The 144179-nt window shown below is 36.3% G+C and overlaps 5 protein-coding genes and 3 long non-coding RNA genes across 19 annotated transcripts; 5 read left to right on the top strand and 3 right to left on the bottom strand.

The window, feature by feature from the left end:
- The first annotated feature begins 18013 nt into the window (after positions 1-18013).
- On the top strand, positions 18014-20972 carry LOC100818005 (uncharacterized). The gene is made up of 2 exons (XR_416398.4): positions 18014-18250; positions 20755-20972. It is a non-coding gene; the product is annotated as an uncharacterized lncRNA (long non-coding RNA).
- A 3091-nt stretch (positions 20973-24063) lies between these two features.
- On the top strand, positions 24064-27271 carry LOC100802716 (glycerol-3-phosphate acyltransferase RAM2). The gene is made up of 3 exons (XM_003535146.5): positions 24064-24377; positions 25052-25432; positions 26170-27271. The coding sequence occupies exons 1-3, from the start codon at positions 24147-24149 to the stop codon at positions 27085-27087; spliced, it is 1530 nt and encodes a 509-aa protein (XP_003535194.1). The 5' UTR covers positions 24064-24146; the 3' UTR covers positions 27088-27271.
- A 22549-nt stretch (positions 27272-49820) lies between these two features.
- Positions 49821-55393, bottom strand: LOC102668326 (uncharacterized). Of its 11 annotated transcripts, XR_005886967.1 has the most exons (7): positions 53881-55393; positions 52784-52867; positions 51907-52444; positions 51572-51774; positions 51309-51468; positions 50516-51038; positions 49821-49972 (listed from the first exon to the last, which is right to left on the bottom strand). It is a non-coding gene; the product is annotated as an uncharacterized lncRNA (long non-coding RNA). The 11 variants fall into 11 exon arrangements; XR_005886965.1 differs by lacking the exons at positions 49821-49972; positions 50516-51038 and having other exon boundaries at positions 51306-51468; positions 51907-52109; positions 52242-52444; XR_005886970.1 differs by lacking the exons at positions 49821-49972; positions 50516-51038 and having other exon boundaries at positions 51306-51468; positions 51907-52004; positions 52242-52444.
- An 86-nt stretch (positions 55394-55479) lies between these two features.
- On the bottom strand, positions 55480-57683 carry LOC106794985 (uncharacterized). Of its 2 annotated transcripts, XR_001383166.2 has the most exons (5): positions 57339-57683; positions 56202-56252; positions 55866-56126; positions 55704-55758; positions 55480-55594 (listed from the first exon to the last, which is right to left on the bottom strand). It is a non-coding gene; the product is annotated as an uncharacterized lncRNA (long non-coding RNA). The 2 variants fall into 2 exon arrangements; XR_001383164.2 differs by having other exon boundaries at positions 56202-57683.
- A 17038-nt stretch (positions 57684-74721) lies between these two features.
- On the bottom strand, positions 74722-75117 carry LOC102663606 (uncharacterized). The gene has a single exon (XM_006590008.1). The coding sequence runs from the start codon at positions 75115-75117 to the stop codon at positions 74722-74724; it is 396 nt and encodes a 131-aa protein (XP_006590071.1).
- A 1302-nt stretch (positions 75118-76419) lies between these two features.
- Positions 76420-89266, top strand: LOC106794830 (protein NDL1). The gene is made up of 12 exons (XM_014762716.1): positions 76420-76572; positions 77962-78107; positions 80314-80400; positions 81319-81395; positions 82786-82914; positions 83089-83186; positions 83290-83378; positions 83560-83620; positions 83824-83901; positions 83994-84050; positions 89051-89106; positions 89218-89266. The coding sequence occupies exons 1-12, from the start codon at positions 76420-76422 to the stop codon at positions 89264-89266; spliced, it is 1080 nt and encodes a 359-aa protein (XP_014618202.1).
- Positions 89267-92801: 3535 nt separating this feature from the next.
- On the top strand, positions 92802-97472 carry LOC100801111 (cucumisin). Its single transcript, XM_006590007.3, has 9 exons — positions 92802-92887; positions 93184-93278; positions 93375-93609; positions 94304-94823; positions 95345-95448; positions 95603-95824; positions 95979-96090; positions 96343-96556; positions 96822-97472. The coding sequence occupies exons 1-9, from the start codon at positions 92811-92813 to the stop codon at positions 97343-97345; spliced, it is 2103 nt and encodes a 700-aa protein (XP_006590070.2). The 5' UTR covers positions 92802-92810; the 3' UTR covers positions 97346-97472.
- A 22122-nt stretch (positions 97473-119594) lies between these two features.
- On the top strand, positions 119595-131563 carry LOC100800042 (cucumisin). Its single transcript, XM_006590006.3, has 10 exons — positions 119595-119712; positions 120471-120562; positions 121262-121356; positions 121456-121690; positions 123202-123724; positions 129400-129503; positions 129600-129821; positions 130029-130140; positions 130236-130449; positions 131033-131563. Exons 1-10 carry the CDS (start codon positions 119626-119628, stop codon positions 131557-131559), a joined length of 2211 nt encoding a protein of 736 aa, XP_006590069.2. The 5' UTR covers positions 119595-119625; the 3' UTR covers positions 131560-131563.
- The last annotated feature ends 12616 nt before the right edge of the window (positions 131564-144179 follow it).

Below are 144179 nucleotides of genomic sequence, written 5' to 3'. Positions count from 1 at the left end.
TCATCCGTACTTCCCAAATCTTTGCCTACCATATTTGAGGTTGGATGATTCATTTGCTTGAGGCCAGATGGGAGCATCGAGTTCACCTTAGCGACAACGCTAGTAGCGGCAACTATAACCGCATTGGCTTCCATTATCTTCTTCATGCTCATCATGGCCTCCATCATTGTGTCCATTTGCTCTTTCATGGCCTCCATCATTGTGGCCATTTGCTCTTTCATGGCCTCCATGTCGGTCTTCATCTTCTCTTGCACCTCCTCTGCTTCACCCATTACTCTAGCTCTAGCACGAGTTCGGTAAGGGCGCCGTAAAGCGTGTCCTTTTCTTTTTGATAACAATGATTAAGTTCATTTTATTTTATTTTTCAAGGAAAGAATGCAATGAGCAATGCAACCAATGAAAAGCATGGATGTATGCGAATGATGTAGAGTTGAAGTATTGCGAATTTTTACGCAGGATATGGGGTTGAATCAATTTAGATTTTCAACATGGTCCATGACATCTTTGTCAAGGTGAAACTGGAAGTAACAAGGACATCAACAATCCTAAATATGTTTGGCAGTAGGCGAAGCAGTGATGTGACTTGATTCATCTTTTGCCCCAATTTTGCAAGACGGTTACTTCCATATTTCAACTTGACTTGATGAACCTTTTTGTAAAAGCATGAGCTTGGTTCAACCCTATCATCCAAGGAATGGCAATTCTGATCGCCAATACTTCAACAACATCTCATAGGGATGAATGACTCGGGCATACTTTAAGCTATGCATGGAAAATGTAATTATGAAATTGAGATGCCCGAAGAAACACCATTTCCTAGTTAACCATGCATTAGGTACCATGTTCAATTATTTTGTTTTGTTGTTGTGTGTTTTTTTTTTTTTAGAAATGGGTTTATGATCCCAACATGGTTGGCTCATGGTGCCTAACACATGCAACTAAGAATGTAGTGTGAAGTTTCATGCTTCCCCTTTTTTGTTTTTGTTTTGTAGAGGAAAACGCAAGGATGAGCAAACATGAAAACAAATGGTATGCAATTTTGCAGATCAAAAAGTTTGTTGAACGCATATGCATGATGATGCCATGACTCATGCAAAATGTGAGGCTGGAATATGATAACGGACAAATGCAGGAACGATATGTTCATTATGATGTTATGAAGAGATGCTTATGCGATGCATGATATGAATGCATTTTACGGACACGAGAGCCCGGAAAATTATCTCTTCTTACTTGCGCATTTGGGGGCGCAGTGCCCCATGTGTACAATTAAGAAGGTGATATGGACCTTCCGGCTTCCCGTGACAAAGGACGAGACCAACATACAATGCATGCTAGAGATAAAATGCGGGAGTGACTTGATTCGCACTGATTTTTGGAGTAAAACGTGGAATAAACTCATTTTATTCAAAAAGTTATAACTAGTCAATATCTGAGCGACAATACAAACTTCCTAGCGGTTTCTAACCATATGGTCCATTAAGTCTATCATATGCTGACAATAGCTGAGAAGTCCGTGGATCTCCTCGGGGGCGGAGTAGGTGTCCGCCACTGCTTTGGCCTTGGCTAGCAATCGGGGAAGTTCTTGACTCCTGTTCAAAGTAAGAGAAAATCGGTCCATCCACATTGTTGCCTCTTGGTGCAATGAATCAATTACCCTTTCCCTTGCTTCCCTTTCTGCTGATATCTTGGCGTACTCATCCTCTAGCCTTTGCTCGTGAGTCGCCGCTAGATTTAGCTTCTCTTTGCACTCATCGATGATGGCCCACATATTCCCTTTAGTCTCGCTTAACTGTTGGGACAAATTTCTTTTCGACTTAAGGCAAGCCTTTAGCTCGTCCTTCAAGATCATGCCTTTGACCCGTGATGATTCCTTTCACCTCTTCGGAGCTTGAGCTCACTATTGCTGCCCTATAAAGCCCCTCAAAACTTTGCTTTGGCCGTGTTCTTCCTTTCGGGCCTTCTTGGTTTCTCATTCCAAGGCTTCAGCTGTGGCCATATTGACGTCCCTTAGTTCATCATACTCTTTTCAGACTTTGATGGCTATGGACTTGAACTTCTCTTCGACTACCCAGGCTCTTTCAAGCTCTGCCTTTAGGGCTTGTACCTCATCACTTTCTTCCAAAGCTTTAACCTCATCGTCTCTCACAGTCTTTAGATTTGGGAGCCAATCCAATCCTTGTGTTCGGACTCTCAGCCACTTATGATAGCCGCCGATGATCCCATTACTGCTTCCCCTAAGCTCTCTGTCCTTTCTTCACGCCGCATCTCATGCCTTGCGAACTCCTTGCAGTACCCTCGCGTTGTGGTCACTGAAACCCCGTGTGATGAAAGGCGTGATGCTTTCGTCTGATGGCACTCCTCTCATAGGGTAGCCAAGCTGTCTTATGGCGAGGACGTGATTATAATTAATACAACCCCTTGTTCCATCAAGGGAACATTTGGACATCCTTCGCATGAAGATAGAATCCTGATTCTTCCTTCTTTCTAGCGAGGGAACAAATTAACAGACGCCCCTCCATGCTAGCCAAGAGTTGGTCCCAATTCGCCTTTCCTTTTTCGGCGCACGAGCGGTGACCTTGTAGCGGATAGACGGGCCTACCTTCTTGGAGAAAAAGGTGTGAAACCAGCCACACATAGAGAGCCAGTGCACAACAAACAATTCTTGCGCCACTCTTTTCACATCCCCGGTCGAACATGTCATACATGGCCAAAATGGCGACGACCGAGCTTTCCTTGCCATGATGAAAGGCGAGGAAAGCGTCAATCACTGCTAGGTCCACTAACCCTTCCATATTCGGAAAGAGGAAAACTCCAAAGATCAAAAGCGCCAAGATGTCAATAAAAGAAAGCCCATTTGCCTTGATTTTCCAAGGCCTTTGCCCTTTCCTCCAAACACTTCCTTGGTACTCTGACTACCCCATTCCTGTTTTGCTTTACCCGGTCCAACTCTTGTGCTGAGATTTTCACTACCTTGGCAACTCTTGTCGTGGAAGGATAGAACCTAGAGAAAAGATATGGCTTCCTTCCTCCCAGTGGGCATCCCAGGATTTCTTCAAACTCTTTCACAGTCGGCACTAGCTGGAAGTCCTCAAATGTGAAGCACCTTAGGGGTTGGTCATAATACTGGGAAAGGGATGCAATCGGTTCCATGGAGACTTCTACCCTAGCTAGGTCCCAAATCTTACCATAGGCTTTGCGGAAGGCTTGCCGTTGAAGTTGACCCATTAATTGCCCCAACTCTCGTAAACTAGTGACCTCTAAGCTCTTGATTTTGACTTGATAGAACCTCTTTTTAAGCGAAGGCTTTTGACTTGATCCCATGTTTTACTAAAGTGAAATAAAATCTAGTGCGAATCAAAACTCCGACATCTATCATGGGTGGAATGGATGAATGCATGAAGAAATGCATATGACACATATGCAATTTACGAATACGGGAGCCCGAGAAATTGTTTCCTTCTTGGATACAACGTTTGGGCAGCATGGCACCCAACGTATGTTTTTAAAAAGGCGACACGGACCCTCCGTCGGTTTGCTAAAGTGAGGGGATCAAAGACGAAACCCACGCATGATGCATATGCGAAAGGCACAACACGGGGATGTACATAGTACGACAATATTCACAAACAAATATAAGCAAAAGGGTATATGATACTTATGCATGGCAGTGTGAAAAATGGCATGCAGCGTGTTTGATCCGTGCCCCTATTTAAGGGACCTATAAGGGAGAGAGCTAACTAGGCTTTTAGTGATAACCCCCAAGGTAGTCATATCTCTCTTGATGGTTTCTAGAGGTATCATCCCCTTCGAAGAACATACTGCAGCAGTAGGGACTACTAGCAACAATATGTTTTCAAAGAGAAAAACTCTAGATGAGGGTTCATTGTAATCAAGCAAGTCGGAGACCTAGCATGATCACGGATTCACCTCCACTCCTTATGTTCCCACAAACCCGGGTATAGGGCCCTTTTTCAACTCACCGTGTGTGCAAATAGTGTTAGTGTTTGTGTGCATCAAATGAATAAATATTTACCTCATGCATACAAAAAATGCACTAAAAGCATCAAAGAGTTATATATACAAGAACATAATAAAGGGAAACCAACAAAGAAGTAAGTCATGGCAAAACTTTGCACAGGATTAAATGGCCTAACTCTCTAAAAACAATCCCCAGTGGAGTCGCCAACTGTCGCAACCAGCCCTTCGGTGGGAGGGCGACGCGTGACTCGCGGGATGCGTGTTCCATGAAAGGAATACGCGCGGAGTCGCCACCAACGTTTATTTGAGGAAAACGTCAGAAAAACCGGAAAAGACGCGATCTACGAACTTTTAAGTGAAAGGCTCGGGAGTTGTATTTACGCACGGGGAAGGTATTAGCACCCTACACGTCCGTCATAAGAGACGGCAGCCTTTAATCAAATGTGCAAACATGACTTAGATTTTTATGTTCCCTTTTACGTTCTTATATCTTTTATACCCTTTTTATATTTTTTCTCTTTTTGTGGTCGACAAGGGTGTTTCCCTTTGCTCCTACGTATTCCTCAATTGGGATGAGGAAATCAGACCTACGTAGTTCTTTCTTATGCGTGAATCAAGCGATTCTTTTTACTTGAGGGGTGATCATTTTAAGGCGTTGGACCTTAAAAATGATCCTTTTTACTTAGTAAGAAAATAAAATCATAAACTTTCAAAAACCTATTTTTGTGGACGAGCTTGACTAGGCGAGTTTGATTTTAGCCTTAGTTTCACTTTAGTTATTAGTCAATTCAATTAAGAATGAGAAATCCCAAAGAGAAAACGTCTGATTGATCTTTCGCTTTTATTTTACTGAAAGGTATTTTTTATTATTATATTATTATTTTACCTCTTTTTTGATTTCCAACGTGGTTACGGCACGACCGAACGGTCGGAATTCATTTTAACCAAAATTAACGGATAATACAATTTAAACGATCGGTGGAAATTTATTTTATTTTTAGATCGAGCAAGAAATGACTTAAAGAAATGGCTTAAGCACGTCAAAAGGGGGTATAAAAAGTAAATGAAAACGAAAACAAAAATACATGAAACAAAAATGTGGACCACCACGGGTACATAGAAAGAATTGAAAAGCTTGGTTTGAGGTACTTACCCGTTGAAGACTGAAGAAAACGAAGAACGAACGATGAATCTTGAAGAACGGTCGAGAATCTTCGCGTAATTATTCACGGAAGCGCCTCGGCTTGGATTTTCTTCATGGAACTAAATTTTCTCAGCTATTTCGAGAGAGAGAGAAGTGCCTAAGGGGCTGAACCCTTTTCTACTCCACTTCTCCCCCTATTTATAGAAAATTGGGGGAGAAGCTTGCCACCCAGCTCGCCCAGGCGAGCAAGGTTACTTCCTCCAGAAGCAACAGCCTTCGGGAGGAATCTTCTGGAGGGCCCAAGTGGGCCTGGTTGCTATTTGCACCCCCATTTTTACTAAATACACCCCCTGCCTTTTTTTGGTGATTCTTTTTTCGTAAAGTTACGGAAACTTACGAATTTCGTAACGATACTTGTTTTCTTTCCGTAATGTTACGGAACCTTACGGATTACATAATCATCCCCTTTTTTGACTGACGGAATGTTACGAAACCTCACTATTTGTGCAACGATGCTTCCTTTTGATTTCCGGTGTGTCACGGAATCTTACGGATTGTGCATCAATATTTTCTTTTGATTTCCGGCACGTCACGAAATTTCACAAATTGCCTAATGATGGGTGCCAAGCACCTCAAAATGACCAAACACAAGTTGCATGCCACCAAGCAAAGGTCCCCGAACGAAATTAGGGTATGACAACAGTGAACCAAATATTCTGAAATAACTCACACTAGGCTTTTTTTCTAACCATGTTTTTTTAGGTGTGTATCCCTGCAATCTCTTAGTGGGACATCTGTTCAGAATATACATAGCAGTAGAAGTTGCCTCTCCCCAGAAGTAATAAGGCATTCTCTTCCCTTTCATCATGCTCCTAGCCATGTTCAGAATGGTTCTGTTTCTTCTCTCAACAACACCATTATGCTGAGGTGTATAGGGAGATGTCACTTCATGAATTATTCTCTCTTCATCACAAAATTCTTGAAATTCATGTGAGTTATACTCGCCACCTCCATTTGTTCTAAGCACTTTGATTACCTTATCACTCTACTTTTCACTCAACAGCTTAAACTTTTTAAAAATGTTAAACACTTCACTTTTCTGCTTAATGAGATAGATCCACATTTTTCTAGTAAATTCATCAATGAATGACACAAAGTAACTGTTACCTCCTAGGGATTTCACTTCAAAAGGACCACACACATCAAAATAGATCACTTCAAGCTTTCTTTTAGATCTGATTGGAATTTCTGACTTGAAAGAATTCCTTGGTTGCTTTGACACACAACACTACACACACAACTGTTTTGGTATCTCAATTTGAGGGAGACCATGAACCATTTTCTTACTTTTCAATTCACTAAAAATCCTGAAATTTAGATGACCAAACCTGTGATGCCACATCCAGCTTTCATAACTTATAGAACCAGCCAAGCATTAAAATTCTGCAATATGAATTCCAATCTTGAATGTTCTATTTCTTGACAAAGGGGCCTTTAGAATCAACCTCATACTGCTATCAAACATCTTCATTTGACTATCCTCCGTCTACATTGAGTAGCCTTTTTCTAGCAACTGTCCCAAACTCAGCAAATTATTCTTCATATTGGGAACACATAGCACATCATTGATAAATGAATGTTGTTCATCCTTCCTCTGAATCATCACCTTTCCAATGCCTTCTGCAGTTAGAAAATTGTTATCTGTAAACTTGATCTTGCTCTTCACCTTATCATCAATGTTTACAAACCACTCTCTATGTCCAATCATGTGATTGGAGTAGCCTGTGTCAAGATACCACATATTAGCATTGTCTTCTTCTGAGTTTGTTTTTGCCATTAGTAACACTTTATTAGAGTCAGAATCCTTATCTTGTGCCAATTGAACATCATCTGCATTTCTTGGAACCATTTTATTTCTGCATTCATCTGCAAAGTGTCCCCATTTGTGACAGTTATAACACTGAATCCCTTTCTTGTTGAATTTCTTCTTGCCCACTTTGTGATTCCCTCCATTTTTCTTGTCAGTTTCTTCATTTTGGTTATGATTTCCAGAACTGTTGGAGCCCTCACTTGACCCCTTCCACTTATTGTTCTTCCACTTTCCCTTTCCCTTCTTATTCTTGCCACCATCATAGTTGTTCCCTTTGGTTGTTTGGCTTGCATAGCTTGCTCAGCTTATCTTTGTTAGTTTCTTTCATTGAGCCTCATCCCTTGAGCTTCAAGTATTCCTTGCAGTTCTTCAATCTTCATTTCTTCAAGATCCTAGCATTGCTCAATTGCCACCACTATATGATCGAATCTTGGTGTCAAGGTTCTTAATACCTTGTCAATGATCCCCAAGTCTAATTGCTTATCACCATAAGCATTCATTTGATGTGTAATTGTCAAACTCACCAATGCTTTCCTGATCTCATTTGTAGAAGTTCATACTACCTTCTCAAGGTCTGCAACTTCACCTTATTGAGTTTGCTATCCCCTGCATAGGATATCTCTAGAGTATCCCATGCCTTCTTTGTAGTATCACCAGATCTAATTTTCTGGAAATTATCTGCATCTACACGTTGATGAATAATGAACAGTGCCTTTGCATCTCTTTTCATCAAATCACGGTGAGCCACCTTTTGTGCATCAGTTGGGTTCTTATCAAGTTCTTGAACCCCTTCTTGCACCACTTCTGTCACATCTTGAAATCGAAAGATTACCTTCATCTGAGCACACCAATCATCATAGTTATTGCCTATGAGAACAGGCATAGATGCTGGAAAATTTCCATTTGAGGAAGCCATCTCAATTTCGGTATCCAGAGATCTTGAACCTCAGCTCTAATACTAGTTGTTGGAGCAATAAAGTTCTCACACTATGCACTCACTCACTCTATAAAATAAATTTAAGGCAATATATTGATAATTCTTTGTGAAAATAAAATTGAAATTTTAATCCAAAACCTCCTATTAATTTATCCACATTGGTGGATTATTTTTTTTTAGCTAAACAAGAAAGAAAAAACCAAAAACTACAACGCATTAAGGCCCCACCACTAGCATTATCCGCAATTGCAATAGCGAGAACATGGGAAGGTTCTTTGAAAACAGATAGGGAATAACTTCCTTGATGACCGAGGTTAGTTGCCCAACCCATCTCCCTCAAGTTCGATTTAATGCTTTGGACTTTTGGAGCAATAAAGTTCTCACACACATTCACACTATGCACTCATTCACTCTATGTTAGAGAATAAGAGAAGATGATGAAGGAATTAATTGAGAGAAAATAGAGGAAACTTAGAATTCTGAATTAAAACTTATGCACTCTCATACTTCTCATTGATGATCACTATTATATTTTTATACACACTGCACATGTAGCTATAACAAACTTCATAGCTGTCAAACTAACTTCTAAATGAATCACTAACTAACTCCTAACTAACTAACTGAATTACAGCATACATCAACATGGACGATACACTTGAGGTAAGGGAATCGGTCTCAAAACAAATAGATTGTAGGTTCATGTCTTTGGCTAATTGGATACCGGATTTAAGGTCCCATAACTTAGCCAATAGGCATTACAAGGGAGAAGTTTCTTATTGAACTAGGTTGAAACCTCTTTGTTTCTATCTCTAATGATGTTGTTGTAGGAGACAGTGCCCAGTTGGATTTATAAGAACCATCAACATTAAATTTGTAGGTCAGAAAGCTAGGGGGTTTCCAGGAAGTAGAATCCTGATGGTTAACCCTTTTTGTGGCTAGAGGAAGCTCTTTTGGAAGACTCCTTATGGATCAACCAAGCTTGAGAAAGGATTTGGTGTAACAATCTAGAATCTAGATCGGAGTATCTTTGGAAGACAATTTGGTTACGCTATTTCCAAAGGTGGTTGACAATGATTTCAAAGAAGGAACTCCAGGTATCCACTGGGGCTTCCATGTTGTTATTCCCCAAGTTAAAATCTAGCCAACCATGAAGACCAAGGCTGAAGAATTTGGCCTAGTGATTTTGATCAATTAATTTGGAGCAAAACTCCCTAACCTCTTTGCAATCTCTGAGGGAATGCATGGTGTCTTCTACGTAGTTTCCATATCTGGGACAGATATCAAAATTTGACATCTTCCTGTGCTTCCTCATGGCATTAGGAAGAAGCCTGTCATGGGTGAGTTTCCAAAGGAAAACTCAGATACTTTGTGGGCCATGCCAGTTCCAAACCATGTCAAATATGTCTTTAGAGTGGGTCTGAGCAGTGTAAACACCCGAGGAAAGGGGGGAGTAGGGGTCCCTAATAGAGAAGCTACCATCCTTTGAGCCTTTCCATAGAGGGCATCCTCCATGTTGGGGGAGGGAATGAGAATAGAAGCAATAAGGGAGCAAATATGGGGAGGGGGAAAGAAAGAGTTAAGGGTATCCCAACACCACCCCATGATCAGAGACGTAAGCTGAGACATGGAAGTTCTTTTCAATGGGGGGATGTCAGTTGAAACTAGATCCTATGGGTGGATTTACAAACTTATGACATGGGCCATAAGAGATAGGATCGGGAGCTGCCATTCCCACCAAATCCTAACTTTAACAAAAATAGGATTTTGTTGCATAAAAATACACAATAAAATTTCATTTTTGATATGTATATGAAATTAGATACATTGCAAAACCAAGATTTTACCATGTATTCCAAATCAAATACATAGTGAAATCTTGTTTTTGCTATGCATCCAAAACTTGAAACATAGTGGAAACATGATAAGTATATTTTTAATTTTGTTTTTTTATTTAAAATTAGATTTGCAACATTTAGTTAATTTAGTTTATTTTAATCTTAATTAATTTGGTTGTTTATTGTTTAAAATTAGATATGTAAGTATTTAAATATTTTAATTATTTGAATGTTAGTATTATATTTTAATAATTAAGTCTTAGAAGTATATATTTGAATTATGTGAATATTTAATTAGTCAGTTAATTATTAAAGTAATTAGTTACTTAATTTATGTTCAAACCTTTTCTAGATTGTAATTAGTTAGTTAATCGTTGGTGCAACTAAATTGATGGTTTAGATTCCACCAATTTAAATGGGGGTATTGTTCACGATACAACATATCATTATAAGCCTTGACACACATGTTAAGGATAGTAGTATTCACAAATAGTCTTTGAAGCTTGTTGAGAGAGAGAGAGAGAGAGAGAGAGACACAGATATAACAAAAAAAAATGTAAGATTTCATTGTGATTTTGAAAAAACACAACAACATCGCATGTATGTTGTTAATTAATAGAAAATACACAATGAAACCATAACTATGTTGCTCGAAATATAAAACATAACCACATTTCATTGTGCACTCCAAATGTATCCCCAAATTTGTATGTGTAACGAAAATGATTTTTTATTTAATATTTTTGGTCACAAAATCATATTTTGTCAAGGCTATTTTTGAGAAATCCAAATATATTTGGTGGGAATAACATCCCCGATGTAGGTTTTTGTTTATGTTCTTGGTTCAATGTTTTCTCTTATCATTAACACTTTTTTCCAATCAATTTTATTTTCTTGTTCTTTCTCTTTTATTTAGGGTCTACCATAGGAGAAATTTGTTAGTTAGATCGAGAATCTAGAGAGGAGGGGTTGAATAGATTTCTCAACTTTTTGAATTTTCTTGATGGAATCAATTCAAATCTAAATACCCTCTTCAATAATCAAGGTTTTTCTCAAAATATTTTATCACAAGGATAATCTTGCTTAAGAAAAACAATCCCTTGTTGTTCAAAAACATAGTTTTAATGACTTATTCAATTACAATTGCAAATACCAAATTAATTCAATATCAAGATAAACTCAATAACAAGATAATGGATAGAGAAAATCAATACAAGGCTTTATATTGGTTGAGTTCTAAAGAGAATCTACATACAATTTGCTCTAAGAACCTTTAGAACAATCCCTATAGAGAAATCACTTTACAAACACTATGCACAAACAAATATCTATCATAACCCTTATTCCCTTGAACCCTAGAAGAGAAAACATTTGAGTTGAACCCTACATCTCAACAACCTTCTTGGTAACCCTTACCAAGACCAAAATCTAAGATGAAAATGTAAGAAATGGAATGAATACACATTATTGTGTAAATGAAAAATCTTCAAGCTCAATCCATGGTGCTCATCTTATGATGTCGACTGCAAGATCTTTGGCAAGATGATCTTCTCTGAAGAAATGCCTTCAAACTCCTCTATGAGGCTCTTTCTAACAAATATGTGAAATATTATCTCGCAAAAGAGTCACAAAGGGAAATAACAAGATGGGTATTTATAATAAAAAAACATTAGTGGAGGTGACATTGGTGGTGGTTGCAATACAAATGATGGTGGCAGTGATGATGTGGTGGTGGCTGCAGCAGCGATGATGGTGGTGGTAGCCAATGGAAATGACATTAGTGGTGGTGGTGGTCTTGATGAAGGTGATATTAGTGGTGGCGAAGATGTTGGTGGTGGCGGCAGTGACGAAGGTATTGTTAGTAATGGAGGTGGTCAAGGTTGTCAGACTCACGATTCTACGTAAACTCATGGAGACTCCATAAACTCAACTCATAGAATCAAATCATAAACTCGTAAGAGTTTACTCAATTTAAAAATATATATTAATATTCTTATATATAAAATCATAAGTAAATATTTCAACCCTAAAATAGCAAAGTGAATGAGTCCAATAAAGAAAAGGGAGATTAAATTCTAATGTATGATCCACCTAAATTAATGATTTCCAATAAATTACAAACATCAATAAAGAGTATTTTAAAGGAGTATTGTAGAGAGTATGTCGGTAGCATATCTGATACAATCCACATGAATGCTTGGTTTGGATCATTCCATAAGCAAATTCAAGAACACCATTGTTGACCTTCAAAGAGCACAAGATAGAAAAATAGAAAAGATGAAGAAGACAAAGACAACGACGTCACGATCCACGATGAATCGATAATCCGAAGGAGGATTCGCCACAAAGAAATAACTTCCTTGATAAGAATCAATTTGGTTTTCAGTTAAAAACCAAAGAAGAGGCTAAGCTCTCTCTAAGCACAAGCTTAATTTCAATTATGCAAAAAGTCTTTACAATTAAGAGTTTCTAAGTATTTATAGATCTAGTCTTAAGAAGGCACTATTTACATCAAACTCAAGCCCATTACACGAGTAAACAAGAATTAAGAATTTTCATAAATTCATGTTGAAGGTTTGCGCTAAGCTAGACACTTTGCGCTAAGCCTATTTCTCCTTGGGTTGGAATTGCGTTAAGTCAGACATCTCGCGCTAAGCCCAATTCCTCCTCTGGTTGGAATTGTGCTAAGCCAGACAGTCGTGCTAAGCCCAATTGTTGGAATTGCACTTAGCGAGCTGGTGCGGCTTAGCAAGTTGTTCAATAATCTTTAACATGCTCCAATTCAGCTCCTTGTGATTTTCTCCTTCCTTGCCTTTGATGAGTAGTCCATCCTTGATCCTTTAGGCCATCTCTTCTTGTAGAAACTTGGCTTTGGACCTTGCTTCTCCACTAATCTAGTGCTTGCAACATTTTTACAACTTCCACTATCAATGATTAGAGAACAAACCTTTCTATTCACCAAGCATCTAGAATGAAAAATGTTTTCTCTTTGTGTATCATCTCGATTTTTGCACAAGCTTTCCATGAGTCTCCTTACCATCAAAAGATCTCCCTCTTCCGATGGAAGAAAACCATCATCCTTTCCTTCACTAGAGGAACTATGAGAACTCTTAGATGACTCACTATCCACTTCTCTATTCTCGAGCACAATCATGGTCCTTTTGTTAGGACATTGGGAAGCAATATGACCATTTCCCAAACACTTAAAGCATTTAATGGAACTAGATTTATTGGGAGGGGGTTGAGTAGGAGAAGTAGGATTACCTCTTGAAGACTTACTTTCAAGATGTTGTCAAGAAGAACCCTTCTTCTTGGAAGTGTCTTTATGCTTCCAAGACGAATAAGTGTATGAAGTCTTCTTGTAGGTTTGTCTCCTCTTCAATTGTTTCTCCACTTTCACAACTCTATATATAAGTTCATCCATGTTATTATAGTTTTGAAGCTCTACAACATCTTGAATGTCCCTATTTAATCCATTCAAAAATCTAGTCATTGTAGCCCCATTAGTCTTTTCAATGTTAGCCCTTATCAAAGAAATCTCCATCTCATTGTAATAATCATCAACACTTTTACTTCCTTGATAGAGCCTTTGTAATTTGTTATGCATTTATCTTACATAGTGAAGTGGGACAAATCTCTTCCTCATGATTCTCTTCATGACCACCCAAGTGTCCACTCTATGTCTTCTCAATCTTTCTCTATCCACTTGGATTTGATTCCACCACACCAATGCATATCCTTCAAATTCTAAGCTAGCCAATTGCATTTTTTTTCTTCACTAAAATTGTTGCAATTGAAAATTTGGTCCACTTTGATCTCCCAATCAAGGTAAGCCTCCGGATCATAAGTACCTAGAAACGTCGGAATTTTGACCTTCACATCATCCATTCCATCCTTATTCCTCCTATGCATATGCCTTTTACCTTCTTCGTAGTCATCATCACTCCCTTGAGAAGAATAGGGTGGTTGATGATGCCTACTCCTCTCTAGGTCTTCCATTCTCCCACTCAACTCTTGAGTGCTTCTTTGTATCTCATTAAATCTCTCCCCATCCTCCACTCAACATTTCTTTGCAACTTATCCATGTGTTTAGCCAATGAAGCCATTAGCTTAGCGGATCTAGGGGAAGGTGGATCACTATCACTTTCGAAAACCATTGCTACAAGAAAAAGGTTAGTAAAAAAAAATATTGGACCTTACCACTCACTAAGTGTTTACAATGTTCAACACTCGTGTTTCACACTTATAAGACTTTTTCTATAATTTTCACTCTTGTCTTTTTCCAATCTAACTCTTCTTCAGCCCTTGAGATCAACCAAAGATTTCAATTCAAGGAGTATCCAAAGTGAAAGATGAAACAAATTCAAACTTGACTTAAGAGGTCAAAGAAGAAAGAAAACTCTAAGACAAAACCTTGGAAGTTTAGAAGGCAAACAGTAAAAGCTCAAAAAGAAAGCACAACTCAACAAGGAATGCCAAAGAAAGACATATTGGAGGATATAAGAATTACAAAATTTTCTTCTCTATTGTTGTTCAAAAAAAAAAAATTGGCTGAGCATAGACCACTGCAATTATGCCAAAAAAAAAATGAAAGTATTAAAAAGAAACAATAAGCACACACACTAGGAGAGAGGGCTATTAAATTTTGATTGCAATTTTTTTAAAACTTTTTTGTACACTTCGGTCCTTAGATTTTTTGAAATTTTCATTTTGACCCCAAAATATTTATGCCTTTTGCACTTTGGCCCTTCATATTTTTCTCTTTTAGGACCAAAAAATTTTTATATTTGTGCAAATGCCCCAACACTCTCCAACAATTTTTTTTGGTTCAAACTCACAATTTTTCCAGTAGTGCTATGAATTTCATGAAGAACAACCTAAACTCATATTATGACCAAATCAACTCCAAATTCAACAAAAAGATAGGAAAATCGAAGGCACATGCAAGATTAATTCAAAAATGCACAAGAAACGCACAATTAAACATAAACAAACAAGAAGCAAATGAAGATCAGTTTCTCATAGAAAAACTGAAAAATGAAAATAATAAAACTGCACCTAATTGATGGATATAATTTCGAATTGCTCTTTGGATTCAAGCTCTGATTACCACACGATGCAATCTAAGCCATGAATACTTGGTTCGGATCATTCCCGAAGCAAATTCAAGAACACCATTGTTGACCTTCAAAGGGCACGAGATAGAAAAACATAAAAGATGGAGAAGATGCATAGAATGATGCCATGATCCGCGATGAATCGATAAGTCAAAAGAGGATTCACCACAAAGGAATAGCTTCCTTGATAAGAATCAATTTTGTTTTAAGTCAAAAACCAAAGAAGAGGCTAAGCTCTCTCTAAGCACAAGCTTAATTTCAATTATGCAAAATGTCCCTACAATTAAGAGTTTCTGAGTATTTATAGATCTAGGCTCATGAAGATAACTAAGCCTCTAATAAAACCTATTTACATGAAGCTCAAGCCCATTACACAAATAAACGAGAATTAAGAATTTTTGTAAATTCACACTGAAGGTTTGCGCTAAGCCCAATGTCTCCTTGAGTTGAAATTGCGCTAAGCCCAACATCTCGCGCTAAGCCCAATTCCTCCTCTGGTTGGAATTGCACTAAGCGAGCTGATGTGGCTTAGTGAGCTATTCAGTAGCCTTCAACGTGCTTCAATTCAACCCCTTGTGATTTTCTCCTTCCTTACCTTTAATGAGTAATCCATCCTTGATCCTCTTGGCTATTTGTTCTTGTAGAAACTTGGCTTTGGACCTTGTCATTGGACCCTTCAACTCATGAAGTGTTTCTAGGTCCTTATGCTTTTTGGATAGCCCTTTATCAATATCACTTATCATCATAAAGAGAAAGCAAACCAAATAATCTCAATTTCTAATGTTACCAATGGAAACCCAAAATTAAACTATAACTAATTGGGATGGAACTCATTTCATCCTAATGCCACTGCAACTATTATTTCAAGAAAAAGAACCATAAAATAAAAGCTGAAAAAAGATATAAAATCACAAAGCAAAAACATATTACCTTCCTCCCCGAATGGCTTCTGTCGGCTTCCTTTTTTACTCTACCAAACAAGAAATACGTCATAAAAGTTCAGTTACCAGATCAACACAAAAATATGGAAGGCCACAAATAATGTTTGAGACACAGAATATCGTGTCATTTTTCATTTTGCATCAAATGAAACTCACTTGTAAGCTGTTACAATATCCTAAAGGCTATGCTAGCAAGCTACAAATCCAACCATGCAAATACGTCACCAAAACTAACCAGTGGCTAACATTAAGAAATCCAAGCAACTCTCATTGTCAAACCATAAATTCTCAGTAAAACTTTCATTCTAAGAAAGTTTAGCCAAACAAGAACAATATCATGCCTACAAACTATAAACTATCATAGTTATCAGACTCACAAAGCAAATTTACATGATTAAACTTTTCACTACTTAGAACAAAACAACTTGGCAAGTGGCAACAATAGATAACAGGTTAATTACTCAAAATAAAATGTGACAATTAACAATTCCAATTAAAATTAACAAATTCTTATAAGAAATTGATACTAAAGACCACTAGCACAATAACATTGATAGATCACGAAACTTATGCTTCCAAAAGCTCCAAATAACAAATGCACCAATCTACAATATAACAACGATTACAAAGACAGAAGACTATCTATATATTCATTTTTACAATTTTGAGGAGAATTAAACCTGTTTCCAAAATACATCACATCACATCAGCAACTCCAACTTATGGTGAGTGAATTAATTCCAAAATCCTTCCTAACAGCTCTTTCAAGGATATCATTAGTAATTAATCTACTTCCAAAAACTAAAAAAGAGAGGCCTCTAAAATTTTCAAGTTTACATTAACATTAACAGAATCAGAATCAAAGAAATAGACAATGGTTAGGTAGTGCTAGATTTCATTCAAGACAAACAAGGAATTGAAAAAAAACCTAGTCTCAGACTTTCAGGCCGTCGCACTTGTACTTCACCATCGCGGTCTTGCGGTGGATCAAGGTTGAAAAGTGAAAACAGAATAGAGAAGTGACTCTAACTCCTTTCATCGTCGCACTCGCATGGTCGTGGAAGAAAAACGCACTCGGTCACTCACACTTCACCCTCGTAGTCTCACAGTCACATCGTCACACAACCGCACCCTCGCACAGTCGCACCGAACGTGAAGCGAGGAGGAATAAACTAGAAAGAAAAACAAAATAAGCAGCACCACGGTGCCGACACAAAGTGATGAGGAAGAAAGAAAAATGAAGCAAACAAAATGACGTTGTCTTGGTTTTTCCTAAACCTGCAAACTCGTGAATCTACGTTAACTCACTCGAGTCTCTGCAAACTCGATTGAGTCCACTCAGATTTTGATTTTGCACACGTTGTAACTCGCAGAGGCTTAGTGGAATCGTATAATCGTACGATTCTATGAGTAAAAATGAGATTTTGATAACTATGGTGGTGGTGGTGACAATGACATTGATAGTGATGGTGGTAGTAATATTGGTGGTGATGATGATGTTGGTGGCGACAAGTGGTGTTGATGGTGGCACCAAGTGGTGGCGGTGTGATGATGGTTATTGTGACGTCATTGATGGTGGTTATGGTGGCGGTGATGGAGGTGGTGGGGGGTGACAAAGGCAGTGATAATGACATTGATAGTGGTGGTGGAAGCAATGTTGGTGGTGATGATAATGTTAGTCACAATAATGGTGGTGGTAGTGGTGCTTGTGGTCATGGTGGTAACAGTCAGTTATGGCAGTGACAACGATAGTGATGTTGGCAGTGGTGTGGTGGTGGCAATGATGAAGGTGGTGGTAGTAGCAGTGACGATGGTGGTAATGGAGGTGATGGTGACAACAAAAAAATATTATCATCAAATGTGAGAAATCTATGTTTTTTTAAACTAAAAATCAAATTCACAAAACATTTTTTCTTGATTTTGAAAAGAAATTTAAAAGTTTCAAAAATGATTTAAAAATCTATTTAGATCCATTTTTGTCAAACATGTTTTGATTTGAAACTCAAAAATAAAAAACCCGCAACCATTTTAAATGATGTCTAAGTCTCCAATCTATAAAATTATTAGGTGATCTACTATTATATTATTTCGACCAATAATTATGTGACACGTGAATAATCAAAGATATATTCACTAAATTAAAGATATAGCCAATAATTGCCTAAGAAGAAATAATTATTATGTTAAAAGGATATGGTAGACCCTAAATAAAAGAGAAAGAACAAGAAAATAAAATTCACTGAGAAAACATTGAACCAAGAACATAAACACAAGCACTGAAGAAACAGAGTGAAGTAGTAAATTGATGGCTTCAGAAGAAGAGAGCGCTGTGAAGGAGCCTTTGAATCTCATATGGCTTAGCCTCGACGAGCGTATCTACGTCAAGCTCCGTTCTGACAGAGAGCTTCGCGGCAAACTTCACGTACTTTTCAATCTTTTTTTCTTCTTTTCATGAATTTCTCTATTGCTTTCAGCTCGTGCACTCTTTTTTTGAATACCCATTTACGCACAGCATGTTTTGGGCGCTCAATGAGGGAAAATTTACAGTTTTTAACTTGATTTCAATGTAATTGAAAGATGGGTTGGTTAGAATTGTTGTAAGTTTGTACCTTTCTGACTGTCTCAATGATGTACAATATGTAAGAATAATGGGTTGTTCCAAATTGTGTAGCTGAATAAAAATTAGTGTTTTGAATTAGAATTAAGATAATCAGGTTTGGGATGAGAAAAGGTTAAGTGTGAGTTGTTTGTTTTTAATATTTGTTTAGTTTCAGTGGACTAAGAACTTTATGCTAAAAGATTGGATAAATGTAAATGAACTATTTGGGGTTTGTCTTATGCTACTTTTAGTTTGCTGTAACATATTGAAATGATTTGGGTTTTTGTAAAGGTCATTTTAGGGCTATAACTAGTGCTTAAACTAGGACATTGATCTGGTTCGTTTTGTGGGGTTGGTGTGGTGTTTTTATGCGAATGTTTATTTACTGTTCTTGCATTTCTATAATATTGTCACGAGTTGTCATTTAATTAACCGAATGGTTCCTATTTGAAAATAACCTGAGTTCACAATGATTTTTACCAGTTAGTCAGTTACATGCCATTGTCATTGATCTTTCTTATTCATTTGATGGAAGTATATCTATAAACTATGAGAAATATCTTAACTGCATAGGTTTAAGATTTCGGTTTGTTATGAAGATGGGTGATGACAGATGAGATAAACTCATAAACCTTCAATGTGAAAACTGAAAATGAAGGTTGTATAAATTTATGATGTGCTTTATTGCTGAACTGGAAGCAACCTCTATATCATCCCGGCCAGAGCAATTCAGTTGTCTGACTTGTAACTCATTGCTAACTACTGTGTCTAATCTACCTAATGGTTTAATTTACTTAATTATTAACATGACTGATGACTACAAACTATTAAACTGAGTTTTTAACTTTTAGATCTAAATTCTATTCTGTTGCTTCTCCCATCTTTTGTGCAAAGCGTAAAGCATTCTTGGATCTTCATTGAGAAGTACTGAGTTACCTGATAGATCAAACTTGTCTAAATTTTTCACTTAAGCTAAAATAAGACATTATCACTTTGGGAGTCTCTAAGTTGTCTTCCTTTGTTTAAAAGAGGAACAGTCCTTAAAGGGATGAAATTTGGATCTGATTAGCACTCTCCCCTAAAATTTTGTTAAATGATTCGTATTTAGTACACATGGGCAAGACTTGTCTTTCTTTCTCCTAAATCATTTATCTGCCACATAGCCAATAATTTGTTGTCGTAACTAGGGATAAATGCTGCCTATTTAATATAAATCTGTTTAAAAATTATGATTCCTCTTGAAAATAAACTTTTATTTCCAAATAAAATGGCAATATATAGAAAATATACATTGCTTTATATTTAGGTTGCCTAAGTAAAATTAAGGGGAGGAGAATTCTTTTAGAATTTTTTTATATGCTTCGTTCCATTTCCTTTCTCTCACGTCTCATCTTTCATAATTTGTAAACAGACCCTGGGTGATTATTTTGATCTTTAAAATTTTGATGACTTGATATGCGTTTCCTCTCTCTTCATTTTGTACTGTGTGAAATTGCAGGCTTATGATCAGCATCTTAATATTGTTCTTGGTGATGTTGAAGAAATTGTTACTACTGTGGAAATCATTGCTGGCAAATTTGAATAATTTTAGATTATTTTTATGTTAATAAGCATTGTAGAATGGTAGCAACCATGATTACCTGCTCCCGTTTATGAAGAGCTGGTTATAGTTTATAAGTTAATTAAAGGTTAAGGAGAAACATTGTTTGAATGAAGTTTGGTTATGTAAACATCATTTGAAAATTCTTAGAATGTTGGTTTGGGGCTTTCGGCCTAATTTATCCCCAAAAGTTAGCTCATAGGGTGAGGGTTGGATTCCACTTATATATTTTATCTTGGCCTTATCTCTAGCGATGTGGGACTTGGATTTTTTCAACGGCCCCCTCCTCACGTCCAACACTTTTGGGTTTGATACGTGGATAGTAAAAATAACTACGGCCAAATAAGGTGCTTATTGGTGAGTAATGTACAATAAAGCTGGACACTTCTTGGGCATTTCTTAAATGAGACTAGGCTTTTTTCTTTTTTTTTGGCCTCTATTGGCCTTATTATTTCAGAACTTGGAAGCTAAGAAATGTGTGCAGAGCTATTTGCTTGACTGACTTTCTGTTGGATAAAGAAAATTTTGGTCTTTTGTAAACAGTTATGCACCACAGACAATCTGTTGGAATTTTGGTCATATCTAGGAAATGCTGAGTGTGTATTTTACAATTTCCAATCTGCATAAACCATTGAATTGCTCTTATCTAACTGAAGGCAAATGCATGCTACATATATTTTGAAGATACTTTTCTTTGGATGATCTTTTGTTTTCCTTCTTATTGCAGACTACAAAGCGTACAGTTCCTTTTCTGTTTGTTAGGGGAGATGGGGTGATATTGGTTTCCCCTCCACTGAGGACTACATGACATGAACCAATGAACTATGTGATCAGTTTAATAACAATTGTCACTGTTTATGAAATTGTATATCTATAACTTAAGTAGTGATCTCATTTGTTATGATTAGAATAGTTACTTAATTGGCTTGTGTGCTAGAGATTTCAGTTAGACAGTCAGCTTTTTATTATCTTTATAGCACGAGAGAATCATGGCATGCTCATAAACAAGGATTTTAACTATCAAGGGAGCTTAATTCATTTGGAACAATGCATGTGAGTTGTTCCCTTGGTACCTGTCATTGACAATGTTATCAATGGCGGATGATGGAACACAGTGGAAGGCCAAAATTCTGCCGTATAAGCATGCCGTTGAGGCCTATGGCACTGCCATGGCAGACCTCCCTTCACAAATTATTTATGGTGGTTGGCAAAAAAACTGTCATGCCATTCTGCCATGGCAGCCATAGCGCTGTCATTAAATAACACTGATCTTAGATTCCTATAAATAAATAAAAAAATTTAGATGCATGGTGGAGTTGTTGGTACATATTAGTAGCTCCATATAAAGTGCAGGCCATGATTCTTGATGTTGTCTCTTCAAGTGTTGTTGCTTTTGGTTACAATAGAAGGTTTGTCTGTGGGGATGATATTTAAGTTCGGCTAAAATATCTTTCTTATCCTCGTGAATATAAAAATGTTTAAAATTTATTTCTGTAAAATTTTTAGTATGTTTTTGATCTAAAGTAAATTTTGTAGGGACAAATTTTAAATATTTTCTTATTTATGAAGATGAAAAATGTATGTTAGCCTTTTAAGTTCCGGGGTGATTGGATAAAGTCTTTTAAAGAGTTTTTATGATATTATTATTATTATTATTTTTGTTTTTTTTGAAGTTTTTCAAAAGACATACACTTTATAGGAAAATTAAGGAGTTATAATCCAGTTGACTGAAAAATCTATAAAAAAAAAGGTTGTTGTGATTAAATATAGGCCAAATGATTTTTTAATATTTTATTTTATTTTTTTATGTTTAGTTTGATTCTTTATTTTTTAAAATTGATGTTTTTAATGAGATAAAAATATTGACAATTAAAAACCACCACAAATTGTAAGTTTCTTTCTCCCTCTTTCATCTCTTCTCTCTTGGCTACCACCTCCTTCCTCTTTCTTTTTAATCTGCCTCTTCTCCTACCATGCTGTAGTTTTGCTTTTCTCCCCTTATCATCATACTTTGTCATCACCATTATCACTCGTCTGACACATATCATCACACACTCTCTCTCAAAATCCTGATTTACAAAACCCTGATCTCATTTTTGAGATAAAATTATAAATATTCATGGGAAAGTTTTTTATTTTTTGAGATGTTTGTCATCTTGTCCATTAACAATGGATAAATATGTCCAATTAAGATCGTTGACAATCTTTTTGGATTATATACTAAAAATAATTTTAAAAATGGTATCCAAGAATAATTCAAAAAATAACATAAATGCTTTAAGAAATTTAATTATATAAATTAAAATGCATTTATAATACACAAATTAGGTTTATGCCATGTTTATTTTTAAATGACCAAATTACTTATTTCTTTTTCTAATTAAAAATATATCTCAGACGAAAAAGGTATAAAACCAATAATTTAGTTAAGGATAATGCTTTTGACAGTTAAGGATAAGTTTATGCGATGATTATTTTTAAATGACCAAATTACTTATATTATATATATTAGAGATGTATTAATATAAAAAAAATAATCAGTGATAAAAATAATTGTATTCCATATCATATTATAATATCAAATTTTTTATGTTTAAATAATGAAAATGTTAAGCTAAAGAACGTCCTCTTCTGAAAGAGATTTTTTTAATAGAATATTCTTTTCTTTTTTTTCAATTGGAGGGACTGAAATGGAACATGAAAAGCCGTCATGTGATTCGAAACGTAATATATATAGTACATTTTTTTTTTCCAATTTACCTAAATCACAGAACTGCAAACACGCGAAAGGAACGTGTGGAGTGAGCCAACACAATTATAATAAATGCAAGAGCTTTCCTTCATAATGAGCACCATGCCCCATGCATGAAAAACGCGTAGAACATTTTTCTGTGTCGCATATTGCATTTTGCATAGCATGAAATGAATTTAGTTTGTGTTATGTATTTTTTTTTTTTTTGTTACACTTGTGTTGTGTATGGCACAAGTAATTGGTAATTTGAACTCTTTTAAGTATATGAAATGAATTCAATTTCTGGGTATGTGAGTAGAGCAATACCTAGCTATAAATAGAAGAGTTATTTATCAGTGAGGATCTAGGATCCTAAGTTAGGAGACAATTTATTTTATAAAATAATTAATAATTATTATCACAAAACGATGAAAAAATTAGAGAGAGAGTTCAAATATACGAAATTCGGGGCAAAGTATATACATTAATTTAATTATGATATTTATATGTAATTTCTTAAAAGTGAGGAGGTGCATAGAGATATTCTTTAGCTTAAGCTAGTCGAGGAAAGTATTTATCTTTAAAAATAACATATAATTATAATCTTGATTAAAAAATAATAATTTTTTAATGTTTTCTTAATTATGATGTATATTTTCCCCCTATAAAATAAAAATTACAATATTAACTTATCTAAATCGGTGATGATAGTTATAGAGGCTTTATGGCACTTCCCAAACATTTAATAACTAAGAATTTTGATATTGCCATTGAGAAGTTTTGTGTTCAAACTCATTCAATTATTTATCCATTAAATAACTATATAAAAAACTTGATTTTTGTGGGTATAATAGCAACTCTCTTATAGTTACATTTTAGTTTTTTTTCACTAAAGTGCACTCCTGGTCTTTGAGTACTCAGATCTCCATTAAGAAACTCGTCAAATCAAAACAAATATTCGAATATAACCTATGGCAATTGCAATGGCAAATTGAACATAGAAGACAAAATTGACGGAGCAAACCATGCCCAAATTTCCCACCTTATATTACCTTTCCAAAAACAAGAATATATAGCTAATTAATAAACCCTCGTTTGTATCGATCGGTATCAATAATGAATCAATCGCTTTTGGAAAAGTCCGAGCCACCATTGTCATCGTTCACATAATCACTCATACCAAACCTAAACTTGTCTCACACCCTCTAACTTTCTCCACGTACGTTTCTATGTGAGCAAGTGTGTACATATATATGTACCCACAAAACACAACCATGCAACCAATCTCATTAGTTAGCTAGTTAAGTTGCTAATTAATTCTTGGTACACATACCAAGATAGAGCATTAACTAATTGATTGCAACATTAATTAGGTGTCGTTCCATAGCATGGCTCTTTCAACCTTTCCAACGGTGAACAAGTGTACCTCTATTGGTAGGGAACAACACACGGTGGTTGCGGACATGGATGGAACTTTACTCATAGGTCGAAGTTCTTTCCCTTATTTTGCTTTGGTGGCCTTTGAGGCTGGTGGGGTTCTTAGGCTTTTGTTCTATGTTTTGGCTTCCCCTATTGCTGCCCTTCTCTATTACTTCATCTCTGAGTCCGCGGGCATTCAGGTTCTTATCTTTTTTTTTTTTTTAACTACATAATTAGAAGATTAGAAGATATAATATATTGAGTTCTCATCTCAAATCAAATTTTGCACTTTCACTTTTGGAAAGTTCTCATCTTTTCTTTTCTTTTGAACTACATAATTACATTATTTTTTCATGAATACTTATTGAAGAAGAAAATTAGAAGATCAAATATATTGAGTTTTTTCAGCTGAAATCAATTCATGCACTTTAAACTTTTGAAAAACTTGATTAAAAATAATTAATATAAAAGTTAGAACAAAGAATTTTGAACACTTCACTTTTCCCGAACATCTTGTGTTAAAACTCATACTTTCTCTCTATTTCTCGTTCTATTAAATAATACTACCTACAATATCTATAATTTTCTTTATTTTATCTGGCTCTCAGTAGGTGTTAAATAGAATTTATGGCGTGTAAAACTCATTTTTGTGAAAATTAATGTATAGTTTAAATCATTTTATCTTTTTATTTTCTTCTTCGATCTATAAGTGTTTGTTAATTTATTCCAACAGGATTTCAGAGTCTTTGGCTTTCCAATTGGACACTAAATTATCTCAACAAACTTTAATGCTTCGGACTGATTATAAGATTAAATTTTTATTCGAGATTTAGTTACGTCCTTCCATCTTGACTAATCTTTTTTGGGCATTCAGGTTCTCATCTTTGCCTCAATGGCTGGCATTAAAGTGTCGAGCATAGAGTCAGTGGCACGCGCTGTTCTTCCAAAGTTCTATGCCGGTGATGTTCACCCCGAGTCATGGCGTGTCTTCTCGTCATGTGGGAAGCGGTGTGTGCTCACGGCCAATCCGAGGGTGATGGTGGAACCTTTCTTGAAGGAGTTTTTGGGAGCTGACATGGTTTTGGGCACTGAGATTGCAAGTTACAAGGGAAGAGCAACTGGGTTGGTTTGCAAGCCAGGGATACTTGTTGGGAAGAAGAAAGCTAATGCCCTAAAGAAGGCTTTTGGAGAGGAGAAACCAGATATTGGGCTTGGAGATAGACAAACTGATGCTCCCTTCATGGCTTTGTGCAAGGTAATTAACACATCTTCACAACTCTAGCTCTTGTTCTTAGTCAACATATATCTTTGATGATTAAATTTTATGGTATTATTGAAAATTTAAGATAATTTGGTGTGATATGTCTAAACTCATTCAATATTATTGATAAATAAATAAGTATACTAAAACCCTTATATTCATTTTTCTAAATATATACCATAATTAACTTCGATAACATCTTTTTTATTTTACGAAATTTAAAGTAAAACTAGATTTTGATTATGGGTCCAACACATGTATTGGTTTGCTAAGATATCAAGAGTTATATCTTATTCTCTTAGAATTGATCACTTCTATCTCCCCCCACCCCATATGCTATTGAATTTTTAAAACTCTCGTATATATGTCCATTTAAAAGAAATTATTTTATGGTGTAATGAGTCTTACACACTTCATTGTTTTTTAAAACATTTCATCAATATTTTTGTTTTTCTTTATTTTCCTCTTTCTATCACATTATTTCATCTATATACTTGTCTTCTTCTTCTTTATTTATTTTTTCTTTCTCTTGTAAGGTGTAGAATAATGTTTATTTGTCCAAAAAATCATTAAGATGTGATATACATATAGTAATTTTTATAACAATTTATACAACATTATGTTTTTGTGTCTATCTGTCTTTATTATATTTAATTGTTTTTTTTGTAAAATTGTTTTTCCAAATTGTTGTATATCATTTCTCAAGTCATTATTGTTTTTTATGCATGCAGGAGGGTTACATAGTCCCACCCAAACTCGAGGTGAAATCCGTGTCAACCGACAAGCTCCCAAAGCCCATAATCTTCCACGATGGAAGGCTAGTACAAAAACCCACACCCCTCATCGCCCTCCTCACCATTCTTTGGATTCCCATAGCCTTCCCCTTAGCATGCCTTCGCATTGCCGCAGGCTCCCTCCTCCCGATGCACATGGTCTACTACGCCTTTTGGGCCCTTGGCGTCCACGTTATAATTAAGGGCACTCCACCCCCAAAAGTCACAAAATCTAACCCTAACCCTAACAACAACAACTCTGGTGTTCTCTTTATCTGCTCCCATCGCACCCTCCTCGACCCCATTTTTCTCTCGGCTGCCCTTGGTCGCCCTATCCCTGCTGTCACCTACTCCGTCTCTCGGCTTTCTGAGATCATCTCCCCCATCAAGACCGTCCGCCTTAGCCGCGATCGTGCCACCGATGCTGCCATGATTAAGAAACTCCTCCAAGAAGGAGACCTAGCAATATGCCCTGAAGGGACAACTTGTAGAGAACCATTTCTCCTTAGATTCTCAGCTTTGTTCGCCGAACTCACTGATGAACTAGTCCCTGTGGCCATGGTGAACCGCATGAGCATGTTCCATGGAACAACCGCACGAGGGTGGAAAGGGATGGATCCATTTTACTTCTTCATGAACCCTAGTCCTACTTATGAGGTCACATTTTTGAACAAGTTGCCCAAAGAGTTGACTTGTGCGATAGGAAAGTCAAGCCATGATGTGGCCAACTATATTCAAAGGGTTATTGCCGCGACTTTATCTTACGAGTGCACTGGGTTTACGAGGAAGGACAAGTATAGGGCACTTGCAGGGAATGATGGGGTTGTGGTTGAGAAGGGTCATGTGTTGAAGGCTAATAAAGTTATGGGTTGCTGAATTTTGTACTTTCTTTTTTTTTACACTCAATTTCGTGGTTTGAAAGGTAAAAGTAGGAGATCGAACAATGATATTCAATAGGGTTTGGTGAAATAAATGAAATAATTGTAGGAATATAAAGTTAATTGTATGCGAAGATGTCAAAAAGAAGTCATTACTAAAAAACGCTTTTAAGGAGGTTTGAAGGGACTTTTAATGATAGTTTCCACAATCATTCTCAACAACTATCTTAAATTGATACAATTTAAAGACGTTTTTATTCTTAAATTGTCTTATAATATTTCTTTTTTTAAAATAAAAAATATTTAAAAAATTAAAAACTCTAATACGATTTTCTTAAAAATCATTTTAGAAACTAAATTTTCTAAGACAGTTTTTGGAAGAATAGTTTTAAAATGTCTTTTTTTAAAAAATATTAAAAAAATTGAGGATTTTATGATTGTTTTCTCAAAAATGGTCTTAAAGAGCAAACTTTCTATCATGATCTTTGGGAGATTCGTCTTAGATTTTCTTTTAAATTTTAAAATATTGAGAATTTTAAGATGATTTTTGCAAAATCGTCTTGAAAAATTTCTAAAATAGTTTTTTTAAGATTTGTCTTAAAATGTCTTTTTTAAAAAAAAATTAAAATGATGAAAATATTATTATTAAAAAAATTATATAGATATTATTAAAAAAATAATTTTTTATATTTTTAAAATAAGTAATAAAATAAAAATAAGATGATATTTGTAATTATAAGATAAAATAAAAAGTACTTCCTTATATTAAACATTTATCTTTAAATTTATGGTTAATAGTGTAAAGCTGAAAAAAAAGGTAAGCAAAAATAACTATGCAATGTTGGAGGGAGAATTCAAATAAGGAGAAATCTAAACAATAAAATGACGTGAACTTAATTCAGTCCCTAGCTCATGATTAAAAAAATTAACAATGTTCAAAAGTGAACATTGTAAAATATGAAAAGGAAAAAAATATCAAAATACACTACAAATATCAATATATCATAGAATAGTGCAAGCTAGTTAAATGGAATCACCACATGCATTTCCCAGGATTTAATACAAAATACCTAAATACAGTGTAGGTGTATGTCCAAAAGATGCCGAATATGTATCCATGCAAATCAAACTGAATTTGTACAACAAAGCATTTCAGGCATAATGGATATATGAAGAAAATATGGATGAAAAGAGGAATCTTATAAAAAAGAAATCATTTAAATTGAAAACCAATAACATGCAGGAGTCCATAAAATTGTTTCAAGTACCTGCAGGAGCATTGATGCCTTGACACACAAGACCCCACCCCCAAATGCTGGAAACATTGATGCATTGTAATTGGATCCCAAAAATTTGTTTGGAGATGAGTTTTTGGCTATAGTTACATCTTCCACCCCATCAGTGACCAGCCATCATCAACAAACCCATTCACAACATCATTAAAGCCCCTAAGGAATGCAATTTCAATAAAACATAGTAATTATGAAGCAATGGTAATGGACAAGCTTGAATTTTAGCAAGAATAAGAATAATTAATGAACAAACTACTACTTAATTACATCAAGTTTAAAATGCCAAGTCAATAACTAAAATGCACAATGCATTGGTTCGAACTACCAAGGACATTAAAGTCTGCCTTAATTACCTGCAAAGTCTGTGGCTAAATGTTCTTAAAACAGCAAGTTGGTGTCCGCCACCATACTGAATTTCTCCACTTGATTCTTGTGCTATCTGTCTTATATGTTGCAAGGTCTGCAGAGTCAATTTTACAATTCTCACTCATTGATTTTTGAAAAATTAAACATATCTAATTCATTTAACAAGCAACCTAATCTTACAGCAATTGCCAATTTCTGAGCCAATATTTTTTATGATTCTAAAAATGACTTGGATATCTATCACTTACATCTAAATCAATATGATCAACAACATGAATAATGGATCCACCACCCTCAACGTGCTGCTAGTTACTAGAATGTTCCAGTGTTCAATGTGCAATACAAAGAGTGTGAAGCCAACCTGATCAATCAAATCCATATTTGTCATTGTCCCTACAAGGATGCCAAAAGCTATATGACCAGCCCATAGCAGCCCAAAACTGCTCCAGCCAACCTAACCTCTATGTAAATAGGCTAGGACAAAAAGATGTGTCAAAATATCGCAAAAATGCAATCCCGTATGTAACTGACAATGATAGCTGCCTCAAACTATCACAATGCTTGGATACTAGTATTCTAAATACGTGTTATTTTAAAAAAAATTCTCCACAATAAATTTCTACCTGTGCTTAGAATCCGATTACATGTTTTCTTTACAAGCTCTAGATTACAAAGTTCATATACAAATTTTTTTAAATGAGAAGAACTTTACCATCTATAACAATCCTACCCAGCTAAAAAAAATAGTTTCATTTCATGCAACTTTAGTCTTTTAAATGTTTTTTTTATGAACTTTTATTCTCGTAATTGAACAGCTGTTCATGCTTCATATACTTCATGGTTTATAATTTTTTACTAAATTATTTGTAAAAAAAGAAAATTAATAATTTAACATTTTGCAAAGAATCACTTTCAAAAACTATCATTAATTTGAAATCCCAAGCTATATTAGGAGAAATATTGTGCAAAAAGGTTAATAAACTCAACAACTCAACGTCAAAAGATTTATTTTATCAAAAGGTAAAGAATTTCTATATGAACTAAAAATACAGCGCATTCTAATAATAATAAACTAATATATAATCATCATAAAATGACAAATGAAAGTTTAATCACTACTACAAAAAGAAGCTTCTACATCGGTTGAAAACAGGTATCTACGACGGGCCCCACACCATCTTTGTTCCAGATGTCGTTGTATGTCGACAACAACGACATCGGTCACCCAAGGACCTGTCTTTGTAATGTCAGAATACAACGTCAGTGCGTATATAACAATAGACGTTATATAAAACGATTCGACGACGCACATATTGAAGAACCCGTCGTTGTTGGGGTCCATTTCAACGTCGGGTACACCTAAGACCCGTCATTGTTGTGGTCCATTTCAACGTCAGGTACGCCTAACACCCGTCTTTGTTGGGTTTCCATTTCAAGATTGGTGGCGGGCTCACCCGTCGTTGTTTGACAGTATGTCAACGTCGGTTGGTGAGTACACCGTCGTTGTTCTTTGAAGTTTCAACGTTGGTGGTCTGCGCACCCATCATTGTTGGCGTATAAACCTATAAAGACAGGTTTTGATAAGGACCATCGTTGAAGTAGTTCCCCTGCTCACAAAATTTGGGTTATATCATTCAAATTTCAAAAACAAAGCTACACTTTGGTTATTAGTTAATGTGACGGAAATCGAAAGGAGGTGTTTTTCGCAATCCATGAGTTTTCGTAACTTCTTCGAAAGCTAAAAAAGAGTAAATACATAATTCCTGAAGATTCGTAACCTTGCAGAAGGAAAATAAGTATCGTTACGAAATTCATAAAGTTTCGTAACGTTACGGAAAAAGAATTACCAAAAAAGGTAAAGGAGGGGTGCATTTAGTAAAAAGGGGGGTACAAATAGCAATCAAGCCCACTTGGGCCTTCCAGATTCTTCCTCCAGAAGGCTGTTGCTTCTGGAGGAAGCAACCTTGCTCGCCTGGGCGAGCTGGGTGGCAAGCTCCTCCCCTATTTTGCTATAAATAGGGGGAGGAGTGAAGGGAGAAGGGGTTCAACCTTCTTGACACTTCTTATTCTCTCGAAATTGCTGAGGAAAATTATTTCCGTGAAGAAAATCCAAGCCGAGGTGCTTCCGTAACGTTTTCGTGAGTAATTACGCGAAGATTCTCGATCGTTCTTCAACATTCATCGTTCGTTCTTCGTTTTCTTCAGTCTTCAACGGGTAAGTACCTCAAACCGAGCTTTTCAATTCGTTCTATGTACCCGTGGTGGTCCACATTTTGTTTCATGTATTTTTATTCTCGTTTTCATTCACTTTCTATACCCCCTTTTGACGTGCTTCAGTCATTTATTTAAGTTGTTTCTCGCCTAATCTAAAAATAAAATAAATTTCCACCGATCATTTGAATTGTATCATTCGTTAATTTCTGTTAAAAAGAATTCCGACCGTTCGGTCGTGCCGTAACCACGTTGGAAATCAAAAAAAGGTAAAATAATAATATAATAATCAAAAAATACCTTTTAGTAAAATAAAGCGAAAAATCAATCAGACGTTTTCTCTTTGGGATTTCTCATTCTTAATTGAATTGACTAATAACTAAAGTGAAACTAAGGCTAAAATCAACTCGCCTAGTCAAGCTCGTCCACAAAAAATAGGGTTTTGAAAGTTTGTCATTTCAGTTTCTTACCAAGTAAAATGGATCATTTTTAAGGTCCAACGCCTTAAAATGATCACCTTTCAAGTAAAAAGAATCACTTGATTCATGCATAAGGAAGAACTACGTAGGTCTGATTTCCTCTTTGATGGAGGGTACGTAGGAGCAAGAGCCCCGCTTTTGTCGACCTCAAAAAATAAAAAGAAATAAAGTTAAGGTAACACAATTTCCACAATTCTAAAAAATAGGCTGTTGTCCTTTGAGACAAACGTGAGAGGTGCTAATACCTTCCTCAAGCGTAAATACAACTCCCGAACTTAGAATTTTTATTTTGACCGGTTTCCTTCGGTTTTTCTGACGTTTTCCACAAATAAATGTTGGTGGCGACTCCGCGCATCTTTCCTCCTTTGGAAAGCGCACCCTTGAGCCTCGCCTCGCTCGCCCGCAAAAGGGCACGTTGCGACAGTTGGCGACTCCACTGGGGACTATTCTTGTGAGTTAGGCCTATTTTAAGGAATTGTGGATTTGTGAAACTTCGTGTGTGCATTTGTTGAACTGTGTAAAATATAAATAACTGTTGTATATTTCGCATTCTTTACACTGCATTCTAAGCACCCACAGGTTTGAGTAAAAAAGGGGCCCTATACCCGGGTTCATGGGAATTTAAGGAGTGGAGGTGAATCTATTATCATGCTAGGCCTCCGACTTGCTTGATAATAGTGAAACCTCGTCTAGAGCTTTCTCTGTTTATAATGTGTTGTTGCTGGTATTCCATACCGCCACAATATTGTTATCTTGAGTGATGATACCTCTAGAAAACAGCCATGTGAGTTATGAATTGTTGGGGAGTAGTTATTAGAGACCCCTAGATATTGTCCTATAGGTTCCCAAATAGGGGCAAAGAGCAAACACGCTCTGTGCCATTCATTCTCATGCATTTTTTGGTAAATGGCACTAGTTTATAGTTTTGCTAGTGATGTTTGGTTTCTTTAGAGTAATATGTGGCCTTTTTAATACTACGTTGAGGCGCCATCATGCCCAAAACGTAGCATTAAAATTGGATCCCTGCGGTCTCGTATGTGTGAATTACCCCTTTGTGTTGTTTTCTTTCCGTTTCATGCATACACATTGCATCATTCATGTTGGAGTCTTGATCCACCCCTTTTTTTGGTAAATGATGGGGACAAATCAAAACGGCAAAAGGTTTTATCAAGTCAAGGTTAAAAGTCTAGATGTCAGCGGCCTCAAGGAATTGGGACGATTGATGGGACCTCTCCAAAGGCAAGCCTTTCGCAAAGTGTACGGAAAGATTCTAGATTTGACCGTGGCAGAGGTATTTACGGAAGCTGTCGTATCCCTCGCCCAGTACTATGACCAGCCGTTGAGGTGCTTCACGTTTGGGGACTTCCAAATGGTACCGACTATTGAAGAGTTTGAGGAGATACTAGGATGCCCTCTTGGGGGGAGAAGACTGTATCTTTTCTCCGGGTTTCTTCCCTCCTTGAGCAAGATTGCAGCTGTGGTCGGGGGTTCGGCAAGAGAGTTGGATCGCATGAAGCAAACTCGCAACGGCGTAGTGGGCCTACCACGGAAATACTTGGAAGGCAAGGCAAGGGATATGGCGAGCCAAGAGAAGTGGGGCCCGTTTGTGGATATACTAGCTTTGTTGATTTTTGGGGTTGTCCTCTTTCCGAACGTGGACGGTTTGGTGGACTTAGCCACCATTGACGCTTTCCTCGCATATCACCATAGCAAGGAGAGTCCAGTGGTGGCTATCTTGGCAGATTTGTTTGATACCTTTGACCGGAGATGTGAGAAAAACAGTGCACGAATTGTCTGTTGTTTACCCGCTCTCTGTGTGTGGTTAGTTTCACACCTATTCCAACAAGACACAAGACACCCGTGTCCGCTTCAAAGCTATCGCTCATGCGCCGAAAAAGGAAGAGTCGATTGGGACCAACATTTGGCTGGAATAGGAGGCAACGCAATCAATTGGTTTCCTCGTTGGAAGAAAGGCAAGGAAGGAGTTCTCTTCTCGTGTGGGGACTACCCTAATGTTCCATTGATAGGGACTAGGGGTTGTATTAATTATAATCCCGCACTTGCCATAAGACAGCTAGGGTACCCCATGAGGGGAGCGCCAACCGAAGAAAGTCTCTCGCCTTTCCTTGTGAGGGATCTAGGCGCTCAAAGTCTCAAGGTGATACAAAGAGTCCACAAGGCATGGAGAAGTCCGTTGAAGAAAGACAAGGAGCTTAGAGGCATCTGAAATGGCGTCATCGGTGGTTATCATGGATGGCTAAGAGTTCACACGCGAGGGTTAGATTGGCTCTCCAAATTGAAAGTTATTGATGAGGAGAACTTCGAAGCTCCGGAGGAAGATGAAGAAGTCCAAGCTCTAAAATTAGAGCTAGGGAAGGCGAGACTCGCCAAGGAGAAGTTCAAATCAGCTGCTACACACATCCGAAAAGAATGCACCGAGTTACAAGAGGAAAACGCGGCCACTGCAAGAGCCCTTGAACAAGAAACTAAAAGGGCCCGCAAGGAGGAATATGGCCGAGAGAAATTCCGAGGAGCACTGTGGGGTAGCAACAATGAGCTCAAGCTCCGAAGAAAGGAAAGAGACCGGTCACGGGTGCATGGCATGATCTTAAAAGAAGAGTTAGCTGCGTGCGCAAGATCCAAGAGGAGTTTGGCTCAAAACTTGGAAGCCACTGAGCAAAGCATGATAGCTATCATAGGGCAATACAAGGAAGAGTTGAACCAGTCTGTGGCCTATGAACAAAAGCTAGTGGAGGATTTTGCACAAGTGTACGCCGAAAAAGAAGCAAGAGGGAGGGTGATTGATGCATTGCATCAAGAAGCGACTATGTGGATGGATAGGTTCGCCTTGACCTTGAATGGAAGTCAAGACCTCCCACGTCTATTAGCCAAAGCAAAAGCCATGGCCGAAGTGTGTACGGCCCCCGAGGAGATTCATGGGCTAATCAATTACTGTCAACACATGATAGATTTGATGGCCCACATAATTAGAAACCGTTAGGTTCTCTTGTAACACCTTTGTATAATCTTGGCTAGATGAAAGCTTTGTTCTTTTTATAAAATGAGAAGTTCTGAACTCATCATGTTATCTAAAAAACCTTGGGGTGGATCCAAGTGCTCCGATCATTCATTTGCATATTCATGTTTTGGTGGCATACTCACCGTTGTTTATTTCTTTAGGAATTTCATCATAACTAAGAAAACACCAAGGCACCCCTATAACACTCGATCCAGAAAAATGGATAATGAAGAGGTCGTGCAGGAATAGATGAAGGCCGATCTATCGGCTTTAAAAGATCAAATGGCTACCATCTCGGAGGTCATGTTAAAACTCCAGAAAACTATAGAGGATAAAGCCACGGCAACCGCCTCCAGTACAGTTAGGGAAGCAGAGCCGGTGCTGCAACCCGCCTTAAATCCGGGCCGAGAAAGAAACACGACAATGTTTGGTCGAAGGTATAGCCCGCAAGCTTATCCTTATGGCTTGCCTCCGGACTTCACTCCTTGTGCCACCCCGGGAGATTTAAGCCAAGCCCCTACTTTCGAGGGGCAGCTCCCACCTTATGACGACTATCCCGGGCAAGACGATGAGGAAGGAGATACCCATCTCGGTCCCCTGCTCCACCTCAAAGATCCGTCCCCCCATGAACTACCCCAACCAAACATAGTCCGCCATATCCCGATTTCACCCACACCCGTAAAAGAATCTGTTCCCTTCGTGGAAGATAAGGGAAAAATTGAGGCGCTTGAAGAGAGGTTGAGAGCAGTCGAGGGCCTCGGCAATTACCCATTCTCGGATCTAGCGGACTTATGTCTCGTATCCAATATCGTCATTCCTCCCAAGTTCAAAGTACCGAACTTTGATAAATACAAAGGGACGACATGTCCGAAAGGGCATCTTCGGATGTATTGCCGAAAAATGGGGGCGTATTCTGCGGATGAAAAGTTGTTGGTCCATTTCTTTCAAGATAGCTTGGCCAGAGCAGCTGTAGCATGGTATACCAATCTAGAAGCTTCCCAGATCCGATCATGGAAGGACTTGGCAACTGCCTTCATTAGGCAGTACCAGTACAATACGGATATGGCTCCCGATCGGAACCAGCTTCAGAGTATGACTAAGCGAGAGCATGAGTCCATTAAGGAATATGCCCAAAGATGGAGAGATCTCGCAGCCCAAGTCGTACCGCCCATGACGGAAAGGGAGATGATCACAATTATGGTAGATACGTTACCCACGTTCTACTATGAAAAGCTGATAGGCTACATGCCAGCTAACTTTGCGGATCTCGTCTTCGCCGGAGAAAGGATTGAATCCGGACTACAAAAAGGCAAGTTCGAATATGCTTCCAATGTGGCCCCCAACAACAACAGAAGCGCCCCAGTAGTGGGCGCGAGGAAAAAGGAAGGAGACGCCCATGCAGTCACCACCGCCCCGACGTGGATGAAAGCACCCCAAAATATCCAAAGCTCATACCAGCCTAATCCCCCAAATTTTTTAATCCGAGCCGGGAATTCCCTCCTGACTCAAGTAAAAGGACCACCCGCAGCAGAAAGAGCGCCGGCCCAACGCACAGCTCCAGCCGCTCCCCGGCCAGTTAATAATACAGCCCCCGGCGCGAGCTATAAATATGCACAGCACCCGTCCCCGAAAGATAACTTCTCTCCTATTCCCATGGCATACTCCGAGTTATGGCCTTCATTATCGGAGAATCATTTGGTGGTGGCCATACCCGGGAAGGTCCTCCAGCCACCCTACCCCAAGTGGTATGACCCGGATGCCAAGTGTGCGTACCATAGTGGAGTTCCCGGACACAACATTGACTCCTGCCACCCGTTCAAATATAAGGTACAACACCTAATCAGTGCCGGTTGGCTATCGTTTCAAGAGGAAGGCCCAATTGTTAAAACTAATCCACTAGCTAGTCATGGAGGGGCTAGCGTGAACGCCACTGAAGAGGATGGGCCATCACGGGCAAAGAGTTTAGGAGAGGTAGCTACTTCCAGACGCTTCATCTACCAATCGCTGCAAGCGGCGTGTATGGTCTCCCGTGGCGGAGGCGAAAGGGACGAGTGTTTGTTTCACCTCGGGGAGTCGCACGACATGGAAACCTGTCCCGCGGTAGAAGAATTGCTTCAGCGGTTCATGGATTGCAGGCAGCTTCAAGTGTCCATAGGAGGGAGGGAAGAACCACAAATTTGCATGCAGTCGGAAGAGAAGAAGGTTCCTCTAACCCCCATGGCCCTACTGATATGTTTTACTAGGAAAGGGACCGGCTCCACACCCATGTATCCTCGGACAGCGCCCAAGCCAACGCCATTTGCATATCAAAGTAATAAGGTCGTTCCGTGGAAGTATACCCCTCCCGCGTTCAGTGAAAGAGTTGCGACCGAAGTTGACTCCCTGTCAGCTAAGGTGACCAACATCACCGACCTCAGTGGCATAACCCGCAGTGGTCGGGTGTTCGCTTCCCCTCACCTGGCGGAGTTGCCCTCCAAGGGAAAAGTACCCATGATCCAAGAGCCCACAGACGTAGACACCCCCTCGAAAGATGTAGATCCTCCAGTAGTAAGAGGGGCTGAAAAGAAAGAGGGTCTTCAAGGAAAAACAATGACTTTGGAAGAGGCCCATGAGTTCCTTCACCTCATCCAACAAAGCGAGTTTAAGGTAGTCGAGCAACTGAATAAAACTCCAGCAAGGATCTCTTTGCTTGAACTGCTCATAAATTCCGAGCCTCATCGCGCACTGTTGATAAAGGTCCTTAACGATGCCCATGTAGCACATGATATCCCAGTGGAGGGTTTCGAAGGCATAGTTAATCATATAACCACCAACAATTATATCGCGTTTGCGGAAGAAGAGATTCCCGTTGAGGGGAGAGGACACAACAAGGCTCTACATGTGTCGGTGAGATGTATGGACCATGTTGTCGCAAAGGTACTTATCGACAATGGATCAAGTTTGAATGTGATGCCGAAGACCACTTTGGAAAAGCTTCCTTTTAGTGCGTCACGTTTAAAACCGAGCTCGATGGTGGTGCGAGCCTTTGATGGTACTCGGCGGGAAGTAATGGGGGAAATCGACATTCCCATTCAGATAGGCCCCCACAATTGCAATGTGGTGTTTCAAGTAATGGACGTAAATCCCGCCTATAGCTGTCTCTTGGGGAGACCTTGGATTCATGCGCTGGGAGTGGTCCCTTCAACGCTTCACTAGAAATTGAAGTTCGTAGTGGGTGGACTTTTAGTGATAGTGTCGGGTGAAGAGGATATGTTAGTGAGCTGCCCCTCCTCCGCCCCATATGTAGAAGCAGCAGAAGAATCATTGGAAACGGCTTTCCAATCATTCGAGGTAGTAAGCTGCGCCTCTGTGGAACCAAGGCCGTTGCTACCTTCTCTCTCCAACGCGGCCATAATGGTGGCGCGTGTTATGCTCAGGAATGAATTTGAGCCCGGAATGGGTCTAGGCAAGGACGGCCTCGGGAATGCCGACGTGGTCGATATCAAGGGAAATCCATACAAATATGGATTAGGGTATGAACTCGGGATGCCGGGGAGGAGGAATGTGCCGTCAAGACTTCGGGCGGATAGGGTATGGCCCGGCCGTATTAGCCAGTGTTTCACCAGCGTTGGAATGGTGTCCGAGGAGGAGGTGGCCGCAATAGAAGAGGAGTTCCCTCAAGACCCACCAAATTTCGTGCAACCGTGCCACCCCGATTCCCAAGTGGGGAACTGGCGCGTGATAAGCCAGTCATAAGTCTATACCGCTGATCCAATGTAATTAGAGCCTATAGATTTCCTTTCTCTTATGTTTTGTGAAACCTACCTTATTAAATAAACAAAGAGATCTTGTTTCATTTGTTCTTGCAGTTCCACCTTTTCTCATATCATTTTGCATGTTTTTGTTTCTTTTGTCTTGTTTGGTATAGATATGAGGGTCGATTCTTTGAGGATCCTAACAACGAGGGTTTGACAATCGATTTCGATCGAGATATAAGCCAAACGATAAACGAGGAAGAGGAAGAAGACGTCCAGTCACCAGAGTTGGAGAGGTTGGTTGCTCAGGAAGAACGTGAAATGAAGCCTCACCAAGAAGAAACCGAATTGGTAAACTTGGGGACCACGAAGGAAAAGAAAGAAGTAAAGGTAGGAACCGGTATGACCGCGCCTATCCGCCAAGGCTTGATAACCCTTCTTAAAGAGTATCAAGATATCTTTGCGTGGTCATATCAAGACATGCCCGGTCTGGATTCCGACATTGTGCAGCATAAGTTGCCTTTGAATCCTGGGTCTTCCCCGGTTAAGCAAAAGTTATGAAGAATGAGACCTGAGATGTCTTTAAAAATTAAAGAAGAAGTAAGGAAGCAGTTTGATGCAGGTTTCTTAGCTGTGGCGCGGTACCCGGAGTGGGTGGCCAACATTGTCCCAGTCCCGAAAAAGGACGGCAAGGTTCGAATGTGTGTAGACTACCGGGACTTGAACCGAGCCAGTCCTAATGGCGGAGTCAGACCTAGAAGAGTCAGAATGGGCTTAAGCACGCTACGACCAACTTAACCTTATTGAAGGTAAGCGTTTGGCCACCATGAGCCATGGGCGTTTGTATCAACGAAGGATAAAGAACGCATTCGACAAGAAGGTACACCCGCGCAAGTTCAACGAGGGGGACCTCGTGCTGAAGAAAATGTCCCATGCTGTTAAAGATAATCGAGGCAAGTAGGCCCCAAATTATGAAGGACCTTTCGTGGTGAAAAGAGCTTTTTCTGGGGGTGCTCTGATACTCACCCACATGGATGGCGAGGAGCTGCCCTCGCCCGTGAACTCCGATGTAATTAAACGATATTACGCTTGAAGTCTGGGGCAATAGAGAGGACCGTTGCATGTTTTTATTTCTGAGTTTTTCTCGTTCTTCTTGGTTTCCTCTAGGGATTCCCATTCACTGTATTTGTCTCGTTTCTTTGAAAAGAAAAGATGGGTGAGGTTTCAGTCCTCCCTTTGGTTTTAAACCTTGTGTTTTAGATTTGTTATAACTTGAGCCCTCTTCGCTCGGTGTATGGGGTGCCCTAAACGCTTATTTAAAATTGAATCTAACCAGCCTTCACTAAAATAAAATCATCGCATTAGAAACATTCATACATGCACTTGCACATGCATATCTTGTGATAGCAAGGAGCAGAATCGTCTCAGGCCACGGTCAGAAGTCAAGACAAGTCAATGGCAGAAATCAACCAAGGTAAGACGATGACCAGTCACGATTGGCCGCATATTGTTTGTCTCCTACTTGCAGGTACTTAGGGATGAAGGCGAATGAAGGATAGGATCGTGACCGACCAATCGTCACCCCTTCCCGGCGCTGGGCCAGCGGAGAACATCGCTGCAAGGCAGCCCAATATCCTTTGAATTCGTAGTATTTTACTACTATTGTTTGTTTTTTAAGTAATCGACGCCTAATTCTAACTTAAGTAGGTTCAAGTAGGCAAAACGCTAACCCATAAGAGGGGGGGAGGCATGGTTAATGCACCCTTAAAAAAAAAATTTGGCAGGTTAGCTCGCTTGGGCGAGCAGAGCTCGCCTGGGCGAGCAACCCCTGCATTCAAAATATAAAAACGAGGGAGGGGAACATTTTTGCATCCAAAAACTTCCCCCCCCCCCCCCCCCCCCGATTCAAAAGAGAGGATTCACGAAGGCTTGCGTTTTTTGCTCCCCTAAGCCACTTTTGGTTGCATTTTGCTTTCATTTTTTGTGTTTCTACTCACTCCAACAAGTAAGTATTCAATCCTTGAGTTTTTAGCTTCCCATTGATGTGTTTTCTTCATCTTTTGATGCTCTAAATTGTGAGAATGTGCTTATATTTGTGAGGCAGTTTTGGGTTGCTTTGATGCTTGATTTGTTGAGTTGAGGATTGGTGTGAGAAGGCCTTAGGCCTGTGTTGTTTTTTGAAGCAATGGGGCATGCCACATTGCCCCCATTCTCTTGCAATTTATGTCCAAACATGCGCCCACCAAGTGCTCGGTGAAATGCCCCAATGATATATGAATATGATTTTGTAAAATTGGGAGAGTGGGAATGTTTCTTATATGTAGGTACAGCATAGGAGATTCAAAATAGGTGCCCAAATGCAATTTCAAGCTTAGGAACCCAAACTTGTAGCTTCAATGCAAGGAAACATGCTTATGGCTAGGAATCCAAAATTTGGTTTTAGAATTAGAAAAGCATGAAAATTAGGACTTGCTTGTGAGAGTTTTTGCTCGAATTTTGGGCTGCCCCATGTTTGATACTTTGCATAGAGGTAGCGTGGAAAACACCTTGCAATAGTGTGTATACATAGGTAAATATAAGGGGCATGAAATTCTTTGCAAAGGGTGAATGAATATTGAGGTCGCTTCCTAAATGAATGTATGATAGCACGGGATTCCCTTTTGAATGCAAGTATGTGCATAATGTAAATAGCTTGCCAATATGCATAAGTGTGAGTGAAACAATGAAAGTTTGTATGGTATATATATTTCGAGTGTGTGTAGGTAGTTTGTGATAGCAAATGTTTAGGACATAGTTAAGTGTAAATTTTGACGCAATGCCTTGAGCGTGAGAATGTGTGTTCTTTTCAAATGCGTATATATGTATGACAATTAGAATGTGTTGGATGGCCTCTATGTTGATATAAATAGTAGGATATTCTACACATACGCATGTGCATAAATGTGTTACTTTAAACGTGCGCATGAGTTCGTTCTAAACCGGAGGGATTAGCATGACATTTTTTGCGTTAAGATAAGCATTATCTTGTAAAACTAACTTCTAAATGTTTGTTCTCGCAGGAAATGGCCCCGAGGAAGCTTGCCTCAAAGAGATCTAGGAAGGATAAAGCGGCTGAAGGAACCAGTTCCGCTCCCGAATATGACAGCCACCGTTTTAGGAGTGCTGAGCACCAGCAACGCTTCGAGGCCATCAAGGGATAGTCATTTCTCCGGGAGTGACGCGTCCAGCTCAGGGACGACGAGTATACCGACTTCCAGGAGGAGATAGTTCATCGGCGGTAGGCATCACTGGTTACCCCCATGGCCAAGTTCGACCCAGACATAGTCCTCGAATTTTATGCTAATGCTTGGCCTACAGAGGAGGGCGTGCTAGATATGCGATCCTGGGTGAGGGGTCAGTGGATCCCGTTCGATGCGGATGCTCTCAGCCAGTTCCTAGGATACCCTTTAGTGCTGGAAGAGGGCCAGGAATGCGAGTATGGCCAGAGGAGGAATCGGTCCGATGGGTTCGATGAGGAGGCCATCGCCCAGTTGCTATGTATACCGGGGCAGGATTTTGCCCGGACTGCTGCTGGAAGACGGGTGCGGATCATGCGCACCGACATGACCACCCTGACTCAGATCTGGATGACTTTGCTGCTCAGCAACATCCAGCCCAGCGATCATAATTCCGACCTCCCCCTACCGAAGTGTCAGCTGGTGTACGCCATCCTGACACGGATGAGCATTCGCGTGGCTCAGTTAATCGCTGATGCCATCTATCTATTTGCAGGTATGGCGCCTACCAGGCACCCTCTGGACCCGGATAAGTCCAACAGGGCCCTGGGATTTCCCGCTTTGATCACAGGACTCTGTCAGTCGTTCGGAGTCCCCGTCGCACCTAGCAAGGTGATTCGGCCGCCCATCACCCGAGCTTTCATTGAGAAGTATTGCACACAGAGACAGGCCCAGGGGAATGCTCCGCAGGCCGCAGACGCGCCGCCACCTCATCAGGCTGGCCCAGCTGGATCATTTGATACGGAGCCGTATTTGTGGCATTTGGTTCGCGAGCAGGCGGCCAACCACCGGGCGCATGTACAGACCCATAATTGTCTTTACCAGTTGAGCCTCAGCCTGTAGAGCCAGGGTTTTACTTCTTTTCCGTGCCCTACTCCAGATCAGTTCAGGGCAGAGGTCGCATGGCCTGGAGATTGGCCTGAGGCCCGGGCAGGAGAGGCGCCAGCAGAGGCTCTCGACGAGGCAGATGAGCCCGCGAGGACGAGGAGATGACCGATTTACTTGATTTCTTAGGAGGGAGCGGGGCCACATGATTGGGAGATCCCTTGATCCATATTTCTTTTTGTTTCCATTTTTCCTGTTATATATCATCTTATTTTTGTTTGACTAAGGGACTAACGTTTGTTTCATGTTGATTGACTTTTGTTTTGTACATACATATCGTTTGAGTTGTTACGTCGATACTTGTTTCTTTGTTGTCAATAATGTTTGAGAAATTCCGGAATTGTGTAGAGTTTTTCATTTAGGAACGTTGTCCTAAAAGTAAAATGAACCAAAAATCCTAATAAAAAGAAAGAAGCATTGTGAATAAAAGTCATGTTCATAAAGAAAATAAAAAGGTTTTTATTTATATATATGTGTAAAAAGAAAGTGTGTATAAAAGGATTTTTTGTGCGTAAATGATGCGTGGAAAGGAATTCTTGTGTGTGTGAACGAGTATATATAAAGAAACTTTTGTATGAACCATAAGTGTGTGTTGGAGAAAAACAAAAAAGATCTTGGAATGTAAATAGGGTTTGACCGTGTGACGTAAAGAAAGAGAGTTCCAATGCGTATACAGAAAAAGTAAGAGTGTAGATATACAAAAGAAAATTTCTTCATAAAGGACCACAGGTGTATAAATATATAAAGATGAAACAAAAAGGAAAAAGAAAGAAAGACCGCAAAGGTCGACATGTTATAGTTAAGAAGTATAAATCATTCGTAAAGAGCAAACGTATCTTCTGGAAACAAGGGACTGATGCTAAGATTTTATTTTCCGGAATAACCGAGATAAGAATGGATGAATTCATTGAACTGATAAAAGAACATAATTGGGAAACGTTGGGTCTGTCTGTGTAAATTCCCGACCGTAGTATCACAATGCCATAAACCGGATGCTTGAGTGCCCACCTGGCTGTAGCCATGACTAAATTTGCACGTTGTTTTCAAATCATCATTGTCACGCGTGCCTTATGGAGTGATAGGGGAGTTCGGCCCGACACCGACACCTTGACACCCAAATTTGTTTCGCCCCAGATATCAAGATTGGGTTCCCGCGATAAAAGACCCCATTGAAACACAACCTTAGACCTTTTTGAACCTTGGCCTGTAAAAAAGGAATCCTCATTCTTTCCCCCGAAGCAAAGGACAGCGGAATCACCTCAAGGGAGAGCGAATAGAATGCTAAAACCCGATTTCCCAAAGAAAGGGATGGGGGAAGGAGAAGAAAAAAAAAGAAGGAAGAAATGGGAAGAAAGAAAAAGAAAAAGATGAAAGTAAAGAAAAGAACAATAAAAAAGGAAAGAAAGAGAAGGATTCCCGATCAAAGATCGAAAGGAAGTAAAAAGGGAAAGAGGCAATTCTCGATCAATGAAAGAAAGAGAACGGAAGATCTTCAGACCAGATAAATTTTCAGCAAGGTTAGGGACTGTCGGCAAAGGAAAACCCATTTTTGGTGTCTCTCCCCTTCAGATTGCAATTCAAGGTCGTTCTCGACTGGCGATATCCCACCCCACCTGAACAAAGAGGAAAAGACCGAAACACCCAGCTTCCTCTCCAAAAAAACACTACCCTCGAGAAAATCCTATTGGTTCGTGATCGTACGTTTGATCTTTGATTCGATAGGAAGTCGTGTGCAAAATAGAGTCATGGTGCAGTTATGGTTTGGGAATAGGATAAAACACTTGCCTTGTCAGTTTTATACACTATGAGTGATCTATTTTCAGCTTAGCCCGATGTTTCCCCTGCGTGTTCATTTAAAAGCTAAAAGTTGACATCCTGCCCTTCATTCTCGGTTACAAGGAAGATTACCCTTGGCACAAGTATATTGTTTCTATAAGATATGGTGCTCTCGCGAATGATTTATTTATCTTTACAAAAAGCATGTTTGCCTTTCAGGTGGAAAAACCCGGTGGACCGTTCGGTCCTGCCAACCACTTTTTTCGGAGCCCCATGAATGTCATTGCCTAGCGCTGTTCATGTGTCCTCCACCTTCGAGTTTGGAGCTATGCTTCATGATTGCCTAAGTGTGGACCCTCAAGTGCAATCCTCCATTCTCCACTTCTTTGGAGCCCCATGAATGTCATTGCCTAGCGCTGTTCATGTGTCATCCACCTTCGAGTTTGGAGCAATGCTTCATGATTGCCTAAGTGTGGACCCTCAAGTGCAATCCTCCATTCTCCACTTTTTTCGGAGCCCCATGAATGTCATTGCCTAGCGCTGTTCATGTGTCCTCCACCTTCGAGTTTGGAGCTATGCTTCATGATTGCCTAAGTGTGGACCCTCAAGTGCAATCCTCCATTCTCCACTTTTTTCGGAGCCCCATGAATGTCATTGTCTAGCGCAGTTCATGTGTCCTCCACCTTCGAGTTTGGAGCTATGCTTCATGATTGCCTAAGTGTGGACCCTCCAGTGCAATCCCCTATTCTCCACTTTTTTCGGAGCCCCATGAATGTCATTGCCTAGTTCTGTTCATGTGTCCTCCACCTTCGAGTTTGGAGCTATGCTTCATGATTGCCTAAGTGTGGACCCTCAAGTGCAATCCTCCATTCTCCACTTTTTTCGGAGCCCCATGAATGTCATTGCCTAGTTCTGTTCATGGGTCTTCCACCTTTGAGTTTGGAGCTATGCTTCATGATTGCCTAAGTGTGGACCCTCCAGTGCAATCCTCCATTCTCCACTTTTCTCGGAGCCCCATGAATATCATTGCCTAGCGCTATTCATGTGTCCTCCACCTTCGAGTTTGGAGCTATGCTTCATGATTGCCAAAGTGTGGACCCTCAAGTGCAATCCTCCATTCTCCACTTTTTTTGGAGCCCCATGAATGTCATTGCCTAGCGTTGTTCATGTGTCCTCCACCTTCGAGTTTGGAGCTATGCTTCATGATTGCTTAAGTGTGAACCCTCAAGTGCAATCCTCCATTCTCCACTTTTTTCGGAGCCCCATGAATGTCATTGCCTAGCGCTGTTCATGTGTCCTCCACCTTCGAGTTTGGAGCTATGCTTCATGATTGCCTAAGTGTGGACCCTCAAGTGCAATCCTCAATTCTCCACTTTTTTTGGAGCCCCATGAATGTCATTGCCTAGCGTTGTTCATGTCTCCTCCACCTTCGAGTTTGGAGCTATGCTTCATGATTGCCTAAGTGTGGACCCTCAAGTGCAATCCTCCATTCTCCACTTTTTTTGGAGCCCCATGAATGTCATTGCCTAGCGTTGTTCATGTGTCCTCCACCTTCGAGTTTGGAGCTATGCTTCATGATTGCCTAAGTGTGGACCCTCAAGTGCAATCCTCCATTCTCCACTTTTTTTAGAGCCCCATGAATGTCATTGCCTAGCGCTGTTCATGTGTCCTCCACCTTCGAGTTTGGAGCTATGCTTCATGATTGCCTAAGTGTGGACCCTCCAGTGCAATCCCCTATTCTCCACTTTTTTCGGAGCCCCATGAATGTCATTGCCTAGCGCAGTTCATGTGTCCTCCACCTTCGAGTTTGGAGCTATGCTTCATGATTGCCTAAGTGTGGACCCTCAAGTGCAATCCTCCATTCTCCACTTTTTTTAGAGCCCCATGAATGTCATTGCCTAGCGCTGTTCATGTGTCCTCCACCTTCGAGTTTGGAGCTATGCTTCATGATTGCCTAAGTGTGGACCCTCAAGTGCAATCCTCCATTCTCCACTTTTTTGGAGCCCCATGAATTTCATTGCCTAGCGTTGTTCATCTGTCCTCCACCTTCGAGTTTGGAGCTATACTTCATGATTGCCTAAGTGTGGACCCTCAAGTGCAATCCTCAATTCTCCACTTTTTTTGGAGCCCCATGAATGTCATTGCCTAGCGTTGTTCATGTGTCCTCCACCTTCGAGTTTGGAGTTATGCTTCATGATTGCCTAAGTGTTGACCCTCAAGTGCAATCCTCCATTCTCCACTTTTTTCGGAGCCCCATGAATGTCATTGCCTAGCGTTGTTCATGTGTCCTCCACCTTGGAGTTTGGAGCTATGCTTCATGATTGCCTAAGTGTGGACCCTCCAGTAAAATCCCCTATTCTCCACTTTTTTCGGAGCCCCATGAATGTCATTTCCTAGCGCTATTCATGGGTCCTCCACCTTTGAGTTTGGAGCTATACTTCATGATTGCCTAAGTGTGGACCCTCAAGTGCAATCCTCCATTCTCCACTTTTTTCGGATCCCCATGAATGTCATTGCCTAGCACTGTTCATGTGTCCTCCACCTTCGAGTTTGGAGCTATGCTTCATGATTGCCTAAGTGTGGATCCTCTAGTGCAATCCTCCATTCTCCACTTTTTTCGAAGCCCCATGAATGTTGTTGCCTAGCGCTGTTCATGTGTCCTCCACCTTCGAGTTTGGAGCTATGCTTCATGATTGCCTAAGTGTGGACCCTCAAGTGCAATCCTCCATTCTCCACTTTTTTCGGAGCCCCATGAATGTCATTGCCTAGTGTTATTCATGTGTCCTCCACCTTCGAGTTTGGAGCTATGCTTCATGATTGCCTAAGTGTGGACCCTCCAGTGCAATCCCCTATTCTCCACTTTTTTCGGAGCCCCATGAATGTCATTGCCTAGCGCAGTTCATGTGTCCTCCACCTTCGAGTTTGGAGCTATGCTTCATGATTGCCTAAGTGTGGACCCTCAAGTGCAATCCTCCATTCTCCACTTTTTTTGGAGCCCCATGAATGTCATTGCCTAGCGTTGTTCATGGGTCTTCCACCTTCGAGTTTGGAGCTATGCTTCATGATTGCCTAAGTGTGGACCCTCAAGTGCAATCCTCAATTCTCCACTTTTTTTGGAGCCCCATGAATGTCATTGCCTAGCGCTATTCATGTGTCTTCCACCTTCGAGTTTGGAGCTGTGCTTCATGATTCCCTAAGTGTGGACCCTCAAGTGCAATCCTCCATTCTCCACTTTTTTCGGAGCCCCATGAATGTCATTGCCTAGCGTTGTTCATGTGTCCTCCACCTTGGAGTTTGGAGCTATGCTTCATGATTGCCTAAGTGTGGACCCTCCAGTGCAATCCCCTATTCTCCACTTTTTTCGGAGCCCCATGAATGTCATTGCCTAGCGCAGTTCATGTGTCCTCCACCTTCGAGTTTGGAGCTATGCTTCATGATTGCCTAAGTGTGGACCCTCAAGTGCAATCCTCCATTCTCCACTTTTTTTGGAGCCCCATGAATGTCATTGCCTAGCGTTGTTCATGGGTCTTCCACCTTCGAGTTTGGAGCTATGCTTCATGATTGCCTAAGTGTGGACCCTCAAGTGCAATCCTCAATTCTCCACTTTTTTTGGAGCCCCATGAATGTCATTGCCTAGCGCTGTTCATGTGTCCTCCACCTTCGAGTTTGGAGCTATGCTTCATGATTGCCTAAGTGTGGACCCTCAAGTGCAATCCTCATTCTCCACTTTTTTCGGAGCCCCATGAATGTCATTGTCTAGCGCTGTTCATGTGTCCTCCACCTTCGAGTTATGCTTCATGATTGCCTAAGTGTGGATCCTCTAGTGCAATCCTCCATTCTCCACTTTTTTCGAAGCCCCATGAATGTTGTTGCCTAGCGCTGTTCATGTGTCCTCCACCTTCGAGTTTGGAGCTATGCTTCATGATTGCCTAAGTGTGGATCCTCTAGTGCAATCCTCCATTCTCCACTTTTTTCGGAGCCCCATGAATGTCATTGCCTAGCGCTGTTCATGTGTCCTCCACCTTCGAGTCTGGAGCCCCGCGAATGTCATTGCCTAGCACTGTTCGCCAATTCTCCATTCTCCACTTTTATTCGGAGACCCATGAATGTCGGACGAAATCAATGTCTTATCTTTGCTTTCCTCTTATCTCCGATGAGAGGTAAGTGAAGAGGGGTAACTGTCATACCCTAATTTCGTCCGGAGATTATTATTTGATGATATACAACCTTTGATTGGCCGCTTCGAGATACTGGGCACCCTTTGTTGCACAATATGTGAAGTCCCGAGACGTGCCAAAGAATCAAAAGGAAGCAGGCTTACGCGATCCGTGAAAATTTCGTAATGTGACGAAAATCGAAAGGAGGTGTTTTTCGCAATCCGTGAGTTTTCGTAACTTCTTCGAAAGCTAAAAAAGAGTAAATACATAATCCCTGAAGATTCGTAACCTTGTGGAAGGAAAATAAGTATCGTTACGAAATTCGTAAAGTTTCGTAACGTTATGAAAAAAGAATTACCAAAAAAGGTAAAGGAGGGGTGCATTTAGTAAAAAGGGGGGTACAAATAGCAATCAGGCCCACTTGGGCCTTCCAGATTCTTCCTCCAGAAGGCTGTTGCTTCTGGAGGAAGCAACCTTGCTCGCCTGGGCGAGCTGGGTGGCAAGCTCCTCCCCTATTTTGCTATAAATAGGGGGAGGAGTGAAGGGAGAAGGGGTTCAGCCTTCTTGGCACTTCTTATTCTCTCGAAATTGGTGAGGAAAATTATTTCCGTGAAGAAAATCCAAGCCGAGGCGCTTCCGTAACGTTTCCGTGAGTAATTACGCGAAGATTCTCGATCGTTCTTCAACATTCATTGTTCGTTCTTCGTTTTCTTCAGTCTTTAACGGGTAAGTACCTCAAACCGAGCTTTTCAATTCATTCTATGTACCCGTGGTGGTCCACATTTTGTTTCATGTATTTTTATTCTCGTTTTCATTCGCTTTCTATACCCCCTTTTGACGTGCTTCAGTCATTTATTTAAGTTGTTTCTCGCCTAATCTAAAAATAAAATAAATTTCCACCGATCATTTGAATTGTATCATCCGTTAATTTCTGTTAAAAAGAATTCCGACCGTTCGGTCGTGCCGTAACCACGTTGGAAATAAAAAAGAGGTAAAATAATAATATAATAATCAAAAAATACCTTTTAGTAAAATAAAGTGAAAAATCAATCGGATGTTTTCTCTTTGGGATTTCTCATTCTTAATTGAATTGACTAATAACTAAAGTGAAACTAAGGCTAAAATCAACTCGCCTAGTCAAGGTCATCCACAAAAAATAGGGTTTTGAAAGTTTATCATTTCAGTTTCTTACCAAGTAAAATGGATCATTTTTAAGGTCCAACGCCTTAAAATGATCACATTTCAAGTAAAAAGAATCACTTGATTCACGCATAAGGAAGAACTACGTAGGTCTGATTTCCTCTTTGATGGAGGGTACATAGGAGCAAGAGCCCCGCTTTTGTCGACCTCAAAAAATAAAAAGAAATAAAGTTAAGGTAACACAATTTCCACAATTCTAAAAAATAGGTTGTTGTCCTTTGAGACAAACGTGAGAGGTGCTAATACCTTCCTCAAGTGTAAATACAACTCCCGAACTTAGAATTTTTATTTTGACCGGTTTCCTTCAGTTTTTCCGACGTTTTCCAAAAATAAACGTTGGTGGCAACTCCGCACATCTTTCCTCCTTTGGAAAGCGCACCCGTGAGCCTCGCCTCGCTCGCCCGCAAAAGGGCACGTTGCGACACTCATGTATGCCTACTTTATCACGATACTAACATCTTCCACATTCAATCAAGTGAGGACACAACACTGAAACCCATAGATTACAAATACATAAAACACCGGCAAGGCATAAAATTCAACAAATCGAAATCAACAAATAAAAATGACCCAATACAGGAATACAAGAAATAGTGTGCAAAGACATCAAACATCCAAGGCTGTATAGACGATTTCCCTAACATCAAACCAGCAAAATTGAGATACAATCACGTGCAAGGCAAACAAATAGTTACACAAGTATATCCCAATACATCCTTCTATCTAGAATCATGACCCATTAACATTGGCTTTCAGCAATAGAGAAACAACAATAATCTCTTTTTCCCCTTCCAACATACCATTTCTTTCAATTTAAACCCACAATCAACCACATATCAAATCAGTAAAACAACAAAAAACAAAAAAAAACCCAAATTAGGGAAAACTCATTAATTTAAATCCCGGGAAACAACAATCACACACGATTTCCATCTATACCCTCACAAACAAGCACATATCAAACAAAAAAAACCCAAATTAGAGGGGGGAGGGGGGAAACTCATTAATTTAAATTGGGAAACCATAACATACCAACAAATCCATGGGGAGAGACTCAAGCTTCGATTCCGACAACGAATCGTCGAAGCGACGGGTTTTGGGGCTCCCAACGAAACCGAGAAGGGGTGGTGGAGGACAAGGAGGCGGTGGGGTGGTGGAGGACGAGGAGGCAGGCGGCGGTGCCGGCGCCGAAGCCGACGAGGGCGAGGGGGCCGAGGGAATGATGGGAGGGAAGGTTGTGCTAGCGTTTGCAGAGAAGAAAAAGAAGGGTTTATAAATAACCGTCGTAGAATAGTTTATTTAAAGATAGGTTACTAAAACTGCCTTTGTTTTAAATCAGAATATTTACAAAAATGCCACCGGCATGCTTTCTAAGACGGTCTTTGACAATCGTCGTAGATACCGCATTGTAAAAAGTAGTGTTTTTAGTAGTGTAGGTCACCTGGGAAATTTCTTAGTCCTAGCTCTAACTGTAATTCTATGCATCTTTGTCAAATTTGGGTCAAGGGCTGGTTGAGATATCTCTAATCCTTCTCCCTTCATAATTTCAATGTATCTGGAAAAAAAATTGGCGGCCATGTTAACTCATTCTCTTTAATGAGAGCACAAGTCTGTCATGAGGTGATTGACTTGTCTTTAAGAGAAGAACAAGATAATGACTAAATATGTGTTTGGCTCAACTTGTTTCAGAGAAATAATCCCTTATTTTTGTTGGCTTCTTAAGAGAGCTTTGAAAAACAAAAGTATTTCTTAGAAGAAAGTTGTTCTAAAAAACATGCTAAGAGGTAGTTATAGGTAAATAATCTATTAATGCACAGGAACAAACCGAAATCTATTAATGCACTAGCTTTCTCGGCTGCAGTACTTGTATCTGGTTCAATATGAGTCAATTTACATATTTCCTCTAACTTTGACCTCTTCTTAAAAACAAGTTCTTTCATTCTGCTTGCTTTTAGTTTGGCAAGCCTGTCCACTTCTGCAAAAGCCTGAAAAAGGAATCTTCAGTCTAGGAGCTCCATCTCCACTGAATAAATTGCAAAGAATGAAAAAAACAATAAAGGGTGAGTGAACTGAAAGAAGCTTGCAGACCTTCTCTATCATTTCTGTTGAAAGAACACCTCGTTCAGTGATTTCTGATTCTGAGATTCCAACAATAGAAGTAATCTTCATAAAATAGTTTCTCTCTTCTGTTCATGAGTCCATCAAATTCCAAAGTTCAAATAGTTTAGATACAACATCCTTCAACTTCATTTTTAAAAAGAGTGTACTTTAAGAACATGCCTCAAAAACATCTGCATAAATAAATAAATAATATTGATCCCTGAAAAAGGAATCTTCAGTCTAGGAGCTCCATCTCCACTGAATAAATTGCAAAGAATGAAAAAAACAATAAAGGGTGAGGGAACTGAAAGAAGCTTCCAGACCTTCTCTATCATTTCTGTTGAAAGAACACCTCGTTCAGTGATTTCTGATTCTGCGATTCCAACAATAGAAGTAATCTTCATAAAATAGTTTCTCTCTTCTTTTCATGAGTCCATCAAATTCCAAAGTTCAAATAGTTTAGATACAACATCTTTCAACTTCATTTTTAAAAAGAGTGTACTTTAAGAACATGCCTAAAAAACATCTGCATAAATAAATAAATAATATTGATCCCTGAAAATGGAATCTTCAATCCAGGAGCTCCATCTCCATTGAATAAATTGCAAAGAATGAAAAAAACAATAAAGGGTGAGGGAACTGAAAGAAGCTTCCAGACCTTCTCTATCATTTCTGTTGAAAGAACACCTCGTTTAGTGATTTCTGATTCTGAGATTCCAACAATAGAAGTAATCTTCATAAAATAGTTTCTCTGTTCTTTTCATGAGTCCATCAAATTCCAAAGTTCAAATAGTTTAGATACAACATCCTTCAACTTCATTTTTAAAAAGAGTGTACTTTAAGAACATGCCTAAAAAACATCTGCATAAATAAATAAATAATATTGATCCATACATCCTAAAAAATGAAGCTAATTAATTGTCCATATAGAAATTAAGTTCATTTATGCAAGAATTTAAATTATGACCACGATTACAACTTCCTTTGTAACTCTTAATACTGTAAAAAAATCACAAACAGATAGGATCAATACAGTCACATTACACTTTCAAAGCAATCCTAAAGATTCCAAAAAATGTGATTGCAATCACAATTGAAGTTGTAGTCAATTTTTTTAAAACCTTGCCTAAATAAATGAATAATTATGGAAGCAATTAATTAAAAACATAACGTACTACGTTCTATTCACGGGGTAAATACCTCTAACCGGGTAAGTTGATAGGTTTTGGAATTGCAACTTTCCTTAAAACAATCATACCACCTCTTCTAGAAGAAGAGGCCCATCTGCAACAGCATTAGCAGATTATCAATTTCAATTTTCTTTCAATCACTTTATAAGTTAATATTTATAACTCATGCACACATTGGGGGGAACTATGGTAATTGATAACAAATTGAATTATGGCCTAAGTCAGATAATGAGGCAAGATGGGACTTAGAACAACTATTGGATTTGGGCAGATAATTGAAGAAACATATGATCCAAATTCTAAATACTTCATTACAAGAGACAGAAATAGACAGATAGGTAAAAAGGAAGGCGAATTTGTTATGCTGAGTTGGCAAACCAAGTTAGAAGGTTAGCAGAATATAGGGAGGAGGAGTGAGCATGTGAGGTATGCTTTTTTTTTTTTTCTCAATTCTTTTCACAATAACACTCATACACTGGTTTCTGGTCTAGTGTTCTGTCAACTTAATATTGGAACCAAATAGATATATCTTCTAAAAAACAACATATCACTATATGATTTGCTTTCAAAACTCCGAAGCACAAAATTGGTTTTTGGGTACAATGAGACCACAAGACCAACACACTGCCCAAAATCCTCACCCTTAGTTTATTTTTAGTGGGTTCAAAAGCGCACTCAATGAATAAAGTAAATAAAGTGGCATATAACCCCATTAAACAACCTCATTAACAACTTCCAAATCAAAGGACCAAAATAAAAATAAACTAATCATGGAAAATCATACAAGTAGCAAGAAGTTGAACGATGAATACCTTATTCCCAACTGTTCAGTTCTCTTAAAATAATAAATTAAAATTTTTACCTAACAAGACTTTCTACCAGTGTCAAAGAATACCAGCTACAATGATTCTAGGATTTTCTCTCAATCCCTCTCTTTTTTAGCTTTCTGTCAACTTCTGCTAGCCTCTTCTCTTCTGGTTTTTCTCATTTTTCTTGTGTAAATTCCCTGAACTCTCTCTTCCTAAAAATGTCCCTTTGTTTTTACAAGAATGGTGAAAATGGATATAAACATTCTTGTCAGTAGAAAAAGCAATGAACAACTTTTACCAGGGCATTTCTCTTTTGCATAAGAGCATTGACTACAGTCTGTGACAATGACTTTCCCTTTGAAGCTATAAGAATTTGGAGCTTTTCAAGATTAGAGTTGGGATTCTTTGTAATGCTTCTTGTCACCGTAGCATATGAACCTGTATTAAAACAAGTGATTCCTGTGTACTTGAATGCATTCTACTGACTTCTATCACCCAAAACTATCTGCATCAAGATATCACAACAAAGAGATCAACATCAGAATATTCTTGCATGCTTTATTACAAATTATTTCAAAGTCTAGAGATGGGAAATGCCAAATATAGTAGAGAGTGAATATGTAATAAATTGTTGTTTCTTCCAGTTTTGGTGGGTAAATTTTGGTTTTCCTTTCTAAAAACATAAAAGTTTAACTGTTCAAATATATTATTCCCTGAAGTTAGAAAATGCAGTGACTCAGATACACAGAATCAGAATAATATATATATATATATATATACACACACACACACACCCAAAAATGAGTAATAGAGATTCTGCTATTCAAGCATTGCTTGTCGAAAAAATAGAATATGTAGTGAGTTTGCAAAGTAGCAATTTATATTCCTAACATGATTTAAATATCTTTGCCACGAAAAATTCAAATAAGAGCAGTACCGTGTGTGGAGTTGGATAAAGATAAAGACAATGGTCATAATTCCAGGTGATGGGTTGTACAGTCAGAGGAAGTGGACATAGATGACTCTGATGGGTTATGGTAACAACAAGCTACAACTTAAACCCAAAATCCATTAGTTTCAAGATTCTAGAAACCAAAAGTTACCAGGTAAATAAATTAGCAAACACGAGGGACAAACTACATGTTCAAAATGATCATGTAGTAAACACAATCAGCTTCCGTAGCAACTATAAAAGCACAAAATTAATGATGTCCCATGCAAAATAGTAAACATAATTATTTTAATGATATTTTTTATCCCTTTCCTTATTCCTAATTATTTGATTTATTTATGATTTTCTCTCTTTTTATCCCTCTTTTTATTATGACCCATATTAAAATAAACACAGGCAAATTCATAATTCTTTTGAAGTGCAATTTAAAATTCATATAATGGCTTTAATTATTTTTTGCTTCCAAACAATCACCATTACTAGTGTCATCAAGCATGTTGTCACAAACATAATAGTGGTGGTGGCCAGTCCTACAGACCAAGCAAAATAGTTAGCACTTGTCAATAATTAAAATATCATAGGTAAACATAGTGAAATAGAAGTGTACCACATGCATGACCCATCATGTCAATATCCCTTAGGCCAATTGGGACAGCTAAACAAAGGCACATTAATATCCAATTGACTTCTGGGGCATAAATCTGTCCATATATTCTGCTTGAAGTATGAACAATCTTAACCGGAGGAAAACAATTAAGTGCGCAACACTGGCTTACAATGGAAAAGGTAGCCGAAATCACTGCTTGACTTCGAACAATGGCAGCAAGAGTGGCCACTACGAAAACTGGCCAAAATACAGTTTCTGCAGAAAAATAGTAGCACAATTACACTAGAGAGGCCATAAATAACCTTAGCAGCTTGTGGATTCTTGAAATAATTTCTTGCCTGGTATGGCTTTGTAGAAACTTTCTTGAATGTCATGATGGTGCTTAGAGAGAAATGCGGCCTGGCCCATATATGCCAAAATCAGGAAGGGATACACTAGACATGTGAAAGCTACCTGAGATTAAGGGAGACTGTTAAAGCACATATCATTTTGGAATGGCAGAATAGCATACTAGGATCAACTTAATCATTCATTTATTATATACTCTCAAATCTCTATTTACCTTTATTGAGAGTGCAGAAAAAAATGACCCAAGGCAGCATACATTGCCTCCACTCCTGAGAAAGTACCACACGAAAATTAATTCCACTACTCTAGTTGTTAATAAAATTAACTATATTATAGGTTCTTATACAATAAAAAACAAAAACTATATGATAGGTACCTGTGATTGAAAGCACAACTCCACCTAATGACATCCGTCCTTCAATGCCAGTGGCTCTGAGGAACTTCAACATGTAGAGTGGAGAAAGTGCACGGTATATGTGTCGGTTCCAGTAGAATCTGTTGTATACACCAATACCACTAATGCACAAAAGCCATGTTGCAAGTAGTGGGGCAAACATGAAGGCAACTCTATGTGTCCCATGATGTTGAATGGAGAAAAGGACCATCAAAATGACACACGAGATTATGACAACATAATCTGCATAAATAATGTAGATTTTTAAAAATGTGAATAGATTATATAAAGGTGGTGAAAGAAGCTTGGTGGGCTTACTTTCATGGAGTCCTTTGATCTTAACTTGAACTCCTGAAACTGCTGAAAAAACTGAAAGGAGACACGAGGGATGTTTATAGACCCAAAGGAGAAACAAATACAGATGTTTGTACAGATATCCACTCCTGAACTAACTCATAATCTCATAATAAGTAAATTAAATTTAGAAAGGAAAAAAAACATAGGAATCCATGAACTAGGTGATATGGCATAAATCTCTTGATACGTAATTCACTAGTAATTTCCTTTTACTAATAAATATTAAGATAGTAATCTCCTTAAGTATCAGTGTATTGTGAGGTTCCTTTACCCCTTGCCCCTCCAATTCTAAAAATGTTCTCAGTTAGAGCCCTTAGAATATCTTATTCCCTCACTTATTCTGCAAAATTTGCATTGCTTTAAAACCTCCATAGTAAAATACTTGTCTAATGATTACCACTCATAGGAATTCCCCACTAGGCCCCTACCATCCATTTTCCTCATTATTATGTAATAATTATATAATGATGAACAAGTTCCCCATTTGATCATTCTGTAAAAAAAAAGTTCCCCATCTGACCATCAAAAGTATTGCACTTCACTAGGGTGGTTTGCTAGATTCATATGATATTTGAAATATATAATTTTCTTACCCCTAAGAAAAACATGCTTCACAGAATAAATCTTCGGCGAAAGAAGAATAATACGTGCCTCTTCTGCCATACTTATTAATCAGAAAAGTATAAATGCCAATAACCTTCAGTAACTTATTTTCCCTTTCCTTGCTAATATGAACTTAGACTGCATTACATCATACATTTAATCATGAAATGTACAACTATTGTGGTATTATGTTTGAGATTCATGTCAAGAAATTGAGTTACGTAGTCTGAAAATTATCAAGCTTGAAAGAACACACGGACAAACCTCTCTAAGGGATGGACGCATGTAGAATTTAGATTCACAATTAGAGAATCATATTCAAATAACAGGCACTAATCAGTTAACAAGCAAGAATCAGAATACTGGGGTTTCAAACACCGATACCAAGCCAGTCTATAACTTCAAAGAATAAGACCAACAAGCACATACTCCTAAAATCCTTCAAAAGAAGTTTTAAAAAAATCACCAGAAAAACACAACAAAAAATCCATTTACCGAAAAGCAAATTCTCTCTCATTTTCTCCTCCAATAATTAAAGAACCCAGTACATCGTTCCAGTGTATCTCCATCCTCAACAGTAGAGCCAAAAATCACATAAATTTCTCAGCATTTTCCCTATGACTCAAGCAACAGCAAACACAAACAAAGGAAACCCTAAAAACCACATCTACAACATTTGAACGCAACGCGTGCGAGAGCATCAAACTATATAACACAAGCATTTTTGAATTTTTGGATCTGAATTAGCAGCGAGCACAAAAATGACAACTTTATGGCAATTTTTCTTTTATTTTAATATATATATTGAGAGAGAGAGAGAGAGAGAAAGAGAGAGATGGAGATAGATACCAATGAGAATAAGACGCTTGTCGGCTTTCGAAGAGCCCTTGAAATGACGAAGGAGCTCATGATGAATTTTGTACACCAAAAGTCGCATAAGAGTATATTTAATTTAATTAGGTGTTATGAAAACAGAGTCAACAATTACAAAGCAAAACTCAGAATCAATATTAGAACCAAATGAAGAAGAAGAACAAGGGACAAAAAGGAGAATCAACAGGCCACGATACCTGGAAGATTACGTAGCAAGGTGAAGCTGAGCTTGCAGCCAGGTCAACAACGTTCTAGAAGCTATCCAAGATTCCTTGGCCGTTAGAGGCTGTCTCCTGCTAGCAATGAAGTGCAATTTCTCAATTCCTCCAAGGCACACACAATGCCAAAATTTGTTAGAATTGTATCTTCTAGAATTATAACAGAATACTTATAAATACAAAATTGATGTAATTCTAATGGACAAGCAAATAATACAAATTTTCTCTTCTCCCTTACCTTGTTCTGGAGGCCCTAAACCTCGAATTCTAGAACCACTCCCTTCGATCACAACAACTTAATGCTTTCATTGAGCTCCATGGCCGAATCCACCCGCTTCGCTCCAAGACTAACATGGATCGTATAGAAGAGGCTATAGCCAAGCTTGCTTCGAGTCACCTTCATGTCACTGAGAAGCTGAATGACCTCATTAATCGCATCGTTGCCCTGGAAACCACCACCCACCACTCACCTTCACCCTCCTCTTCATCCGCGGTACCTACACCACAAACCCAAACAATTAATCCCCACAAAATGAAACTCGACGTACCCAGATTCGATGGCTCTGACCCCTCTAGTTGGGTATTCAAGATTACCCAATTCTTTGAATACCACTCAACCCCTGACTCAGAGCGACTCACCATCGCGTCTTTTTACATGGAAGGGTCCGCCCTCACATGGTTTCAATGGATGGCCAGAAACCATCAACTCACCACATGGTCTGGTTTTTTGCAAGCCATAGAAGCTCGCTTTGCCCAGTCCCTATATGAAGATCCAACAGGACTCCTCTTTAAATTAACCCAGAAAGATTCAGTGAGAGAATACCTGGCTCAATTTGAAGCACTCGCCAATCGCATTGTTGGGTTGTCACCATCATCACTTCTGTGTTGCTTCATCTCAGGCCTCGAATCGGACATCCGGCGTGAATTCCAAGCTCTTTAGCCGTTGACGCTGGTGCATGCCACCGACTTGGCCCATCTTCAGGAGGAGAAACTCCTAGAGCACCGCAAAGGTCTCCGGAGCCGTCCACATCCTAGCCTTCATCATTTTTCCCTACTTCCCCTCTCCGTAGCCTCGCATACCCCAAATCTCCCATTAATTCCCTCTCCTGCAAAGCCCCCACCCTTACCCGTCAAACGATTGAGCCCTGAGGAACTCGCAAGCCGGAGAGAGTGAGGATTGTGTTTTAATTGTGATAAGAAGTTCACGAGGGGCCATCGTTGCGCCTCATGATTCTTCCTTCTCATCCCAGATGAAGAACAAGGGGACGAGACATCGAACCCTAATATAGCCAACTCTCACCCATTACATGACCCGACCCACCCCGAAATACCAAAAACCCCTCACTTATCCAAAACTCGCCCGAACCGCTCTAGGCCCAAATTAGCCTTCACGCCTTGTCGGGCCAATTGGCACCGGAGACACTGCACATGAACGACCAGATTTCTCACCACCAGGTGGTGATCCTCGTTGATGGAGGCAGCACACACAATTTTGTGCAAGCATGCCTCGTCAAATCCTTTGGGTTAAACCCACAGCCAACCCCAACATTGCGAGTGCTTGTCAGCAACGACAATGAGGTGGAATGTTATCAATTATGCCTGAACATTGCGGTGCAGGTTCAGGGACGCATCTTCACCATGGACTTGCATGTCCTTCCTCTATGCGAAGCTGACATTGTTTTAGGGGTTCAATGGCTCAAGTCCCTCGATCCCGTCTTGACTAATTACAACGACTTAACCATGAAATTTATTCATGAAGGTAAATTGATCGAATTGAAGGGCAACTCAGACATGACCTTGATGGCAATCAGTCCCCCTCAACTTCGGCGCCTGCTTCAAACACGAGGTGCGAGTGAATTCTTTCACATTCGAGTTTGTTCTCAAGCTTCACCATCACCCACAACCTACCCCGCAATCCTCACCCTCATTGACTAGTTCTCAACCCCTTTTCAACCACCGACAACTCATTTCTAGAAACAGGAAATTGAAGCCCAGGTCAACACGATGCTTCAGAATGGGATTATTCGACCCAGTACGAATCCCTTCTCCTCGCTGGTGCTTCTTGTCAAGAAGAGGGATGGGTCTTGGCACTTATGTGTCAATTATCGAGCATTGAATGATCTAACAATCAAAGATCGATTTCCAATACCAACAATTGATGAATTGTTAGACGAATTAGGTGGCACGAGCTGGTTCTCGAAGCTGGATTTATTGCAAGGATGCCATCAAATTTTAATGGCGTCGGAGGACGTGAGCAAAACGACATTTCGAATGCATCATGGCCATTATGAGTTTATGGTGATGCCATTTGGCCTCTGCAATGCCCCTTCCTCCTTCCAGGCTACTATGAATACAACCTTTGGACCATACTTGCGTAAATTCATCATCGTCTTCTTCGATGATATCTTGATATATAGTCGGACCTTCCCCGATCATCTCGAGCATTTGAAAACAACTTTTCAAACTCTCACAGACAATAGCTTTGTTCTTAAACTATCCAAATGTTCTTTCGCGACCCAACAAGTAGAATATCTAGGTCATTTAGTTTCGGAATGAGGCGTCGAACCAGTCCCTGCAAAAATAGTTGTCATACAACAATGGCCGACTCCTCAGTTAGTATGAACATTGAGAGGATTCTTGGACCTCATAGGATTTTATCATCGTTTCATTAAGGGGTATGCTACCCTAGCTGCCCCTCTTACGACATTACTGACAAAGGACCACTTCCAATGGACCTCTGAAGCTGATCAAGCTTTTTCAAAACTGAAGAAAGCTCTGTGCCAAGCTCCTGTTCTAGGCTCACCAGACTTTGATTCCCTTTTTGTAGTAGAGACCAATGCATCAGGGATAGGCATGGGGGCAATCCTTTCGCAACACCATCATCCTTTTGCCTTCTTCAGCAAACCATTTTGCTCTAAGTTACTTCGTGCTTCCACCTACATGCGAGAACTCGCCGCAATCACGATGGCGGTAAAAAAATGGTGGCAGTACCTGTTAGGCCACTGTTTTGTGATTCTAACTGATCACCGGAGCTTGAAGGAGCTAATGGCTCAAGCAGTTCAAACCCTTGAGCAACAAGTTTACCTTGCACGATTAATGGGTTATGATTACACCATCCATTATCGCGTCGGAAAAGCCAATATGGCGGCAGATGCACTCTCGCGGTTACCAGACCCACCTCAAGGACAATTTTTTGTGCTAACTATTCCTAATTGTATGTTCTTGCAGGAATTAAAAATAGAGCTTTCCTCCAATCAAGAATTTGTGACCCGACGACAGCAGATTAAGGATGAACCCCATAATCATCTTGACTGTGTTCTACGGGATGACTTGATCTTGCAACAGGGTCATATCTGGTTACCACGGCAGATCCAATTACTGCCGACAATTTTGCTGAACTCCCTTCCACTCCCACCAGCGGCCACATAGGAGTTATGAAAACCTTGGCCCGAGTCCATGAAAACTTTGTGTGGGCATCTATGAAACAGGATGTTCACCGCTATGTCACCAGTTGTACCACATACCAACAAACAAAGTATGATCACCGGCAGCCACCAAGACTCTTATGTCCTCTTCCGATTCCGGAACGACCATGGGAGGACCTCTCCCTGGATTTCATCAAGGGCCTTCCCTCCTATCGTGGCAACTCAGTTATTTTAGTCATTGTGGATCGCTTTTCAAAGGGAGTCCACCTAGGTACACTACCACAACATCATACAGCTTCAAGCATGGCAAGGTTATTCATGGAGATTTCTAGCAAGCTCCACAGCATGCCCTGAAGTCTGGTCTCAAACAGGGACCCACTGTTTATCAGTCACTTTTGGCAAGAATTATTTAAATTGAGCGGCACCAAGCTCTGTATGAGCTCAGCGTACCATCCTCTGTCCGACGGCCCGACGGAAGCCATGAATCGCATCATCGAGCAATACTTGAGAGCTTTTGTACACTAGAGACCATCCACATGGGGTTGTTTCTTGATTTGGGTAGAATGGTCATACAACACTTCTACCCATTTAGCCACCGGTATTTCACCATACGAGATCACCTTTGGGAAGAAGCCGCCAAGCTTACCGCAATATCTAGAAAGAACATTGAATGTTGAGGTTGTTGATGAATGGTTAACCCAACGCAATAGGATATTCGTCAGTCTAGGAAAGAAGCTATTCAAAGCACAACAAAGAATGAAGAAATTCGTGGACCAACGGCGCTGAGATGTGAGCTACAAAGAAGGAGACCAAGTGCTGGTCAAGCTACGACCTCGCAGGCAAACTTCAACTACAGGAGGGGTGTACTCCAAACTTGCAAAAAGGTATTATGGGCTGTTTAAAGTTATCAAAAAGATAGGGAGCGTTGCTTACCAATTGAACTTGCCGCCAACCTCTAGAATCCACCCAGTGTTTCACTATTCCTTATTAAATCCATATCATTCTTCTACCAATGAGGTCCCTCTCGACTTACCTGCTTTATTTGAAGATAACCAGCCCTTCATCACACCACTCACGATCTTGGATGCAAAATGGAAAACCACAACTTCCGGCAAAAAATTGTTGGTCTTAGTTCAGTGGGCCGGATTATTCCCAGAAGATACATTGTGGAAGCAGTGAGAATCTTTCAAGAAAGACTACAACCTTAAGGACAAGGTTGTTTTGGAAGCTTGCAGGGATGTTATGAACACAGAGTCAGCAATTATATAGCAAAACTCAGAATCAATAGCAGAACCAAATGAAGAAGAAGAACCAAGGACAAAAAGGAGAATCAACAGGCCACGATACTTGGAAGATTACGTAGCAAGGTGAAGTTGAGCTTGCAGCCAAGTCAGCAACGTTCTAGAAGCTATCTAAGATTCCTTGGCCGTTAGAGGCTGTCTCCTGCTAGCAGTGCATTGCAATTTCTCAATTCCTCTAAGACACACACAATGCCAAAATCTGTTAGAATTGTATCTTCTAGAATTATAACAGAATACTTATAAATACAGAATTGATGTAATTCTAATGGACAAGCAAATAATATAAATTTTCTCTTCTCCCTTACCTTGTTCTGGAGGCCCTAGACCTCAAATTCTAGAACCACTCCCTTCGATCACAACATTAGGTTACTAACCTCCAACCATAACTCCTTTAACTCAATTAATTTAGATCGAATGGGTCACTTTAGATCGGTATTGTTTGCCTATGTGTTTAGACTAGGGACTCTATGTCTATTTATATAAATCAATTCTATCCATCATAAAAACTGATTCCATAATATCGGATGCAAATATATTCTCAACAACTGTATACTTAAAACTAAAATGTTGTTACCAAATTTGACTGAGTCAGAAAACAAAAAAAGTGGGTTAGAAAAATTAGGACCACTTTAATTTGATTTCAAAATCAAAATTATCATTCTTCCACCTGATCCAATGTTTCTCACACTTTATGATATCTACAGCATTGATAACTTTATGCTCACACCCAAGATGCTAACCACATGGATCATGGTGATAGGTTATCTAAAAATGATTATTACCTTCTATGTATTACAATGTAATAACTCTTAGTAAAAACAACAATTTAATTGAATGAACATATTCAATATTTATTGAGTCCAAATTACACGTCTTTCTCAACAAAATGTATACAGCAAGTGAGAAGACAAACAAATAACTAAAGTTTCACTACAAAAAAGGAACTTTATAGGACAAAATCAAGTCACATACTCTTAACATGATCCTTAAATGACTTTGTTTGCATGCCTTTTGTCAATGGATTTGCAATCATTAGTTTAGTACTGATGTTTTCAATGATGATTTCATTTTCTTTAACATGTTCCCTCATGGCTAAATACTTAATGTCGATGTGTTTGCTTCGACTTCCACTTTTGTTGTTTTTAGCCAGAAAAGCAGCAGCTAAATTATCATAATATATCTTTAACAGTCTAGGAACAGAATCAATCACTTGTAGACCAGCCATGAAACTTTTTAACCAAATACCTTGTGATGTCGCTTCAAATAATGAAATAAACTCAGCCTCCATGGTAGAAGTGGCAACTAATGATTGTTTTGCACTTCTCCAAGATATTGCTCCATTAGCCATCATGAAGATGTATCCAGATGTTGACTTGCGAGAGTCAACGCAACCAACAAAATCCAAGTCTGAGTAGCCAACAACTTCTAAATTGTCAAATCTTTGATATGTAAGCTTGTAACCTTTGGTTCCTTGAAGATATCTTAACAGTTTCTTTGCAGTTGTCCAGTGCTCTATTCCTGGATTACTTTGATATCTCCCAAGCATTCCAACCACAAAAGCAATGTCAGTTCTTGTACACACCTGCGCATACATAAGGCTTCCTACAATGGAAGCATAAGGAATGCTTCTCATTTGTTCCCTTTCAAGCTCATTTTTAGGACATTGATTCAAATTGAATCTATCACAATAGGTGCCATGTTGGGTAAACAATCTTTCATCAGAAATCTTTCTAGAATTTTATTAATCTAGACAAGCTGAGAATCCCTTAAGATCGATTTCTATGGATCTCTATGCCAATGACATATGCTGCCTCACCCATATCCCTCATGTCAAAATTCTTAGAAAGGAATTGTTTTACTTCATGTAACATCCCAAAATCATTGGTTGCAAGAAGTATGTCATCCACATATAAGACTAAAAATATTATTTTACTCTCACTGACCTTGTGGTATATGCATCTATCCATACTGTTCTCAACAAAGCCAAATGATGAGATGACACTACGGAATTTCAAATACTATTGACCTGTTGTAGTCCATATATTGATTTCTTGAGCTTGCAAACCAAGTGAGCCCCATCACTAGAGGAAAAAACTTCGGGTTGTGTCATATAAACGTTTTCTTCTAAGTCACCATTTAGAATGTAGAAGCAAGCTTCATGATGCTGAATCAAGATTGATTCAAGGAGTTTTGATGATAACAAAGATGATGACAAAAAGCCCAAGAGAATGAGTTCAAGATTGAATCAAGAACACTTCAAGAATCAAGTTTCAAGATTTAAGTTTCAAGAATCAAGAATCAAGAATAATCAAGTTGAAGATTCAAGAATCAAGAATCAAGAAAAGATTCAATCAAGATAAGTACTAAATAGTTTTTCAAAACATTGAGTAGCACATGAATTTTTCACAAAACCTTTTACCAAAGAGTTTTTACTCTCTCGTAATCAATTACCAGTTTATTGTAATCAATTACCAGTAGCAAAGATTGTTTTCAAAAAGCTTCCAACTGAATTTACAACGTTCCAATAGATTTCAAAATGGTGTAATCGATTACAATGATATGGTAATCGATTACTAGTGTGTTTGAACGTTGAAATTCAAATTTAAATGTGAAGAGTCACATCCTTTCACAAAAATGCTTTGTAATCGATTACAATGATTTGGTAATCGATTACCAGTGATAAGTTTTGAACAAAAATCAAAAGATGTAACTCTTCCAATGGTTTTCAAGTTTTTCTAAAGGTCATAACTCTTCTAATGGTTTTCTTGACCAGACATGAAGAGTCTATAAAAGTAAGACCTTGATTTGCATTTTATAATTCATTCAATTGATTCATAACAATTGTTACAATCCTTTACAACCTTTGAATCTCTTTGAACATCTTCTTCTTCTTCTTCCTTTGCAAAAGCTTTCTTAAGTTTTTTGGTTTTCCAAACCTTGAAAACAAAACTTGTGCTATTCATCTTTTTCATTCCCTTCTCCTTTTGCCAAAAAGAATCGCCAAGGACTAACCGTCTGAATTCCTTTTGTGTCTCTCTTCTCCCTTTTCCAAAAGAACGAAGGACTAACCACCTGAATTCTTTTGTGTCTCCCTTCTGCCTTGTCAAAGAATTCAAAATGACACAGTTTGAGAATTCTTTTGATTCTTCCCCTTCCCATAAACAAAATATTTCAAAGGACTAACCGCTTGAGAATTCTTTTGTTTCCCCCTTCACAAAGTTTCAAAGGACTAACCGCCTGAGAACTTTGTCTTAACACATTGGAGGGTACATCCTTTGTGGTACAAGTAGAGGGTACATCTACTTGGGTTATTGTGACTAAGAACAAGAGAGGGTACATCTCTTGTGGATCAGTTCTAGTGAAGGATACATCCACTATGTTGTTCAAAGAGAACAAGGGAGGGTACATCCCTTGTAGATTTTTGCTTGTAAAAGGATTTTTACAAGGTTGAAAAGAAATCTCAAGGACCAAAGGTTGCTTGGGGACTGGATGTAGGCACGGGTTGTTGCCGAACCAGTATAAAACTCTTGTGTTTGTCTTCTTCTTCCCTACACTCTTTATTTTCTGCTATGCACTTTAATTATTGATTTTTCTTTTGGTAACATTAAGAAGGATAGATTTTTAATTAGTAAAGGTTCGTTAATAATTAATTCAACCCTCCTTCTTAATTATTCCGAGGCCACTTGATCCAACAAGTGGTATCAGAGCAGGTATCTTGTAGAAAGTTTAACCACTTCAAGATTCATGGCCTCTTCAAATTCTTTGTTTCTTGAAGGAAATTTCATTCATAGACCACCTATCTTCAATGGTGAGGGTTACCACTATTGGAAAACCCGTATGCAGATTTTCATTGAAGCCATAGATTTAAACATTTGGGAAGCAATAGAAATAGGACCTTACATACCCACTGTAGTAGATGTAAGCATAAGTACCACAACACAAAAACCTAGAGATAATTGGACAGAAGAAGATAGAAGAAGAATCTAGTATGATCTTAAAGCCAAAAACATTATTACTTCAGCCCTAGGAATAGATGAGTATTTTAGAGTGTCAAACTACACAAATGCCAAGGAGATGTGGGATACTCTCCAACTTACACATGAAGGCATCACTTATGTAAAAAGATCTAGAGTCAATACCCTTACGCATGAATATGAATTGTTTAGGATGAACCCTAATGAAAACATTCATAACATGCAGAAAAGATTTACACATATAGTTAACCATCTTGCCTCTTTAGGAAAAATCTTCCCTAATGAAGATTTAATTAATAAAGTTTTAAGATGCTTAAGTAGGGAATGGCAGCCCAAGGTAACTGCTATTTCTGAAAGTAAAGATCTCTCTTCTATGTCTCTTGCTACTTTGTTTGGAAAATTGCAGGAACATGAAATGGAACTCCAACGTCTTAATCAAAATGAAGAAACCGACAAAAAGAAAAGAAGTATAGCACTTAAAGCCTCATCAACAATACAAGAAGAAAATGAAGAAGAAGATTCAGATGATGAAGAAGACTTCTCACTCTTTGTGAAGAAGTTCCAAAAATTTGTCAAGAGAAGAAAAATAGAGAGGCGTCAGAACTTTAACAATGGAAGAAGATCACAAGAAGACTCTCAAGTTCTTAGATGTTACAAATGCAACCAACTTGGTCACATCAAAGCTAATTATCCTTCAAATGAAGAATGGCCTAAAAAAAGTGATAAGAAAAGGTATGATGAAAGAAGAACCAAGAAGGCCTACATTGCATGGGACGACAATGATTCATCCGATGGTTCAGAAAAGGAAATTAATCTTCTAACCAAGGATTATGAGAGTGATGAGAACATCTCTCAAGAAGTTTAAACAAAAAGCAAAAGTATGACTTTCATCTTCAAAGATCTAGACACCTTTAATCATGAAAAAGGTAACATCAAAACCATTCTCTTTTGAAAGTTTATTTTAGTTGATATTTCTCTTTCAATTAATTTGATTACGATGACTAACAAATTTTTATTTGTTTGTCTTGATTGATTGAAATTGTGAGTATATGGTTAAATGTTCTTGATTGAGTTATTTTTTCTTTCTCAAAGCATGAAGTCTACTTTTAAGTATTTTGATAATGTCTATGATTATTATTCTTCAATACTTGTGTTGATTATTTTGATATAATTACATGTCTACTTGATTTTTTTTCATTATGCATGATTTTGAATGTGAATTACTTGATTAAGATTCATTCATAAAGTATTTTTAATATATATATATATATATATATATATATATATATATATATATATATATATATATATATATATATATATATATATATATTCTGTAAGAAAGTATTTTGATACTCATTCAAATCCCTTCTTCCCTAAAAGTCAATCAGCTTTTATTTTTTGACTAAAAAGATCTCTAGTATTCGATTACCATATTAGTGTAATCGATTACAGGCAGTTATTTCTGGCTATATTACTCTCTGGTAATCGATTATCATATTAGTGTAATCGATTACAACGCGTCCCTACTCCTATATATTCAAATTTCAAAATCTGAAAGTTGCAACCCCTCATTTTCTCGAAAACCCTCGTTCCCAAATCTTCCTTATGCCATATCTCACTCATTTCTTGTCCAAATCACTCCCTACAAAGCCCAAACTTCATCTTTTTTCATTCTCTTTCATTTGAACCGATAGAAATTTCAAAAAATCTTTTATAATGGAGGAACCATCAAAGAAGCGAAAGGGTTCTTCAAGTCGGAGTCAACGACATTCCGAGACTCAGGAAACGCCGATTCCTTCCTCTATTCCATCTGCCTCTTTGTTTTCATCCGAATAACAGTGAATACGGTACACAAATCTCTTTTCTTCTCGTTCTATTGTTGATCCAAAATTCATTGATATGGATTTCTTTTCAAATGAGAGTTTTGAATGCATTCAGGCATTTGAAAACTCCAATCTTATTCCTTTCATGTCTTTAAAATTGTCTGTTTACTCTGATTTAGTCAAAGCCTTCTATTCAAATCTTGAAATCCAAGAAGGCACTTGATGCAATCCTACCCCGCAAGGGCATTGGGTAGAAGACTCCAAGTAGATTGGGCTAGAGATCCAAGGGAAGGCCCTAGGGTTCTCATGAGCCTTAGGGTAGATTTCGAGCTCATGGGCTAAGTATGAGCCCGCTTATCTTTGTAAATATTATAATAGGTATTTCCTTCGTCTGGGCCTTGTATTTTGGCCATTCTAGTAGTATAGGGTTTTAGCCTTGTATTTCGGGGTATTTTGAGTAGTCTTTATAGTAAGGAATTTTTTTTGTATTTTCATTTTTTTGTCATGGGGGTGAGCTTAGCTATTATAGGGGGTGTGTAGCTAAGCTCTAGCTTCTTATCTCAAGGAGGTGAGCTTAGCTATTAGAGATGTATCTGTAGCTAAGCTCAACCTTCTTTAGGAATCTTCCTAAGGAAGCTTCTCAAGGAGGTGAGCTTAGTTATGAGAGGGGTGTGTGTAGCTAAGCTCTAGCTTCTCAAGGAAGTTTTCTCAAAGAAGCTTCTCAAGGAAGTTTTCTCAAGAAAGCTTCTCAAGGAAGCTACCTAGTCTATAAATAGAAGCATGTGTAACACTTGTTGTAACTTTGATGAATGAGAGTCTTGTGAGACACAACTCAAAGTTCAACTTCTCTCCCTTTTTCTTCCTTCAATTTCGTGCTCCCCCCTCTCTCTTTCTCTCCCTCTTTCTTTTCTTCCATTGAAGCATCCTCTCCAAGCTTCTTATCCAAGGCTCATCTTGGTGGTGAAGCTCCTTCTTCCATGGCTTATTCCTTAATGGATGGTGCCTCCTCTCACCTCTTTTCCTTTGTCTTCCGCTGTATCTCCATGGTGGAAAATCACCATTAAAGGACCCCATTGAAGCTCAAAGATTCAGCCTCCATAGAAGCCCCACAAGCAAGTTTCCATCAACACTTTAATTTCTGAAGTTTATGGGACTAAAATGGTCATTGACCAATCCCTATTCTATGATTTAACCCAATTATCCAGTGAAGGTGTACCATTTGAAGGTACACTGATTGATGATTGGAAATATGAATTCTCTGTGCATGATGCCCGTCGGTTGGTTTGCACCAACCAAGCGGATATGACCGGAAGGCTTCTTGTCGGTTCATTGGCTTTTGAGAGTCACATCCTTCATTACCTTATTGTGCGTATCTTGCTTCCAAGATCTTCAAACCTTGCACAGGTTTCTGAAGAAGATCTTATTGTTATGTGGGCTTTTCATAAAGGCTGACAAATTGATTGGGCACACTTAGTCCGATATTGCATGCATAAGGCATTGCGATTAAATGCTTCATTGCTATATCCATACCTAGTCACCCTCTTCCTTCAACACTTCAACATCCCTCTTGATTCTGAACCTTATGTTCCAATCAAGAGATCCTTTCTAATAGGTGCTGCTGTGATTGCATCCTTTGGATACCGTAAAGAGCATGATGGCTCTTGGGCGAAAATGGGTGCTCAACCCATTGATGACGAAGGACATGGTGGAGAAGATTCCTCTCTTCTTCAAAAGATTTTGGACAGGTTCGATGGTCTTCAAACCTTTGTTGGTGAAAGGTTTGATACTTTGGAGTTACAAGTGGACATGTGCTTCAATGAGATGGAGTCAAGAATCACCAAGGTCGAAGAAGATGTTTCTTATATTCGTACAAGCTTTGATCTACCACCGCCGCCGCCACCATCATCTTAGTTTTCTATTAATTTTAATATTACTAGTACTTTGTTTTCTAGCCGTGTATTTGGCTATATTATGACATTTGAACAATTTAGTATTTCTTTATTTGCATGGTATGATTGAAAAATTATGAATTATGTTATATGACTATGTGGTTTTTATATATTTGATCTATTCATGTTTCTTGCTTCATGATTGGTTTATATTCTTCAATGAATGTCATGTGAATGACTAATAGTATATAAATGTTTTATACTTGTTATGCACTATGGCTTTTTGTTGATGCCAAAGGGGGAGAGAAATAGGGATTAAATCAAGAACTCACATAAGTAATTAACTTAATTTCAAGTGAAGCATAAACTCAAAAACAAAGGGGGAGAATGGAAAATTAAGTGAGTAATCGACTAGGAAAAAGTGTGTGTATGTGTTTCTTGATTTCAGAGTTGTCATCATCAAAAAGGGGGAGATTGTAGAAGCAAGCTTCATGATGTTGAATCAAGATTGATTCAAGGAGTTTTGATGATAACAAAGATGATGACAAAAAGCCTAAGAGAATGAGTTCAAGATTGAATCAAGAACACTTCAAAAATCAAGAGGAAATTTGATTTCAAGATTCAAGAATCAAGTTTCAAGATTTAAGTTTCAAGAATCAAGAATCAAGAATAATCAAGTTGAAGATTCAAGAATCAAGATAAGTACTAAAAAGTTTTTCAAAACATTGAGTAGCACATGAATTTTTCACAAAACCTTTTACCAAAGAGTTTTTACTCTCTGGTAATCAATTACCAGTTTATTGTAATCGATTACCAATAGCAAAGATTGTTTTCAAAAAGCTTTCAACTGAATTTACACGTTGAAATTCAAATTTAAATGTGAAGAGTCACATCCTTTCACAAAAATGCTTTGTAATCGATTACAATGATTTGGTAATCGATTACCAGTGATAAGTTTTGAACAAAAATTAAAAGATGTAACTCTTCCAATGGTTTTCAAGTTTTTCTAAAGGTCATAACTCTTCTAATGGTTTTCTTGACCAGACATGAAGAGTCTATAAAAGTAAGACCTTGATTTGCATTTTATAATTCATTCAATTGATTCATAACAATTGTTACAATCCTTTACAACCTTTGAATCTCTTTGAACATCTTCTTCTTCTTCTTCCTTTGCAAAAGCTTTCTTAAGTTTTCTGGTTTTCCAAACCTTGAAAACAAAACTTGTGCTATTCATCTTTTTCATTCCCTTCTCCTTTTGCCAAAAAGAATTCGCCAAGAACTAACTGCCTGAATTCTTTTTGTGTCTCTCTTCTCCCTTTTCCAAAAGAACAAAGGACTAACCACCTGAATTCTTTTGTGTCTCCCTTCTCCCTTGTCAAAAAATTTAAAACGACACAGTCTGAGAATTCTTTTAATTCTTCCCCTTCCCATAAACAAAAGATTTCAAAGGACTAACCGCCTGAGAATTCTTTTGTTTGCCCCAAAGTTTCAAAGGACTAACCGCCTGAGAACTTTGTCTTAACACATTGGAGGGTACATCCTTTGTGGTACAAGTAGAGGGTACATCTACTTGGGTTGTTGTGACTGAGAACAAGAGAGGGTACATCTCTTGTGGATCAGTTCTAGTGGAGGGTACATCCACTAGGTTGTTCAAAGAGAACAAGGGAGGGTACATCCCTTGTGGATCTTTTCTTGTAAAAGGATTTTTACAAGGTTGAAAAGAAATCTCAAGGACCGCAGGTCGCTTGGGGACTGGATGTAGGCACGGGTTGTTGCTGAACCAGTATAAAACTCTTGTGTTTGTCTTCTTCTTCCCTACACCCTTTATTTTCCGTTGTGCACTTTAATTATTGTTTTTACTTTTGGTAACATTAAGAAGGATAGATTTTTAATTAGTAAAGGTTCGCTAATAATTAATTCAACCCCCCCCCCTTCTTAATTATTCCGAGGCCACTTGATCCAACATAGAAAAGTCATTTTCACATCCATTTGATGTAATTCCAAGTCAAAATGAGCAACTAATGCCATTATGATGCATAAGGAATCTTTCATGGATACAAGAGAAAAGGTTTATTTGCACTCAACTCCTTCCCTTTGAGCGAATCCTTTGGCAACCAATCGGGTCTTGTGTCTCTCAATGCTACCTAATGAATTCTTCTTGGTTTTGAAAACCCATTTTACATCCAATAGGCTTTATCCCATTAGGCAACTCAACAAGATCCCATACTTTATTATTTGTTATAGATTCCAATTCATCGTTCATAGCATCATACCATAGCTTAGAATTACAACTATTAATCGCTTGCAAAAATGACTCAGGATCATTTTCAACTCCAAAGTCATATTGAGACTCTTGTAAATACACTTGATAATCATTAGGAATTATAGGTTTTTTTTATTCTAGTTGATCTTCTCAATTTTACATCCACACCTTTTGGTTGTTGTTAAATAGGTTGTTCAACATCTTGTGTTTGATGTTGTTCAATAGGTTGCTCAACATTTTGTGTTTGATGTTGTTCAATTGGATCTTCTAGGATAGGATCAACTTTATGTGGAGCTTGTGTTACTCGATTTTGGTGAGTATCGCAAAAAACCACTAGCTTATAACTTGATGTAGGAATTGCTCCCTCACATTGATTTTTCTCAAGACCGATGCCTTGAGTTAAATCACTCCCACTAGCCACACCATTTTTTAGAAACTTTTCATTTCTTGACTCAACAATTCTAGTGCTATGAGTTGGACAATAAAATCTATACCCCTTAGACCTTTTAGCATAACCAATGAAATATGCACTAATGGTCCTTGGGTCCAGCTTCTTTTCATTTGGATTATAAATCCTAACTTCAGCTAGGCAACCCCAAACATGCATATGTTTTAAGTTGGCCTTCAACCTTTCAATAATTCAAATGAGGTTTTAGGGACCGCCTTTGTTGGTACCCGATTTAGTATTACGCAACTGTCTTAAGAGCCTCATTCCATAATGAACGAGGAAGTTTGGAATTGCTAAGCATACTTCTTACCATGTCCATTAATGTTTGATTTCTTCTTTCAGCCACATCATTTTGATTCAGAGAGCCAAGCATGGTGTATTGGGCCACAATACCATGCTCTTGAAGAAACATTGCAAAGGGATCAGGTGCTTGTCCATTTTTAGTGTATTTGCCATAAAATTTGCCTCCTCTATCTCACAATCTTTATTTGTTTTTCCACATTATTTCTCTACTTCAGCCTAGAAAACCTTAAAGGCATCCAACACTTCATATTTATTATTAAGCAAGTAAAGATACATGTATCGTGAGTAATCGTCTATGAAAGAGATAAAATATTTTTGGCCATGCAAGTCCATATCGGGACAACAAATGTCAGTATGTATAATTTCAAATATTTTTGAACTTCTCTTGGCATTTTTCTTTGTCTTGTTAGTTTGCTTTCCCTTTATGCATTCCACATAAGTGCTAAAATCAGTAAAGTCAAGAGTCTCAAGTACTCCATCATTCACTAGCCTTTTAATTTTTTCTTTGGAGATATGTCTTAGTCTTCTATGCCATAATTTCGATGATTTTTCATTCATGATACAACGTTTAATACCAGTGTTTTCTTGTGTAGCCATCAAATTATATGGAATTGTGTTAGATAAATTAATTTTGAACAAACCTTCATTCAACACACCATTTCCAATAATAGTAGACTTAAACAATAAATCAAATCCGGATGCGTTAAACTTTATTAATAACCCAAAGGAACAAGTCTAGAAACTGGAATTAAATTCCTGGAAAATTCAGGAATATAAAAGACATTATTCAATTAAAAAACAAATCCAGATCCTAAATTAAGTCTACATGTGCCAATAGCCGCCACATGTGAACGCATCTAATTCCCAAAATAGATTAACTGTTCACCTTCATTTGGCTCCCTCTGGCTTGAGAAGCTTTACATGGTATTAGAAATATGAATCATAGATCCAGAGTTAATAAACCATGTATCATGACAAATATCAGTCATATTAGATTCAAAACATACAAAGGAAATATAATTATCCTTTTTTCCAAGCCAAGCCTTATGTTTATAGCGGTCCTTCTTCATGTGCCCTTTCTTTTTATAGAAAAAACACCTAGACTCTTTCTAAATTTTGGTAATAGCAGGAATATGGTTCTTTTCCTTCCTTTCCTTCTTCCCCTTATCTTGAGTCACGGTAAGATCACCTTCGCCAATTTCTGGAGCAAGTCTCCATTCCTCCTGGACACACATGATCAGAAGTTCATTGATTGACCATTTCTCTTTATGTGTATTGTATAATATTTTGAAGGGACCATACTGTGATGGGAGTGAATTCAAAATTAGGTGCACCATGAATGACTCAGAAATTTCAACCTAGAGCGACTTGAGTTGAGCCACTAGATCCCTTATTTCCATAATGTGTTTTCTCATACCTACAACTCCAATGAGCCTCATAGATGAAAACTTAGACATTAGGGTGCTAGCCAAGGCCTTCTCAGAACCTTCAAACTGGTCATCTATGGCTTTCATGAAATTCTTGACCTTTTGGCATTTCAGAATTGAACCACGCATACTAGCAGAGATACGCGTCTTAATGAACATATTGGAAAGACGGTTAGATCTTTCCCATCGTTTGTATAATGCAATTTCTTCTGAAGTGCTAGAATCCATAAGCTCAATTGGCTCATCCTTACGGAGAGCATAGTCAAGGTCGGCAACCCCTAAATGGAAAAGAACGTGTTCCTTCCATTGCTTATAGTTTTCCCCCATTAATATAGGAACCTCATTTTTTATCATCGAAGATTATCAAAGATTGAATTATAAGATGTAACCAAATATCAATGCTTATAATAATTTAAAATGCATGTGAATCAATACATCATCAAAATATACTTGTGGGTTAAGATTCTAACGCAGAAAAATTCACTTTATTTCTTTATGATGAAACAAATAAATCATCATTGCATCTCCTAATATGTGTGGGTTAATTAAGAGAAAAATTTATTTCATCCTAATTGATCATGAAATTTATAATAAATTCATGTGGGAAAATTCAATATAGTAAACACAATCAATTACAAGTTATCATATTAATCCTCATGTGGTTCCTGTAAGTATAATCTTAAAATGGATGTTATGGCTACTCCATAAAATATATCATCACTAATATGATATGCAACAATGGAAACACATGTACATAATATAATGCCAAAAGGAAAATCCTTTTACGGTTTGAAAATGCAATAAATGTTTTTAATGGAATTAATCATGCTTGTATGTTTTAAAGAAAAAATGTACAATCAATTAATAAAATTAAAAATATACTCACAAAATAGAAAACAAACAATTTGATTTTTTTTTTTAAGAAACATTGCAATCGTAATTTAAAAACTACCATCGCACAGAACATGCCTATTACTAGAACAAGGTTTAATATTTAAAGGCTTAACTGAAAACCATAACAAATAGCTAGACAGAGGAAAACCTGGCTCTGATACCGAATAATGAATTTTGTACACCAAAAGTAGTATAACAATATGTTTAATTTAATTAGGTTACTAACCTTCATCCATAGCTCTTTCCATAATTCAACAAATGAATTTGATAGCACTCGTAGTTTCAATTGCAAAGAATACTTATAGCCTTTAACATAATCACTTTAGATGGAATGGGTATTGTTTTCTGGTGTTTTTAGACTAGGGACTATATGCCTATTTATATAGATCAAATTTTATCCATCATAAAAAAATGATTCTATAATATGAGGATGCAAATATACTCTCAACAACTTTATAATTAAAACTGACATTTTCTTACCAAATTTGACTAAGTCAAGTGGTTGAGAAAACAGAAAAAGTGGGTTAGAAAAATTAGGATCACTTTAATTTGATTTCAAAATCAAAACTAATAGCTTAGTCATGAGATCCACAGAGGGAACATCTTCCAAGTTAGTGTTCATCCTTTGGAAGTTGTGGGTAACATCTTAACTTCGGTCACTCCTTCTCTTTACCTCTTCTTCTGCAAACAAACCCGGAGGAGTTGTGGTGGTGGTCGGTGGATGATGAAGCAAAGATGACAGTGAGGTGTGAAGAAGATTTCATGGTGAAATTGGAAGGGGAAAATGTGAAGTTGCAGAAAGTGGAGGGAAAGCGAAAACGGAGGAAGAAGCATGGTGTGCATGGGAGTGTATGGGAATGGAGAATGGAAGATGTCACTATTCACTGTGTAAGTGTTACCATGGCCTTTATTTTGCATCTCTCTTTGCTGTCAAAGACCAAGAAGGAAGAATATGGAAAAACCGTCTTACAATAAAAATCCTCTAAGATGGTTTTCTCGAAACCTTCATCAAATAGTAGTTTCTAAGATGGTTTTTGTAAAATAGTCTTCGTTGAAAAACCTCATATTTACAAAATTATCACCGCCTTACATACTAAGACGGTTTTCGAGAACCGTCATAGAAGGTGCATCATAAAAAACTATTTTTTTAGTAGTGGTTGCACAACAGTAGGGAGATAGGTATATATGCAACTGTTTGATTTTTAGGTAAAAGGGATTAGATACCCTGTTATCTATATTGAATATATCATCTTTTTTTTTTGGCTGATAGAAAAAAAAATTATTATACCAAAAAAGAGTGCAAAATTCAACAACCCATGGCTTTGTTGGCCTTAACATTTTCTTTGTGAACTCTATAAAAGATATAATTCTTCCTTTTCAAAATAAGTGATTATATAACCCATACGAAAATGATGTTTATATATTTCAAAACAAATATCAAGATCAAATCAACATATGTTTTGGCCTTCACTCTCAACAATACATTTAGAAAGAAACCCAAACTATACTAGAAATAAATCAATTCTTTTGTTCCTTGCTTGAGGGGCTTGTTTCAAGCCATAAAAGGATTTCCTTAATTGTTTTGTTTTCCCTTTACCTCGAGTTAGGGAGGTTTTGACACATAGGCTTCCTTTTTAGGAGATTCATTGAGGAAAACTAACTTCACATCAAGTTTGAACAATCTCCACTCCTTGAAATGGGTCAATACAACCACTAACTTCACTATTTTAAGCCTTGCTACTAGTACAAAGACCTCTAAAAAATCCTAAGTGGTTGGACTACACCTTTTGTGGTGTCCTATAAATTATGTCTCCATCGATGAAGTTGTTTATAGAAACTATTTTGAATTTGAGAGGCTTGGCTCTAACCTAAAATGCTTTAGCTAATAAAGGAGGACTTTTTGTATGAGATATTCTCTTGAGCAATTCAAATCTTTTTCACCTTACAATTTGTTTGTGACATTCCTTCCTTACAACGAGCTCCTTCAAGTCGATCTCCTTTAATAGATGATGAAGCTAGCAATTTATGGTTGTTGAAAGGATAATTCAAGCGCTCAAATCTATGTGAGTTGTCCAATCACACTACTGGAAGTTTGTTTTTCTTCTCTTCCAAGTCTTTTATAAAATTTCATTGAGCTACATCCTTTCTACTCATATATGTTGTTGACAGGTTGTATAATCCAAATTGATGCTTTGCTAACTAGTCTTAGTGGAATCTCATGACTTCTTCTCATGAACTTGTTTGGGAGTTTACTTGTGCTGATTTTGGTAACTATAGTGCTTGAGCTATGAGGGTGAGGGCGAGGCAGTGGGTTACATGAACTTGAAACTAAAGCCACTTTCTGAAGTTAGGAAAAACTTGAACCCAAACTTGACCTCAGTGAGAGTAAGTTTTTCTATCAAAGTCAAGGCAAGAGCATACAGGTACCTATAGGTCAATTTTTAATTCCATGCCTACCTAAAACAAGTTGTCAATAGAAAATAACCTAATTTTGAAGGCTTAAGATAAATATGAGATATATGTTTTTGTCTCTATATTGATAAAATTATGATCAATGCTCTACTAGACATGAAACAAACATTGTATAAATTTTTTTGTCATAATTTAGCAAATTTTGTAAAATTGAATAAAATTTTCAATTTAGATAGAATTATATATATAGGATGAAGATTGGACTAGTTTTAATTAAATATCTATCTTTGTTGACATTGGATAGTCTTTGATGAAAAAGATTTAATTTCATAGCTTCTTCCAATAAATTTTTTTAGCTTCTTGTAATTATAGTCGATGTCAAAAGTAAAAATCACCCATATTTAAAAAAATGGTTTTTAAAATCATCTAGTTTAATATATAATTTTATAAAATTACCTAATTTGATAAAAACAAAAGTCAATAAAATTTTGTTGACAACTACAAACATACATAATTCATACAATGTCAAATGAAACTAATTATAATTAAATTCTCACTTTCTCAGGTTACCTAACGATCTATGACCAGTTATTCCTATGTGCTTAATTTATGGTATTAGATGACACACTCATCCTTATTGTTGTAGATTTTCTTGAAAAAAAAATCACACAAAAGCAAACACTTATTTTTACTTATTTATTAATGTGAAAATTACATTTTGTTTTTCTCTTTTTAATTATTTAACCAACTTAAACATGAATTAGTAGAAAAAGAAGACTTTTTTTTACCCATAGGTGGGTAACCATCTAGTTGTGCTACCAATCTTGCCATATAATAATGTTTTCAACAAAATACAAATGCAAAAATGTAATGCTTTTTTTTAATTTAAATTTAAATATTCTTGTTTGATATTAAGAAAATTATGATTGAGTGGCCATGTTGAGAGTATAATACAATATATATATATATATATATATATATATACATAACCATATTTTAACCTTATCTGGTTCTACTTTTGTTGCATCAAATTGGTTCCACTACTCAGATGCATCAGTTTCGACAATTTTGAATGCCTATGAAATTGGGAGATACAGACATTTTATGGATTGAACTTTGAACTTGATGTCCTTGACAACCTAGGTGTGAATATCAGACCAAGGAGGAGGATTTTTTTCTTAACCTATCATGTAGTGGTTTGACAATATTGTTCAAGTATGGAACAAATTCACCGACATAATTTAGACATCCTAAAAATCTTTGTAACTGGGTTTTGTCTAAGATTTGGTTTGGGAATTTGTTGGCAAACTCAATTGACCTATATATTGGTATAATTGTTCCCTGGTGGATATCATGACCAAGGAATCTAATTCTTGTTTGGAAAAGATTGATTTTGGTTTGAGAAACTACAAGACCATTTTGTTTGTTGATATTAATAAAGGTATGCAGGTGTTTAAAATGTTGATCAATGGTTTGAGAAAAGATTAACACATCATCAATGTAAACAATGTCAAATTTTGAATACGGATTGAAGATATCATTCATGATTTTTTGGAATTCTGAAAGGGCATTCTTTAGATCGAATGACATAACATTCCATTCATATTGCCCGAAAGGAACTATGAAGGTAGTCTTGTACCTATTAGTTTCCTTTATATGGATTTTCCAATATCTTGACTTCATGTCAAATTTTGAAAATATTTTTGCAGAGTTCAACCTATTGAGTAGATCCCTCTTGTTTAGAACAGGATACCTAATCCATTGTAAGGCTTGGTTCAAAGGTTTGTAATTTATGACTAAATGAGGTGTTCCGCGTTCAAGTTCTACTTACTTGTTAACATAGAAAGTAGCACAAGACCAAGGGCTTTTACTCTTCCTAATTAAACCTTTATCAAGGAGATCCTTGATTTGTTTTTGGCAATATTGAAGAAGTTCTTCATTCATTTGGGTTGGTCTGGCTTTTATGGGAATGTTTTTCCCTGAAGTCTTTCTCATAAGGGAGATCAACTATATGCTTTTTTCAATTCCAAAACGTATGTGGAAAATCATAGCAGATTGTTGATTGGATGTGTTTTAGCAGGGATTGGATTTTTTCTTTGAATTGAGATTTCTCTAGTTGGATTTGAATATTACTAAAGGAAACTTCATCCTTCAAAAAGTTGATTTGGTTAATTTTCTTTTCTATGAAGTTTATGTTTCTTGTTATTGGTTTGGTAGAGAAATTGAAGGTGATTTTCTTTCTCAAGTGCCAAGTGGTTATTCCTCCCTTGGATATCTGGAGAGGGAACGAAGATTTGATGAATGGTGTTCCTAGGATAACTTCATTCGTAGGGTTTTTTACCAAAAGAAAGTTGGTTTTAATCCTAAGACCCTAGTTTTCTATGATTGCTCTGGATAGCTTAGAATTGACTTTTAATTTTGACCCACTTGTTGTACTCAATTTCTTTGAGGTTTTCTCAAAGAATTTCGTAGGAATTAAACCTTCCAGAATGCAGTTTGAGTCAACACTTGTATCAAAAAGGGCCATTGTATCCAGGACAAAGTCATTGATAATAATTCTAATATTAATATAGAACTTTTGGATTTTAATCTTGTTGATTAATCCCATGAAGATTTCATCATCTTGACCTTCATTTTCTTCTTTCTTGTTCTCATTATCCTAATCACTATGTTCTTCAAAATGAGAAAGAATAATTTGATGAATTTCTTGTTGTTGTCTGAGTTCTCTAATTTCTTATTTAATGTTATTAATCTCTATTTGGAGATCTTGGATAGTGGTTGGTTTGACAGAAGTATTTTCTAATCTTTTGATAATATAACTAACATCAAATTTGTTGTTAGTAATGAATTCTTTTGGTTTAGGTTTGGCTTCCAAAGATTTTTTAAGTTTATTCAAGAAGACCTTCTTTTCCTGAGGGCCTGGTATGGAATTTATTGCTTCAAACAAAAGATCCTGCTCTTTTGTCAAAGTGTTGACTTCTTGGATATCTTCTTCTTTCGAGGATGATGCTTGACCATCCTACTAGATTTGGTTGAGATTTTCCTCTGAAGATACTTCTCCAGTTTCTTCTTCTGAGGTTTCGATGAGTAGATTATTAATCTGCTCTTTTATGGGTGGATCTAGGTTGAGGTTTCTTAGTTTCTTTTTCAACCTACAATATTTGCTTATGTGACCTTGTTTTCCATAATTATAACATACTACTTTGGTTCTGGGTTTCATAGTTGGTTTTGGCATATTGGTTTCCTTGCTGGTATCAGAGTCAGATGGGGAAGTAGGAATGTTTATCGTAAGGGAATCTGTATGCTGATTTCATGGATCTAGATGTTTGTATAGTAATTTTAATTTGAACAATAAATGTTTTGTATAGTAACTTTAATTTGAATAGTACGTGTTTGAATAGTATTCCTAGAAGTACAATAATCTAATATTTTAGTTGAATGATACTATAGCGGTAATTTTCGTGGATGAGGAATGGCAGTAACACTAAGGTGTATTGTTTAAATAAAATATTAAGACATAATATACTGGTGGTTATGGGAATAAGGTTCAGATCGTACAATAAAAAGAGTTAAAATTATTCCAGATCCAAGAAATTTTGTAACAGAAACCCTTATGGAAATATTTCTGTGAACCCAAATGAAGGCAAAGATACTGGAAGATGTATCTTAGGATGTATCGTCTTTGACATTCATTTTCTCATATTTCTTTCCATGCTAGTTCTTCATCTTCATCCTCAACTTCAGATCGAAAAAGCCTAAACCTGCTCACTAAGCAAGACAACCTGACCCACGAGGTCATCCCTAAACATAATCTCTTCGATGAAGAAGTTCGCTTTGAGGAGATTAACCAAAACATGGATGATTGGAGCATTTCAGAAATCCCCTTAGGATACATTATATGTTCATGAGACAATTAAAAAAAACACAATTTTGATTATGTTATTAAAACTGTAGAAAATAACATTCCCCTAGGACAAGACATAGGGAAAGAATTCCATTTATTATCCAAAAACTCAATTTTTGAACATAGTAGGAAATATAAATACCTAAACATAGGATGTGTCCAGGTAGCAATCAAACCATTAATTGACATGGGCATAGATGTTGCATTCTTGATGTGTCTTAGAGATATTAGGCACAACAAATTTGAAGATTCTCTAATAGGGACAGTAGAAACTAGCCTAGGACAAGGACCAGTCTATTTCAATTGTTATCTGAACAAAACGATGAGTCTGATGGATAGAAATATCCTTGACTCCCTATTCTTCAACATCCACTTTCATGGCTTAGACATGAAAGAATGCTCAATTCCAATAGCCTTGATTTATAGGATTTAGTATAAGGTCATGAACATTTGTGCATCATGTGTCCTTCTCAAACCACAAAAAGGAGAGAGACAACTTTGTTTATCATTGATATGACAAAGGCTCATGTTTCTCTCCTTAGAACTATAAAATGGGATGAGGTAACTCTTCCTGAAAAATGGATCATGGATAAGGCTACACCTTCAATCCCCAAACCTGCCCCAAATAGCTTGAAAAAGGTTCACTTATGAATTTTAACATTGCTCAAATGGAGTGTATACTAAATAAAGGATATCCTTTGCTTTAGGGGAAGTTATTTTCATTCCTAAACTAAAAGTTCCAACTTCAAATTTTGGTACCATTTTCTCAGTCTCCCTGCGTGTAGGCTACATTAATTTTGGATTGCCATTTCAAGAGCATCATATTCGAACTGGCTATGGTATTATGTCTGTCATAGTCTATGGCGATCCTGACAAACCAGCTTTGATCACTTATCCAAATTTGGCTCTAAATTGTAAGTGCAGCCAATTTATTTTCTTTTATCTACTTTCACTTGTTTCAAGATTATATTTATATTTTACCTTCTGTTCTAGAATTTGTCTGAGTTCCTTTTTAGGTTACATAATGATTGCATTGTTCGTGTATATCTGGAAATATGATTCAATATTTTACTTGTGTATTGGGGCAGATATGTCATGTTTTCAAGGACTATTTTTCTGTCCAGAAGCAGCTTCTTTACTGCTTCACAACTTTTGCATATATCATATCAGTCCGCCTGGACATGAGGTTTGTAAGTTGGTTGATTTGAATGTGTTTTTTATTGCATTTAGAACTAAATATTATTATTCATATAGTTTTCCCTCGGAAACTTCCACAAGAGTTCTTGAAGTTGGGAGCAAATGCAATTTGTGCCGAGGATCCTGTTCCTTCTCCTGAAGATTTAGCAGATCAAATAATTGAGGTCCTAAAGTATTTTGGGTAATTAGAATATAATTACAGTGTTGATACTTTATATTTCGGGGGTGGTTAGATTCCATTTCTCAGAAATCTTTCTTTTATATGAACAAAGTCTATTTAAGTTGAAGAAAAGTCCTTTTATTGGGTGAAATCCAATGTTTTTGCTATATTTATTAACAGCATGAACTATTTTGTTGTCTAGGCTTGGTGCAGTGATGTGTATGAGAGTGACAGTCGGTGTTTATATCCTTACTCTTTTTGCTGTATGTACACCATCATTAACTTAGAAAGGAAAAACTGTGCAATATATTTAATGCTTTGCAGTCTTATGATCAACTTATGAAGTCAGTTCTTTATTGATTCATTTCTCTTTGATATAACAAGGTTCATTTCAATTCCTTGCAGATTTTCCTTTATGAATTCTCCGATATGATAACATACTTAGAACCACTTGTAAAAATTTCAGGTGATGGCAAATTTGATATATTTCTACGGTATGTGTGGCTTGCTAAAAGAGTGTTTGCTTCAGCGATACTTCAACAAGGTATATATTATGATGCAATTGTGAAAGTTTCTAAGGTCTGCAGTATTCTCTCTTTATTTCATATGTTGAGTTTTCTCGGTCAATTTTAACAGGAAGTTCGTGGAAACGTTGAAGTTGCAGAATCAGAGATAGTTCAAGCTTGCAGAAAAGTCAGTGCTAAGCTAATTTAGTTTCTTCACCCTGTACCGCTAGCTCTATAGCTATTAGCTGGAATGTGCAGATTGCTATTTGCTATTCCTTTTCTTACTCTTTCCATGTTTGTTGTATTCATGTTGCTTTGCATTGGTTCTGTTGGAAATAAGGCTTTTTATGTTTAGGAAAAGTGTTTAGGAATATTGGAGACTTTGAATAGAAACTTGATAGGAAGGAGAATTCTTTATGGAGGAGAGAACTTTGTATTTTTGCTTGATACAAATGTGTAGGATTACATCTCTATTTATACTACTCTAAGGAGAACTCTAGACACACTAATTCTAGAGAGTTCTCAACTCTAGAGATCCAAAGAGTATTCTAGAGAATATTAAAACCATAAGAAATATCTAGACACTCCAAACACTACAAGAATTCTCTAGAAACATGACCCATAATTACTTAAGCCCAAAATAACTAAGTCCAAGGAACCAAATAATTAATTTAGACCCAAATCAAGTTTATATTTCAACATCCCCCCTTAAACTTGATTTGTGACTCCAAGCATACTCCTTAGCTTCACGAAAGTTTCCAACTTGAGTGGCTTTGTGAAAATGTCGACAGCTTGAACTTGAGACATCACATACTTCAACTTTACCTCCTTCTTCTCAATGCATTCTCTTATGAAGTGGTAACGGGTGTCGATGTGCTTACTTTTTTCATGAAAGACTGGATTTTTTGCCAAAGCGAGTGCTGATTTATTGTCAACACATATTTCCATAGGTTCTTCTTGTGGCATTTTTAACTCTTTCAACAAGTTCCTTAGCCAAATTGCATGACAAACGCATGATGTGGCAGCGACATACTCAGCTTCACAAGTTGATAGTGTGACTATTGGTTGCTTCTTTGACATCCAAGTGAAAGCAGTATCTCCCATAAAGAACACAAAACCAGTAGTGCTCTTTCTATCATCCAAGTCTCCACTCCAATCGCTATCACTATAGCCAACAATGTTATAATTGTCAGAAGAGTAATAGTGCAAGCCAAAGTTTGTTTTACCTTTGATGTATCGAAGGATTCTCTTTGTCGCCTTGAAGTGAGTTGTGGTTGGAGCTTCCATGTAGCGACTTACTACTCCTACAGCATAGAGAATATCCGGCCTTGTACATGTCAAGTAACGTAAACTTCCAATCAAACTTTTGTAAAGAGTTGGATCCACATTCTCTCCTTTTTCATGCTTGCTCAACTTGCTGCCACATTCCATCGGGGTGCCAACTGGATTGGCATCTTCCATCTTGAACTTCTTAAGGACTTCTTTGGCATAGCCTTCTTGGGTGATGAAAATTCCTTTGTCTTCTTGATTTACTTCGATGCCGAGATAATATGCCATGAGCCCCATATCCGTCATCTCAAATTCATTTGACATATCTTTCTTGAACTCTTCGAACATGCTTGGATTGTTCCCTGTAAAGATCAAGTCATCTACATACAAACACACAATCAAAATATCTCCACTTTGCGCTTTGATATAGAGTGCATGCTCATATGGACACTTGATGAAGTTCTTGTCTTGAAAGTACTTGTCGATTCGAACATTCCAAGCTCTCGGTGCTTGCTTGAGACCGTACAATGCCTTCTTCAACTTCAAGACTTTTTCTTCTTTCCCTTTTACTTCATAGCCCAGTGGTTGCTCAATATAGACTTCTTCTTCGAGAAAACCATTCAAGAAGGCTGACTTCACATCCATTTGATAGATCTTCCATTTATTTTGGGCTGCCAAAGAAATGATCAGTCTAATAGTTTCAAGACGAGCAACAAGAGCAAATACCTCATCATAGTCAATTCCTTGTCTTTGACTATAGCCTTTAGCCACCAATCTTGCTTTGTATCTCTCCACTTCTCCTTTAGCATTCTTCTTTGCCTTGTACACCCATCTTACTCCAATTGCTTTGTGTCCTCGTGGAAGTGTAGTAAGTTCCCACGTATCATTCTTCGTGATTGACTTGATTTCTTCGTCCATGGCGTCTTTCCACTTTATGTTTTCCGCCGCTTCTTGATAGCTTAGAGGCTCACAATCACCAAAAAGACAAAAGAGGTTAATGTTGTTTAGGTTTTTGGTTACCTCATAAATCTCTTCAATGCTCCTTAGTCGCGGTGTCCTCTCACTTGAACTTGTTTCATCCAGCCTTGGTGTCGGTGAGGCAGGTGGTGTAATATGTTCCTCTATGATTGGTTGTTCAATTTCATCATCTTCTTCAAAATAAGGAAGAAAATCATACGTATCTTCTTGAACACTCCAATCCCAACAATCTTCTTCGTCGAACTCCACGTCGCGACTTATGATGATCTTTCTACTATTTGGATTATAGAGCTTGTACCCCTGGGATCTTGAGTCGTAACCCACAAACACGTACTTCTCGCTTTTATCATCGAGCTTTGTCCTCTTTTCGTCTGGAACATGGGTATAGGCAATGCTTCCAAACACTTTGAGGTGAGAGATCCCGGGCTTCCTTCCACTCCATGTTTCTTGTGGTGTCTTCTCATGCACGCTTTTTGTTGGGGAACGGTTTGTTAGGTAAACTGCACATGCCACTGCTTCAGCCCAAAACTCCTTCGGCATCTTCTTGCTCTTGAGCATGCTTCGCACCATGTTAAGTATGGTCCGGTTCTTTCTCTCTGCTACTCCATTTTGTTGTGGCGATCTTGGCACTGTCAGTGGGCGACGGATTCCATGGTCTTCACAATATTTGTTGAACTTATTTGAAGTGAACTCTCCTCCTCGATCAGATCTCATGGCCTTGATGGAAAGACCACTTTCTTTCTCCACGAGGGCTTTGAACTTCTTAAAGTTTTCAAACACTTCTGATTTCTCCTTCAAGAAATAAACCCAGGTTTTTCTGGAATAATCATCAATAAAGAGGAGAAAGTACTTATTCTTACCAAATGAATTGGGTTTGATTGGTCCACAGACATCGGTGTGTATGAGCTCTAGCGGCTTTGTTGCTCTTGTTGTTGATTCCTTTGGAAAAATTTTACGAAATTGCTTCCCAATTAGACATCCTTCGCAAAGTTGGTCTGGGTGGTTGATGCTAGGCAAGCCTCTCACCATCTCCTTCTTCGCTAAACGTTCTAGATCGTCGAAGTTGAGGTGCCCGAACCGTAGATGCCATAGCCACGAAGAGTCGGTATAGCAAGCCTTGAGACACTTTGCCACATCATTTTGAATGTTCAAGAGGAACATTCTATTCTTTGACATAGGCACCTTAGCAATCAAGTTATGTCTACAATCTCTTAAGAAAAGACTATGTTCTTTCAAATGGATGTCATAGCCTTTCTCTAATAATTGTCCCAAGCTCAAAATATTATTCTTCATGTTAGGCACATAGTAGACATTGGATATGAATTGATGACTCCCATTCTTCAAACGTATGAGAATTTTACCTTTGCCTTTGACTGGTATCTTTGAGTCGTCTCCAAATGAGACATCGCCAGTTGCCGCTTCATTGATCTCCACGAACATGCTTTTATCGCCGCACATGTGGTTGCTTGCTCCGGTGTCGAGGTACCACTTGTTTCTTTTCTCTTCAAATTTGTTTTGGCACGCGAGTAGCAAAGTTTCTTCTTCTCCGCCTTTTTCTTCTACAAAGTTAGCTTTCTCTTCAACCTTCTTCGAGAATCTACACTCGGATGCATAGTGACCAATCTTGTTGCAATTGAAGCACTTGATTTGTGATTTGTCATACCTCGACCATGAATTTCCTCTTCCACGACCTCTTGTTACTTGTGGATTCCAACTTCTTTCTCCATTGTTGAATTTGTTGGAGTGGTTGTTGTAACCACCTCTTCCTTCTCCTCCATGTCCTCGTCCATGTCCACGATCTTGGCCGTGACCTCGTCCTCTTTGGCTCTTGTAATTTGCATAGTTTGCTTCCTTTACGTTGAGTTGTAGTAGTTGCTCCGTAGCCTCCTTTTGTTTAATTTTTCTCTTTTGTTTTTCTTCGTATGCTTGTAAGGAACCCATGAGTTGCTCAATAGTCATGGTCTTTAAATCCTTGTTTTCTTCAATGTTGGTAACAATGAAGTCAAAACTTGGATTTAAAGTTCGAAGTATTTTTTCCATGACCTTCACCTCATCAACATCTTCACCATTTCTTTTAAGTTGATTGACTACGGCCAATACTCGAGAAAAATAATCAGAAATTGACTCGGACTCCTCCATAAACAAACGCTCAAAGTCACCTCTAAGAGTTTGAAGACGAATCTTTTTTACCTGCTCAACTCCTTTGTTGCAAGTTTGAAGCTTATCCCATGCTTCTTTGGCCGTCGTTGCGTTGGATATCTTCTCAAATGTATCTTCATCCACCGATTGATAAATGAGAAAGAGAGCTTTCTTGTCTCTCTTTCTTGACTCCTTCAACGTCTCCTTTACACCTTGGCTTAGCGAGGCTTCATCTTGCTCCTCGAAGCCATTCTCTACGATATCCCACACATCTTGAGCTCCTAGTAGCGCCTTCATCTTGATACTCCAATTATCATAGTTGTTCATTGTAAGCATTGGCATTTGGAAAGGAAAACCTCCATTCGCCATCTTTTGAGGATCTTGAAGCTCTGATACCACTTTGTTGGAAATAAGGCTTTTTATGTTTAGGAAAAGTGTTTAGGAATATTGGAGACTTTGAATAGAAACTTGATAGGAAGGAGAATTCTTTATGGAGGAGAGAACTTTGTATTTTTGCTTGATACAAATGTGTAGGATTACATCTCTATTTATACTACTCTAAGGAGAACTCTAGACACACTAATTCTAGAGAGTTCTCAACTCTAGAGATCCAAAGAGTATTCTAGAGAATATTAAAACCATAAGAAATATCTAGACACTCCAAACACTACAAGAATTCTCTAGAAACATGACCCATAATTACTTAAGCCCAAAATAACTAAGTCCAAGGAACCAAATAATTAATTTAGGCCCAAATCAAGTTTATATTTCAACAGGTTCTTTGTCATGTTTCTTTTCCAGCGGTTGGATAAGAGAAAAAGAACAAATGCCTTGCGGTTTCTTGAAGCAATTAATCAGTAAATCTCTCTACACATATTTGCTTCCCCGTTTCTAATTTTGTGTAAATGTAGTGTTAGTATGTGAAATGGAAAATTTATGTGCTACAACTTTGTTTTGCCAAATTGTAGGAGACCTGACATTTTAGATGGATTAATTGGTGCTATTAGGCTGCTATGAAGTGGCTTGATGTGCATGTTTATATATATATATATATATATATATATATATATATATATATATATATATATATAATCTTAAAAATAGACAAAAAAATAATTAAGGAGAATAAAGAGTAACTATTAGAAGTACTGAATACTTATTATTTTACTATGGCATTGCAGTTGAACCTGAATGCGTCTGGAGCTGGAGTTTTAGCTCCTAATTCAGCCTTCTTTGGGAGCAGCTTGAAGAACGTTATTGCCTCAAGGGTCCCCAACACCAAGATCCCCTACGATTACATTAGCACTGGACTTCGCCAGTAATCACTAGTCACATATTTACATATTTATGATCAATTTGTATAAACTTAAAATAAGTCATTTTAAAAAATAAAGACGGCTTCTGCCACTATATCCAACTATAAATTTGACGTACAGTAATCACTGAGTCGTTTTAACCTTCACATTAATTTGACGTACAGTAATCACTAAGTCGTTTTAACCTTCACATTAATTTGACGTACAGTAAAGTTTTATTTTCATTTTTACTTTATTTTCTTTAATTAGTTACAATGGGGGAAAACTCAAAATTATAAGGAAAAACTATCCATTCTAACAATTAAAATAAAACCAAATAAATTAAATTTAAGTAAAATTTACATGTACACAAGATAAATAAATAATAATTTAAAAATTATAAATTTCTAAATAGTTATTTTCATATATAAATTTTAAAAAGTACATACTATTGTATTTTACTACTATATGTTGACCTTGCGCTATAGTTGACCCTCATTTATTCATTTTTTTCCCAATAATAATAATAATAAACTATATGTTGACGAGAGGGATCTGTTGATACATATGTCATTATAACACCATCAGCCATACATTCAAAAAGGATAATTTAGGGAAGAATATGTTGGGAATTTTTGGATTAATATTAAATTATTGAAAATATTAATTATAGAAATAAATGTTATTTTAATTAAATAAATATTTTAGATTAGTTATTAGATTTTTATGTGAATAAGTTTATAACATATCAAGCTTTCAATTAATATTTAAACGAAGAGTCTCTGCTTTCATATATGCAAATTATAAAGTTATTATTCTAGTAAACGGTTTTGTACGAACAATATTGTAGGAAGCGTTACTTGGCATATAGATTGTTCCTCCATTATTTTCATTATTTGTGTTCAATCGAAGGAAAAAAAATGGATTCAAGCTCTTATTTAGATATACCTTTTCTAAATTTCTTGAGTTTGTGATATACTTGGATTGTGTCATAATCATAAACATGCAACATATTGCACATCATTATCATGTCAAATTAATTTATAATTGTAGGAGATTTCCTACTTTGACCGTTTTTTGAATTGGTACATACACAAGGGTAGATATTGTGAAAACTTTACACGGCATTGAAATCAAGAAGTTTCAAACTGAAGAAATTTTCAAATGAGACCTTTTCTTTTCTAGGAACTAGAAACAAAAAAGTAACCTTGCTATATGCTATATTATTAATTTCTACATCCTACACCTTCACACTTCACATCCCCGTATTAAGTGATAGGTAAATTAAGAATTAATAGGATACATGTAAAACTTCTTATATTTGATTTATTTTGTGGGTATAGCATTTTATATTAGAATAATATTAATATATATTTTTTATGTGAGTTATGGTTGGTTCATTGTAAAAATAAATAAAATATTTTAAAATTTTGTAAAAAAATAAAATTGGTTGGTCAAAAAGTACATTCAACATTGATTTTTTCAAAAAATGATATTATATATAACTTTTAACATCGGTTTTTATAGAACCGATGTAGAAAGTATTTTAGAATATATAATTAAATATTGATTTTTCGAAAAAATTGATGTTATTTTTTTGCACAACAACATCAATTTTTCTAAAAATAGATGTTGATTTTTGCATGATAACATTAGTTTTTAGAAACACCGATGTTGTGAGCCTCACAACATCGGTTTTGTTAAAAATCGATGTCGATTTTTGCATAATTTATATTTTTTTTAGTTTATTTCTTTTAATATAATATCAATTTTCTTGGAAACTGATGTCATATAGTGTATATTAACATTGGTCATAACCGATGTTAATGTTCATACTTTTAAAGTTGATACTTTCAATATCGCACGATTTGAAATCGGTGTTGAATGTTCAAAATAACCACTGTTAAAAGTGTTTTTTCTAGTACTGATGAGCTTGTTCAAAGCAAAAGAAAAAACAACACTCCAAGAAAGAATTTCAAAAGAACAAAACTATCTCTCATAAGAGATTTTCGAGTAGGAAATACTAGGACAAAACTTCAAGCCTGGTGGAAGGGAGCTGTTGAGAAAGGTCACGGTGACTTGAAAGACAAGCCATGGTGGCCTAATTAAGTTGAACACTTCCAAGCCTGGTGGAAGGAAGCTGTTGAGAAGGGTCACGATGACTTGAAAGACAAGCCATGGTGGCCTAATTAAGTTGAACACTTCCAAGCCTGGTGGAAGGAAGCTATTAAGAAGGATCACGGTTAGTGACAGATCTAAGATCCTCAGTTAATGGGAACAATTTTAAATATATAAGACAGTGAGTTCAAATATATAGAATTAAGAGGAACAAAATAAAAACATTTAAAATACTTAATAATAATTTTACCTAAGAGAATGCACCTCCACACTTGCTGCATTATTATATGGACTGCTTCAGCACTCCATGCAGCTGTGAATTTCGGACAATATATATATATATATATATATATATATATATATATATATATATATATATATATATATATATATATATATATATATATATATATATATATATATATGAAAAGTAGGTCAGAAACGGTCGAATGAGGTACAGTCAATGGAGCCGTTTATTCACTTAAATTTTTGGTACGGACCGTCTTTAGAGTCTAGACACCCACATTTTTGTAGAGGCACAATTTTTTTATTCATTAATATATGTAAATATATTTAAAAATTGAGCCGTCATCAGTCGATCAGAATGAATTGATCTTTTCTTATCATTTATACTTCAAAATAATGAAATATAACTAACGACAAGGTAAAGAAAAAACACGTGTTAGGAAGAAACCATCCAATTGTATGTTTTTATTTTATACGTATTCCCATAGTAGTGGCCAAGTCTCAATTCTTCATCACATTCTTCCCTTATAAATATACCCTAAAGAAAAACTTTGGAGAAACATAGATCATTTTCATCTAAATTCAATTCCACTGACAATAAAAAATATGATCTCTCTAAACTCGTGGCATCTCCTCCACATATTTGCATGCATTCTTCTTCTGACTCAGACATATTCTAAGGATGACAGAAAGGTAAATAATATATATCTATCTCCAACTTAATTAATTACTTTTGTTAAAAAATAGATAGTAATTGTGTTTAGTCAAGTTTATTTAAAAGAAATAATAAGCATGACCGACAGGTAAATAGTATATCTATCTCCTATTTTTTTAAGTAAATTTTTTTCTAATTCATTTTGCACCTTGAACATATGCTATGCATACAGACCTACATTGTTTACATGGGTGATCATCCCAAGGGAGTCGTCCAATCCACAGAATTACTTCACATTAGTATGGTTCAAAACATCCTCGGCAGGTTTGTTCATTTTCGTTTGAGTAAAAAGAAAACAATATAGTTTATTATATTAACCATATATATATATATATATATATGATATATCAATAATATAATTTATTTTCAATACTACAATGAAATTGTCTATAATGGTTACATTAGTAGACGTAAATACAATGTATATGTCCAACGATGTAATTATGATGATATTTCCGATTTGTCTTCAAAGGAGAAGATATGTAAAAAACAAAAGGAAAAAGAATTTCGGATCAAATAAAAAATATTTGCTTACCATATCAAATGGCTTCCATATCCAGCAAATTTGCCCCAGATGCTTTGCTACATAGCTACAAGAAGAGTTTTAATGGATTTGTTGCAAAGCTAACAGAAGAGGAAGCAGCGAGAATGGCAGGTATTGTGATCAGATGCATCTCTCTTTCTTTCTATCTTAATTTCAATCAATCCTTATGTGTATTTGTTTTGAGTTATGATATTTTTACATGCTTAGGATTGGATGGTGTGGTTTCGGTCTTCCAAAACAAAAAGAATAAGTTGCAAACAACAAAGTCTTGGGACTTCATAGGCTTTTCTCAGAATGTCAAAAGAACAAGTATAGAGAGCGACATAATTGTTGGAGTAATAGATTTCGGAATTTGGCCAGAGTCTGATAGTTTTAATGACAAAGGATTTGGTCCACCACCACAAAAATGGAAGGGCACTTGCCATAACTTTACCTGCAACAAGTAAATGATATTTGTTATACAAGTACTTTAATAGTTTATTTTTTTGTTAACATCGAACAATGATTTTAAGCAATTAAAAGTAGAAATCCTTCATTGAAATTAACATGCATTTATTATATTAAAAATATAAAAGTATAATAAATGTGTTTTCTATTCTCATAAAACTATTTGGGTCTTTGGCTAATCTACTCCTTTAATCAAGGAATTCGAAGGGAAAACTTTTATTGAAAATCATATGAAAAGAAATTTTAAAATGATAGAAGACATGTTTTTTTAGCAGTTTAACAAAAAAAATTATTCTTTTACTTCATTAACGAGTGTCCTATACAACATTTGCCAAGTTTAAGCCAACCCTATTTAAAATATAGTGGTTCCAAATGTGTTTTTAGTATTATACTACTGACATCTAAATTATAATTTTACCTCAATAATATATATATAATAAATGTTTGTATCAAATGTTAAAATAAATAATTGAAGCAAGGCTTCAATTTTGAATGGAGAACAACACGAAAAACACGTAATTAAGAATTACGTCATTACGTCCATGTTTTGCCAAAGTTTCTTTCTTCTAAATGTCAAAATATAAATTATTGCAAAACTTTAATTCTAAACGGAGAACAAGACCAAAAACTTTTTCTCAAAGATTTTATCTTCTAATTTATTTATAACAGTTATCATAACTTGATTGTAGCAAAATAATTGGAGCAAAATATTTCCGCATGGATGGTTCATTTGGAGAAGATGACATAATATCACCCAGGGATTCAAATGGCCATGGAACTCACTGTGCATCCACTGCTGCTGGAAACTCAGTTGAGTCCACAAGCTTCTTTGGCCTTGCCTCAGGGACAGCAAGAGGAGGAGTTCCATCGGCACGAATCGCGGTGTACAAACCTTGTTGGTCATCTGGCTGCGATGATGCCGACATCCTTCAAGCATTCGATGAAGCCATCGCAGATGATGTTGACGTCATTTCCATTTCCTTGGGACCTGTGAGTGTCGATCACCGCAACTATTTTGAAGATGTGTTCGCCATTGGGGCTTTCCATGCAATGAAGAAAGGAATATTAACGTCCCATTCTGCTGGTAATGAGGGTCCAGAGCTTTCTACAATGTCTGTTTATGCTCCGTGGTTACTTTCTGTGGCTGCAAGCACTACAGACAGAAAGCTTTTTACCCTTGTTCAGTTGGGTGATGGCACAGTCTATGAGGTAATTTTTTTTAGATCCATAAAAGTTAATTATTAATTTTTATTTGTGGAGAATTTAAATTCATAACTTTTTTCTTTTTTTTTTCTTTATCATTAATTAAGTCAATCTTATATTTATTGTCTATAAGTCTATAAGATAATTAAGAGTAGTTTTTTTTTTTTTTTATCTCACAACATACTTATATAACATTTTCTTATAATTAAACTTTTTTCTTTTTCTTACCTTTTTTATCATATTATATTACCTATCTAGCTACAATTTAAATCAAGCTACTTTTTTAGCTGCATGTATTTCTTTTGTTTTTAATACAATTTCACAATTTTTAAATTACAAGTTTGATTTATTTTGGACATAGTTCATGGATAGAGTTGATGCTCTCCGTCTCCTTTTCCATTAATTCTTTCTTTTCTTGTGAGGTTTCTGTATTGACATCAGTGGTGATTCTTCCTATATTATTTTTCTAATTAATGAAAAACCAACCAATTAATTAACCTTGAGAGTTTAATTTACTCAATTTTCAGGGAGTTTCAGTCAATACATTTGATCTTAAAAACGAAAGTTATCCATTAATTTATGCTGGAGATGCACCCAACATCACTGGTGGATTCAATAGATCCATATCCAGGTACCAACTAATAATAATTACTAGTTTCTATCTACCGAAAACAATTGCTGGTTTACCTCTCTGTCTCTATCTCAAACACACACACAGTTATATCATTATTTTGTATATTGAATTTCAAGACTGTATCCAAAATTCTAACATAATCACTCCTTAGGTCATGTATCCAAAATTCTTTGGATGAGGATTTGGTGAAGGGAAAGATTGTTCTGTGTGATGGTTTGATTGGTTCTAGATCTTTGGGATTGGCTTCTGGAGCAGCCGGTATTTTACTAAGAAGTTTGGCGTCAAAAGATGTTGCAAATACATTTGCATTACCAGCCGTCCACCTTAGCTCAAACGATGGGGCACTCATACACTCTTACATAAATTTAACAGGGTATATTTTTTTTTTTCGTTAATTAGGATCATATGTAATGCATAGAAACCATTTTCTTAATCAGTATATACGTCCTCTCATTAAAAAAAAATAAAAAATCGGTATAGACGTGACTAATTTATATGATATTAAATTATTAATTGTCTGACTACAGTAATCCAACTGCCACTATATTTAAGAGTAATGAAGGCAAAGACTCGTTAGCCCCTTACATAGCTTCATTCTCATCTAGAGGTCCAAATCCAATCACTCCAAACATTCTCAAGGTAACTTTATATAATCTTCATATATATATATAAAAGATAAACGTCTGATATTATATATTTTCTTAAACCTTTACTCTTTCTCACATTTATTTTGGACCATGTGTAGATTAAAATATACATAAAAATTGGTTTATATGAATTACCATCATTTTTTAGACTAAAATAATAGTATAATTAATATACATAAAAAATTAACAATTTGTATTTTCCAACATCTCCTTTTCTTATTTTAATTATTTCTTTATTTTGTAGCCTGATTTAGCTGCTCCTGGAGTTGACATTTTGGCTGCATGGTCTCCAATTAGTCCTGTTGCTGGGGTCAAAGGTGATGAGAGAAATGGAAACTACAATATAATATCAGGCACCTCAATGGCATGCCCTCATGTTACTGCAGCAGCTGCCTATATCAAATCATTTCATCCTGATTGGTCTCCTGCAACAATCAAATCAGCATTAATGACTACTGGTAATTAATGAATGAGTGTTCTCAATTTCTAAAATCACATAAATATAACTTCTTTTTCTTTTTAAATTAAGGAATAATATATAAAATCGTCAAATGAATGTTGGTTTTAGATTATTACAGGTTGACAAAAAAGTCTAACATCTAATGCTTTCTTTAAAAGTAAAAGATTTTCTTTTTAAATTGGATTTAAACTCCTCTTACCATTGGACCGATCTTGTTTATGCTTGTTTAATTATGACCAACATTGTTGCTTACTTATTTGCAGCTACCCCAATGAGCATTGCACTTAATCCTGAAGCTGAATTTGCTTATGGTGCTGGACAAATCAACCCCATCAAAGCATTGAATCCTGGCTTAGTATATGATGCCAATGAAATTGATTATGTCAAGTTTTTGTGTGGGCAAGGTTATGATACTAAAAAGCTAAGGAGTATTACAGCTGATAATAGCAGTTGTACACAAGCCAATAATGGAACAGTTTGGGATCTAAATCTCCCATCCTTTGCACTCTCCATGAACACCCCAACATTTTTTAGTCGCGTTTTCCATAGAACTGTTACCAATGTTGGATCTGCTACATCAAAATATAAAGCTAGAGTAATTGCACCTCCATCTTTGTTAAACATTATAGTGGAGCCAGAAGTTTTGTCCTTCTCATTTGTGGGTCAAAAGAAGTCCTTCACTCTTAGGATTGAAGGGAGAATTAATGTGGGTATAGTTTCTTCTTCTTTGGTTTGGGATGATGGCACTTCACAAGTAAGGAGTCCTATTGTAGTGTACTCTGAATAAAAATAATTTTCATGTAAAGAGTCTACCTATTGTTGTGTATGCTGAATAAAAATGATTTGATGTTAGTAAAACTTTGAAGTATTCATAAAATCTTTTGGGGTGATTAGTGTGTGTAAGTTATTTAAAGTAAAGATTAAATATGTTTTCAATTTTCATAAATATAAATACAAGTTTTAATTTCTGTCTCTAAAATTTTTTGTCTATTTTAATCTTATAAGTTTTAAGAAAAAAAATCATGTTATTAACTGATGATGAACAATTTTGTGTCTATTTTTATGTTAAGTCATTCCTTCACATTGATAGAGATTATTTTAAAAAAAATAAATTAATGAATAATATTAAAACTATACATAAAAAATGAAGATTAAAACTAATATAAAAATTCAAAGACTAATAATAAATGAAGATATATTTATAGGTGTTGCAATCAAAATGAGATAAGAAGGAATGCCTTGTTTTATCGCTTTGATGAGGACTTATCTCTCTGCTTGAGAAATGATATTTTTTTTCCATCCTTTAAGTTTCTTTCAAACTATCTCGATTAAATTGGAAAACTTGAATTTTGAACCTACCAATGATGGCACGAAGACCCAGATATCGAATTTCCCATTGCCTTAACACCAAGAAGCTATTGAAGCTTAATATTTCTGGTATAAAGCACATTTAGACTACATAAGAGCTCAAATTTGTTGAGATTGACATTTTAGCCTGAAGTTGCTTCGTAAGTCATAAGAATAGCATACATGATTAGCCTCCTCCATAGTAACTCTTGTAAAAATAATATTGCCATATGCAAAAAAAAAAAAAGGGTGAATATACAGATTCGGATTTATTAATCAAACAAATAATATGTTTTTTTATAAAAAAATTATATAATTATATAGAGTTTTTGAGTTTTTTTTTTTTGATAGGCATACAGTTTTTGAGTATGATGTATTAAGTTTGTGGATGGAATGGATTTTATCCATAGACTCACACACTATGTTTAATCTGCTTAAATCTAATGTATTGTTAATTTGTTATTTAAGATCTTAATCTTTAATTTAGGTTGATATTATTAATTTGTTATATATGTTTAAAATGATAGTATATTTTATTGTGATATATTTTAACTTAAAAAATGAACTTGATTTTTTAACTTTTAATTTTATACATTTTTCATTGGACTGTTTATTCATGAACTTTTACATACCGGATATGATTCTTAAAAAAATCTATTTATTTTGCAAACCAAACTTATTCAATCCATCTAAAACATTTTCACCATCGAACCTTAAATGAATCACACCTATTTATATGTACTCATTCCTAGCAAAAAGATAATATCATAATTGTTGATGTAAATGATTATGAATAAAAAAAATATCTACTACAGCCTGCAGATCCAGAACTCGTCAGCATTGTTACGTAAAGTCAATGGGATAGTTTATAGGAAGTTTTGGGGTGAAATGATAATAAGGGGGTAATTTTTTTTCCAAAATGACTAAATAAAATTTAAATTAATACTTAAAAAGGAAAAAAAATCGTTAGATATCTTATAACTTATGAGCATAAAGTTGTAAATTATATTATGATTTTAATTATTTTTTTTCATTGATCTCATAAAAAAGTTTACAATTTCAATTTTTTTCAATACAACTTTAAAGTTATATATAATTTTTTAAAAGTCGTAAATTATTTATGACTTCAAAGTCATAAACAACTTTTTTTATCATTAACAAATTTATGTTTTTTATTTTAATATTTTGATATTATTTTATTTAATATTTTCTATATTTTTGTATGTTGTTTTTTATTTAATATTTTCTATATTTTTATTTAATATTTAATTTAAATAAAAATATTAAAATGTACTACCACTAATTGTATACATAATGAGATAGATGAACTAATTTCAAATAGGTCTAAGAAATGTTCATTGTATAGAACTCTAGTAATTGTCCATACAAGCAAATTGATGACTAATATTATTTCTATTTTTTAATTTTATGCTTGTATTTAATTTATATTATTTATTTTAATAATTACTTTTGTTACTAAATTATTTTTTGTTGTTAATATTAAAATCATTCATAAATTAAAATTAATTAATACTATTGTACGAAATTATTAATTTACTTAATGATAATCGTAAAAATTATTTTTTAAAAAAATTAATATTATTTGATAAATTATAAGTTAATATTATTTGATAATATTAGTAACAAAGCATTTTAATATTTTGTTAAATAAATATGTTTAGTACATTTTAATATTTTTATTTCAATTTAAGTCTTTTTATTATTTTTCAAATTTGTAAAACAAATAATAATCCTTAACATTAGTAAAAAAGTATAGAAAATATATTAAGTAAAATCATATGCAAAATGTATTGTCTAGGACCCACAAAATACAGGTGACATCTTACTTGGCACCTAGAGACAAGTGTCAATCCTCCATATTAGCCATACTACATGAGGGTGGACGCTCAACCCTCAGCAGTCGGGCTCCCCAACAAACAGATTATCTTTAACTTATTAATATTCACATGTATTTGATTATTTTATTTATTGGAAGGTAATTAATTATCTATAAGGTCACACATTATCTACAAGGTATAATTATCTTCTACTTTTTATCTATAAACAAATATTTATCTCTAGCATTATCTATAAGCTTCTGGCTATTATCTACAAGTTGGGAATTATCTACAAAGGCTACAACAGCTCATACAAAAAAGGACCAACAGTCACGCTCAACTACTATAAATACAGGTTCCATTGAACCCTTTACACATTCCATCACACACTCAGCACAGGAGCAGCAAGCTTGTCCCTCTCTCTCGTTCGCTTATACGAACTTTACTTAAGCATATACTTGTTTGATTCTCCTAACTCATATTCTTACTTGAGCATTAGAGTCCTTTGTTTTGCAGGTCCTCCATTTGTCCTCTTAACAAAGTCACTCCTCCAAGCCAACATGTAAGGTCTGGAACCTCACACTCACCGCGTCAACCTTGACGTGTCACGATTTTGGATTTTGGTAAGGACATTTGGCACCCACCATGGGGCCATGTAAAGCATACCCCAACCTCTCGTTAACTCTCTCTCACATACACACATGGTTAGCACTCGATCTGGCCTTAGACATGAGACTTCTCTCAAAGACTCTCATCCTCATCTGGTATCTATGACAAACACAAATACTCTACAGTAACTCCAAAACCGCATCACGAAGATGGAGCGATACCATAAGGAGGAGTTGACAAAGATAAAGGCTGACCATGACCGGCTGGAGGCTTGTTTAAGACATTTCCAGGGTGACGAGCAATCCCCCCACACCTTGCCTAAACAGACCCAAGGGGAATCACACCTCTGACGCACAAGCTTTAACATTGCAAATGACTTAAGTCTCTTCCATAAGCATCGTCCAACAGGGCGAACTATCCGTCGACATTCTTTTGTCGACTGCATTATGGAGATAGGCATAACCTTGGGGTGGAAACCACTCAACGTCGAGCGGTACGATGGGACAACAACATTTGGATGCCTTCCTAACACTGGTAAACCTCTACACCAATGATGACGCGATTCTATGTCATGTCTTCCCTACGTCCCTCAAGGGGATAGCATTGACCTGGTACTGTGCACTCCCACCTATGTCCATAGACAGCTTTGACACCCTTGTCGAACTATTCAATGTGCAAAACGCCACCAACAGGTCCCATCGCATGACCTCAACCACCTTGGTTAGTCTGCGACAAGCAAACGACGAGTCCCTCAAAAAAATCATGGGCAGATTTGGGCGCACAACCGTCCAGATCCGAAATCTTACCCCGAGGTAGTGTTCCATTCAATGCTCCTCACATTATTCCTCGACAAGTTCACAGACAGTTTGTGCAAAAGACCACTCAATTGCATGGACTAGCTGCACGAGTGAGCCAAGGGCTACATCCACATGGAAGCATTGTCTAGATTACAGAATGAAGTCCACTAAGCCAGATAGAAGCGTGACAAGTGCAAAATAAACACCAAGGCTGACTTGCACAAGCCGGACAAGAGGCACAAGCCAGACAAGCGCTAGCCTTTCTCCAAAAGGCCCAAGTATGAGCATGACACAACCCTAACGGTCAATCACGCCACGATTCTCAAGGAAGCATTCAACCTAAAGGTACCCATCCGGCTACCCCATATGAAATCTCCCAAGTAGGGGTTAGACGTAACCAAATACTGCAGATATCACCGCGGTATTGGTCACAACACCAAAGACTGTTGGGCCCTAAAGGACAAGATAAAAGAACTTATACAAGCTAGGTACTTAGCCAAGTTAGTTAAGAGACCAGGCAACCATCAAGTAGGAGCAAGACCTAGAGGGCATCAAGAAGAGCAGCACAGGAACCAAGACGTAGACAAAAGAAAAGCGAAAGACTGAGGCAGACAAAGACACCAACAACAATAGCGTAAGCAATAACCTACACAGGAATAGGAACCCGCCTAACACATCAGAGGTGTAATCAACACCACCGCTAGTAGCTTTTCCTATGGGGGACAATCTAGCCAGTCCCAAAAACGTTTTCTACACGTCATTCGAGACATCAACATTAATTTTGTCGATGCACCACTATAGTGAAGTCTCCCTCCCATCACCTTTACGAATAGGGACTTCAAGGGCATCAACCCCGCCAACCAGGACGACCTAATGGTTGTCTCCATCATCATTGCAAACTTCATGGTGTTATCGACCAGGGCAGTTCTATTGATATATTGTACTAGAAAAACTTCCAGAGACTCGAGGTCTCCCCCAACACTGTCCACCCTCACGTCAGTCCATTCCTCGGCTTTGCAGGCGAAAGAGTCGAGACCAGAGGCTACATGGATTTTATGACCACCTTCGGTCTGGGTAATCTCTCCAGAAGTTTCACTATCAAATATCTATTGGTTGTCGCACACACATCATACTTTGACTTAATCGGCATAAAGACACTTAACAAATTGATGACCTTGGACGTAGGGTCTCAAATCCGAGCCCTGACTGTTTACCAACCTAGCCTAGGCAGTGAATTTGACATAGATCCGTGAGACGACACCTCTAACAAAGGCCTAAAACCCAATGAAGCGCTTGTCCAGCTGCAACTCGGACCTAAATCTGGGTAGTGCGCGCGACTCAGTAGGGACTTCATCAGTCACGAGCACTGGTGCATCAGCGACGTGCTACATAGAAACATGGATTTATTTTCCTGGCACCCATCTGATATGGCGAGAATCCACCCCAGCATAATCTGCCACAAACTTGCTATCCGCCCCTAGGCCAAACCAATATCATAGAAGAAAAGAAAGATGGGAGAAGAACAACGTAAAGTCGTCAAAGAAGAAGTCAACAAGCTCCCCAATGACAAATGGCGAATGTCTAATGACTACACCGATCTGAACAAGGCATGCCCCAAAGATGCATATTGTCTGCCCAGCATCGATAGGCTAGTCGATGGATTGTTTGGGTTCCAAGTGTTAAGCTTCTTAGACACCTACTCCGGATACAACCAAATTAGAATGCATCCTTCAGACGAGGAGAAAACGACATTTATCACTGAAGATGCCAACTTTTGTTATATGGTCATGCCTTTCGGCCTAAAAAATGCAGACACAACATACCAACGACTGATGGACAAAATCTTCAAACAACAGATCACATGAAATGTTGAGGTATAGGTGGACGACATGGCTGTCAAGTTTCAAAGCATATCCCAACACGTGGCAGACCTGGAAGAAGTATTTGGGCAACTCCGCAAATACAAAATGCACCTTAACCCTAAAAAATGTACTTTTGGGGTAGGCAGGGGAAAGTTCCTCGGCTTCATGATCACACACTAGGGAATTGAAGCCAACCCCAACAAATGCACCATTATATTGGAGATGCGCATCCCCACCAACATTCAAGAAGTTCAGAAACTAAATGGTAGGCTAGCATCCCTGTCTAGGTTCCTCTTGAAGCTTGCCGAAAAGGCGAAGCAATTTTACAAAGTGCTCAAGAAAACTGAGTCCTTCCTTTGGGATGAAAATTGTGAACGAGCCTTCCTGGCTTTCAAGAAAATCATAGCCATACCGTCAGTTTTGAGTCAACCCAGGCCAGGAGCACCACTGCTCCTGTATCTCTCAATAGCTGACGAAGCCATTAGCTCTCATCCTTCGTACAAGAGGAAGGGAAGCACCAGTTCCCTATCTATTTCACCAATCACATGCTCCATGACACCAAGAAGCACTACCAAATGATCAAAAAGGTGGTGCTAACAGTCATCACCTCGGCCCGATGACTTAGGCCCTACTCCCAGAGTCATCAAGTGTTAGTCAAGACGAACTACCCCATCAAGCAGGTTTTGAGAAAGCCTGAACTCGTAGGAAGAATGGTGGCTTGGTCCGTCAAACTTTCAAAGTTCGACTTCTTGTATGAACCACGCAGCCCCATGAAGACATAATTCACGGCTAACATTCTGGCAAAATTCTCTAGAAATAACAAAACCACCCTAGACTGGTGGACCCTTTACGTTGGTGATGCATCCAACGTAAAAGGAAGAGGGGCAGGGATCATCCTCAAAGGCCCTAACAATATCACACTAGAGCAAGTCCTCAAGCTTAAATTTAGAGCCTCAAACAACTAGGCAGAGTACGAAGCGTTCATTGCAGGTCTGAAGCTAGCAAGAGAAGTCAGAGCTAAGAAGCCGTGATACTACACACACTCGCAGCTTGTCCAAGGGCAGGTTGCCAACACTTATCAGACCAAAGAAACAGTACTACTCAAGTACTATCACATCGCGAAGTCTCTCGTAGAAAATTTTGAATGTTTCAAAATGTACTACACCCCTGGGAAAGCAATACCAGAGCAGAGTTATTTTCCAAGCTGGTTAGCACCATCCTCCCTATCTGAAAGTTTGACAGACCAAGCCACCATCCTTCCTATGAGTTCAGGCTTTCTCAAAACCCTGTGGTCTCTACACAGAAGGACGCTCCCTGGCCACCAAAGTGGTGCGAGTTGGCTAATATTGGCCAACACTCAGGGCAAATGCCCTTGACTTTACCAGGAGGTGCAAATGATGCCAAGAGTTTGCAGACGTGTGACGCACTCTCCTTGACAACCTTCACAGTCTGAGCTCCCCTTAGCCCTTCGCCATGGGGGGAATGGACATTCTGAGACCACTGCCAAAGGCTATAGAAGCAGTCAAATACTTACTAGTCGTCATCAACTACTTCACCAAATGGATAGAAGCAAGACCACTCCGGGAAATTACGACCAGCGAGGTGGAAAAATTCACCTGGAAACACTTCATCTGCCAGTATGGCCTCCCATACGCAATTGTCACCAACAACGACACTCAATTCAAAGCTCAGACTTATGAAGACTTCCTGACAAGACTAGGCATCAAGCACCTAGTCACCTCTGTCGATCATCCTCAGACTAGCTGTCGTAACCTACCTTACAACGGGACAGTGAAAGAAAATAGATAAAAGCATGTTCGTCTCCTAGGGAGAAAACCAATGGGAGTCGCCATCAATGTTTACTCGAGCAAAATATTAGAACACCAAAAGAGGTCTACGAATTTTGAAAAGAAGGGTTCGGAAGTTGTTTACGCATAAGGAAGGTATTAGCACCCTAGGCGCTTGTCACAAAGAAAGGCAGCCTTTAATCGAGTGTGCAATAAAAAATAACGACTATAAAATTAATTATTTTTCCAAGAGCGGTGAATTTCTTTTCTTTTACTATATTATTTTTTTTTAATTGACAAATGTGTTGCCCTTGTTCCTACGTATCCTGAACTGCAATGAGGAAATCAAACCTACATAATTCTTTAAGTCTGAATGTTTGTGTGGTGAATTGATTTTATGTTTTTTAAAGGATTTATTTTAATTGCAAACAAAGAGTCATTAAGGCGTTGGACCTTGAAACGACATTTTAAATTTTGAAAAGTAGAAGAAGTCGTTAAGGCGTTGGACCTTGAAACAATCTCAAGTGATATTTGAGTAGAAAATATTACATATATAATATTAAGAGGGGTACATAAGGGTACAAAGATTACACCTGATCCTTAAGAAAAACTAACCGATCATTGCGCAGGTCATAAGGCTAACAAGAGAAATGGCAAAGGAAATGATCCACGGTCACAATTATGTAGTGCCTCGACTTTACTTTTCTTCTTCTCCTTTTCCTTCCGCATTTTTCCTCTATTTTCTTCAGTTCCAGGCCCTTAAACCCTTCCCCCTGCATGGCTATTTATAGAAAAAGCCATCTGGTGCAGGGGAAACTTGCCTAAGCGAGTTGCTTGCTTAGGATTGAAGTCATCAGCTCGCCCATGCGAGTAGCTTGCTAAAGGCTGAAGCTTTTTCTTGGCCCAGACGAGCTAGATGCTAGCCTGGGTGTTTAGGGTCAAAAAACTCTAGGAAATGATCATTTTTCCCCTTCCTTGTGGCTTTTGTTTCTGGAACTGACAAACAACCATCAAAACCCTACACAACCCATTGGCCTTGCACTGTAACCAATGCCAAACACCATAACTCGATTAGCAATGATCAAAACATCATACCTGAATGATAAAAACATAATACCCATATGAAATTAGGGTCTGACAGTTGCCCTTCTTTACTTATCTTTTAAAGATAATGACACTAATTTCATTCGAGCGATTTGGCTATTCAAAATCGGACGCCAGAGAAAACTAAAAAAGAAACCGAAAAAACAAAGGGACATTGAAGTTCTGTAACACCAAACAGAGGACCTTGAAGTCCTATAAAACATAAAGTGGAGGACATTGGAGTCCTATAGGGCATAAAAGCAGAGGATAATGACATTGAAGCCTTGTAAAGCGTAAAAATAGAAGATATTGAAGTCTTTGAAAAGCATAAAGACAAAGGGTGTTGAGTCCTATGGAAGATAAAGACAAAGGACATTGAGTCGTATGGAAGATAAAGACAGAGGACATTGAGTCCTATGAAAACATAAAGATAGAGGACATTGAGTCCTATGAAAGCATAAAGGATGAGTCTTACGAAAGCATAAAGACAAAGGACGTTGAATCCTATGAAACATAAAGGAGAGGACGTTGAGTCCTATGGAAACATAAAGACAGAGGACGTTGAGTCCTATGAAAAATAAAGGCAAGGATGTTGAGTCCTATGGAAACATAAAGGCGAGGACATTGAGTCCTGTGAAAGCAAAAAGACAAAGGACATTGAGTCTTATGAAAACATAAAGGCAAAGGACGTTGAGTCCTATGAAACATAAAGATGAGGACATCGAGTCCTATGCAAACACAAAGACAGAGGACGTTGAGTCCTATGAAACATAAAGGTAGAGGACATTGAGTCTTGTGAAATATAAAGGCAGGGGACGTTGAGTCTTGTGAAACATGCCAATAGGTACTAGAACCCAAGGGTTCAACCGTATAAGAAGGCAAAAGGTTGACTCTTTGAAAGGGGCACTCATCCCAAACTCAAAAGATAGGACATTGTATTTTGGAAACTGGTATATAAAGAGAAATCTATGCACTTATAGCCTGATATGGAGCATGAGATATGGAATGTAGAAGCGTGCAAATTTCGTCATGAAATGCAGTAAACTGTAGGCTTTGTGTCCAGTAATGCAATGCAAAAGGTTTTGAATCATGAAAACGGTGCAATGCTCACGACATTCTTTCCCTCTTTTGTGATTTTTTTTGTTTGTTTTTTTTTTTGTGAAAAACAAAGATCGACTGTCTCTTTTTGAAGGACGTGATAATTCATGCAATCTCATCCTATCTTTTGCAGATCCTTTCGGAGACTCCCTCGGAGTGTATATTTTGTTTGACTTAATCACTTGACAATTTTGGATGACGACAGTGGAGCCATTTAACATTTAATCAATCAACTAAAATATTGATCCCAGGGTTCGTCCCTTTCTTTTTGTTTAAAAGCTTCAATTATTCTACACAACAAGGAGATATAAGGCTTTGGGACCGAATGCATGCACCATTGAAAGATGACAATAGATTTTTACACTTTGGTATATGACCAAGTGAAACTTTCCTGATTTAAGATCATAGAGCGATGCCATGGGACTGTTATCCCGCTGAAACTTGATGACATGGACTAATCCCGAAAGAATTTATATAACAAAGGCCACCCTTGGATTCAAAAGTAATCCTAAGGAGTTTCCATGAGCGACTAACATCAAATATATCCTACTATCACAATTGTCTTTGGGCATTTTCCATGAGCTCCTGGTCGAATGAGTTTTCTTCCCAAATGTGCAAGTGCAAAACCTCAAGGATTTTTTCTTTATTTATTATTCTTATATTTATTTTTTTAACAATCACAAGCGTGTACGGGTTCCATTCAGGAATCCAAACTTAAAAGCAAAATTAGTCATTCCTTGATCCACATAGGCTTTATTGGGCTTGTAACGTGGTCAGGGGTAAGAGGACTATAAAAGGAAGTATCAGATAGGCTCAAAGAGTTTTTAAGAGTTATATTGAGTAAGAACCTTGAGAGTCTTGCTTGTACTTTTATTCATTTCAACTTTTTTGGGTTAGGCTCTACTCCTTTGTCTTATTCATTAATCTTTATTGCACTTTTGTGCCTTTCTTGTAAAATTTGGAGATCTTTTGTCTCTCTCTTTTTTTTACTCGCCCTTGGCGGATTTGCTTTCTGCTTTTTTTTTCTTAACATCATTGTTGCCTAACCTAGAGCTTGGTAAACCTCATGCATGTGTTGTTTGCATTGCTCTTTTCGCCAGTTTAGCGGTGGTTCCCACTTAGGGTTTTTTGGTTGTCTTTTTTTATATAAAAAAAACAAATATGCTTTGGCTCGGAAGCGGTAGCAAGGGATAAATTAGTGTTTGGGATGAAGAAACACGACCATGTGTCATTTCAAATATTAACTAGAGACTTTTACAGTTTGGATTTTGGGGCAAAACCTTTAATAACATGCCCTTGATTGTTTTTCCTTTTTTATTTCCCTAACTTTTGCCTAGGCCACCCTTTTGGGTTTTCAACCTATCGGGTGAAGACTTCTTGTCTGTCCCTAGGTTCGCTTGAAGCTCATGCATGATGTCTGTCATTGCCCCGGTGTAGGGTTCAAAGGTATATGTTGTTGTCATTTGTCATAACCTTGTAGCAAGAAGAAATGAAATAAACTGTGAAGGTTCTCGAAAAAGAATTTTCAAGGACAATAAATATTTAAAGGATTTTCAATTGACAGATTAAGTCAAATGACTCTTGTTCTTAACAATTCATTTTTTTCTCGAGAAAGACAAGTTTTAAGAATGATAAGATGAGGTCACATGAATGTCTATACTTCTTATTTTTTATTTGGAAACAAAGTTAATCAAATGTTTATTCAACTTTACTCGTCGCTTACGGCACCCCCACCAAATGTGTAGAACGTGCAATTTCTGATTGGGTGGACTTGGAGATCAACTCAAGAGTACAAGTCACTGGAGCAAACAAACCAACAGTGTACATCCACATTCCAGTGAAAGTTAAATAAGCAAATATGTAATTGTGAGAGAATGAGAGACAACAACATCAAATTTATCCATATTATTAACATTGTAATTGTCGTTTAAAATAATAGCATAAACCTGAAAATCCTAATGAGTCACTGGAAACATCTAACAACAACCTTCAAATTGTACCAAGCATCATGCATAGTATTACTTGACGACATCAGAATTCACAAGTGATTCTCCTCCTCAAATCTCTTCCAGCCTGCATCGATCAGACTTTGCACCTTAAGTTTTAGGGTCATACAATGCTCAATGGAATGCCCCGGAACACCCCCATGATAAGCACATGCCACATTGGAGTTGTATCCTGTGGGAAATGGAGGTTGAGGAATATTTGTTGGGCTTATGTCTACCATTGCATTATTAAGCAGATAAGGGAGTAAGTTAGCATATGACATCGGGATTGGGGTGAATTCTACAAGCTTCTTTTCTGGAAAGTTTCTTCCCTGGTTGGTGCTTTGATTGGTATTAGGGGTGATGTTTGGTCTTGGATGTGCATCAGGTGGATTTTGTGGCCGATTTAGGGGTGGCCTTTGTGGATGATTGGGCGTTCTTGGTTGGTAGGGTGGCGAGTAATGGGAATGACTGATATTGGCTAAGTGTTGATATTGTTGGGGAGGATATTGGTACATGGGATTTAAAGGGGCTAGTGGGAAATTTGGTCATGTAGGAACGACAATCACAGCATGGGTTTCTCCCTTCTTCTTATTCCCTCCACTCATCCCAGGTCTTCTATTACTAGAACTCGCAGTAGCAGCATAATCAAATTTCCCTCTTCTTAGATCCACTTCGATCCTTATGCCAGCAAACACTAAATCTGCAAAACTTGAAGACATGTAACCTATCATTTTCTCATAGTAAAACATCGGCAATGTGTCAACTATCATTATTATCATTTCTCTCTCCATCATCGGGGGCGCTATTTGAGCAACCAAATCACTCCACCTTTGAGCATATTCTTTGAAAGATTCATTGTCTTTCTTGCACATATTATGTAGTTACATTCTATCTGGAGCCATATCAAAGTTATATTGATACTGCCTAATGAAAGCAACCATTAGGTCCTTCCAGGAATGGACCCGAGAACGTTCTAGGTTAGTATACCAGGTAATAACTTCCCCAGCAAGACTCTCCTGGAAGAAATGCCTCAATAACTTTTCATCTTTCGCATACGCCCCCATCTTCCTACAATATATTTTCAAGTAACTCTTGGGGCAAGTGGTTCCTTTGTACTTATCAAAATTTGGCACCTTGAACTTTGGAGGAATAACCATGTCGGGTACCAAGCACAACTCTGTCATGTCAGCAAAGGCATAATTTCCTCCTCCTTCAATGGCGCATAGCCTCTCCTCCATATGCTCAATCCTTTCCTTCTCAAGTACCGTGGAAGGTCACTCTTCCCTTACAAAATGCAAGGGTTTTGACAACAGGAAACATTGAGATATTCCAAAGCATTCAACACAAGGATGCCATAAAATGTCTACCCTTTAGTGGTATATCCTGGATAAACCCCGAACCCGGCCAGAGTGTGGTCTTGGGGGACTTCATGTGTTTCCCCCATGGGTTGAGAGATATGTGCATGATCAGATTGGGGTTGTTGATTCTGAATGAGTACGGGTGCAGAATTTTTTATATTCTAACCAGAAGCCTATACAACAGTGGGCAATGTATAATTAAGAGGCAACCCATATAGTAGGAAGGAATGTTTCCTCTGAATCTGAACATGATGAGGCCCACATGCATTTTTCGTTGCCTCGCCTCCTTGACCTACTACATCTGAGACTGGATGATTCACTTGATTGAAATCGACCGGGTGAATCGGGTCCATCTTGATAGCAGTACTCATAGCAACAACTGTAGCAGTGTTATCCTCTATCGTCTTCCTCATGCTCATCATTGCTTCCATCATCGTTGTCATTAGTTCCTTCATGATCTCCATATCGACCTTCATTTGTTCCTGTAGTTGTTGAATTTCACTCATTATTTTGGCCTTGGCACGCATCTGATAAGGGTATCGTAAAGCGTGTTCTTTCTCTTTGGTTACAATGACTACGATTTTGATTTCAAAGAAAAAATGCAATGAGCAATGCAACCAAAGTGGATAGACAAACAAGCATGAATGCATGTAAATGATACGTTGCTGAAGTATTGCGAATTTTACATAGGATATTTAGTAGAACATAGGGTCGAATCAACTCTAATTTTCATTAAATCTCGTCAGAGTCAAAGTGCAACTAGAAATAAAACATGGACACATCAATGGTTCCTAATTTTGTAAGTTATTAGCTCAATCATTTGTTGGCAGTATTCAAAGAAGCTATGTAAATTCGACCCATCTTCTGCCCAAACTTTCCCAAGCTGGTTACTTCCATACTTTGACAGGACTTGATAAAATCCTTTTCTTAAAGACTGTGCTTGGTTTGACCCTATGCTCACAGGAATAGAAATTTTGATCGCCAATATTTCAACAACCTATCATAGAGGAGATATGATGAATGATCAGGGCATAGTTATGCTATGCATGAAAAATGTATTTATCAAACTGACACAAGACGCTCGAAAGACCACATTTTCCTTGTTAACAATGCATTGGGTACCATGTTCATGTAATTTCAATCATTTTCGGGAGAAAGGATTGTATAACCCCAACATGGTTTGTTTATAGCTATTACCATGGTACCCAACACATGAAACTAAAAATGCGGTGTAAACTTTCACACTTCATTGCGACTTTTGGCAACGAAGAAGGGAATACAAGGCATGAGCAACTATACGACAGGATTATGCATAACAAGCGAACGATGATAACAGAATGTATGCAATTGGCTGAACAAAAACATGCTAAATGAATATGTATAACAATGAATTGACTTACGCAAATGCAATCCATGAATATGATAAATGATAAATGCAGGAATGATATGTCCATTATGATGCCATGAAGAGATGCATTATGCGATCAAGGAAACCAGACATGGTGAGTTTGCTCCATGTCCTTAATTCAGGAACCTAATGGAAAGGATCCAAAAGTCCACTATCTAGTGACAACTCCCAAGGGTATTTTCATGTAACCTTACCGGCCTTTAGAGATATCATCCTCTTAGGTAATATACTGTGGTGATAGGGACTATCAGTGACAATGCATCACCAAAAGAGGAAAACTCTAGATGAGACTTCATTGTTATCAAGCGAGTTGGGGATCTAACATGACCACAAATCGAACTCCACTCCCTATGGCTAACACAGACCTGGGTATAGGGCCTAATATCTCAAAGTGTGTGCAAAAAGTGTGGGTGTCACGTGTGAACGGAGCAACCTAAGAATTACCCAACCCTATCTGCAAAACAACCAGAAAATTCCCAGGCAGATACAAGAAGTATAGCACATGTCGTCTATCCTAGGATTCAATGGCACAATTCATTTCTAACTACAAAGGTAATAGATACAAAGGTACACACCAAGAGGTCACAACATGGCAAAGGTTATATACAAGTATGAACAAAACAAAGAATAAAGGAAACAAGTTCGAAGCTAAACCGCAAAATGAACGGTAACGGAATGAAACTTTAACGAACATGAGCATAATGCAAGGATTAAAGAGAGAGGGAAAATAAATAAATAAAAGGTCACAATAAAATTGCACACTCGATCAAATAACTTAACTCTCTAACGCTCCCCAGCGGATTCGTCATCTGTCACAACCTACCTTACGACAGGACGACGAAAGAAAATAGATAAAAGCATGTTCGTCTCCTAGGGAGAAAACGAGTAGGAGTCGCCACCAACGTTGATTCGAGGAAAACGTTAGAAAAACCAAAAAAGGTCTGCGAATTTTGAAAAGAAGGATTCGAGAGTTGTTTACGCATATGGAAGGTATTAGCACCCCATGTGCTCGTCACGAAGAACGACAACCTTTAATCAAGTGTGCAATAAAAAATAATGTGATTACACAATTAATTATTTTTCCAAGAGCAGTGAATTTCTTTTCTTTTACTATATTATTTTTATTTAGTTAATTTTTTGTGGAATCGACAAGGTTGTTGCCCTTGCTCCTACATATCCTTAGGTGCAATGAGGAAATCAGACCTACATAATTCTTTAAGTCTGAATGTTTGTGTTCAATTGATTTTATTTTTGAAGGATTTATTTTAAATGCAAACAAAGATTCGTTAAGGCATTGGACCTTGAAACAATGTTTTAAATTTTGAAAAGCGGAGGGAGTCATTAAGGCGTTGGATCTTGAAACGATCTCAAATGATATTTGAGTAAAAAAGATTACATGTATAATATTAAGAGGGGTACATAAGGGTACAAAGATTACACCCGATCCTTAAGAAAAACTAACCAATTGTTGCGCAGGTCATAAGGCTAACAAGAGAAATGGCGAAGGAAATGATCCGCGATCAAAATTCTACAGTTCCTCGACTTTACTTTTCTTTTTCTCCTTTTCCTTTCGTGTTTTTCCTCTGTTTTCTTCAGTTCCAGGCCCTTAAACCCTTCCCCCTGCATAGCTATTTATAGAAAAAGCCATCTGGTGTAGGGGAAGCTCGCCCAGGCGATCTACTTGCTTAGGATTAAAGTTATCAGCTTGCCCAAGCGAGTAGCTTGCTTAGGGTTGGAGCTTTTTCTTGGCCCAAGCGAGCTAGATGCTATTCTGGGCGAGTTTAGGGTCAGAAAACTCTAGGAAATGACCATTTTTACCCTTCCTTGTGGCTTTTGTTTCAGGAACTGACACACAACCATCAAAACCCTGCACGACCCCTTGGCCTTGCGCTTTAACTGGTGTCAAACACCTTAATTCGATTAGCAATGATCAAAACATCATACTCAAATGATAAAAACATAATACCCGGATAAAATTAGGGTCTGACACTAGCTGACAAGTAGAGGCAACTAACAGAGTCATCCTCAGGGCCCTGCGTACTAGACTCGACAAGTCTAAGGGCCTATGGAAAGAAGAACTCTACAACATACTGTGGGCGTACCACTGTTCACCCCAGACAACAACCAACAAAACTCTTTACTGACTTGTATATGGCACAAATGCCAGGATCCCCGTTGAAGTCGGGGAACCATTGACAAGGAGACTACTGTTCTAGCAACAACAAAATGAAGAAAATATGAGGATGGAACTTAAAACCACCGAAGAAGGATTAGGGAAGAAGCTTCCAAACTAAGAGCAACCAGGAGATACAATACAAAGGTTCAACCATGAGCCTTTCAACCTAGCGACCTCGTATGGCGAGTCTGAGGTGATGCCAGAAAAGATCCCTGAGCGGGAAAGCTTGGCCCTAACTAGGAAGGCCCATTCGGGGTCACAACCAACCTCGACAATAGAGCGTACCGATTGCAAGAGCCGGATAGCAAAGCAATTCCAAGAACATGGAATACCACCCACCTGAAGTTCTACTTCAGCTAACCTATAGTCCAAACCCAATGTTGTACTTTTTTTCCTACTCAGGTCTTTTGTCCCAAAATTAGAAAAATCAGGGTTTTGGCTTGAGGGGTTTTAATAAGGCACATCTAGGGTAACGAAGGGAATTTATACTCAATCAAATATATTGAATAAAATTCTACATCTCTTCCTTTTCACATTTCTCTTATCAAGACAAGATCATCAATAATCGTAGCTTCGTGGCTCTTAAAATCCAAGGTCCGCCCTCGGTGAGCCCTTCTTTTAGTACTCAGCCTCCAATACGTGCCACTTTGTAAGAGGCACGCATGCAAGAGCATATCACTGTGACTCCAGTACGTGCCACCCACAGCAAGTGGCATATGCACACGAGCACCCTAATAAGCCTCTAGTACACGCCACCCACGACATATACACACGAGCATCCTACTAAGCCTCAAGTGCATGTCACGCACAGCGAGTGACATGCGCACACAAGCACAACACCGCGTCTCTAGGACGTGTCACTTTGTAAGAGGTGTATATGCAAAAGCGTACCACTATGAATCCAATATATGCCACTCACGATAAGGGGATATATGCAAGAGCATACTACTAAGCCTCCAGTACATGTCACTCACGGCATGTGCGCACAAGCACCCTACTAAGTCTCCATTGTATGCCATCCACGATGAATGGCATGCATGCAAGAGTGTACCAATATCATGACCCCAGTGTATGCCACCCACAGCGAGTAACATACATGCAAAAGCATATTATCATCATGACTCAGTGTATACCACCCACAACGAGTGACATACATGTAAAAGCGTATCACCATCATGACTCTAGTATATGTCATGCATGGCGAGTGACATATATGCAAAAGCTTATCACCATGTCTCCAGTGCGTGCCAACCATGGCGAATGACACATATGCAAAAGCACGATGCCCAAACCCAAGTCAAACAATTCCCTCATTCATACTCCAAAGGGCTTGCAAAACCCATGGTCCTCCATTGGTGAGTCCCACCGATTCCCACCACCATGCCTCTAGTACAGTAACTTTGTAAGAGTCACATATGCAAGAGCATGCCATTACGTCTCTAGTACATGCCACCCATGACGAGTGTCATGTATGCAAGAGCACAACTCTTATGTGGCACACAAAACTCAACAAAGCCAAGCTCCGCACTTATGTTGGTTTTAGATTACAGATTGACAAAAAAGTCTAACATCTAATTCTTTCTTTAAAAGTAAAAAAATTTCTTTTTAAATTTGATTTAAACTCCTCTTATCATTGGACTGATCTTGTTCATGCTTGTTTAATTACGACCAACATTGTTGCTAACTTATTTGCAGCTACCCCAATGAGCATTGCACTTAATCCTTCTCATTTGTGGGTCAAAAGAAGTCCTTCACTCTTACGATTAAAGGGAGAATTAATGTGGGTATAATTTCTTCTTCTTTGGTTTGGGATGATGGCACTTCACAAGTAAGGAGTCCTATTGTAGTGTACTCTGAATAAAAATAACTTTCATGTAAAGAGTCTACCTATTGTTGTGTACGTTGAATAAAAATAATTTGATGCTAATAAAACTTTGAAGTATTCATGAAATCTTTGGGGTGATTAGTGTGTGTAAGTTATTTAAAGTAAAGATTAAATATGTTTTCAATTTTCATAAATATAAATACAAGTTTTAATTTTTGTCTCTAAAATTTTTTGTGCCGATTTTAATCTTTTAAGTTTTAAGGAAAAAAAAAAGTCAAGCTACTATTAACCAATGATGTATCCTGTGGATAATTATGCCACCTTGCATTACTGATGTGACATAATTATTTTTATGTTAAGTCATTCCTTCACGGTGGTAGAGATTATTTTTTAAAAAAAATTAATGAATATTAAAACTATACACAAAAAAATGAAGATTAAAACTAATATAAAAACTAAAACACTAATAATAAATGAATATATATTTATAGGTGTTGCAATCAAAATGAGACAAGAATGAATGCCTTGTATTATGGCTTTGATGAGGACTTCTCTAGTCTCTGCTTGAGAAATGATATTTTTTTTCCATCCTTCAAGTTTCTTCAAACTCTCTCGAATAAATTGGAAAACTTTGAATTTTGAACCTACCAATGATGGCACGAAGACCCAGATATCGAATTTCTCATTGCCTTAACACCAAGAAAGATATTGAAGCTTAATAATTCTGGTGTAAAGCACATTTAGACTACATTAAGAGTTCAAATTTGTTGAGATTGACATTTTAGCCTAAAGTTGCTTCATAAGTCATAAGAATATATAGCATCCTCCATAGTAATCGTAAAACTAATATTGCCCTCCATAGTAATTGTAAAAATAATATTGCCATATGCAAAAAATAGGGTGAATATACATATTCAGATTCACGAATCGGTTAAATAACAAGTCTACTTTTCAAAAATGTATATAATTATATAGAATTTTTTAGTATGATCTATTAAGTTTGTGGATGTAATGAATTTTATCCATAGACTCACATATTATCCGTTTAATCTGCCTAAATTTAATGTATAAATATTATTAATTTGTTATTTTAAGATCTTAATCTTTAATTTAGGTTATTATTATTGATTTGTTATGTTTAAAATGATGGTATATTTTAACTTAAAAAATAAAATCAATTTTTTTACTTTAAATTTTATGTATTTTTTATTTTTTAAAAATATTTTTTATAAAAAATATTTTTAATAATTAATACTTGAGTTCGCGAACTGGACCATTTATTCATGAACTTTCGTTTATTCATGAATTTTTGCAAATCGAATATAAATCTTAAAAAAATCTATTTATTTTGCAAATCTAACTTATTCCATTCATCTAAAATATAAGCTTCATAGGTCAAACCTTAAACGAATTAGACCAATCTATATATTCATTTCTAGCAAAACGATGATAGCTTAATTGTGGATGTAAATGAATATGAATTAAAAAAAAAAAATATCCACTGCTGCCAGCAGTTCCAGGACGGGTAAGAATTGTCACGTATAGTCACTGGGGTAGTTTATAGGAAGTTTTGGGGGTGAAAGGATCATAAGGGGTAATCTTTTTCAAAATTACTAAATGGAAATGGGATAGTTTATAGGAAGTTTTCGGGTGAAAGGATCATAAGGGGGTAATCTTTTTCAAAATTACTAAGTGAAAGTAAGATTTAAATTAATACTAAAAAGAAAAATAAGTTATAAGATATCTTATGATTTATGAATATAAAGTCATAAATTGTATTATAACTTTAATTTTTTTCTTTTTCTTTTTCATTGATCTTATAAAAAAGTTTACGATTTCAATCTTTTTAATACCACTTTGAAGTTGTATATATTTTTTTAGAAGTCGTAAAGGATCTACTACATCGAAGTCCTAAATACCTTTTTATTTTAATTATTAAAAAATTTAAGTTTTTTTCTTTTTTAGTTTTGTTTAATATTTTTTACATTTTTTATATTATTTCATTTAATGTTTTCTATATTTTTCTGTTATTTTTTATTTAATATTTTCTATATTTTTATATTATTTTTATTTAATATTTTCAATATTTTTATTTAACATTTAATTTAAATAAAAATATTAAAATATACTACCACTAATTCTATATATAACGAGATGGACAAATCAATTCTAAATAGATCTAAAAAATACTCATTATATAAAATCATAGGAATTGTCTATACAAACAAATTGACAGTTAATATTATTATTATTTTTTAATTTTATATTTGTGTTTAATTTGTATTTTTTATTTTATATTTATTTTAATAAATACTTTTATTATTAAATTATTTTCTGTTGTTAATATTAAAATAATTCATAAAATAAAATTAATTAATACTATCATATGAAATTATTAATTTACTTAATGATAACTGTAAAAATTAATTAAAAATAAATATTATTTGATAAATTATAAGTTAATATTATTTAATGATATTAGTAACAAAACATTTTAATATTTTTTTAAACAAATATGTGTATAGTACATTTTAATATTTTTATTTTAATTTAATTCTTTTTATTATTTTTTTAATTTATAAAACAAATAATAATCCTTAACATCAGTAAAAAATTATATTAAATAAAATAATATACAAAAATATAGAAAGTATTAAATAAAACAATATAAAAAATATTAAAGAAAACAAAGATAAATATGTTAATAATTAAAATAAAAAAATTATTTATTACTTTAAAGTCATATGTTTACTGCTTCTAAAAAAAGTTAAAAATATTTACTACCTTAAAGTCGTATAAAAAAAATTGAAATCATAAGTTTTTTTATAACTTCAAATGGAAAAGAAAAAAATAAAGTCATAACATAGTTTACAAGTGTTTACTCAGAAGGAACCGTCAAGTATCCTAAAACTTATCATTTTCTGGATATTAATTTAAATTTTGCCCCATTTGATAATTTAAAAAATAAATAAATAAAATTACCTCCTTAGGTGGTTTCCCCGAAGTTTTGGTAAGGACCGGCTTCAGACATCAGCCTGGGCATCGATTTTTATAATTAAAGATGTGAATGAACTTTATCATCTAAAGTAATTGTATTAAGTATATATGTTTGTCTTTATTTTGGAGGAGTTAAACAAAAGAAAATATTTTAGTTGCAAATTCGCTTTTCTTTATATTATTTGTTAGATTATCTGATAGTTTCTTTTCTTTAATAAAAGAAAAGGTATAGTACGTACGTACTTATGTATGAAATATTCAAGAAAGTATAACATCTTAGTCGATGGTTACTTAGAAAAAACGTCAGCCAACACCAATTTGATATATTTTATAATCTTATTCCTTCTCGACTCTAAGTGGACGTCATCTTCCGTTGTCAAAAAAAAAAAAATGGACGTCTTCTACGGATAATTAGAAATCGTGTGGTTTGACTAATTCATCTTTCTTCTCATGACTTTTTTTTTTTTTCATTCTCAAACCATGTTATCATTGGAAAGTACGATTTTATTAGTTATTAATCTCTAACAAAATCCGACTAATTATATTTAATGAAATCTTTTCTTTTTAATTATTTTTATCTAAAAAATATCATTCGAGTGCGTGCTTAAAAAAATCTGAATCAAGTTGCACTTAAATCAAACACAATGTTAATTATTTTGACTTATTTTATAATAATAAAATATAATAAAAAAATATAAAAAAAAAAGAAGTTATCAGGAAGATAACATCCAATTAATTACATGTTTTTATTAGTATTCCCAATTAATGTGTGTGAAGTGACTAGCTGGTAGAGCCAAGTCTCTAGCAGTTCACATCATTCCCTTATATAAACCCTGGTACAAAACTTGGCTGTAATCAGAGCTTGGCAATTAATCATTTCATCTAATTAGAGAGATGATTTCTCTGAGCTTGTGGCATCTCCTCCTCGTACTTTCATGTGTTCTTCTTTTGACTCAGACATATTCTGAAGATGACCAAAAGGTAAGTTTAATGTCTTTCATTTTTAATTACTTAACTTCCAAAGTAGTAATATTGTATTTATTTGGTGCAGTTTATTTTAAAGCAATAACAATTTGTTTTTTTTTTTTCATTTTCCTTCTTAGAAGAGTTTTTTATACAAGCGTATGTATTGCTTTTTAGAAAATAATCTTTCCCAAACAAGCATTTAAATGATATATATCTCTCTCGAAGAAATAATCTTTTGAAAATAAAAGACTTTACTTTGTCTTTTTTATTGTTTTCCCCTAACTTTTTCAATCCTTTCGATCTGAGAACTTTTATAAACATCTTCCAAAAAAAAAATCTAATCGCTATCTTTTAATTTTATCAATTCTTTTGGAAACCCCACTTTTATGTCCATAAATGTTATTAATGTTTAAGAAAAGTTTGGGTGATTTTCAAAACGAGTAAAAAAACTATCTTAAAATTGAGTTTAACCACTAAAATCATGATCGATAAGTATAACTTGTAAGTAGTTATTATTAAAATAAAATAAATAAAAAAACTTATCATACATATTAATTTTCTTTGGATGCCAGTATATATAAAAACTATTTAAAAATTTAAGAGGCCGGCTGAAATATTTATTTTTCAATAATTAATATGCACCCAGGCCTGTTTTTATTTACTCGCTGATTACGTTCTGCATACCTGAATTATTGTGTCTGAATTCTTAATTTCTTTGATCGTATTATTTTCTAATTTTTCTCACACCTGATCATATGATATATTTTACGCAGACCTACATTGTCTACATGGGTGATCATCCAAAGGGAGTAATTCAATCCGCAGAATCACTTCACATCAGTATGGTTCAAAATATCCTCGGCAGGTTATTCAATTGCATATTCATTTATGTTTGAATGCATATAAATTCACCAACAATATATATACATTGATAATATAAGTTATGTTTGAAAACACATTCGAGTTAATTTCTATTTTTTTATTTTGAAAAACTCTTTTGACTTAATAAACAAGTTTATTTTAATAATTTCTCAATATTTTTTTTATCTTTTTAAACAAATTATAATTTTATTATTTTTTAATTATTTTATATTTTTCAATTATTTCAACAAGTTAATTTAACTAAACACTTAGTATTTAATAAGTTAATTTTGTCAAAAAAATACCCATAATTTGTTTTCTATATGAACGGAGTTATCTGTTAGGATTAGTCTGTTATGTGTATTATTTATATTAATAATTTGATTTGTATTAAATAAAGTTATACGAAGTGGACTAAATAGAATGTCCAACGATGAATTAGTACAATTTTTTCTATATTACAAAAAATAGCTCTCTAGTTGCTGGGGTGTAGTGGTTATCACGTTAGTCTTACACATTAAAGGTCCCAGTTCGATCCTGGACAAACAACAAAGGCTTTTTCATTTTTGTTTTTTTTTTAGGATTTCTTTTTTAGTTAGAATTCTATAGTAATTATAGTTTTATGAAAATGTTTTTATCAATTAAAAAAGTATTTTATTTTTATTATAATATTTACAATTTCAAATGGCATTTATCCATCCAGCAAATTTGCACCGGATGCTTTGCTACATAGCTACAAGAAGAGTTTTAATGGATTTGTTGTAAAGCTAACAGAAGAGGAAGCAGTGAGAATGGCAGGTATGCATTATCTCTCTCTCACTATATATTTATCTATATCACTTATAAATTCTTGCATGTGTTTATTTTGATGTGCAATTTTTTATATGTGTTAATTAGAATTGGATGGTGTTGTTTCTGTTTTCCCAAACAAAAAGAACGAACTTCATACAACAAGGTCATGGGACTTCATAGGCTTATCTCAGAATGTCAAGAGAACAAGTATAGAGAGTGATATAATTGTTGGAGTAATAGATTCAGGAATTTGGCCGGAGTCTGATAGCTTTGATGACGAAGGATTTGGTCCACCACCACAAAAATGGAAAGGCACTTGCCATAACTTCACCTGCAACAAGTACATAATATTGTTACACGCTCATTTTAATAGCATTTTGTTAACTTCAAACCTTATAAACTGCTTTCTTTTTTAAAGAAAACCTTAAAACTGATTTTAAGCAATCAAAATTGAGATTTATTCATGTTGAAATTAATTAAAAGTATTTATTACATACAAAAATACAAAAGTATAATAAATGTTTTCTTTCTAGTAAATTAATATTTTCATATATTTTTTCGGTAAAAATATTTTCATGTTTAGTTGCTTAAAGTCAACTCCTTCACACATTTTAGAAAGGTTATAGACAAAAATTAGATTCATTCTTAGATACTTTTAGTGTTGTTTTTTCATAAAAATTGGAGCTTACCTTAGTAAAATTAGGGGTGATCATTGGTCTGAATCAATGGATACTCCAGTGATGCTGAACCAATTTAAACTAAATTAAAATTTGGATTGGTATGGTTCATTGGTTCGGATAGCAAATACACAATGAGTTTGGATTGAATCTCAGATTTTATTTTGTTGCTATCCTTTATCGTTTTTATAAAAAAATCTTTAGAATTTGGGCTTGATAACCCAGCCAAATTTATCCTATGTTTTCATTTTAAGACTATTGATCAATGATTACTGGATTGTAAATTAATACATTATTTAATTTTAACTTGGAATGGAATAGGTTTCATATTATAGTAGTAGTCGAAAATGAGATTTTGAGTTAATGGTATAAAACTGCACTCAGAGTTTCTACAATATGCCATTCATTTTTTCATTAATTTCAATATTGTCCTTAGGTATGAGGTTTACGGATTGTAAATTCGTAAGTCCCATGTAGGTATTGAATTTGTGATCTTCGTGTTATTAATACGATATTCTAACCAACTAAATTAATAGACCAATTATATTAAAAAATAATTAATGTTATTATATATAACACTAAAATTTATAATATATATTTAATATACATATAAATTATATAATAAATTTTATAAAGATTAATTTTAATCTAATAATGTATTTTTTTATATATATTAATTTTAAATAAAAATCATAAGTTTACTAAAAATTTATATATGGAAAAAAATACATTATTAGATCAAAATTAATTATATAAACTTATATGTGTGTCAAATATATATTGGAAATTTTAGTGTTACATATAGTAATATTAATTATTTTTAACAAAATTGACCTATTAATTCAGTTAGTTAGAGTGTTGAGCTAATAATGCAAGTATCACAAATTTTTTCATCTTAGTGCTGGGTGTATGAGAAAATATTTTGGGCTTAGAAAAAAAAAAATCCCTAAAAAAATACCTCAGCCAATTCAACCCAACTCATGTCCGCCCCTAAATACACATGATTAATAATGGTCAACATAGGTTATGGTGTTTACACCGCTAAAATCATATCTGACAAATCCCACGGAGAACAACAATATCAGCATTAAGAAATTGTATTTAAATTTATTAAAAGATTATTTTTAGCAATTTATTTATATATGAATGCTTCCGCAACTTGTTTAATTTTCAGTAAAATCATTGGAGCAAAATATTTTCGCATGGATGGTTCATATGAAAAGAATGACATCATATCTCCAAGGGATACAATTGGGCATGGAACTCACTGTGCATCCACTGCTGCTGGAAACTCAGTTATTGAGTCCACAAGTTTCTTTGGCCTTGCCTCAGGGACTGCAAGAGGAGGAGTTCCATCAGCACGCATTGCTGTATACAAATCTTGTTGGTCAAGTGGTTGTGATGATGCTGACATCCTTCAAGCATTTGATGAAGCAATTGAAGATGGTGTTGATATCATTTCCATTTCACTTGGACCTAGAGAAGTTGAATATAGTGACTATTTCAATGATGTGTTCGCCATAGGGGCTTTCCATGCAATGAAGAAAGGAATACTAACCTCCATTTCTGCTGGTAATAGTGGTCCAGAGTTTTATACAATATCTAAAAATGCACCATGGTCACTTTCTGTAGCTGCTAGCACTATAGACAGAAAGTTTTTTACCCGTGTTCAATTGGGTGATGGCACAATCTATGAGGTAATTTAGACAATAATTATGTTTAATCTTACACCATAGTTATATAATGTTTTCTTATAATTTACTTTGTTTTTCTATAATTTTGTATTGCATCTCTAATCTTTTCTTATAGTTTATCTCTTTAGAGTCATTATTTTGTATGAACATTTTGCTATAGAAATGATAAGTTCATTATTTAAACTCATCATAATAAAATTCATTAGAATTAAATGATGATGCATTAATAATACTATAAAATAATTTTACATTGTCGTCAAATCATAAAGCATCATTGATACGACTTTTAAGATAGGTAAAAGTCAACAAATTTTTCATAATTAAATAAATTAGTTAAATGATAGTATAAAATTATTTTATGTTTTCAATGCTTAACTCTTTTTCTCCATTCATTATGTATGTACATAAAAATTTAATATTTCTTTACTAAGTATTTTTTTTCTTCATAATCTCCCCTAAACAATTTTGACGTTGACCCTTTCTTAAAATATATAGGAGTATAGTTACTCGGTCTACTTGTCTTTTTCTTTTTAATCGATCTATAAAGGCTAAACTACAGTTAGCAATTAGTCTATAGTTAGTTAGTTAATCTATTAGGACAGCTGTGTGACAGTTGTCACTAACTAATTCAAGTCAGTCGATAGTTACCGTTGTGTAACTGTCTATATATACTGAGGTTTAACTGATTTCTCTTTACGTTGAATAATATCTCACTTCACCTCAATTCTATTTGTGATATTTTATCTTTCTCTTTGAGATTTCTATATGGTATCATAGAGCTTTATTTCGACTTCCATGGCTTCCGCTTCTGTTCCTCCTCCTCCCCCTCTTCTGCCTAGGAATAATGGTTCTCCGCTAGGTTCTTTAATTGTTATCACTGCAAAGGAGTTTTCGCATTTCATTTCACAGAAGCTTACCAATTCCAATTATCTCCTTCGGTGTCAGCAGGTTAAACTTGTTCTCAAAGGACATCGTCTTTTTCATCTCCTCATTGAACTACATATTCCGCCTCGATATCTCATCGTTGCCGATCATGATGTCAGTGTTGTTTTGTCTGATTTTCTGCTTTGGGAGCAACATGATCAACTCCTTTTGTCGTGGCTTCAATAAACTATTTCTACCGAGGTACTTTAATTTGCAGCTTGTTGGTTGCAAAGCTGCGTGGCATCTTTTGGATAAGCTTCACACACACTTTCATTCCATTGTTCATGCGAAAAAGAGACAGCTCCGTAATGACTTAACGCAATATTTTTCTAAACAATAGTTCTATTTATGACTATTTGTTTCGCATTCAAACCATTATTGATTCTCTTTCAATGATTGGAGAGCGTGTGTCTGAATCCGATCATGTTGACATAGTTCTTAATGGTTTACCGGATGAATTTGAGTTGCTCGTCACTTTTATGAGTGGCAAGTTTGAGTCGCTCTCTATTGATGAAGTCTCGACTCTTCTATTGGCTCATGAGACTCGTATGACTCGCAAGAAATCACTTGCCTCATTCGTTACTTCGATTAATCTCGTTGAAGAAGCAAAACCTAATTCCAACCCTAATTTGGTGCACCAGGATTCTCATCCTCGGGCTTATGTTGCTCAAGGTTTTGGCTCATCCTTGCACTCTGCAATGCTGCCATGAACTATAATAATCATAATCAGACCACTAATTCACATCATACACAACAGTCTCATCAATCTTAATACAATCAATATTCTCAGCACACTAATTTTCCTCAAGCTAATTTGACAAGTGTTCCTTCAGCCCCTTCTTCGAGTTGGTATCCCAATTTAGGGGCCTCTCACTATGTCACAGATGTTTCTCAAAATATTCATCGAACCACTCCCTTTGAAGGACCAGACCAAATTACAATTGGTAATTGTCAAGGTTTGAATATCAACTCTTCAAGTTTATCCTCCTTCTCATCTCTTTTCAATCCCAAAATTCCATTTGTTCTTAATAACCTCTTATTTGTTCCTTCCTTTACAAAAAATTTAAGAAGTGTCAGTCAATTCTGTAGGGATAATTTTTTACTTTTTGAGTTTCATTCTGAATTTTGTTTGGTCAAATCTCAAGTCTCTAAAAAGGTGCTCCTTAAAGGGATGGTAGGTTGAAATGGCCTTTATCAATTCCCTAATTTGCTTCAGTCAACTAGAGAACAACTCAAGCTCTCTATCACTGTCAATACCATTTTTGTTGTTAGCTCAATACCTGTGCCAACTGCTTTTTCTCAAGATTTTGTTTCACCTAGTGTAAATAGAATCAATCCTAGTGTGTCTCATGTAAATAATCTTTCTAATAGTCCTCTTTCCTTGGCCACTTGCCAATCCAGATTAGGTCACCATAGTGGTGACACTATGAAACTTGAATCTAGATTATGTAATATTCCTATTTTGAATAAAACAGGTTCTGATTTTTGTTTTCACTGTTGCATTGGAAAATCTCATTGTCTTCCATCTTCCCCTTCTCTCATTGTATATTTTAATCCTTTTGACCTCATTTATACTGATTTGTGAGGTCCTTCACCTGTCTTGTCCAATAATGGTTACATCCATTATGTAACCTTTGTTGATGCTCACACTCGTTTCACTTGGCTTTATCTGTTGAGAAATAAATTTGAGACTCTTGATCTATTCAAACAGTTTCACACTTTAGTTAAAACTCAATTTAATTTACCTATAAAAGCTATTGATTCTAACTAGGAGGGGGGAGTACATACCCTTTACTAAATTTCTTGTAGAACTTAGTGTGCAACACAAATTGATTTGTCCCCACACTCATCATCAGAATGGAGTTGTGGAAAGGAAGCACAAACATGTAGTTGAAATTGCCCTCACTATGTTATCTCAAGCCTTTATGTCTCTTGAGTATTGGGACCATGTTGTTACTTCTGTTGTGTATCTTATCAATTGTCTTCCATCATCCTCTGATCAAGAGGTGCCTTATCAAAAATTGTTCAACAGACTCCTAAATTATAAGTTCCTAAAAGTGTTTGGATGTGCTTGTTATCCTCTCCTACGACCCTACAATCAGAATAAGCTTCAACCAAGGTCTCAAGAGTGCTTTTTTCTAGGCTATTCTCTCTCTCTCTCACAAGGGTAACAAGTGCCTGGCTGAAGATGGAAGGATGTATATTTCAAAGGATGTGATATTTATGAGTTGGCTTTTCCTTTTTCTAAGTTGTTTGGAGAAGAAAACTCAGTATCCTCCACTACTGCTATTGTTTCTTCCTTTCAACAGATCTTACTTATTTTTTCTACACATCCACCAGGTGTCACTCCTTCCATTCTTGACAACCATACTCCTATAGGTCAAATGGATAATGATTCCTCATGCACTATTTCATCTTCAGTGGGAGCAGATTTTGTTTCTGATGTTGACTCTCAATCAACTTCAACATCAACACCCACTGTAGTTTCTCCCACTCCAACAGTTCTTGTCAAACCTGTTAACACTCATCTTATGTGCACTCAAGCCAAGGATGGTGTAGTTAAACCCAGGTTGCAGCCCACTATTTTTTTAGCTCATGTTAAGCCCAAATCTACAAAGTCTGCTATTTCTAGTCCACAATGGCTGGCAGCTATGAAAATTGAATATGAGGCCTTGATGAAAAATGGTACTTGGTCCCTCCAGGTCTTCCTTCTAATAGATCTCCTGTGGGTTGCAAATGAGTTTTTCGAGTCAAGGAAAATCTTGATGGCATTGTCAATAAATACAAAGCTAGACTAGTGGCTAAAGGTTTCCACTAGCAACTTGGTTTTGATTACAATGAGACATTGTCTTCTATCATCAAAGCAATTGTTTTCAGAATTCTTCTTTCCCTTGTTGTAACTCATAAGGGGGGTCTTCAGCAATTAGATGTCAATATGCTTTTCTCACTGGTGTTCTTGAATAATATATCTACATGAGTCAACCCCCAGGATTTGAAGATTCCAACAAACAACTTGTTTGTAAGTTGAATAAGGTGATTTATGGTCTCAAACAAGCTCCTTGAGCTTGGTTTGATAAACTAAAGGCCACTTTTCTTTTGGTTTCAGTTCAGGTCCAACAAGTGTGATCCCTCACTTTTTGTTTACATTGATTCCAAAAAATATTGTTATTTTCATGCTTGTGTGTGTATATGACATTATTGTCATTGGGAATAATCCTATATTCATCAAGTTTGTAGTCACCAAAATCAACACTGAGTTTTCACTCAAAGACCTAGGGAGTCTTAACTATTTTCTGGGAATTGAAGTCAGACCTCAGTCCAATGGTGATTTAATTCTGACTCAGTCTAAGTACATTATAGAGTTTTTGGGAAAAACAAAAATGGATGAGACCAATCTTGTTTCTTCTCCAATGGTTGGAGGCTGCAAGTTAACTAAGTCAAGGTATGAGCCTTTCTTTGACCCCACTTTATATAGGTCTATTGTGGGAGCCTTGTAGTATGCCACCATCACTCGACCTGAAATTAGTTTCTATGTTAACAAAGTCTGCCAGTACATGTCAAATCCATCAGAATAGCATTGGGGAGCAATAAAACAAATTCTTAGATATCTAGCCGATACTACCAACTTTGGTTTGAAGTTTCTCCCTCCCTCTACTAGACCTTCCTTTACAATTCATGCCTATTATGATGCTAACTGGGCATTTGATCTTGACGATAGAAGATCTACTTTTGGTGCAACCATTTTCTTTGGCTCCAATTTAGTTTCTTAGTGGTCAAAGAAACAATTTGTTGTTACAAGGTCCAATACATAGGCTAAGTATCACAGTCTAGCCTTAGCTACTGCAAAAGTCGCATGTATTAGGTCCTTGTTGTCAGAATTGCGCATTCCTCATCACTCACTAGTCATTTTTTGAGAAAATCTGAGCATTATTGCTCTTGCTCACAATCATGCTATGCACTCTCAAACCAAGCACATGAAATTGGATTTGTTCTTTGTTAGGAAAAAAGTTTTGGAGAAGCAACTTCAAGTGGTTCAAGTTCCTGCCATTTATTAGAAAGCTGATATTTTGACAAAGACTTTGACTCCTTCAAACTTTTCTACTTACAGGTCCAAGCTCAAAGTGGTTGAAAAGCATTCTGCCAACCCCTCATGAGCTTGTAGGGGTATATAAGAGTATACTTGTCTTTTTGCTTTTAATAAATTTGTAAAGGTATAAACTACCGCTACTAGTTAGTCTATAATTAGTTAGTTAACATGTTAAAACAGATGTATGACACTTGTTACTAACTAACTCAGGTTAATTGACAGTTACAAATATGTAACTGTCTATATATACTGAGGTGTAAGTGATTTTTCCTTGGGCTGCATAATATCTCACTTCACCTCAATGTTGATTGTTATATTCTCTCTCTATGAGATTTCTATAAAATATGATATGTTTTAAGTTAAATTAAAGATAAATATATTTTTATTTGTTTTAGAGACAACTCGATTTAATTTGTCTAAATCAATCAAGCATCTTAATTAATATTTTAATTAAACTATTTTTTTAGGTGCACACAATTCATTTTTTTAATACAATAATTTCATAATTTTTAAATATACTATTTTTAGATTTCCTTTAAATATAGTTCATTAGTAGAGTTGATGCTTTTTGTCGCTTTTTCCATTCTTTCATTTCATGTGAGTCTTCCTGATTGACATCGTGAATTTTTTTAATTAACCCCAGAAGCTTAATTTACTCAATATTCAGGGAGTTTCAGTAAATACGTTTGATCTAAAAAATGAGAGTTATCCTTTAATTTATGGTGGAGATGCACCCAATATCACTGGTGGATACAATAGTTCCATATCGAGGTAACAACTAAATATAGTTACTAGTATCTCTCTTACAAAAGTTATTCTTTTATTTACTGAATTTCAAGACTTCATTCTAACATTATAACTACTTAGGTTATGCCTGCAAGATTCTTTGGATGAGGATTTGGTGAAAGGAAAGATTGTTTTGTGTGATGGTTTTCGAGGTCCTACATCTGTGGGATTGGTTTCTGGAGCAGCTGGTATTTTACTAAGAAGTTCAAGGTCAAAAGATGTGGCTTATACATTTGCATTGCCAGCAGTTCACCTTGGCCTAAATTATGGGGCACTTATACAATCTTACATAAATCTAACAAGGTATATTTTACTCTTTCTCTTGTTAGGATCATATATAATGCATGTCATTTGGGAGTCATGAGGTGGTTAATTTGGTGGTAGAGTGATATGGAGGTTTGAATCTTTCTATATGAATAATATTTATTAATAAAAATAAATTAAAATAAAATACTGCATGTCGTTTTCTTTAGTCTATATGTTATATGATATTAAATTCTATGACTACAGTGATCCAACTGCCACTATATTTAAGAGTAATGAAGGCAAAGACTCATTTGCACCTTACATAGCTTCATTCTCATCTAGAGGACCAAATGCAATCACTCCAAACATTCTTAAGGTAACTTTATATAATATATATAATACTATAATATCCACAATAATTTGTATTTTCCAATATCGTTTTCTTAATCTAATTATTTATTGATTTTGTAGCCTGATTTAGCTGCTCCAGGAGTTGACATTTTAGCAGCATGGTCACCAATTGTCCCTCCTTCTAATGTTAAAGGTGATAAGAGAATAGCAAACTATACCATACAATCTGGAACTTCAATGGCATGCCCTCATGCTACTGCGGCAGCTGCCTATATCAAATCCTTTCATCCTAATTGGTCACCTGCCGCAATCAAATCAGCATTAATGACTACTGGTAATGAGTTCTCAACTTCTAAATCACATAAATATTGCTAAAGAACTTTTTTCTTTCAATTTATTTTTTCAGATAAGGAAAAAACAATCAATGTAAAAAAAAATTATTAGACTTTAGTAAAATTAATTTGGGAAAAAATAATGTAAAACAAATGATCATGCAGCTGAGAATGATATTTTTTTAAAAATAGTAAAACTGATTTATCTTTGATAATTAAATAAAATCATTTATATATATATATATATATATATATATATATATATATATATTAATATGTTTTACTTTAATAATCCAATATTTTAAAAAAATTTACACGATAAATATAACTCAGTTGACAACACACGCTGAGTTTATATGGAATTCAATTTTCACGAAATACATTCTTGAAGAGAGGTGAGAAGTTTTAAATATGATTAAGTCTCGAACTAAGTAATTGTGTGGTTGTTAATTAAAAAAAAAGCTAAAATGATTGCATTTTATTAGTATCAATTAGTCATGCTATCAAATTTTCCTCCTCGTGAATGTATTTTAATATGATGGTTATGATTGACATTAATTGTTGTTCTTTCTTATTTGCACATAGCTACCCCAATGAGTGTTGCACTTGACCCTGAAGCCGAATTTGCTTATGGTGCGGGGCAAATTCATCCCATCAAGGCATTGAATCCTGGCTTAGTATATGATGCCAGTGAAATCGATTATGTCAACTTTCTATGTGAACAAGGTTACGATACCAAAAAGCTAAGAAGTATTACAAATGATAATAGTAGTTGTACACAACCCAGTGATGGAATAGGTTGGGATTTAAATCTCCCATCTTTTGCTGTAGCAGTGAACACCTCAACATCTTTTAGTGGTGTTGTTTTTCATAGAACCGTTACAAATGTTGGATTTGCTACATCAACATATAAAGCTAGAGTAACTATACCTTCATCTTTTTTGAAGTTCAAAGTGGAGCCAGATGTTTTGTCCTTCTCATTTGTGGGTCAAAAGAAGTCCTTCACCCTTAGGATTGAAGGGAGGCTTAATTTTGATATAGTTTCTTCTTCTTTGATTTGGGATGATGGAACTTTTATAGTAAGGAGTCCTATTGTCATGTTTGCTGCATAAAAATAATTCCCATGTAAGGAGCCTATTGTTGTGTATGTTGAATAAAAAATAATTGTAGTTAATAAATTAAAATTTGTAGTACGTATTTATGGAATTTTTACTGTGGTCAATTAGTATGGGTTATTTAAAGTTAGATTTAAATATATTTTTAGCCTCTATAAGGATAAATTCTTATTACTTTGGTCCTTAATTTTTTTATTTCTAATTCTCACAAATTTTAAAAGTTTTAAAAATGATTCACAATATCACTATTAAGTGACAATATGTCGGGCATGAGGATAAAGAGCATTGCTACGAGAAGATATGGGACGAAAATTTGATGAAAAATATGCCAATATTTGATTAGTTAATTAATAATTTCTTTTAGAGAAGTTAATTAATAAGTTAAAATAAATAAAAAATCAAGATTTTACAGAAATGACAGTATTGGTGTGTTGCTTTAACATTTTCGCACTCTACAAATTTATACTATTAAGCCTTATCCGAGGATAATTATGCAGCTTCACATTGTTGACCTTACATAATTATTTGTAGACTTTTTTTAGAAGAAATTATTCGTATACTAGTCAATATTGAATTATTATGCTACAACGCAAATTAATATTTTTTTGTTTTAGAAAATGAAAGTGGACAAATTGTGTCTCATCTAATCAACTCCTTTGCAGCATATAATAATTCATTATCTATTTTTTTTCTTCTAAAAAATGATGATTGCTAAACGAATAACATCATATCTTGTGAGAAGAATGAAAATTCAGATCACGCTCTCCTAACCATTTCCCTTCCCCTTTATCACGCTTCCCTAGGGTTTAACAATGCCTAGTAAGGGTATACATTCAAGGCCACTCCTTGATTTGTCATGCACATCGAGACTTGGGGAGGCTTCTAACCTCAGAGGTTCCAAGGCCAACCTCATTTTTTAAACTAGGAAGTCAGACTCGTTTGCATAACCCTACAAGTACAGTCTTTGTCCTATAATAATTGTTGTGTGAGAAAAAAAAACTTATCTAAAGATAATTATTATTTTAATTTTTTAATACAATAATAATTAGTTTTTTTCATTTATATCACTCATAATATTAACGGTAAGGGCTATAAAAACAAAAAAATTAATTAATGATCATAAAGTTAATTTTGTAAAATTATTTTTATCTTTTATTCATTTACTCTTTCCGTTCCTAATTATATTAATTAAGATCATTTTTAGAAATTCGTTTGTCTCATTTTATAATTTTTTAAAAAATTTCTAAATGTATTAATTATTTTTTTCTACATATTCTTACTTAATTATTTTTTTTATAAATATTAATGAGAAATAATTAAGTAGATAGATTTAAAAAAAATTAAAATAATAATACACATAATTGACATATTTAATATGATTAATTAAATTAATTATTTTTTAAGCGACATATATTAATCGAAAAAGTCTTATAATTAGAATTGAAAAAAAAATATTATTTTTTCTTGATTTATATTAAAATAACCTAAATGACAATTATCGTGAGGAAGAAAGTACACAGGATGATCAGTCAAAATTGCAACCTGTTACACCATGATGTTGTATAAAATTCCGGGATAATAAAACCAAATTAGATCACAATTACAAAAAAGATAGGACATGAAACAATTGAATAAAAACTTAACATCAAATCAACTGGATAGTTGTCAAGGTAAAGTGATAAGCAACACAAGATTGCACTATTAAATCAAAATTTTGAATCATCAATTCATTAGCATCGCAGTTTGATGCATTTATCTACTGTGCCCAATTCTGAATACTACTGCTTTCACCCAGGTAGTGCTCATTTCCCATCAATATTGTCCAACAGTGTTTCAAAAGAAAACCTGCTCCACATGCACGTAACAAATAATGTTATTGTAATATATTAGGCATAATTTTCTAGAATCAAGTAAAGAGTATTTCTAACTGATATTTTCTATATTTTAAGGTCTAATTTCATTTAAGAAGAAAGCAACAAGTTGATGAAGCTTCATACCAATGAAGTAATCACGGGAAGATGATGATTTTGTAAAATCTCGTCTTCTTTATAATGCGGGAAGAAGCTGTTTCTGGTCATCTTCATTTTGACTATCAGACCCTCCAATTCCTCCGGATTGTGACTCAATATCAGAGATTTGAGTAATAAATTCCCATTTAAAAACTTTGTTTCTACTATTACTGACTAGCTTCAACCCTGATGCAATGGCATATGCAGGGAAGACCCCATAGTCTTTAATTTTATATATCCTACCTTGGTCGGGTTCATAGTAATCTAATTCAAATATAAGTGTTACGTTGCTAAAATGATCATAGGAAGCACTTGTTCCATCAAATTGGCTGACATCAAGATACGAAAACATGTGATCTGAAATTATATTGCTCACACATTCTATATCTATCCTTAATTTTTTTGGCAGACATGTATGTCATCTTCATAGATATTAATTAAAATTGTATCATTCCCACCATGATACTCCCAATAATCATCATCATTATCGCAACCTAATATTACGATGGGATGGCGAAAGAAAATAAAAGAGATTCATTTTCTAAAAAGAAACTAGAGGGAGTCGTCACCAACACTTATTTGAAGAAAATATTAAAAAAAATCAAAAAGAAGGTTTGCGAATTTTGAAAAGAAGGAATATGGGAGTTATTTACGCATAGGGAAGGTGCTAGCACTCCACGCGCCCATCACAAAGAACAACATCCTTTAATCGAGTGTGCAATAAAAATAACGTGGTTTCAAAATATTTATTTTCTCGAGAGCAGTGAATTTTTTTATTATTTATTATTTTTATTTTTTTTTAATCGACAAGGGTGTTGTCGTTGCTCCTATGTATCCCCAGGTGTAATGAGGACATCAAACCTACGTAGTTCTTTAAGTATGAATGTTTGTGTATTGAATTGATTTTATATTTTTGAAAGATTTATTTTAATTGCAAATAAAGAGTCGTTAAGGCGTTAGACCTTAAAACGACGTTTGAAATTTTGAAGAGTGGAGGGAGTCGTTAAGGTGTTGGATCTTGAAATGATCTCAATTGATATTTGACGAAAAGAAGTTTGGTTGTGAATTGATTTTTTTTATTTGGTTTTGTTTATTGGTCGGATATCTATCGTATCCACCTATTACGAATAGGAAGAATATCCTAAAGCGCATGAGGCGAGTCTAGGACCCAGCCTTGTGCACTACGGAAACAAAGTGCCCGAGGAGAATTACTTGGCAAGTCCGAGATATAGCGCGGCTATCCCCGACAATGATGCAAGAAACTTGAGAAGGAAATACGAAAATTGTGATAGTAAAGTAAAAGAAATAGTAAAAATACGGAGAATAACGGAATCACAGGAACAACGAAAAATACGTAAATTACAAAATCACAGAACATACGAAAATAACGGAATTTAGTAAGCCGGAAAAACGTAAATTACGAAAATGACTTAAATTAATAAAAAAACAAACATAGGATTGGATTTCATCGCTCATACCCTTAGTATCCTAATAAGATCAACATATATAAATCATTTTTTAACATTAATAATGCATAAATGAGTAGAAAAGATTAACACATATATAATATCAAGAGGAATACATAAGGGTACAAAGATTACTCCCGATTCTTAAGAAAAAAACTAACTGATCATTGAGCAGAGCACAAGACTAATAAGAGAAATGACGAAGGAAGTGATTCACGATCATAACTTTTCACCGCCTCAGCTCCACTTTTCCTTTTTTTCCTACTTCTTCTGCATTTTCTCTGGTGTCTTCAAAGCTTTGGACCTCCTTTCCCTCTTCCCCTGCATAGCTATTTATAGGAAAAGCCATTTAGTGTAGAGGAAACTCGCCCAGGCAAGCTGGAGTTCACCCAAGCGAGCTACTTGCTTAGGGTTGAAGGCACTAACTCATCCAAGCGAGTGGCTTGCTTAGGGCTGAAGTTTCCTCTTAGCCCAGGCAAGCTAAATGCTAGCCTAGGCGAATCTAGGGTCAGAAAAGTTTATGAAAAGATCATTTTGCCCCTTCCTGTGGCTTTGTTTCTGGATCTAACAAACAACCCTCAAAACCCTGAGCGGCCCCTTGGCCTTGCACTGTAATCGATGTCAAACACCGTAATTCGATTGGGAATGATAAAAACATTATACCTAGATGATAAAAGCATTATACCCAGATGAAATTAGGGTCTAACAATCATCATATCATCTTGGTGGTTTGTAAGAAATAATGATCTAAGAAATGAAATTGAACAGGTCAAATTTTGGAAGATAAGGAATATTGATAAACCTCACTCCTGTATGAAACCCACACCCTTCATTAACATAGACTTCTGAAAAGAAGAAGCAATCATTGTCTTCAAACACTACTAAAAATGTAGTTTTTTACGATGTGCTTTCTAAGACAGTTCCCAAAAGTCATCTTAATATATAAAATAGTGAAAATTTTGTAAATAACAGAAGATGTATGATGACGGTTTTATAAAAGTCATCTTAGAATTTGAGTGTTCAAATTAAAAATCAAGTACTCAAAGACTATTTTCTTAAAATCATTTTTGAAATTAGTGTCATTCTCGTGCATCCTAGCCTTATCCTCATTCTAACGCTCAACCTTCCCTTCTCCTCTTACATCCTTTCTTTGTGCCCTCACCGAAAAAATCTAATTTTGTTTGCCTCTTCTCCTTCAGATCTATTCCTCCCTCAAATCTAAAATCACTCCCACTCTTTTTTTCCTTCACACAAAGCCGCGACAATGTCAAGCGACAGTGACAAAGATGGGCTCCTCTAATTCCCAAAAGCCGATGGTGAACTACATCTAGCCGTTGAAGAAACCCCCTCCTCCACCGAAACAGTCGCAGAGAAAAGGTAGAGTTATCTCCAACAACGATAATTCCAAAATCGAGATGCTCAGCATCTCTAGCGATGACGAGAACAACGTCCAAGATTCAGTTGCCACCTCCAGGACCAAAGCTTTCGCAGTCGAAAGAGCGATGCGTGAAGACGACCACACCTGGGATGACGAGGAGCCTAGTCACTAAAAGCACGTTGACGAGGCTGAGGTACACAATAATCGCATATTCTAGTGCTTTGCATGTGATAGCTTGCTCATAGGGTTGGTGAAATGAGGGAAACAAGATCAGCAACTGCGGCTCAAAAACTTTTGGCTCCAATTTTTTTTTTTTTAAAAAAAGGTTATGCAATGGGTAGAAAGCGGATTACCTTCCTACTGTCTTTCCCTCATGGCATGGAATGTGTTGATCCACTGGGGTTGGGGTAAAGTTCATTTTGCTGCTTATCTTGCATTGCTTTTGCATTGTTTTCCTATTTGTTATGTTAGTCTTTGGCTCTATTGTTGGTGTTATTTCCATATTTCTTCAATTCGTTGAGGGATTAAATATGTTTTTATCTTTGTATGTTTCATGTCATTTACCTGTAGTATATATTTTATATACTTTGACTCTTACCTTCTGTAACAATTTTTGTATGAAGATTCAATATGTTTTTTATTGGCTTTTCCATTTTGTTGCAGTCGCTCCTCTACTGGCTCTAGTGAATGAATGGTAGAACACACCAACTAATTGGGTGGGTTCAGATCCTTATGTTGTTTGTTGGGATGGCATTAAGTGTACCATTTCATGCATTATCTCTATGTACTTTGAAGTTTTAATTTCTTTCAAAATTGATACCTTTTCCTGAATTGTCTTCTTTGAGATTAACTTGGTTGCTAGTATTTCAGATCATTAGCAAGCACAGATTTATCTAGCCAACTTACTTCAAGTATTGGATCACTATCTGAACTGCTGATTTTGTAATTTTTTTACTTTGGTCCTTGTAAATGATCAAATATCTTAATTTGTTTGCTGAACTTGTGGAATATATATTAAAATAGTGTTAAGGACTAAGCATCATGAAAACTAATTATGTTTGGCCACTATCTATAGTATTGCATGAAGTCTTCATTTCATTTTCATTTACAAAATCCCTAATGTGAGCATATGAAACTATTTTTCTTAAAGCGGTGACTTTGTGCTTTGTTGTTGATTTTTTCCTTTGTAGGGATCTGTCTTACAATAAGAAATTAATAGGACCACTTCTAGTGACATAGGAAACTTGAGAAAACTGAGAAACTTGCAAGGCATTATTAAATGTTGTTAAGAATTTTTAAGATCATAATTCAATTGTGATTAAGTATAAGTGTTTGACCAAACAACTTTAACAGTTCAATTTATTATTTTATTTTGCAAACTTCTTATCAATTGTGGTTTCACCGGTCCTATCCCAATTACAATTGGAAATTTAGAACGACTGGTTTTCCTGTAAGAGTTGTTTGCTTCATTTAGTCTAACCAGGACCTTTTCTACCCCCCATTTGGACTATGTTTTGAGTATCATATGTTCATATATTTTTGCAGTCCCTATATTTTGATTGCTACCGATATCTTGTAACATAATAAAGTTGGTTTCAATTCCAGATCTTTAAATTCTAATGGCTTCACTGGGCCAATTCCAGCTGCCATTGGTAATCTCTCAAATTTTAATAACCTTCCTAAATTGCAGCATTTTGTTATTAAACTTGTTTGATAAATAGAACAATGTATTTGGTTAATTAAGTTAATTTTCTTAAAAGGATGCTATATGGTGTTTATTTGTTTACTTCTATTTGAATTTCTTCATACCTCAAACACTCATGTTTATACTTTATACTACAAAGTTTATATCCTTTTATTCCTTACCTCTAGGAACTTGCATGGCTCATTAAACTGTCAATATACTCCAGCTTTAGTCTATTTGAATGTTGTAAAGTTGTTATTGGCTCTAAAGCACTTGATCTTGGGAATGGCATGTTTTTTTCCTTTAGTCTATCTGAAACTTCAAGGAGCATGGGGGTCCTTCTTGTCTTCTCCAACACCAACAAATTAATTAACAAGTGGAAGTGCTTCTATTCTTGTTCAAACCTATTTCATCTTAGCAATCCAAAAACACATATATGGTAAATTAATTAAGTTCAGTAATTTGTTTCTGTAGATTTTGTGGCTATTCGTGGGGTCAAACTGAGTGAGGAAAAATGAGTGACAATTTGATGGAAAAAGTCAACGCTTTGGGGGAGTAACTCAAAATTAGTGGGGCTAAGGTGGACCGGAAGATGAGTGTTGGCATGAGTTCTGTGAGCTTCATGGTCAAGGAATTTTTCCAAGATTCAAGCCATATATGCTTCCGATCATATCTATGAGCTTCCGGTCATATCTGCTTGATTGGTGCAAACCAATCGGCGGGCATCAAAAACCGAAAAGTCAAACTTCCAATCATCATCAAGTGTTCCTTCAAACGCTACACCATCACTGGATAACTGGGCGAGTTTAAAGAAAAGGGACTAGTTTATGACCATATTAATCCCATATACCTCGGAAATCAAGGAATCTTCTTAAATTTCTAAGTTAGAATAAAAGGCTCTAACTAATTCAAGATAAAAAGGAAGTTTCATGGAAATAAATTGGATTAATCCCGGATTTTGAAATGCTTGAAAACAATCAAACACTTCATCATCAAAGAAAGCTAAGTCTACAAACTTAGGGTCGATAATGGAACGAGAAGAGAAAAGGGAATTGTACCGGATACGTTGTTCTTCCGAGGAAAACAACGTAAGAGATTATATGGAGGGAGTAATTTGTGTTGTCTGTGCTTTGGATGCTCCGTGGCTTCGAGTTCCTATGATTGCAGATGAAGTCGAAACACCATTTTTGCTTCTTTGATGGTTCTGCCATTTGAGGGAGTTTTTGGAAGTTTTGATCGGTGGAGATGAAATAGAATGAAAAATGATGAATTTTGGGCTTTGTGGGACATGATTTGGTCAAGAATTGAGGGAGAAATCGAGTTCTGAAGTTTATGGATTTTAGGATCGCGTTGTTGCAGAAATCGCGTCTTAGCAGTTTCTGAAAATTTCAAATTTATAGGCAGAGACACTTTGTAATCGATTACAGGAATATTGTAATCGATTACGTAATCAATTACAGGAATGTTGTAATCGATTACACTTATCCTAATTTCTTGTAATCGATTACATGTGAAGGTAATCGATTACCAGATACTATTTCCTAAGACTAAGTGCTAATTGACTATCAACACTTACCAAGATGAATTTTTGTTAACATAGAAGATTTTATCATATCAAAATAATTTTATTTGAAATAAAATATAATAATTTTGAAAAGCATAAAAAAATATTTTGAACAATCAATCAAGTAATTCAAACATATCAAACATGAATTATACAAGGATTGAAGGATATAGAACACAAACATCATCAAACATTTAGATTTGTTAAAGGTAATTTAAAACTTGGAAAGTTTAAAGAAAACAATAAATCATTTTAAAAGCAATCCCAAACCAATAAAAAACATGTAGTCATCATGTTAACAATTTAATTCAAAATTAATGAACTGAACCACTTAATTTGAGTAATTGGATAAGATAATACCTTTTTCATGATTGGAGTGTTTGATCTTCATCATTGGAATGAAATGGAAATCAGATTGTCATCTTGATTTTAGTCCCTTTGAGTGATGTCCTCTTCACTCTCATAGTCTTTTGTTAGAAGGTTGATTTCCTCCTTTTTAGATCCTTCTAATGAATCATTGTCTTCCCAAGCGATGTAAGCCTTCTTGGTCCTTCTTTCTTCATGCCTTTTCTTATCACTCTTCTTAGGCCATTGCTTGTTTGAGTGGCAATTTGCTTTGATGTGACCAAGTTGGTTGCACTTGTAGCATCTAAGAGTTTGAAATCCTTCATGGGATCTTTTTCCATGGTTAAAATTTTGACGCCTCTCGATTCTTCTATTCTTGACAAATTTGTGAAACTTCTTCACAAAGAGTGAGAAGTCTTCTTCATCTTTTGATTCTTCATCTTCTTTTTCCTCTTGCATTGATGAGGAGGCTTTTAGTGCTATGCTTCATTTCCTCTTGTCGGTTTCTTCATTTTGATTTAGCCGTTGGAGTTCCATCTCATGTTCCTGTAATATGCCAAAAAGGGTGGCAAGAGACATAGAAGAAAGATTTTTACTTTCAGAAATAGGAGTTACCTTGGGCTTTCATTCCCTACTTAAGCATCTCAAAACTTTATTAATTAAATCTTCATCAGGAAAGGTTTTTCCTAAGGAGGCAAGGTGATTAACTATGTGTGTGAATCTTTTCTGCATGCTTTGGATGTTCTCATTTGTGTTCATCCTAAATAATTCATATTCATGTGTAAGGGTGTTAACTCTAGATCTTTTCACATCAGTGGTGCCTTCATGTGTGAGTTGTAGTGTATCCCACATCTCCTTGGCATTTAAACAGTTTGAAACTCTAAAATATTCATCTATTCCTAGGGCAGAAGTGATAATGTTTTTGGCTTTAAGATCTTATTGGACTTTTCTTCTATCTTCTTCAGACCATTTATCTCTAGGTTTTTCTATTGTTGTGGTTGTTGATGTGCTTCCATCTATTATAGAGGGAACATAAGGTCCTATTTTTATGGCTTCCCAAATGTTGTAGTTTATGGCTTCAATAAAGATTTGCATTCGAGTTTTCCAGTAGTGGTAACCCTCACCATTAAAGATAGGTGGCCTATGGATGGAGTTTCCTTCAAGGAACAAAAAATTTGAGGAGGCCATTTATCTTGAAGTTGTGAAACTTTTCTCAAGAAACCTGCTCTGATACCACTTGTTGGATCAAATGGCCTCGGAATAATTAAGAAGATGGGGTTGAATTAATTATTAATGTGTCTTGACTAATTAAAATTTATCCTTCTTAATATTACTAGATTCAATTAGGCTTTACTACTAAGTTATGAGAAGGTAAAGAACAGAAACAATAACTTAGACAAAAGTAAAGCGAAAATAAAAAGTGCACAGCGGAAAAGTAAAGAGTGTAGGGAAGAAAAAAGCAAACACAAGATTTATATTGGTTCGTCCACAATCCGTGCCTACGTTCAGTCCCCAAGCAACCCACGGTTCTTGAGATTTCCAATAACCTTGTAAAATCCTTTACAAGAAAAGGGCCACAAAGGATGTACCCTCCCTTGTTCTCTTTGAACAACCAAGTAGATGTACCCTCTACTTGAAGCGAACCATAAAGGATGTATCCTCCCTTGTGTTCACTATTACAACCAAGAAGCTACCCGCTTCTTACACAGAAATCTCATACTGTTAGTTCTTCGAATTCAGTGTTTGGGCAAAGAATTCTCAGACGGTTAGTTCTTTGAATTCTTTTGGCAAGAGGGAGAAGGAAAGAATCAAAAGAATTCTCAGACGGACAGTTCTTTGAATTCTTTTGGCAGGAGGGAGAAGGAATGAATCAAAAGAATAACACAAGTTTTTTGACCAATGAACTTTTCTTGACAAAGAAAGTATTGAACAAAAAACTCTTAGAAAGATGTTGAGAAATGGATCAGAAAGTTCTTTCTAAATTCGTGCCATGGTTACATATTTTTAGTCATTTGATGGCTCTTGAAAAACCAAGTTAAAAGTTGTGACTCTTGGCAATTTCTTCAAAACTAGTCACTTTAAAAGTTGTGACTCTTTTGAAAATTAGTCACTTTAAAAGTTGTGACTCTTGAAAAAATCTTCAGAAACTAGTCACTTTAAAAATTATGACTTTTGGCAATTTATTTTTCAAAATCAGTCATTGGTAATCGATTACCATTATAGTGTAATCGATTACACATCAACAGATGTGACTCTTCATGTTTAAATTTGAAAACTAATGTTTAGAAAAGCTGGTAATCGATTATAAATGTTGTATAATCGATTACACAAGTTTAAAAATGTTTTATCACAAGTTGTGACTTTTGAAATTTGAAATCTAACGTTTAAAAACATTGGTAATCGATTACATGTCCATGGTAATCGATTACTACTTTGTAAAACAGTTATAAAACTGTTTGGGCTTCTGGTAATCGATTACCAGAGAGTAAAAACTCTGGTAAAAGATTTTTCTTTGAAAAATTCTTTTGGACAAATTGTACTATTCAATCTTGTTTTTTGAAAAAAAAAACTCTTTTTATACTTACCTTGATGTTTTTCTTGAAGTTCTTGCATATCTTGAGTCTTCTCTTGAATCTTGATTCTTGATTGAACGACTCTTTGATTCTTAAAACTTGTTTTGACTCTTGATTCTTGACTTGAGGCTTTGGCATCATCAAAATAAACTTGGAAAGCTTTGTTTCCACATCAACCATTGAGGAATTAGATCACTTTAATTAATGGGATTCCTGGGCTTGCTAATTAACAATTATATTAGTGTGATATTTAATTTTTGATTTTGAACTTTCCTTTTCTATCACTTTTTTTCATGAATCAACTCTACCTTATTAACTTAAGATGTTAGGAATGGACAAGAATTGAGGCAGCCATGATGGTATCATAGATTACTTAGTCATAACTCATAAAAGCTCTAATGGTTTTTTTATCCAACGCTACTTTTCTGGTCCAGAGTTTGAAATCAAGGGGTATTCGATTCCTTGGTCGTGATGATGAAAGCTTGGCTCCTATATTTACTCCTCCTCACTCTACCACTACTCCAGAGGCTGCTGTCAGTTTTGTAAATCTTATTTAGTATAATATTCATGGGAAAATTTTAACCTCTATTACTCCTCCTCGCTCTGTCACTACTCTAGAGGCTGATGTCAATCTTGCACATCTTATGCAACATGATATTCATGTGCAAAGTTTTACGTCTAAACAAATAAAGGAAACATTTGATGTCGCAAGAAATAGCATTAAGCTTCTTTCTACCGTGTTGTCTTAAGACAACGCGGTAGGATTGTGTTGAAGGTAATTTACTTTTTGTTGTGTTCTACTACTGCATGCTAGTTGCATTTGTATGTTCCTTTTTGGTTGCTCTTATTTGAGTTGACATCGATAAATTTTGAACTAAAATATTCTATTTATGGATACAATTTCATTTGTTTTAGCCATGTCAATAACTTAGTTGTTGTGTGTCAATTTTTACTCTATAAGTTATAATGTTAAAATTATTTTTTTTGTGATGTTACTTATATGCACATCCTTTTGTTTCTGACGATATTTGCAAGATGAGTTGACCACCACATTAGTACAACAATATCGTCAATCCCAGACTAGTGTCCATAAAATCGTTGAGACTGCTTGGGATAATGAAGCAATGGTTTTTGAGGCCTTAAATGTTAATGATGAGATTTAGAAGGTTCTCACTAAATATGAAGAGTTGAAGAAGAAGTAGAAGCAACCTATAGTTGTTCCACTTGAACCTGAAGATAAATATACATTAGATCACATTTCCTATAAGTTCTATTTTACTTATTTCATTAAGCTTCATGCATGAGCATCCTCACTTAATTAACATCACATTAATATGTTCATGTATTTTAAAAAAATAAAGCTATAATATGTAGTTCAGTTGTTTATGACATTATTCACTTGATTTGCTTAAGATTTTGTGTCATGGTTCATGCATGAGCAATGAGTGTCCTCCAACACATTTAACTATTCATCACCCTTTTTGTGTTTTGTGTTTTATGATTTTTTTTTCTCTTTATTTCTAAAGGGTGTTTGTGAATCAGGCATGGGTGGACTGGGAGATATGAAGCTCATCTTTGGGACAACAGTTGTAAGAAAG

Source organism: Glycine max, chromosome 10 (genome assembly GCF_000004515.6).
Source record: "Glycine max cultivar Williams 82 chromosome 10, Glycine_max_v4.0, whole genome shotgun sequence".
NCBI lineage: Eukaryota > Viridiplantae > Streptophyta > Magnoliopsida > Fabales > Fabaceae > Glycine > Glycine max.
Note: the sequence above shows the minus strand (reverse complement) of the source record. Positions and strands in the feature narration are given on the sequence as shown.

Coding starts and splice junctions, on each gene's coding strand:
- LOC100802716 (XM_003535146.5), top strand. CDS start 24,147: ATGGCTCTTTCAACCTTTCCAACGGTGAACAAGTGTACCTCTATTGGT. Junction 24,378..25,051: donor CTGAGTCCGCGGGCATTCAG/GTTCTTATCTTT, acceptor TTGGGCATTCAG/GTTCTCATCTTTGCCTCAAT. Junction 25,433..26,169: donor CCTTCATGGCTTTGTGCAAG/GTAATTAACACA, acceptor TTATGCATGCAG/GAGGGTTACATAGTCCCACC.
- LOC102663606 (XM_006590008.1), bottom strand. CDS start 75,117: ATGGGGGAAAACTATAAGCAATGGAAGGAACACGTTCTTTTCCATTTA.
- LOC100801111 (XM_006590007.3), top strand. CDS start 92,811: ATGGGTGATCATCCCAAGGGAGTCGTCCAATCCACAGAATTACTTCAC. Junction 93,610..94,303: donor CATAACTTTACCTGCAACAA/GTAAATGATATT, acceptor ACTTGATTGTAG/CAAAATAATTGGAGCAAAAT. Junction 94,824..95,344: donor GTGATGGCACAGTCTATGAG/GTAATTTTTTTT, acceptor CTCAATTTTCAG/GGAGTTTCAGTCAATACATT.
- LOC100800042 (XM_006590006.3), top strand. CDS start 119,626: ATGATTTCTCTGAGCTTGTGGCATCTCCTCCTCGTACTTTCATGTGTT. Junction 129,504..129,599: donor TACAATAGTTCCATATCGAG/GTAACAACTAAA, acceptor ATAACTACTTAG/GTTATGCCTGCAAGATTCTT. Junction 130,141..130,235: donor TCACTCCAAACATTCTTAAG/GTAACTTTATAT, acceptor TTGATTTTGTAG/CCTGATTTAGCTGCTCCAGG.
- LOC106794830 (XM_014762716.1), top strand. CDS start 76,420: ATGACAGTGAGGTGTGAAGAAGATTTCATGGTGAAATTGGAAGGGGAA. Junction 76,573..77,961: donor AAGATGTCACTATTCACTGT/GTAAGTGTTACC, acceptor TGGTAACTATAG/TGCTTGAGCTATGAGGGTGA. Junction 83,187..83,289: donor TCAGTCCGCCTGGACATGAG/GTTTGTAAGTTG, acceptor GAGTTCTTGAAG/TTGGGAGCAAATGCAATTTG.